Source organism: Cibotium barometz, chromosome 44, assembly GCF_041138505.1.
Source record: "Cibotium barometz isolate CiBa-2024 chromosome 44, ASM4113850v1, whole genome shotgun sequence".
NCBI lineage: Eukaryota > Viridiplantae > Streptophyta > Polypodiopsida > Cyatheales > Cibotiaceae > Cibotium > Cibotium barometz.
In genome coordinates, this window is record NC_141089.1 from 181,251 (window position 1) to 303,146 (window position 121,896).

Sequence of the window (121,896 nt, forward strand, 5' to 3'; positions counted from 1 at the left end):
ATTCTGTATGCAAATACCTTATCAAATGGAATGGATTACCTCAAGATGAAGCAACATGGTAGCTTACCCACATGTTGGAAGGATATGAGCACTTACTGAATGCATCCGATGGAAAAATTGAGCCATGTAACAATGAGCATGCTTGGTGTAATTTTCTATAATTCATTGTTTGGAGGCCATTATGATGCTCAATTGGGATGCTATTGACATATACGCTTCATGGGGAATTTATACTATGTGGTGCTATGTTTTGGTGGTTGCTCAGGGAGCATCACATGAGATTTTGAAGCTCTTAAGCATGGCTATGCTCTCTTGGACAATTTTAGGATAGCTTTGTTACATGGTACATTTACATGTATATAGTGGCTTAATGGCCTTTGTCGCATATCCTCATACCAATGAAGCAGAATATTGTTTTCTCTGAGGACGAAACATATTTGGGTGGGGATGGTTTTTAATGTGTTGGAGGCCATGGGCTCATGGGCATGCTCATGGACATGCTCATATGTGGGGCTTTGGGGCCTAGGCTTATGGGCATGGGCATAATGAGTGAGTGTGAAATGGGCCAAAGTATATAAGATAATGGCTCATAGTTGTAGATGGTTTGTAATGTGGTGGAGGCCATGGGCTCATGTGGACATGTTTGTATGTGGGGCTTTGGGGCCTAGGCTTATGGGCATGTGCATAATGAGTGAGTGTGAAACGGGCCAAAGTATATAAGATAATGGCTCATAGTTGTAGAGGAACCTTTTGACTCTTTTATCATAATACAACTACCTTGATGCCTATGGCTCAAGCTCTCATGGTGGGCTTCTCCTATCTTGAGATGCTAGGATGGTGACCTACACCCTTGTTGTCTACTCCAAGTATTGAGTGGGCCACTATCTTGCAATATATACATACATATATACATATATATGTATATATAAATACACATATATATACATATATACATATATATATAGAGAGAGAGAGAGAGATAAATATATGTACATATATATATACATACATACATACATACATACATACATACATACATATATATATATATATACTATATAATGAAGGGATCTTAGTGAGCACATACATATGGGGGATGCCCCTAGGCACATGGAGCTTAGGGTCATTTGCACATATGTTGTGTAGGGCATATGGGGATCTTGGGAATATAAAAGGCACCATCCTACAATATCATACCTTTTGATACCCTTTTTGACATAACATCATTTGGTTATCTTCTTGCCTAGAGCAAGCTTCCATGGTGATCTATCCCTTTTGAGAAGCTATGTGTGTACTCTATTATGAGTGCAATAGGTGCTACTCCCAATAATGAGTAGGACATGTGTGTACTCCATGCTAATGAGTGCAACCCCTAGGTCCCTTCATTGCATTTGGTATCAGAGCTCTTGGCTTAGATCTTGATGCTTTGATTAGGAGATTAATCATTTTTTTATTGTTCTTAATTTAGTTTTCAGAATGTAATTTTTGGATCATGTGATTAGTGATAATCATTTTTGGATTACTATAATTCTAGGTTAGAATGCATTTTCTTCATTATGATTAGTGTTAATCATTTTTGAAGTTTATGTTTTACACAATTTTCAGATTTTATAAATTTCTTTATTTGATAAGATTAACAATGTAATTTATGTTAATCATTTTCAAATTTGTATTATTCATTGTTTTTAGAACCCTAATTCACTTTAAGAAGCTGCAACAAGAATATCCCAACCCTCATTGAAGAGACAATCAATTTGGCTATCCATAAGCAGTTGATTAGGGATACTCAGACTCTAATAGACGGCCCACCACCTATGTACGCAAGAGGACCTGCTTCTTGATTAAAAAACAGGAGCAAGAGGGAACACACACAAGAGAAGCAAACCCTAATCCATATCCATCAACCATAAAGAAGGAGAGAAGCCATAGTCTACTTGATTTCTTAAAAGTTTTCTTGATTTTTAAAATTAGGGTTTACAAAAGTTTTAATAACCAATTTCGAGTGATCTTGCTTAGGGAGCATACTTTTTCAAAGATTATCATCAGACCTCTTATTTCTTTAATATTAAACCCTAGATTGCCAAATATTTGAGTTCTTGAAGGAATATTGCAAAAGAAGAAGGTCGTTGTACAGAATCTTGGTGCAGTTTCAAGAAAGTGTGCAGAATCTTGGTGCAATTTCAAGAAAATGTGCAAAGCCTTAGTAGTGCAGTTTCAAGAAAGTGAGCACAATCTTGATGCAGTTTCAAGAAATTTTACAGAATATAGTTGGCAGAATACATTATTGTGCAGTTTCAAGTGCAGTGTTAAAGACTCAAGCGCAAAGTGAAGGACGTTGAAGATTTGTTTCAAGAATGATTGTATAATTGAAGATTCAAATGTAGAAAGCAAGATTGAAGCAAAGATTAATAGTTGAGAGTGATATTCTCAAAGTTCCACACATTCCTTGCATTTTTTTTTGCTATTTGTTGCAGTTCTTGTTGAATTCTTGCAAGAAACATTTGAAATATCAAGAAACATACGAAATACCAAGAAAAAGTTGAAGTGCCAAGATTAAACTATAGTGATCTGTGAATATTATCCTCAAATTAGATTTTTTACAATCTAATCAAGTGGATTGATACGAATTTTTAAGTATTAGTGATAATTTTATGAAAATCCAAGAAAATGAGCCATAAAAGTAATGTCTTGATAAAGCAAGTGCAGTTTTGGTAAAGATTGAGTGCAAATTGTAGTTAATGCAGAAATGGCACAAAATTATGTATATTTGATACAAATACACAAAATACAAACCTAGCCCATTGTTGTGAGCCACTGTATATCCCATACACCACACAGGGTTCTCCTAACCATATGCAAGGCTTATTAATTGGGAAGTTCTCTTGCAAGAATGATTAGTGATAAGCATTCAATAGTAAATCAAGATTGAGTTCTACAACAGCATAATACATGAGCCTTTTCATCATTGAGCTTGGGTTAAGCTCTCATTGAAAGGGGGCAAACATTTGGACATTGGTGGATATTGCTTAAGTTTATCCTATACTTTCTTAGATCCACATTGGATCTAATAGCTGCCTAAGCTCTTCCTTGAGTTCAATGGCTTTAGGGACTGGCATTTTGTACATGCGCTGGGCTACTAGCTGAGCTCCGAGGGTCAATTCTATCTCATGATCCACTTCCCAAATCGGAGGCATCTCAGTTAGCTCTGCTGGGAATAAATCATCATACTCACTTCACCATTCTGGTTCTTTAGCCTTTAACTTTGTGTCTACCTGATTCATTTTGACAACATAAATGAGTTGCTTCTTTCTAAGTCCTTTCAATAACCTAGAAGCTTTTACTAATTGCAAATCTGGGGATCCAAAAATTCGAGTTCCTTGAACTTTGTTCCTGTGAAGGTCACGGAAGGAAATGGTTCCATTGTGACAGTGAGTGTCAGCTTGATTTTTTTGGAGCCACTCCATTCCAAGGATTCTGTCGAAAAATTCCAAAGGTAAGACTCTGAACTGAAGGCAGTTAGTTACATTCCCATCTAGATTAAACTGAATACGATTTGTCTTATGGTGAGTGAAAAGAATCTTCCCACTGGCCAATTCAACTTGCATAGGTTTCCCTGATTTGTGTTCTAAGACTAGCTTAGGCAAGCATCCTGGGAAAATAAATCGTGAATCAATCAAAAGCTTGAATGGCTTACCCTTATACTGGAGTATGGATGACGGAGAATTGACAATTTGGCCCTTGGTTTTCAATCGCTGCATAAATCTGACCTATTTCCTCTTCCACTACTTCTGCTATCGTAATTGCTCTGGCTTGCTGCAGATTGGGGCAAAACTCTTTCTCTTTGGTTACCCCGATTTTGGGAGGGAGTGCTGAGGCTACTCTGAACAGAGGCAGATGGTTGAGCTGAAGTCCTCTTGGGATTTCCCTGATTTCAATGAGACGGACTGATACGAAGGGGTTGGTCTCTGCACTCTGGGTCCTTGACTTCCCTGTCCTCTTGACATGGCAGGAGTTGGTGCGGTGAGGGCAGTCTTTAAGCTGATGACCCAAAATACCTGTTCTCACTTCTAAGCTCATCCCTCTGAATCCTTGAAAGAGGTTGGGCTCCTGAGAAAGTGTTCTGAGAGGGAAGGGTCTTCCTTCACTTTTGAATCTCCTAGCATCATGATTCTAATTAGGGACTTGCTGCCTCTTTGGAGGTGGAAAGTTTGAAGTGCGTCCCGAGGTTTAGAACCTTTTAAAGTTTGAGGGTAAAGTTTGAGGGTGCAGGCTTCGGCGAGACCTTAACAACAAATGTTTTGGCAAAGTCCTTTGCCATTCTGACAGCTTCTGCCATTAAGACTGGTTTGGCATTTTTCACTAAAGTGTCCAATGGCTCGTTCATCCCCCTCAAATAAATCTGACCTCTTCATCCAAAAGTGGAGAATATTTGAGGAGAAGGACAAATGCCTGATGCTATTCTTCAATCATCTAGCTATCCTACTTCAATTCCAAGAACTCATTCATTTTGGTTTCTAGGAAGCCCGAAGGATAGAACCTCTTCCTAAGATAAGCTTTAAGATTTGACCAGGTCTGGATATTTCAGTGTGGAGACAATTTGTCTCGCAATGGTTCATCCATGCAACCCTGGCCGTTTCCACAATTTTCAATCTAGCGAGAGCCATCTTGCTCCTCTCGTTACATCAAAATATTCTTCCATTACCTCGATCCATTTTTCCACTACTTCTCCTAACTGTTCCCCTTCACCCTTGATTGAAGGGACCAAGTTGGGATCGGTGCAGGGCTTTAAGAATGTTCGGATCATCAGTAAGAGGATCCGGTTGCCTAGCACAGGCCGTGTGCCTCATGATTCTGACAAAACAATATTTTTGTCAACTTAACTTTGTCAACATATTTATGACTATTTAATTTTTGAGATTTATTTCTTAAACAAATAAATATTCCATCATAATTCTTGAAAACAAGATTCACTCTGATACTTTTGTTAACCAATATTCACAACCACAAAAATAATTTGGAATCTTTTGCAAAACATCATTTACCAAAAGTTTTTGATGTATACATAGAGCATCTCGGCTCCAAAAGTCACTGCCTCAATCGCGTACACATAAAAAGGCGATACTACGATGGAGACATGCTATGATATACACGATTCATCACTGATAATGGTGCTATAATTCTTCTCCTAGGGATAAAGCGGCTAAGAAGTCTAAAAATACAGCAAGAATTTCTAAAATGCAGGGGTGAATGACTATAGAGTTGTACATAATGAATAAATCCTAGACTTATCAAGATCATGGCTAGTGAGATATTCTGTCGTATGAGTCTCTCTCATTGATTGGTATTGACGCAAATACTTTGCCCTCCAGATAACCACATATGCTCACGTCGCTCTAATGGATCAGGAAAGTATAAATCCTCAAAGTGACGAGAGCAAGTCTCACTCTGCTTACTCGGGTTGTAGCGGAGTTGATGAGATTTTCAAAGGCAAAGGCGATCATATCCTGACTCTGGGAGAGTCCACAAATGCTAGAAAGATTTAGGGTATCCATCTAAAAATCCAGTTCAATTTATGAGTTTTTAATTTATGAAGTTCATTTTAAACATAATCTTAACAAGTGAAAATATTATTTCCCAGATTTGCTTTAAAATTTTAGGCAATTTCTGCTGCTATTTTGTAAGTTTACAACAGCGCTCTGATACCAACTATGAGACCCCACTGCCCCCTCTATGCGTTGCTAGCAGAGAGGAAGTAGCTTCCTCTTGTGCGAGGCACGGTTTCCCACTCGGGGCCTCGCCCTCGAATGTCCGAACACGAGACTAAACTGGTGGGTCATTCCAAAACCGAAACGAGGAAAATTTTCCTTGCCCGGAAAACGGGGGGGATTCCACCTTCTTGATTTTCTTAATGAATTTTCTAACGGGGTCAAGAGACTAAACTATCCTTCACTTGATTAAACCAGATAGAAGGAAAACTATCACTGACTTTGAAGAAATCAACGCTTTTTCCTAATCAAAATTAGGCACAACCATTGATCTAATCATTTGAGAAAATGAACACCTTTTTTCCTAACCGAAATCAGGCAGAGCTGTTGATCTACTCATTGGAGAAATTCTTTTCTAACCAAGCAAACTGATTTTAGAATTTTCAAGATCAGTTTGGTCAATTTTTGACCATTTTTGGGTCAGTTCACTTTTGGAGCTAGTTTTGAAATAGGAGAGAGGAGAGATGAAATATCTCATTTTATATTAAAAATTGGGGGTAATGATGAGAAAAAAGGTGCCTACTTCATGAGGGGAGATCCCCACTCTGAGGTGCCTACTTCATGAGAGGAGATCCCCACTCTGAGGTGTCAAAATTCAGTTTTTTTACTCTTTTCTTTGGTCCTTAGTCCACTCTTCATCTTATGTGAGCATTTACTCTCTTTTTTTGGGGGGGGGGTTTATTTTTCCATCCAAAGATATCTAAAAATTGAATTACCTCTCTCTAGAACATTTTCTCTCTGTAGGCCAAAACAGGTAGAAACAAGATCTTTTATTATTCTCAAAAGGGGATTGATTACAAGGGAAGAAACTGGACATCATGAGGGGCTCGGAAGGAATTTGACAATGGTGGGCGTATCTAACAAAGGTCGCGGTATGCCAAGTTTTGCTACTAAAGTAGGGAAAATCGTAACCCTCTGCCTTTCCTTGAGAATATATAGCTACGCCACCCGTAACTACACATAGGGTTAAGAGTCTAGGGAGAGAAATAGCTAGAGCATGGGAAAATAACTACACATAGGGTTAAGAGTCTAGGGAGAGAAATAGCTAGAGCATGGGAAAATAACGATCTCAGCAAGAGCCATACGTAATGGCTACTAGTGCCAGCTTTGGGATCTCCTATAAACCCTCATACAGTATATGGTGGATAGTAGGGGAAGCAGTGATGGGGACTACCTCAAAACTGTTGCTGCAGAGAGCCGGATGAGGGGAGACCTTCACGTCCGGTTCATAGGGCGATGGTATCTCAACCCTACTATCACTATGCTTTCGTTATGTTACTTGGATTAACTATATTCGTGACCTCTTTTGGTACGTGGGATTTTCTACTTTTCTAGGTGGACAATTGATTGTATCTCCCTTTCATAGTTTGTAGTTTCTTCCTATAGAACTCTTCAGTGTACGAACACCAACACTCGAGGAAGGCCCGATCCCTCCCCTTTATATCTTTAAAAACAACACTTTGTGTTTCAATTTCTCTTCCATATGGATAAGGGCTCCCCCGCTACTAGAAAAGGAGGGTGTAGCTTGCTATACCTCCCGTCATGTCAGTCCCCATGAACTATCCTCCTTCAGTCCTCTCATGAACTGTCCAATAATGCCATATTCGTCCCATAGAGAAAGAATCGAGAGGACATTAGAAATACTTTTAGCCTGTTCTTCGGAAAGATACGTGAGAATAAGCAGATACAAAGTCTTGCTGCCAAAGGCTAAGTTGCCAAAGCCTCATTTTTTTCGATCTCCACCATAACTTCCATGGGTACTAGTTTAGTCTCCACACCAACTTTCATAGATATCGGAGGCCAATACCCGAATGTTCATAGCGTGCCACCCCATCTGATAAATATGTTTTACTCAATAGCGGGTTTGGAATGGACTCATTATGCGTAGTGTCATTGATATCACTATTGTCGGCGGATAGTTCATGGTGGGGACTGACATGACAAGGGGGTAGAGCCTTGGTAGAGCACGCATTAAGCAAATCTAGTATTTGTAACTGTGAGTTTGGTAGAATATCACCTTCCATGTCGGTTGCAACTTCTTTATTTTACTAGTTTCTTCAAGGGGCTAAATGTCATATCCAAGGGCCTGTCAAGCGACATTATTTCATTGACTACTTTTTCCATTTCCTAAATCCTGGAGGAAGAGGTGATAGGGCAAGGGAGCCACCTAAATGATAGATTTCTATGTCAAGGATAGACTGAGCAAATATGGTCGTCCGAATGCAAAATCAACCAAAATTGAGCTTATCCACTAAGAATTATGGCAGAGCCGTTTATGAATGTCTCTGTGTGTGGTGGTGGACCCAATTTCATCAAGGATGATGGGAACGTAAATTCCCAACCATTTATGCATTGGAGAGACTGTTTTCCATTCGTAAGCAGCTCCAAGCTCGGGTCGAAACGGAAAAATTAAGGGACATTGCTTAAATGCTACTGCAGGTACGTGTGGAGAAATGTTGAAAAGAGAAATCTTTGCTAGAGAATTGGGAGTACCTATTAGAATGCATGGCTACCCGACCAGAGGGTTTAGTGCAAATACTGGCTTGGCCCCTTATTGCCATGATGGGCCGCTTCTCCACATTCACCATGCAATGCATGTTGTCACTGATAGACAGAGAAATCACGGTATACATTTATGTGTATTAGCCAAAGCATAGCATTACGTATGTCCGATGGGAATCATATTCACTCCGGGACTGTAGTAGGGAAACTCGAGGGAGAATGAGAAGTCACTCTGGGCTTTGTCAATTTGCCTCGCAATGATCTGCTGAGAAGGAGCCTGTATAGTAGGAGTGCCCTCAGTCCCTTTCTGTGACCACCTATCCCAACTATGTTTGTGGGAATAAGACCAGATGTTCTCGATAGACAAGTTCGGCTCCTCCGTCAAAACAAGTAGATGGGGCTAGAACCATCAATACGAGTGAGAGCTATAGAATCAGCAGTACTACCAAGACAAATGAAAGCCATATATATGATGAGATGGAACATGAGCAAGTGTGTTTCGTCAGGTTAAGAATTTGGATTATGGAAATCTCTAAGCGAGCAAGCCTTTCACTACTATCAAATTTTGGGAATTCAAAGCACCATTGGTGTTGTTACGTACGTGCATTCATTCACGAGAGAACCAGATACTGTGACTTGCAATGTGCCGATCGATTGGTTACTGATTGGTTATTGATCGATTCCCATAACAGCCTAGATACCGTGACTTGCAATGTGCCAATCAATTGGGCCCAAAAAAGCTAACAGTGTTGTTTGATAGCAATTGCAGATATAACGAGGTTGATTGATAGCAATCGCAATCGCACACAGTATTGATTGATAGCAATCACAGCCTACAGGAATGAACATTTTGAAAAACCACTTCCGTTTTCACTCAAGTAGTGCCACAGACCATTTTCCTAGCTCTGTCCAGTATTTGCTCCTGTCTCGGATCTTTGAATCCGACAAGGTGGGTTCATGGTCGGCATTGGCCTCTAAGGTGCCTTTCCATATGCGAGAGCCAATGATTGTTGCCTTTCGAGCGAATTCGGTAACCTTTGGGGTTTCACGGCTCTTGGCCGTTATTCTCATTGACCCATCACTTGGTTGTTTAATTTCTAGCTAGTCGAGTAGGGCTTGAATTGCCCTTTGGGAAATCACATGCCACGTTTATCCATCCCAGCCGGGCCTGGGAAGGATGGAATGCAAGAATCGCTCGAATATTTGAAGCCTTTTCTTGTAGGGAGAAATGTGCAGAATGAATCTGTTTAAGCAGGGACGGAAGACATAACGGCGAGGTAGACTTCTCTTGTGTTTTACCCCTAGGCTCCAATCAAAATTTCTCATTTTGCCAAATGTAGTTTTGGCAACATTTTGCCTTTCATCATTTTCTTCAAGAATGTTTTCAACTGTTAACCTATGAGACGGACATTGAGACATACTATGTTTTACGTCATGTAATTTATTAAGTATTCTGAGGAGTCATGGGCCGGGCTTGTCGGTACCATATGCAAAGGATAAAGGGATTGGGTGATCACCGATGAGAGGTGCACCTTGAATATCAGTAGGATAAGGGTTAGGATCGGTCGACCATGTATGGGCGCCTATGTGTGAACGGCCAAGTCACCTATAAGTGTCAAATGTAACCCTAAAACTCTCATTCTCAGGTGTTGAATACAAGAGTGCTCTTGCCTTATCTTCTTGGTTTCCTTCTCCTGCGTGTGTGTGAGAGAGAGAGAGAGAGAGAGTGAGAGAGTGATCGAGCACTGTGTAGCGGCACGACGACGGCGAGGCGGTAGAGCGACGACGGTGGCTCCTCCTTCACTGCTGCAATGCGGGAATCCTTCACGGCAGCGGTTTGAGCGGTGAGTGACACACCTTTGCATTCTGTTTGAGCTTGCTTTCCTGGTTTTATGCTTGCAACCATTTGTGGCTCGCATACGGTGTTCGGCAAGCCCCCGGCTACGGCCTGTGTGGTGGCAAAAGCACCCATTTTTGGCGCCGCTGCCAGGGAGATGCCTTGCACCAAGCTCCAGTTGGCAGCTCGGTGTGCTGCGTGAAGCGAAATTTACACTGTAGGAAAGGCGACTGTGTGTTTGTTGTTGAGGTGTTTCCGTGTTCTGCAATCTGTTTCTATAATTTATCTTCTGCAATTCTGTTTCTTTTGTTATTTTTTTGTTCCGCGTGCATTCTGCTCTTTGGTTTTCTGCTCTTTGGTTTTCTACGTGTGAGGGGGGATTTCTGAATCCCAAGGCCTACGTTGTGTGCAAACTGCGCCACGGCCAAGTCTGAACCCTACAAAGAAACCCCAGAAAACTTATCCCAAAAAAAAAAGAAAAAAAATTTAATTTTGTAAAAAAAATAAATAAATTTTTTTAAAAGAAAAAAACCAAACGTGTGGAGAGGAAAGATTTTTTATTTGGAAAAAAAATGAAAAGAAAAACCCCCGACCCCGGCCTCGGTCTTTTGATATATATAGGAGAGTGAGCCTCCATAGCTTTCTTTCAAGTGAGAGCTTAAGGGAAGTTGAGCTCTATATGTAGCCCACTCCCCAAGGAGTGAAGTGAGCATGTGGGATAAAGCCTTCACCCTTTCCTCCACAAGCAAATAGGCCTTCGCCCTTTCCCCCACAAGGAAACAAACTATTTTGAGAACCACAGGAGCTTTGGATAGGCGAACACAGTGTTGTAAAGCACGCTAGGACCCTTTAAACGATACGCTCATTTCGAGCTATCACACGCCCTAGTTCAGGTTCGACCATAAGTAAGGGGATTAGAAACGGGTTAAAAACAATACAAAAACAAGTAAAAACGGGGTGCGAAACACCCGAGAGACCACTTGGGTGGGCTTCAAAGGTAGTCACCAATGCCCGTAGGGTACCCACGTCATATGCATCTACGATCTGGTCGGGTGCTAGAGCCTAAGCCACTAGAAAGCGTTTCAGTTTACGTAGGCTCACACCATCCCTCCACGTTAGCATTTTGGCCTTCGGCGGGCGGCTGGAACCCAAGGGAGTGCAACCCAAGATCCACGAATAGCGGATAGTGATTCGTCCTCTGACTCAGAAGCCATGGAAGAGCACCTTACCAAGAACCCTGAGGAGACAAGCCAAAACATGCCAATTTGGGCCCCACAACCCGGATCTAGCATGTTTAGTCATCTAATAGAGACCTTTAGTAGAGCTACATGCTTTGAACATGCGACAAGCGAAGTAAATGAAGAAGGAGGGGTAGTGGATTCGCCATTCATATCTCATGTAGACCCTACCCTCCCAAAGAGTGTCCATGTGGATATTTTACCCACTTCGTTTAATGAGGGCCCTACTGAGCTACCACCTTCCGACGCGCTTCCTAAAGTAGAGGTCCCTAGAAGTCAATCCATAAGTGACATTGCGTCCACTTCAACAAGAGAACCATTTGGCACACCAAGTCTGGATGGGATATTTCTCAATGAAAATTGGGAATATGATCTACACATAGAGACTCTAACTGACCTATACATGGGTTACACATACCATGTAGGTTGGTTAGAAGTCATACGATCTACATCTAGCGCCACTAATCTAGAGGAGCAACAACAAATGATATGTGAGGTTATTCATAGAATTATCCAAATTGAGAGGCAAAATAGGGGAGTGAACTTAGTTTCCACTGGCCCTATGAGATTTTTGGATATGGGCAAGGCCAAACGGGCAAGGCCAAACAACCAACCCTATCACAATTGGCCCTCGGTGAGTCCCATAGACCCTTCGTATGTTGTTTCACCTCAATGTAGGTTGAGCCCACGAGCAGTAACTTTAGCTTTCCAACCTTGGCTCAACTTTCCATTAGGGAATCCATAATGCCTACCCCAATGATGAGCATGAAGGAAAGTGCACCTGTTACCGCTGTAGTTATGCTACCTAGTGGAACAGTGCGTGCCAGTGCCTATCCGACCATATGTACCTATCGCTACTCATGCTCATGTAGCTCCTACGCCTCTTAGTATGCCAATGGCATATGCTCCATGACCGCCTTATCACCACCCTTATCCAAGAGGAGCTAGGCCTAATCACATATCACATCCTATGTCAGCTGCCTACATACCAAGACCAATGCCAACTCCTATCAACCAGGCTACGGAACAAGGAGTAAGAGTTGTTTTCTGAATTCGGGCATGGATCTGGTTGATTGACCTTGCTAGACCTCAACGGATGAGTCCATGGCTCTTTTATATGGATCTGTTGGTTGATCTTGCTGATCTTCAATGGAGATTTCATCTGGATATTTTTATGTGATTATATTTCGGGTACTATGAGCTAGGAACTATTGAAAAGGCCCTCGAGTAAACAGGTGGTGAGCATTCTGGTTGCCAATGATGACATAGGTACATCGATGAAGGAAAGAATTGGAAATTAGGATTCAACTAGATAATTAGAGAATTATGATCAGTAACACTGGTTTCATTAAATGATTGTTTTAAAGATTTGTTGAATTTGTGAAAAAGGCAAGTTCATATTGGTGGGTGTGTAAGTGGTGTGACTAGTTTTAAATTGCATGAATATCCGGCTAGGGAGCCTGGGAACTCTTTTCCCTAGTACTCGGGACAAAACCTAACCAAAATTCCTAATTCAATCCCATCACTGGTTGGGCGGTTAGCTAACCCATGGGGCTGGATGGGATTAGGCTGGACTGATGGATCCATAAATTGAGACTCAATTTCTGTATAGTACGATAGCTGAGGTAAATCCTAGATTAAAAAATTGTTCTATGGAAAAGAATCAACGATTGTGCCTCTCAATGAGGAAAAAAGCATTGATCTCTATGATCTAAGTACAATCTTTTCCCTGATCTGACTATGAGACTTACGGGTTCAGTCATATTAGTTCAGTTAGTTCAGGCTTTTGACTTTGTTAGAGAAAAGTTATCCTAGAGGAATCGCCCATGCTTTCCGAGCAAGGGAAGTTTTTTCAAGTTCGATTTTGGAAGAACGATGGATTAGTCTCTTGTTTGGATATCCGTGGGGTGGGCGAGGCCCCGAGTGTGGGACCCTACCCCATGCAAGAAGTGCTGCTTCCGCTGCTAGCACCCTTGAATTTGTTGTGCGGTGAGGATAGGGATCTCACACACAACCTTCTTCTCCCTCCATTCATTTTCCCACCCCACCCCACCCTCACCACTCTTTTTATCACTGTAGTTGGGAATGTACACCGCATTTGTGACCTTCTGTCCACTTACACAAAACCCCCACCCCTCTTCGATGCCAGCCTCTCCACGGGATCCTCCACCTCGACCACCCCTCCACCCCCATCACCAACATGACAGCCCTCCCCACACAACCTTGAAGAGGGCGAGATTCTACTGCCACCACCAGGAGTGGGAGGAGGTTGACCCCTCTGCAACCTTCTTAACCTGCGAGACCCCCTTGATCGCACGGAGTTTGAGCAAGCGATTGCCATCCTGCTCGGTCAACAAATCTAGGCAGAACCCATCACCCGCATAACGGACCACATGGACATGAGCTCAGATTGGTCACTTTGAGTCTTTAGTAATGCCATTTGGTCTTACTAATGCTCCTGCAACTTTTAGTCGTATGAACCAGTGGGCAGTGAGAACACCCACCAAGAGAGCGTGGAGGATACCACTGGCCGCCTTATCATTTTCAAACTCATGGGCGAGCAGCCGACCTGGAGGTGCCCCTTCCTCTTCAAGCCTTTCATCTAGGAAACGTATTGCAACGTGCCCCTCACACTCTACATCAGCCCCCAGACTACCTCCCTATCCAAAGATGGTGGGCATGGAATGTTTTATGACTCGAAGCTAAAATTGAACTTTCCTTGGTTTGCTCCTCCGATGGTGCAGCAACACTACATGGAAGACACCATGATCCAGCGCTTCATCTAATTCATTTGTGCCACTACAACCAAGTCCCAGACCTAACCATGATCACAGTGATCCGATATTTCCATTTGATCATCACGTTGCTAGAGTCATTCCCCGATTGGGACCACTACCATAAAGGCGCATAGGGGTTGGCCTTCAACATCAACAAAGGCCCCACCCTCAAGCAATTTTTTGGCTACTATGCGCAGGTCATGAGGATGCCTACCTGGCGCCTATAGAACTTTGAAGATATGATAGAGATGACCTTCCAGACCAACTACAAGGTCTTCCATCAAGCCCCCCTACTCCAACCTCATGCCACAACTTCATCTGAACCTACTCAATCTACTACAGATAGATCCGGCTAGCTCTGAGGAGACAGACATGCATTAGTGAGAGGGGGGTATGTTAGCCACTCTGGTTAACATTACCTTTTGCCTAGCTACACTCTTTCTAATCTATTTTTTGTAACTGTGAAATGTGCTTATTGTAGAAGAGACATGGGATGAACAAGCTTACAACTTGTGTAATGCCCGTCAAGAGGAATAGTTGTACATAGAGCTAGAAAGACTAGGAAGACTAGTTTTGGGCCTCCAATTGTAAATGGGTGGCCGGCCATTGTAACTATGAGCTCTTGTATATAAGTAATTTTATGAAATATGAAAAGGGACAATCCCATTAGTCTCATTTAAGCTTGCCTTTTCTCTCTCTCTCTCTCTCTCTCTCTCTCTCTCTCTCTCTCTCTCTCTCATTTGAGTTTGTGGATGCATGTTAGCTTGTGTTCTTGCTTGCTTGCATGCTTGATTATCAGTGTATGTAAGTAGGGATGGTAATGCTTTGATTTGTCTTCTCTCTACTCTCTCTTTCTATTTATATACTAAGTCCCTTTTGCATGCTAGTTGCATGAGGTGAAGGTTGCACTCTCCATAGCTCCCTCCTTCTTGCTAATTGGATCTCTTCTTGGGTGACACAAGAAGAGGTGGAGTGAGCCCCTAGTGGCTTCACATCGAGGAGTTAACCCTCTTAGGGTTGGCTAAGTGCAACTCTCCAGACTCGACCCTTGCATGTATGTCTCTTCTCTTCTCTTTCCTTCTTGTGTGCAAGGTAGCATGTTATCCAAAATAGGTGTAAACCATGCCCAACCCTTCCCTCTCAGTTGTGGTATAATTTCTTTCTGCTTTGCTTAGTTTGGCGGGCTGGTAAAGATGATGGGAAAATTCATCTTGTGTTCGCCAGGTTGGACCACACATCCAACAGAAAAGGCGGAGGTGTCAATGTGGACATGAAAGATAATTTCCCAATTGGGGGACCTTAGAATAGGACCACTTGCCAAGTCTCTGGAGAGACGGAAAACTCTCTCACTTGTAGTAAGAGTAGCACGATCCACGTGTAGCTCAATCCAATGGGATTTGCATCCCTGTCGGAGCTAGGGATTCGACCCGTACCGGTGCACAAGAGCTTATCCACAAATGGAGAGAATGCTCATGGCTACCATCACTTGACACTAGACTAAGCATACACACAAGCTCAACTTGTCCTCATTCCTACACACAAGCTCAACTTGTCCTCATTCCTACACACCCCTTCATTCACAAATACAAGCAAGAGGAATACAATCACTATGCACTCAAGCTAAGAGAAAGACCCCACTCCACTCCTATCTTCCTACAAGCATGCACACATTCAAGCATCAAGCTTCCATGAAAGCTTCAAATCAATCCATGTACTCAAAAATGAAATACTAAAAGCATGCATAAGAGTAAAATGATTAGAGAAGAGGATGAGAAAGACTCATGACATTGCTAATGATTCAATAAAGAGATTTACCTCATACAATGATGTAGATGGGGTGAGAGAAGAGTCTTCACCTCTATGGAGAAGAGGGAGAGTAGGTCTCTCAAAGGAGCTCTTGCATGAACTAAGCCCAAAGTGTGTAAAGCTCTCAAATGAGCCACCTTTTATACAAAAATTCTAGGACTCCCATAAGTCCCCATGTGGGATTATTATCAAACCCTCTCCCACATTCATCTACAAAGTGGAACTCTTTTCAAGAGCCCTAAGTATCGTTTTTGTTGCATCCTGGTATTGATCTTCATTTGCAAGCAACACTCCCCCCTTCCTATTTTGCGCACGTCCTCGAGCGCGGTAGTAGCAAGAGCTGCAACAAAAAAACAATTGATACAAGTAAAGTCCTTTATTGATAAAAAGAAAAGAAAAGAAAAAAAAAATCAGCAATGATGACTTCACACGTGAGCATACAAGTGCAGGGCTGATTATAGTTTTAATTAGTACTAAAATAGGTGAGTAGAGATGAGTCAAAGTGAGACTGGAGTGGTAGATAATGCTATGCAAAGGCAAATGTGCTTAGTACACCGCCGGTTATGACCGCAGTCTCAATGTCCTACCAGTACTTAAGTTATTCCTAAGTGGCAAACCTACTCCTAAATATGAGCAAAGGTGATTGGAGCTCTCTCTTGTTTTTCATTTTCTTTTTTTCTTTTTTTCTTTTTTATATTATTTTTTAAATATGTGTGTAGAAGGTGATAAAGATTAAGTTTCTATCCCCATGAGACCCAAGCAATGGCCAAGAGACCTCCGCCAAGAGAATCCAAAGACCGCTAAGTATCTCAAGGGCGACAGACCCTTTTTCTTTCCTTTTATGACCTAAGGAGTACCCCCTGAAGATGAGGGCATCGGTCTTGAGAGCCCATAGTGTACCCCCGAGTCCTACCAACATCTATCAAGGCGATAGATTCCTCAAAGGTCTTCTTCTGAAGCTTCTAGACATCAGTGTTCACCCCATGGAAACCAAGGCATCGGCCCCAAGGTGCTGAGACATCCCCAGGTCCTACCAAGCACTTCGCATGGCAGTAGACACTTCATGTCGCAATTCACTTTGTATATATATATTTTTGTAGGGTATATTTTCATAAATTTTTATTACTCGTAGCACCTAGCTCATATCTAAGAGATAACTACCACTAGGGATAACTAATATACCTTGAAGACATAAGTACTTGGCATACTCCCTTGGTATATATCCTACACTGTCCTTGGATAGACATATCTTTTACTAAGTCTTCTAAGACTCTAGAATTCACTCACCATATTTTAACTACAAATCAAAAACTCAAACCAGCCAATATTGTGTACATGCAAACCATATATTCGAAAGATAAGAGCACTTAAAGAAATAAAGATTAAGATTTGCATACACCTATTGTAGTGCCCTGTTGATGTTGTTCGTTTGCCTTGAATAATTGCTGATTTTGTGCAGATTGCTTCTCCTTGATCCCTGTAGGCATAGCATATCTCCCCCCTTCCTAATTTGTGTGCACGATAGGTGGACTGTAGGGGCGTATCTGATGCTCTTCTTAAGCTGAGATCTCTACACAAAGTTTTATTAACAAACAAAGAAAAAACAAAAGAATAAAATTTGTTAGTGGTGCCAAACACCGAATATAGCCGAGGGGAAAAAACCCAATGGGAGAAAAGTGCCCTGGCTTGTCGATCTTATTATGGAGTCGTTGAACTTACCCTTGCGCTGGTAGTGGAGATCATCTCAAAAAGAACATAATCCTTTAAAGTAATAAGGAACCACACTATGCAAACATTGATCTACCAAAGAGCTTCATTTGTAGTGTTAATGCCTTATCTTTGGTTTTAGGTATGTCCTTCCTGGGTGGGAATTGTATCAATTGTCTTGGAATTTGAGCAAGATAAGAGGATTTAGGCATTGAAATGCTAGAATCTATGCTCAAATGAGACTCCTTTGGAGTTGGATGTGTCTTAGGTACACCAGTTGATGATGGAATTGTGTAACATGGGGAATTTGGGACAACTGGTGACTCATTATATGTTTTAGGAAGATCAACACAAGTAGATTTGTAGGTGCTATCACAGCCACCTATCTTATTCTGAAGAGTTTGTGTTGATTTCTTTTGTACCCACTGATATGGAAAATTAAGGGAGGCTCTTGGAACCTTTCTGAAACACTCTTTTACCCCTAGCAAAGCATGGCATTTTGGAAGCCAAATTGCTGTTGCACCCTCATAATAGCCTTGTGCTTTGAGAACATGTTTTGGGACCCAACGAGTAACAATTCGAGGTTTAGGCTTGGAAATGATGTGCTGTTTAGGAGGCTTAGCAACTGGACTAGATGGTACAATTTTGTATGCATCTTTGGGTAGCCACATTGATAATTCCTTCTTGCCTGGCCTTCTTTGAGCAGCAACTAAAGTAGTTGGAACATGCCAGCCGTGGCCCTCACTTGAGTACTCATCAATTATCCACATCATTTGTTTTGGAGCTACAAGAACAGATTTTGAAAGTGGGTTGTGTAGGGTAGAAACACCGCCCTTTTTACATGATAAAGCTTGTTGAGTAGCAGAGACTTCCTCTACATGCAGTGCTATTGTGGATGTATCCCTATAGTACAAATCATCTAGAAGGGTACGTGGTTGTACCATTCGTATAGGAATAATGTCATATCCATCTGAGTCACAGAATTGAATTGGCTTCGGTAAAGCACATGTCGATAATGTTGCAAGGACATGACTCCATTCTAATGGATCAATTAAATGCTCAGGGAAGGGTTGTGGAATGTATGCCTCATCTGATACACTTCGATTACCCTTAAGTCTCTCAGTGTTGAAATCCCTACATGAGGCTCCACACATCCATAAATCTTCTCGCCCATCTGACAATGTAACTCTTGAGCCCTCAGATGAAGCAGAATCAAACTCATCTATTGGAGACCTTGTTACATCACGATATGAGTGATTCCTTAGGTTGACCCTTGTGATGACAGAATCATGTCTGAGGTACAAGTAGTTGTATCCCCAATCTTGAATCATTTGAAATTGTCGCATGAATGGTCTACCCAATATCACTTCATAGTTTGGATGCTTTCCAAAATCCACCACTGCAAAGGTGTGCTCATATTCAATCCCACATGTGGTGACCAATACGTTCTCGAGCAGCCCAAGGGGATGTTCTAAGCTTCCATCTGCTAGCTGCAAGCGTATCCTGGTACTCCTAATAGCTGGTTTGCCCCATTTTTCCCAAATGGACCTTGTCACAATGCCCACTCCTGCGCCACTATCAAGTATTGCAGTTGAAGATACTTTTCGCACTTCTAATGGAAGGGTAGCATTTCCCTAATCGTCCTCACAAAATTTTCCCACTTTGTTGATAGGAACTGGCATTACATGCTTTGTCTCAGGGTGTATAGTACACTCATGGTGACCCTTTTGTAGCAATACCTGCTCCGACAAACATGTGGCAATATCATTCCACAACTCAGGTTTAAGCTTTATCAACTCAAGCAAAGGTAAGGTACAAGCCACTGGTGCTGACAAAATAGCCTGCACCATACTCATATCTTTCTCCTTTGTCAACCTTTTATGCATGGAGGGTATCCTCAAGGTTTGAGAACAGTTCTCATATTCTCCCAGATAGGATGGTAAGGTTTTCATTGTATGCTTACTTCTAGGAGAAACAATTGTTTGAACTTCCTCCTGGATGCTTGGGTGTCTAAATTTGTTTTCCGAGTCTCTGGTAAAATCCACCTCAGAGAATGGAGGCGAATTAACAGAAGACATGTTTTCATTTATTTTCTCATTTACAGCGGCCCACATGTCATTTGCCATGTCCTCATTAGCATCAATAATTTCATCATTGCATGGGAAGACAAGGCTGGGTGATGGCAGAATTTCTTCTTTCAATGGAGTGTCAATTGGTGCCGATCTTTCGCTTTGAGCTTGTGAAATGAACTCACTTTTCATTTCCCTACTTGATGACACTTCCGGTATAGTTTCTAATGTTGGCTTAAGAGAGGTTGGGCCCCGAGGAATAGGTGGTGGTGGTCCCTCAAGTATCGACTGAGCTTCCCTAATGAGTTGCTGATGTACAGCTAGATTGATCTTCTCCTCACGAGGGTTTGGGTATTCTTGAAGCTTTTTGGGTAGCTCAGATAAAGCTGCAATGCGACTTCTATGAGCATCAATGATGGCCTCTAGAGTCTCATTTACTTTATCCACAAAAACAGAACCCCCAGAACTAACCTCAATCGTACTAGCCTCCTCTTGTTTAACACTAGGCTCAGGTTGAGGTTGATGTTCCTCACGCACTTCCTGGGATGTAAAAGTTTTATCCCGTATGTTTTGTTTAGAGGTCTCCTGAGAACTAGTGGATGTACTTTTAGTTTGTTTGTTTCGGTTCTTCTTTCTCCTAGGGGTTTTTTTTCTATTGGACTGTAGGGTCTTGTCCACTAGATTTGTCTTTGCGGCCCGGGTTTGAGGTGTCTCATCAGTCTGTATTTCAGCGTTTCGTGTCTGTGATCGAGTCATGACTCTAAGTGGCACGACATCCTCATTCTCAGATGAAGGTGGCGATGGAACTGTGCCTACAAGGTTGAGTGAAACCTTTGGTTGAGAGGTGCCTTCCTCATGTGGTTTCAACAGACAATCCTTCGGGAAGTGTTCGACACAACACCCTAGACAATATCTCTCTATTGGTGGAAATTGTTGTGCTGTTGTATTGGATCTAGATGCTTGCCTTGAGCGATGTGGACAATCACGAGCCCAATGGGGTTCTCCACACTCATAACAGGGGCCCATTGGTTTGGTCTCTACTTTTCTTGGCTGCCATTGACCTGAGGGGCCTGGAGTCCTAGGTTGGTAGCCGCCTAGCAACATTAAAGAGTTTTGTTCCCCTGGTTGAATCTCCACCAGTGCTTGGTTTGGGTATGTGGGACTTTCAAAGATATTATCCTTGGATGAATATGATACATATTCTTCCTCCACATAGCCTGGGTTTACCAATTCTCTACACATATTTGAATTGTCGTAGTCGACAACCCTCACAGGAGAAGTCCCTGGAGCAGGAGGTTGAGCACCAAGAACAGGTCGTGCTTGTTCTTGTGTCATCGGTGGTTTACGTTCAAAACTAGTATACTGTTGATACATTTGTGGAGCCACTCCACCCCTCGGCTGCTCACGTTCCTGTCTCATTCTCGCAATGCGAGTACATTCCTGTGTGGTATGAGTAAAGTTCCAAGCATAGGCTTGGCACCACTTTTTCGTGGGTTGGTTTGTGACTAGAGGAGAAAAGGTATTACAGTCCTCTGTTTTATGGTCACCGCCACATGCTCCACAAAGATGAGGACCTGTAGGAAGCACACTCCTCATTCTCTGCTGCTGTTGTTGTGGCTGCATGGGTGGACGATAGGTCTATCCCAATCTCCGTAGTACTAGGCTAGCTATCTGATCTGGATTTACCAGCGCACTAGACCCTGAACTTTGGTCATCACCCCATTGATTTCTAGGTTTCACCTCCGGGCCAGAACCATCTTGGAACTTGAAGTTATCGGTGAAATCCATAGCATCATGGCAACACTCATTGAAACTTGTATGCTTCTTTGCATAGAGATGTGTATGCAATGTCAAATTTTTGAGGCCTTTTAAGAAGAGAGAAATTAATCGACTTTGGGCGGGCTTCTCATCTTCTGGGCAACGATTAATGTACTGCTTCATTCTATTTACACAGTCTCTAACACTCTCATTCTCACCCTGCTTGAAAGAGTAGATGTGTGCTACCGTGTCATGTTGAATTCCCATCAAGGAAAAAGCAGCAATGAATCTCTCTTCCAAAACTCGTAAAGAAGTTTTGTCTGAAGCCTCTAATGCCTGAAACCAAGCAAGGGCTTTTCCTTCAAGAGTGAGTCCAAACCCTTCTATTTGAGTATGCTTATCAGCAACTTGCTCTGCTCGAACTGCTTGCCTAAAAGCTGCTACATGGTCGTATGGATCTCCCGACCCTTCATATTTCTTTACCAGTTTCTGAAGAGTTGATGGTCTTACTTGTCGTGAATACTCATCATAGGGCCTACGGCCCCTCGCTCTTAGTGGGAATTGTTCCTCTCTTTGGAAAGATGGTCCACATGTTTCCAAAATTGGTGTGGGTACCCTATTACCAGCCTCACCAAACCCCTCTAAAGATCTTGTCACCCTCATTTCAGGAGGTGCACTTATAGGAGGCCGAGTTGGCTCCCCTCTCATCCGATTGTCATAGTGGGAAAGATGTTGTTGTGGTGGTGTGACCTGTGGTCGCACATTTGGTGTAGGACGATATCGTGGTGCTAGAGTTGGGCTACTAGCAGTGGTCCACTTGGATGTTGAAGGTCCCTCTCTAGTGAACTCTCGTAGGGGAGGAGCAACAGTTTCTCCAAGAAAGGCTGTCTCTCCTGGTTTGGCTGTATTTGTTGAGAACACTTCCATAAATAATGGTTGTCCTTTCCACGTGAGTTCTCGAATCTCTTTCCAATCTAACGTTCGATATTCATTGGCCCATTTATCAACTATTCTGTTCATGTGTCCTGCACACTTCTCAACTACCACTACATAAGCTAGAGGAAGATCCAGCTCTGGCGATTTTGTTGTGGCATAGTATCCCTCTAACGAATCCTTATAGACCTCTTGAAGTGGGTCATCCTGTAAGACCTTTGTCACAGGAATTTGTCGTACAAACTCCCATTGACTTTCATCCCCCTGATCCATTTTACACTTGCCTTTCCTATCCTTGTCCAAATTTAGATCAACAAGAAGTAAATCATCTCTGGTGGATGGCTTTGAGGATTGGGCATTGGATGGTCCAGGCATGTCCGGCTCGATAAGCCAGTCATCTCTAGACTCTTTTGCTCTGGAAAGTTGTGAATAGTCTAACAACTCAGTTTTAGAGAGCTCCCCTAATTTGTCTACCTTTTCCGGATGGTAGGTGACTTCATAGCGAACACCATCTCCACCCATGTACATGTTACCCTGGTCATTGACTAGAGGTGCTCTATCAAGTTCTGAGAAAGTGTCTGCGATCTTAACAAGATACCGTTGTTGTGGATCCCTAAAGATCTCAGCTCCTTGAGCATTAGTGTAGACATATTGGAGTCTCACATTGAGTGTTAACCCCATGGTATCGGCTTCAAATGGATTAAAGGATCTTGAGGGTGTTCTATTTGGGGCTACGGGATGACTATTTGTCGGCACTAGATTATCCATGGACAATGAACTAGTTGTTCTAGAGGAAAGGGTATCGGATTGGGATTCCGAAAGGGTTTCAGCAATATCTGCCAAATTTCCTACCGATTGGGTCCCACTTTCTTGCGTAGGCACTCTAGAAGGTGCCCTAGGTCCTATGGCAGAATCTACAAGACGTCCCGACCGTAAGTGCATAAGGTCAAAAAAAAATTTTGGTTTTGTTATGTGTTTTTGTTTTGTTTTGGTTTTGGTTTTTTTGTGTAAAATATATATATATATATATATATTTATTTATTTTATTTAACCTACCTAATCACTAAAGGTAATTAAAAATCGGTCTGTGTGGCGTAACTATCTACCCTATTTTTTTGTTATTTGTTTGTTTTTTTTTTAAATGTTTTTTTTTTGATTTTATGATTTTATGATTTTTACTTTTTTTTTAACACAAAAATTATGAATCACACTAAAAATACTAATTATGCACAAAGTTACAAAAATTAAAAAAAAGCAGGTTACACTAATTATGCAAAAAATTAAAAAAAATGAAGAACTACAAAATATGCGAAAAATAATAGACTCCTAAAAAATCAAAAAATTTCCTTTTGTTTGTTTTTTTCTCCTTTTGTTGGTTTTTATTATTTTTGTTTTTGTTTTTGTTTTTCTTTTTTCTTTTTTTTTCTTTCTTCTCTCTATTTTTTTTTTCACTATTCTTTTTTTTCTTTTTTTCCTTTTTTCGTTTTTTAAAATCTCTTTTTTTTTATCCTTTTTTTTATGCCTTTTTCTTCTTCTTTTTTTTAAAAAAAATATTATTATTATTATTTTTGTTTTTTTTTAATTTAAAAATACAAAATAAACATAAAAAATTAAAAATAATAATAAAAAAAAGAAAATCCACCTACCTTATCCTTTCGCCTCGCCTCTCACTGCCGGGTTCGTCGCCGCACCGTTCGCCGCTCGCCGCACCGTTCGCCGGCGTCTTCACGTGCTTCACACGCTCCAGCTGTGTTGCCGACGGCCACCTCCTCACCGTGCCTTCGTGCTCTTGCCGACGGCTCCTTCTGCAACTGTTCGCAGCCTCCTTAGCCGCCTCAACAGCTTAGCCTTGCAGACGCCCTCGCTTTCAGCCGCTCTCCCTCAGCTTGACACCTTCTGGCTTGCTTCTGTTCGACGGCCTACAACACTTCCCCTGGTCCTTTGCCGGCTGCTGCTTGCACCTACTCCACACTGCTGCGGCTCTCCACCAGCTTCAGTCGCCTTCAATGCTTCCCAATGCAGACGCCTTCTTTGCTATGCTTGCCGACACCTTCGACACTTGGATGCTTCTACATCTGCTGCGCTCGCTTATGCCAACACTGGCGACCACCTGCGCCCTTTCCAGCCGGTGCTTTTGCCGACGGCCACCTCCTCTACTTCTCCTTCGCACTGCACGCAGAGCCCCCTCCAAGCAGAGCCCGTCGACACCCTCCACGTTAATGCTTTATATATATATATATATATATATATATATATATATATTAAGCCACCTTCCAATGCTGGGCTGCCGCCTTTGCTCCCCGCTTATGCTGCTGCGCAACCACCTCAACTCCACCTCTACTCACATAGTCGCCTCACACTGCTATTGCTGCACCCAATGAAGACGCCCCTCCACGCAATGCTCTGCAGCCTCTTTCAGTGCATTTTTTTCTTCTTCTTCTTCTTCTTCTCTTTTTTTTTTTTTTTTTTTTTGTAAGGCCGCCTCCAAGCTAGCAAGATAATTTTTGCTTTTGATCCACTCCAAAATCTTACACAAGGGCTCAACCTCAATTTTGAGCTCTCAAGATTTGGATCCACTTCAAGTTCTAGGTTGCAAATAATATCAAGTTTATTTTCAGGAAATCTTTGTCATATTTCAAGATGAAACCAAAAAACACATTTCTTGCTTGGGAGTCTATGGGACTTGCATAAGCTATGGAAGAGCTTAGCAACGCCCCTCTTTTCTTTTTATTTACTTATACTTATTACATGTTAACGAAAAGCATGAAAGAATGAAATGACAAAAAAACAAAACAATGAATGTAAGCATAATGACGGTACTTAAAAAGCAATAAAAGCAATAAAACCTAAAAAACAATGCGGGAGAAACCTCAACCGCTCAATGGGTTTTTCTTATCCTAACCTTATCCACTCACACCGGGATCGTACACCCGCACTTAACCTAATCACTCAATGGTTTTGCAACCAAAAGAGGAAATAGTGGTGGTTTCCACACACTCTCAACCGGATTTGAGTCTTCTCCCCGGCAGCGGCGCCAATGGAGAGACGGAAAACTCTCTCTCACTTGTAGTAAGAGTAGCACGATCCACGTGTAGCTCAATCCAATGGGATTTGCATCCCTGTCGGAGCTAGGGATTCGACCCGTACCGGTGCACAAGAGCTTATCCACAAATGGAGAGAATGCTCATGGCTACCATCACTTGACACTAGACTAAGCATACACACAAGCTCAACTTGTCCTCATTCCTACACACCCCTTCATTCACAAATACCAGCAAGAGGAATACAATCACTATGCACTCAAGCAAAGAGAAAGACCTCACTCCACTCCTATCTTCCTACAAGCATGCACACATTCAAGCATCAAGCTTCCATGAAAGCTTCAAATCAATCCATGTACTCAAAAATGAAATACTAAAAGCATGCATAAGAGTAAAATGATTAGAGAAGAGGATGAGAAAGACTCATGACATTGCTAATGATTCAATAAAGAGATTTACCTCATACAATGATGTAGATGGGGTGAGAGAAGAGTCTTCACCTCTATGGAGAAGAGGGAGAGTAGGTCTCTCAAAGGAGCTCTTGCATGAACTAAGCCCAAAGTGTGTAAAGCTCTCAAATGAGCCACCTTTTATACAAAAATTCTAGGACTCCCATAAGTCCCCATGTGGGATTATTATCAAACCCTCTCCCACATTCATCTACAAAGTGGAACTCTTTTCAAGAGCCCTAAGTATCGTTTTTGTTGCATCCTGGTATTGATCTTCATTTGCAAGCAACAGTCTCTCTTGAGAGTGGTATAAGCCTGTAGGCATTCCTCCGTCCACTCAAAGAGGATCAAGAGTCTATAAAGAGGTCTAGCTATATTGGCACACATGAAAATGAAATGCCTATAATAGCTAACATGTCCCATAAAGCGCTAGCTTCTTCAAACAAGAGTAGAACCCTCAAGCCCTCAAGCCAAAGGAGAGCTTACAAGCCCATGTAAGCTAATTTTCTTACTTATTTACAAATTTTAAATCTATGGTTTTCTTGATTTTTATGTTTTGTAGTTAATTGAATTAAATTCAAATGTTATGCCTTGATGAAAAAGCCACCCCCTTCTCTTCTTTACATTCCAGCCTTTCTTAATCTTAAAAAGATTAACTAAGAGATTAATTAAACTCTTCTTATTGTTTACTCTCTTGAATTTAGAAAATTATGTAGATTAGAGTTCTATAAATCTAATTTGGGTTAATTTAAGTCAAATAAAGAATGATAAAAATGAGAAATGGTCAGCGATACAAAGGAGGTTATGGTAAAATTTTCTAGAATTTTGTGGAAAAGAAAGTTTATTTTTATGTTATTCCAAAAGAGTGATTCCCACCATTTTTGCATCTAAAAGAAATATTCTAATTACTCCATGTACATATTCACCTATGAATATGCATGGATATCACTGATATTAATTATTAAATTTGATTTTTATGCCTAGAAAGATGCATAAAGGAATTTTTTTATTATAAAAGTGTTATCCTCATTAAATTTGATTTTTATGCATAGAAAGATGCATAAAAGAATTTTTTTTATTATAAAAGTGTTATTCTTATTAAATTTGATTTTTATGCATAGAAAGGAATTTCTTTTATTACAAAAGTGTTATTCTTATTAAAATTGATTTTTATGCATAGAAAGATGTTTAAAGGAATTTGTTTTTATTACAAGTGTTATTCCCATTGAAATTGATTTTTATGCATAGAAAGATGAATAAAGGAATTTTTTCTATTATAGAAGTGTTATTCCCATTGAAATTGATTTTTATGCATAGAAAGATGCATAAAATAATTTTTTTTATGACAAAAGTGTTATTCCTATTAAAATTGATTTTATGCATAAAAGGTATTCCCATTGAAGTTGATTTTTATGCATAAACAGATGCATAACGAATTTTTATATCAAAAAATTAGAATTCTCTTAAAAATTATGTTTAAATACTATGAGTATTTGATAAATGAATAATTAATTACTCTAAGAGAAAAATTTCTATCGTTTATATTCACATGGATTGTAAAAAGAAAATTCGAGAAATCTATCAAGATCAAATCAGTTAAGCAAATATTCAAAGAAAGAAATTCAATAAAATAGTAACTGAATTATCAAACCTTTTCGAGAAAGATAGTTCATGAAAAATCTTATCCTTAAATCAAACTATGACCAAGACCAAACTCTTTTGTCAGTTTCGACAAGGAAAGAAGGTGTAACCAGTTAAGAGAAATACTCTCAAAACTCTCACCAAATCTGAAACTAAGTTTGAGACCCTTCGAATTGATCTGTAGATCAAGGCTCTAGAATTCGAGGAATTTTGGTATGAAATTCATAATTCTGATCAAGAAGTTTTGGGGATACTAATTAAAGAAATACTCATTGTATTCAAAAGAAAATCAAACTAAAGACTTGCATAGAAACCATATTTTCTTAAAGGACTATACTATGCCAGAATGCTGTTTGGTTGCAACAGCTAGCGGAGAGTGTTCAAAGGATGGCTCACATGGCAAAGCCTGTCCAGGTCTTCACTAGCCTCGGTATGGTTGAAAAATGGTGTGCTTCTAGGGTACATTGGGCGAGGAGGGCCGACGAAGCGGTCCCTGTGAGTGAAGTGCTTGGACACCTAAGGAGGATCCTAGAGGGTTCTGACCAGGCAATGCACGGGCTCCCAGTGCCTAGGACACCCATGCGTATGTCATGGAAGATATGTATGATGGAAGATATGTATGTCATGGAAGATGTGTATGATGGACCAAATGATTATTATAATCTATTACTGGATCTCGTTGTTGCTGACCCAGTGGGTCGCAACAACGGAGAGTCCAGAGTGATACTGGTTTTTGAGAAACAAGGGACTGGATGGAAATTTTGAGTTATGATATCTGTAAACTAATAACTGTTTGTCAATGAATTATTTTATATGTTAAAGTTTTAAAGAGGAGTGTGTGCGTATCTGTATTCGAAAGCAAAAGTTAAGAAAGGCATTCAATTATGGGTGGGTGAGTAATTGTCTGGTTCTACCGATTCTAGTGGTTGGATGGTGGCTAAAACCCATGGGCCGGACGTAGGCTGGAATCAGTGGAGTTTTAATTAAATTGAAATAATAGGAATACGCTTAGAATTGGAGTAGTTAAATAAATTTCTCAAATGCGTAGATCAACAACTGTGCCTGATTTTGGTTAGGAAAAGAGCGTTGATTTTCTCAGATGATTAGATCAACGGCTGTGCCTGATTTCGATTAGAAAAAAGCGTTGATTTCTTCAAATTCAGTCAGTGACAGTTTTCCTTCTATCTGGTTTATTCAGGTGAAGGATAGTTTAATCTCTTGAACCCGTTAGAAAATTTGTTAAGAAAACCAAAAAGGTGGAATCATCCCCGTTTTTCGGACAAGGGAAATTTTCTTGGTTTTGGTTTTGGTTTTGGAATGACCACCAGATTAGTCTCGTGTCCGGACATTCGAGGGCGAGGCCCCAAGTGGGAAACCCTACCCTTCACAAGAGGAAGCTACTTCCGCTACTAGTAGGAACTGGGAATCTGGTGCACGGAGGGGACAGAGGGGTCTCACAGTTGGTATCAGAGCGCTGTTGTAAACTTACGAGGAGCAACAGAATTTGTCTAAAATTTTAAAGTAAATCTGGGAAATAATGTTTTCACTTGTTAAGATTATGTTGAAATGAACTTCATAAATTGAAAACTCAAAAATTGAACTAGATTTTTAAATGGATACCCCAAATCTGTCTAGCATTCCTGAACTCTCCCAGAGTCAGGATATGATCGCCTTTGCCTTCGAAAATCTCATCAACTCCGCTACAGCTCGAGAAAGCAGAGTGAGACTCACTCGTCACTTTGAGGATCTATACTTTCCTGATCCAATAGAGTGACGTCAGCATATGTGGTTCTCTGGAGGGCGAAGTATTCGCATCAATACCAATCAATGATAGAGACTCAGACAGAATATCTCCCTAGCCACCATGATCTTGATAAGGCTAGGAGTTGTTCATTATGTACAACTCTATAATCATTCACCCTGAAACTTTGTCGTATTTTTAGACTTCTTGGCCGCTTTATTCCTAGTAGGAGAAGAATTACAGCACCATTATCAGTGATCAATCGTGTATATCATACCATGTCTCCATCACAGTATCGCCTTTTTATGCATACGCGATTGGGGCGGTGATTTTTGGAGCCGAGACGCTCTATGTATATATCAAAAACTTTTGATAATAAATGATGTTTTGCAAAAGATTCCAAATTGATTTTGTGGTTGTGAATATTGGTTAAATAAAATTATCAGAGTGAATCTTGTTTTCAAGAATTATGATGGAATATTCATTTATTTAAGAAATAAATCTCAAAAATTAAATAGTCATAAATCTGTTGACAAAGTTAAGTTGAAAAAAAAATATTTTGTCAAAACAATGAGGCGCACGGCCCATGCTAGGCAGCCGGATCCTCTTACCGATGATGAAGAGTTAGATCGAGACGTTCGTAAAGCCTTGCACCGATCCTAACTTGGTCCCTTCAAGGGTGAAGGGGAATAGTTAAGAGAAGTAGTGGAAAAATGGATCGAGGCAATGGAAGAGTATTTTGATGTAACCGGTTATAATGAGGAGAGCAAGATGGCTCTCGCCAGATTGAAAATTATGGAAACAGCCAAGGTCGCATAGAGGAACCATTGCGAGACAAACCGTCTTGACTGAAATACCCAGACCTGGTCAGATCTTAAAGCTTACCTCAAGAAGAGGTTCTATCCTTCGGGATTCTTGGAAACCAAAATGAATGAGTTCTTGGAATTATAGCAGGATAGCCGGAGGATTGAAGAATACCATCAGGCGTTTACCCTTCTCCTCCTCAAATATTCTCTACTTTTGGATGAAGAGCAGCCTGCTGCTGCTGATGGCCAGATTCATTCGAGGGATGAACAATCCATTGGACACTTTAGTGAAAAATGCTAAACCAGCCTCAATGGCAGAAGCTGTTAGAATGGCAAAGGACTTTGCTAAAGCATTTGTTGTTAAGGTCCTGCCAAAGCCTACACCCTCAAACTTTAAAAGATTCCAAATCTTGGGAAGTGCTTCAAACTTTCCACCCCCACCCAAAGAGGCCGTAAGGCCCTAATTAGAATCAAGATGGTGGGAAATTCAGAAGTGAAGGAAGACCCTTCCCTCATAACACTTTCTCAGGAGCCCCACCTCTTTCAAGGATTCAGAGGGATGAGCTTAGAAGTGAGAACAAGTGTTTTGGGTGCCAGGGTTTCGGTCAAGCGTAAACATTGCCCGACTCCTTCCATGTCAAGAGATCAAGGAAGTCAAGGACCCAGAGTACAGAGACCAACTCCTTCGTATCAGTCAAATCACGGTCCATCTCACCAAAATCAAGGCAATCCCAGGAGAACTCTAGCTCAACCATCTACCTCTGTTTAGAGTAGTCTCAGAACTCCCTCCTAGAATTGGGGTAATCAAAGAGAAAGAGTTCTGCTGCCCGAATCTACAGCAACCAGAGCAGTTACGATAGCAGAAGTAGTGGAAGAGGAAAGAGGTCAGATTTATGCCGCGATTGAAAACCAAGGGCTAAATCATCAATCCTCTGTCGTCATCCATACTCCAACTGAGTATAAGGGTAAGCCATTCAATCATTTGATTGATTCAGGCAGTACTCATTCATTTATTTCCCCAAGATGCTTGCATAAGCTAGTCTTAGAACAGAAATCAGGGAAACCTATGCAAGTTAAATTGGCCAGTGGGAAGATTCTTTTCACTCACCATGAGACAAATCATATTCAGTTTAATCTAGATGGGAATGTAACTGACTGCTTCAGAGTCTTACCTTTGGAAGTTTTTGACAGAATCCTTGGAATGGATTGGCTCCACAAAAATCAAGCTGACATTAACTGTCACAATGGAACCATTTCCTTCCGTGACCTTCACACGAGAACAAAGTTCAAGGAACTAGAATTTCCGGATCCCTAGATCTGCAATTAGTTAAAGCATCTAGGTTACTGAAAGGACTTAGAAAGAAGTAGCTCATTTATGTTGTCAAAATGAATCCGGTAGACACAAAGTTAAAGGCTAAAGAACCAGAATGGTTAAGTGAGTATGATGATTTATTCCCAACAGAGCTAACTGAGATGCCTCCGACTAGGGAAGTGGATCATGAGATAGAATTGACCCTCGGAGCTCAGCCAGTAGCCTAGTGCACGTACAAAATGCCAGTCCTTGAAGCCATCTAACTCAAGGAACAACTTAGGCAGCTGTTTAGAACAAGGATTTGTAATACCCAGTGTGTCTCAATCAGCTCTAATAGTTAAGAATAAGTATCCTATCCCTAGAATTGATGAGCTTCTGGACAGGCTAAATGGAGCCTAAATCTTCACAAAGATAGATCTCAAATCAGGGTACTACCAGATCAGGATTAATGAGCAAGATATCCTGTGAAGAGAGCCATCAATACTCGCTATGGACACTATGAATTTACTGTCATGCCGTTTGGATTGACAAATGCCCTAGCTACATTCAATCGCCTAATGCAGGACATTCTCAGAGAATACTTGGATGATTTTGTTCTTGTTTTCTTTGATGATTTACTCAAAGAATGCAGCTGACCATGAAGCTCACGTCCATAAAGTTCTTGAGATTCTAAGGAAGACCAACTCTTTGCAAAAAAAGAGCAAATGCACTTTCTGTGTCGACCATGTTGAATACTTGGGCTTTCTAGTATCCAAAGACAGAATTTCTCCAGATTCCACAAAAGTCCAAGCAGTCATAGATTGGCCTGAACCAAAGACAATGAAAGAAGTCAAGGGATTTTTGGGATAGAATTTCTATACCTAAGTATGCTCTCATAGCTTCCCCCCTGAAGAATACCCCGTTTCAATGGTGTGCCAACAGAGCGCTTTTTACAAGCTGAAGACTGCCTTGGTAACGAATCCCGTTTTAAGGTTACCAAATTTCTCTCTACCCTTTGAGGTAGTAAATAACTGATGCTAGTGGTTTTGCCCTGCTGGGAGGTGTGCTCATGCAAGAAGGTCATGCAGTGGCCTATGAATCCCAAAAACTCAAAACGTATGAGAGAAATTATGCTATCCATGCCCTCGAGCTACTTTCAGTAGTCTATGCCCTAAAGTTATGGAGACATTACCTACTGGGTCAAACATTCACTTTGATGACAGATCATCAGAGCTTAAAGTGGATCTTCAGAAGGATCTCAACATGCACCAAAGAAGGTGAATGCAGACCCTGCAAGAATTTGATTTTGAAATCAAGTACCGCCCACGCAAAGAAAATGTGGTAGCAGATGCCCTCAGCAAAAAATCCTCCTTGCTTGCAATCACAGTGGTGTCAAATCCATTGATTAATGAAGTAAGAAGATCATGCAAGATAGATTCTTTGGCCCTATTGCTACCCTACTTATGGAGGAAAGCAAAACTCCTCAAGAGTTGAACCAAGGGTACAGCCTAGATGAAGGAATTATGTATTATAATAGGAGGCTATGCATTCCCAATGATGAGGGGACCAAGGGTCAAATTCTGAATGAAGCCAATGATAGCCTTATAGCAGGACATCCACGTTTCATCAAGACCTACATGTATGTAAAGAAAAGCTTCTTTTGGCCTGGACTAAAGAAGGATATACTTAATCATGTAAGTCAATGCCTGATATGTCAGAAAGTTAAAGCAGAGAGAGTAAAAATGCCTGGGAAGTTACATCCAGACATCCCCCATATGAAGTGGGAATGTATCAGTATGGATTTTATTACTGGACTACCTTCAGTGCAATCAGGTTACAACTCCATCTTCGTGGTAGTTGACAGACTAACCAAAGTTGCCCATCTGATTCCAGTAAAAGAAACCTACACAACAGTGGATGTGGCCAGAGTGTTCCTCAAGGAAATCTTCAGATTACATGGCTTACCCACTAGGAGAATAGTAAGTGATCAAGATCCCAAGTTCACGTCAAGATTCTAGATTGCATTCTTTGAAGTAGTAGAAACCTTCTTGGATCTCAGCACAACTTACCACCCCGAGAAGATGGTCAAATAGAAAGGGTGAACCAAGTAATCGAAGATATACTTTGGTCAGGCTGTGTGGCAGGGAACCCAAGAAGTGGCTAAGCTATCTGCACCTAGTCGAATTCGCCTACAATGCTTCTTATCACCGAAGTATCGGGATGAGACCTTTCAAAGCTCTCTATAGACAAGACTGCTTAACACCATTAACGTGGTCCGACCCATTGATTAGAATTGAGATATCCAGACAGATGCTTGACGACATGGAACAACAAATGCAGTCAATCCGTAAGGATATAAAAGCTACCCAGGATAGACAGAAGCAGTATGTAAATAAGAAGAGGTCAGACAAAAAATTTAAAGAAGCAGATATGGTCTTCATTCGAGTACTCCCCAAAAGAAGTTCTCTATCTCTTGGGAAGTACAAGAAGTTATCCCCTAGATACTATAGGCCATATTTGATTACAAAGAAAGTAGGTGACTTAGCCTATGAACTTCTTCTACCTCCTCATCTTAAAGTACATAATGTATTTCATGTTAGCCTACTTAAGAAGTATGTGCCGAGCCCGAATCATGTGCTTAATGATAAACTCTTAACTTTTTCAACCCAAGGGCAGATGGAACTCCAACCTAAAGAAATCCTTGATGTTCAAGAGAAGCTTCTTAGGAACAGAATTCTGAGAGAACTATTAGTTAAATGGAAGTTCTATCCTTTTGAAGACGCCACTTGGGAGAAAGAAGGCGAACTGATGCAAGATTACCCCTAGTTTTTGTGAGATGAGGACATCTCGTGTTTTTCAAGTGGGAAAGGATGTAAGATTCCTCCCCAGCCCCTCAAGATGTCCAGTTTCTTCCCCTATAATCAATCCCCTTTTCAGAAATATAAAAGATTTTATTTCCACCTGCTGTTTTGGCCTAGAGAGAGAAAATATTCTAGAGAGAGATAATTTAGTTTTTAGATATCTTTGGATGGAAAAATATCCCTTCTTATTAAAATAAATTCTCCCGAAACAAAAGTTTAAAAAGAGCTTCCTAAGGTGCATTAGAAATAAATTATAATGTGCACAAAAGACCTTAGTCTAAGGGTCCAGATTTTCTAAAAATTTTGGATTAAGGTTCTTATGGACCAATAAGATTAATCCAAATGTAGGGAGGAGATAAATTGAGGAATAAAATAAAAAGGCCCCAAAAATGAGTAAATGCTCACATAAGATGAAGAGTGGACTAAGGACCAAAGAAAACAATTAAAAATTTGAATTTTGACACCTCGGAGTGGGGATCTCCCCTCATGAAGGAGGCACCTTTTTTCTCATCATTACCCCCAATTTTTAATCAATAAAATGAGATATTTCATCTCTCCTCTCTCCTATTTTAAAACTAGATCCACCTATTTCAAAACTAGATCCACAAAAAGTAAGCTGAACTGACCCAAAAATGGTTAAAAATTGACCAAATTGATCTATAAAATTTTGGAATCAGTTTGCTTGGTTAGAGGCTCACTTTTTCCTATAAATAGAAGCCTCCCCCTTTGTAAAAGCATAATGGTGTTTATGCGCTGTTACTCTACTCCTGTGTTCTAAGCCATCTATATTGAAATTCTTAATAATTCAATTATTTTTGGCCTAATGCTCTCCAAAGCGAATTGGTGGCCACTCTTGCTTCAAACAAGAGTAGAACTCTCAATCCCTCAAGCCAAAGGAGAGCTTACAAGCTCCATGTAAGCTAATTTTCTTATTTATTTACAAATTTCAAATCTATGGTTTTCTTGATTTTTATGTTTTGCAGTTAATTGAATTAAATTCAAATGCTATGCCTTGATGAAAAGGCCACCCCCTTCTCTTCTTTACATTCTAGCCTTTCTTAATCTTAGAAAGATTAACTAAGGGATTAATTAAACTCTTCTTATTGTTTATACTCTCTTTAATTTAGAAAATTGTGTAGATATGCATAGAAAGATGCATAAAGGAATTTTTTTATTTTAAAAGTGTTATTCTCATTAAATTTGATTTTTATGAATAGAAAGATGCATAAAGGACTTTCTTTTTATTACAAAAGTGTCATTCTTATTAAAATTGATTTTTATGCATAGAAAGATGCATAAAGGAATTTTTGTTTATTACAAAAGTGTTATTCTTACTAAAATTGATTTTTATGCATAGAAAGATGCATAAAGGAATTTTTTATTATAAAAGTATTATTCTTATTAAATTTAATTTCTATGCATAGAAAGATGCATAATGGAAATTTGTTTATTATAAAAGTGTTATTCCCATTGAAATTGATTTTTATGTATAGAAAGATGCATAAAGAAATTTTTTTAATTATAAAAGTGTTATTCTTATTAAATTTAATTTCTATGCATAGAAAGATGCATAATGAAAATATTTTTATTATAAAAGTGTTATTCCCATTGAAATTGATTTTTATGCATAGAAAGATGCATAAAGGAATTTTTTTAATTATTGAAGTGTTCTTCTCATTGAAATTGATTTTTATGCATAGAAAGATGCATAAAGGAATTTTTTTATTACAAAAGTGTTATTCCTATTAAAATTTATTTTATGCATAAATATATGCATAAAAGGATTTTTTTTATATAAAAGTGTTATTCCCATTGAAGTTGATTTTTATGCATAAACAGATGCATAATGAATTTTTATATCAAAAAATTAGATTTCTCTTAAATTCTATGTTTAAATTCTATGAGTATTTGATAAATGAATAATTAATTACTCTAAGAGAGAATTTTCTATCGTTTTATATTCACATGGATTGTAAAAAAAAATCAGGAAATCTATCGAGATCGAAATATTCACATAAATGATTAATTTATTCCTTGGAATTCATAACTAATTTAGAAATCAGTTAAGTGAATATTCAAAGAAAGAAATTCAGTAAAATAGTAACTGAATTATCAAACCCTTTCGAGAAAGATAGTTCATGAAAAATCTTATCTGACTCGAACCTTGAATCAAACTATGACCAAGACCAAACTCTCTTGTTAGTTTCGAGGAAAGAAGGAGTGACAAGTTTAGAAAAATACTCTCAAAACTCTCGCCAGATCTGAAACTAAGTTTGAGACCCTTCGAATTGATCTAAGGATCAAGGTTCTAGAATTCGAGGAATTCTGGTATGAAATTCAGAATTCTCATGAAGAAGTTTTGGGGATACTAATTCAAGAAATACTCATTGTATTCAAAAGAAAATCAAACTAAAGACTTGCATAGAAACCCTATTTTCTTAAAGGACTGTCTTACGCCAGAATGCTGGAGGGAGCATTTGGTATATGTTTTTCTGAGGGAAGTTCGGTTGCAATAGATGGTGGGGAGTGTTCAAAGGATGGCTCATGCGGCAAATCCTGCCTAGGTCTTCACCAGCCTTGGTATGGTTAAGAAATGGTGTGCTTTCGGGGTACGATTCCGGGGTACGATGGGTGAGGGCCAACGAAGCGGTCCTCCCTGTGAAGTGCCAGGACACCTAAGGAGGATCCTAGAGGGTTCTGACCAGGTGATGCACGGGCTCGCGGTGCCTAGGAGACCCATGCGTATGTCGAGAAGATATGTATGATGGACCAAATGGTTATTGTAATCTGTTATATCGGATCTCGTTTGTTGCTGACCAGTGGGTCTCAACGGAGAGATACTGTTTTTTGAGAAACAAGGGACTGGATGAAAATTTTGAGTTATGATATCTGTAAACCAGTAACTGTTTGTCAAAGGAATATTTTATATGTTAAAGTTTTAAAGAGGAGTGTGTGCGTATCTGTATTCGAAAAAGCAAAAGTTAAGAAAGGCATTCAATTATGGGTGGGTGAGTAATTGTCTGGTTCTACCAATTCCAGTGGTTGGGTGGTGGCTAAAACCCATGGGCCGGATGGGGTAGGCTGAAATCAGTGGAGTTTTAATAATTAAATTGAAATAATAGGAATACGCTTAGAATTTGAGAATGAGTAGATCAACGGCTGTGCCTGATTTCGGTTAAAAAAAAGCGTTGATTTCCTCAGATGATTAGATCAATGGCTATGCCTGATTTCGATTAGGAAAAAGCGTTGATTTCTTCAAATTAAGTCAGTGATAGTTTTCCTTCTATTTGGTTTATTCAAGTGAAGGATAGTTTAATCTCTTAAACTCGTTAGAAAATTCATTTTAAGAAAATCAAAAAGGTGGAATCATCCTCGTTTTTCGGGCAAGAAAAATTTTCCCGGTTTTGGTTTCAGAATGACCACCAGATTAGTCTCGTCGTGTCCAGACATTTGAGAGCGAGTCCTCGAGTGGGAAACCCTGCCCCGCGCAAGAATCACTTTGAGGATTTATACTTTCCCGATCCAATAGATCGACGTCAGCATATGTGGTTCTCTGGAGGGCAAAGTATTGGCGTCAATACCAATCAACGACAGAGACTCAGACAGAATATCTTGCTAGCCATGATCTTGATAAGGCTAGGAGTTGTTCATTATGCACAACTCTATAATCATTCACCCCGAAATTTTAGAATTTCTTGCTGTATTTTTAGACTTCTTAGCCACTTTATTCCTAGGAGAAAATTACAGCACCATTATCAGTGAATCGTGTATATCATAGCATGTCTCCATCATAGTACCTCCTTTTTATGCATATGCAATTGAGGCAGTGACTTTTGGAGCCGAGACGCTCTATGTACATATCAAAAAGTTTTGATAATAAATGATGTTTTGCAAAAGATTCCAAATTGTTTTCGTGGTTGTGAATATTGGTTAAATAAAATTATCAGAGTGAATCTTGTTTTCAAGAATTATGATGGAATATTTATTTGTTTAAGAAATAAATCTCAAAAATTAAATAGTCATGAATCTGTTGACAAAGCTAAGGTGACAAAAATATTGTTTTGTCAGAATCATGAGGCGTGCGACCCGTGCTAGGCAACCGGATCCTCTTACGATGATGAAGAGTTAGATTCGGACGTTCGTAAAGCCCTGCACCGATCCCAACCTGGTCCCTTCAAGGGTGAAAGGGAACAGTTAGGAGAAGTAGTGGAAAAATGGATACAGGCAATGGAAGAGTATTTTGATGTAATCGGTTGTGAGGAGAGCAAGATGGCTCTCGCCAGATTGAAAATTGTGAAAACAACCAAGGTCACATGGAGGAACCATTGCAAGACAAACCGTCTCTCAACTGAAATACCCAAACTTGGTCAGATCTTAAAGCTTACCTCAGGAAGAGGTTCTGTCCTCCGGGCTTCCTCGAAACCAAAATGAATGAGTTCTTGGAAGCAAGATAGCCGGATGATTGAAGAATACCATCAGGCATTTGCCCTTCATCTCAAATATTCTCCACTTTTGGATGAAGAGCAACTGATGGCCAAATTCATTCGAGGGATGAATGAGCCATTGGACACTTTAGTGAAAAATGCCAAACTAGTCTTAATGGCAAAAGCTGTCAGAATAGCAAAGGACATTGCTAAAGCATTTGTTATTAAGGTATCGCCGAAGCCTGCACCCTCAAACTTTAAAAGATTCCAAACCTTGGGAAGTGCTTCAAACTTTTTACCCCCAAAGAGGCAACAAGGCCCTAATCAGAATCAAGATGCTGGGAAATTCAGAAGTGAAGGAAGACCCTTCCCTCAAAACACTTTCTCAGGAGCCCCACCTCTTTCAAGGATTTTTAAAGTGAGAACAAGTGTTTTGGGTGTCAAGGTTTTGCTCACCACCTTAAATACTGCCAGACTCCTGCCATGTCAAGAGGACAGGGAAGTCAAGGACCCAGAGTGCAGAGACGAGCCCATCGTATCGATAAGCCATTCAAGCTTTTGATTGATTCAAGCAGTACTCATTCATTTATTTTCCCATGATGCTTGCGTAAGCTAGTCTTAGAACAGAAATCAAGGAATTCTATGCAAGTTGAATTGGCCAGTGGGAAGATTCTTCTCTTACCATGAGACACATCGTATTCAGTTTAATCTAGATGGGAATGTAACTGACTGCTAGTTCAGAGTCTTACCTTTGGGAGTTTTCGATGGAATCCTTGGATTGGATTGGCTCAACAAAAATCAAGCTGACATTCACTGTCACAATGGAACCATTTCCTTCCGTGACCTTCACGAGAACAAAGTTCAAGGAACTATAATTTTTGCATCCCCAGATCTGTAATTAGTAAAAGCTTTTAGGTTACTGAAAGAACTTAGAAAGAATCAGCTCATTTATGTTGTCAAAATGAATCCGGTCGACACAAAGTTAAAGGCTAAAGAACCAGAATGGTTAAGTGAGTATGATGATTTATTCCCAAAGCAGAGCTAACTGAGATGCCTCCGATTCAGAAAGTGGATCATGAGATAGAATTGACCCCCGTAGCCTAGTGCACGTACAAATTGCCAGTCCTTGAAGCTATCAAACTCAAGGAACAACTTAGGCAATTGTTAGAACAAGGATTTGTAAGACCCAATGTTTCACCTTGGGGAGTGCTAGTTCTCTTTCAGAAAAAGAAGGATGGAAAGGTAAGACTCTGTGTGGATTACAAAGGTCTCAATCAGTAGCTAAGAATAAGTATCCTATCCCTAGAATTGATGAGCTTTTGGACAGGCTAAATGGAGCCCAGATCTTCACAAAGATAGATCTCAAATCAGCATATGATTAGATCAACGGTGTGTCTGATTTTGGTTAGGAAAAGCGTTGATTTCTTCAAATTAAGTCAGTGATAGTTTTCCTTCTATTTGGTTTATTCAGGTGAAGGATAGTTTAATCTCTTGAACCCATTAGAAAATTCGTTATTAAGAAAATCAAAAAGGTGGAATTGTCCCCGTTTTTCGAGCAAGGGAATTTTTCCCGGTTTCGGTTTCGGTTCGGAATGACCACCAGATTAGTCTCGTGTTCGGACATTCAAGGGCAAGGCACCGAGTGGGAAACCCTGCCCCGCGTAAGAGGAAGCTACTTCCGCTCTGCTAGCAACCGGGAATCCAGTGCGTGCAGGGAGCAGAGGGGTCTCACAGCTGGTATCAGAGCGCTATTGTAAACTTACAAAACAGTAGCAAAAATTGCCTGAAATTTTAAAGTAAATCTGGGAAATAATGTTTTCACTTGTTAAGATTATGTTGAAATGAGCTTCATAAATTGAAAACTCGTAAATTGAACTGGATTTTTAGGTGGATACCCCAAATCTGTCTAGCATTCTTGGACTCTCCCAGAGTCAAGATATGATTGCCTTTGCCTTCGAAAATCTCATCAACTCCACTACAACCCGAGAAAGCAGAGTGAGACTCGCTCGTCACTTTGAGGATCTATACTTTCTCGATCCAATAGAGCGACTCTCCCAAAGTCAAGATATGATCGCCTTTGCCTTCGAAAATCTCATCAACTCCACTACAACCCGAGAAAGCAGAGTGAGACTCGCTCATCACTTTGAGGATCTATACTTTCTCGATCCAATAGAGCGACTTCAGCATATGTGGTTCTCTAGAGGGCGAAGTATTCACGTTAATACCAATCAACGACGACGAGACAGAGACTCAAACAGAATATCTCGCTAGCCATGATCTTGATAAGGCTAGGAGTTCTTCATTATGTACAACTCTATAATCATTCACCCCAAAATTATAGAATTTCTTGTTGTATTTTTTGACTTCTTAGCCACTTTATTCCTAGGAGAAGAATTACAGCACAATTATCAGTGATGTCATAGCATGTCTCCATTGCAGTATCGCCTTTTTACGCATACGTGATTGAAGCGATGACTTTTGGAGCCGAGACGCTCTACGTATATATCAAAAACTTTTGATAATAAATGATGTTTTGCAAAAGATTCCAAATTGTTTTCGTGGTTGTGAATATTGGTTAAATAAAATTATCAAAGTAAATCTTGTTTTCAAGAATTATGATGGAATATTTAATTATTTAAGAAATAAATCTCAAAAATTAAATAGTCATAAATCTGTTGACAAAGTTAAGTTGACAAAAATATTGTTTTATCAGAATCATGAGGCACGCGGTGGCCCGTGCTGCCGGATCCTCTTACCGATGATGAAGAGTTAGAACCGGACGTTCGTAAAGCCCTGCACCGATCCCAACGTGGTCCCTTCAAGGGTAAAGGGGAACAGTTAGGAGAAATAGTGGAAAAATGGATCGAGGCAATGGAAGAGTATTTTGATGTAACCGGTTATAATGAGGAAGAGTATTTTGATGTAACCGGTTATAATGAGGAAGAGTATTTTGATGTAACCGGTTATAATGAGGAAGAGTATTTTGATGTAATCGGTTATAATAATGAGGAGAGCAAGATGGCTCTCACCAAATTGAAACTTGTGGAAACAACCAGGGTCACATGGAGGAACCATTGCGACACAAACTGTCTCGACTGAAATACCCAAACCTAGTCAAATCTTAAAGCTTAGCTCAAAAAGAGGTTCTGTCCTCCGGGCTTCCTGGAAACCAAAATGAATGAGTTCTTTGAATTGAAGCAAGATAGCTGGACGATTGAAGAATACCATCAGGCATTTGCTCTTCTCTTCAAATATTCTCCACTTTTGGATGAAGAGCAGCTTGGCCAGATTCATTCGAGGGATGAACGAGCCATTGGACATTTTAGTGAAAAATGCCAAACCAGTCTCAATGGCAGAAGCTATCAAAATGGCAAAGGACTTTGCTAAAGCATTTGTTATTAAGGTATCGCCGAAGCCTACACCCTCAAACTTTACAAGATTCCAAACCTTGGAAAGTGCTTCAAACTTTCCATCCCCAAAGAGGCAGCAAGGTCCTATCAGAATCAAGATGCTGGGAAATTCAAAAGTGAAGGAAGACCCTTCCCTCAGAACACTTTCTCAGGAGCCCCACCTCTTTCAAGGATTCAGAGGGATGAGCTTAGAAGTGAGAACAGGTGTTTTGGGGTGTCAGGGTTTTGGTCACTAGCTTAAATACTGCCCGACTCCTGCCATGTCAAGAGGACATGGAAGTCAAGGACCCAGAGTGCAGAGACCAACCCCTTTGTATCAGTCGTCTCGCCAAAAATCAAAGCAATCCCAGGAGGACTTTAGCTCATCAACCATCTGCCTCTATTCAGAGTAGTCTCAAAACTCCCTCCTAGAACTGGGGTAACCAAAGAGAAAGAGTTCCACCCCAATCTAGCCAGAGCAGTTACGATAGCAGAAGTAGTGGAAGAGGAAAGAGGTCAGATTTATGCTGCGATTGGAAACCAAGGGCCAAATCATCAATCCTCTGTCATCCATACTTCAGCTCAGTATAAGGGTAAGCCATTCAAGCTTTTGATTGATTCAGGTAGTACTCATTCATTTATTTCCCGAGGATGCTTGCGTAAGCTAGTCTTAGAACAAAAATCAAGGAAACCTATGCAAGTTGAATTGGCCAGTGAGTGAATGTCAGCTTTGGGAGTTTTCCACGGAATCCTTGGAATGGATTGGCTCCACAAAAATCAAGCTGACATTCACTCACAATGGAACCATTTCCTTCCGTGACCTTCACGGGAACAAAGTTCAAGGAACTAGAATTTTCGGATCCCCAGATCTGCAATTAGTAAAAGCTTCTAGGTTACTGAAAGGACTTGGAAAGAAGCAGCTCATTTATGTTGTCAAAATGAATCTAGTAGACACAAAGTTAAAGGAGGCTAAAGAACCAGAATGGTTGAGTATGATGATTTATTCCCAGCAGAGCTAAACTAAGATGCCTCCGATTCCAGGAGGTGGATCATGAGAAAGAATTGACCCCCGGAGCTCAGCCAATAGCCCAGCGCACGTACAAAATTCCAATCCCTGAAGCCATTGAACTCAAGGAACAACTTAGGCAGCTTTAGAACAAGGATTTGTAAGACCCAGTGTTTCACCTTGGGGAGCGCCAGTTCTCTTTCAAAAAAAGAAGGATGGAATGTTAAGACTTTGTGTGGATTACAGCTGACAGTTAAGAATAAGTATCCTATCCCTAGAATTGATGAGCTTTTGTGGACAGGCTGAATGGGACCCAGATCTTCACAAAGATAGATCTCAAATCAAGGTATTACCAGATCAGGATTAATGAGCAAGATATCCCGAAGACAGCCATCAATACTTGCTATGGGCACTATGAATTTATTGTCATGCCATTTGGATTGACAAATTCCCTAGCTACATTCAATCGCCTAATGCAGGACATCCTAATGCAAGACATTCTGAGAGAATACTTGGATGATTTTGTTCTTGTTTTCTTTTATGATATTCTAATTTACTCAAAGAATGCAGCTGACCATGACGCTCACATCCGTAAAGTTCTCGAGATTCTAAGGAAGCACCAACTCTTTGCAAAAAAGAGCAAACACACTTTCTCTGTTGACCTTGTTGAATACTTGGGCTTTCTAGTATCCAAAGACAGAATTTCTCTAGATTCCACAAAAGTCCAAGCAGTCATAGATTGGATTGAACCAAAGACAATGAAAGAAGTCAGGGGATTCTTGGGATTAACTGGTTGGTAAAGAATTTCTATACCTAAGTATGCTCTCATAGCTTCCCCCTGACTAATCTTCTCAAGAAGAATACCCCGTTGCAATGGTTTGCTAGGTGTCAGAGCACTTTTGATAAGATGAAGACTGCCTCGGTAACCAATCCCATTCTGAAGTTGCCAAATTTCTCTCTACCCTTTGAGGTAGTAACTCATGCCATTGGTTTTGCCCTGGTGGGAGGTGCGCTCATGCAGGAAGGTCATGCACTGGCCTATGAATCCTGAAAACTCAGAACGCATGAGAGAAATTATGCTATCCACGACCTGGAGCTACTTTCAGTAGTCTATACCCTAAAGTTGTGGAGACATTACCTACTGGGTCAAACATTCACTTTGATGACAAATCATCAGAGCTTAAAGTGGATCTTCACTAACTCAGAAGGATCTCAACATGCGCCAAAGAAGGTGGATGCAGACCCTGCAGGAATTTGATTTTGAAATCAAGTACCGCCCATGCAAAGAAAATGTGGTAGTAGATGCCCTCAGTAGAAAAGTCTCCTTGCTTGTAATCACAGTGGTGTTAAATCCATTGATTAATGAATCCATTGATTAATGAAGCAAGAGAAGATCATGCAGGATAGATTCTTTGGCCTCCTTGCTTGCAATCACAATGGTGTTAAATCCATTGATTAATGATTGCAATCACAATGGTGTTAAATCCATTGATTAATGATTGCAAGCCTCCTTGCTTGCAATCACAGTGGTGTTAAATCCATTGATTAATGAAGCAAGAGAAGATCATGCAGGATAGATTCTTTGGCCCTATTTTGCTACCCTACTTATGCAGGAAAGCAAAACTTCTCAGGAGTTGAACCAAGTTCAAGGGTACAGCCTGGATGAAGGAATTATGTATTATAATAGCAGGCTATGCATTCCCATGATGAGGGGACTAAGGGGGGTCAAATTCTGAATGAAGCCCATGATAGCCTTATAGCAGGACATCTAGGTTTCATCAAGACCTACATGTCTGTAAAGAAAAGCTTCTTTTGGCCTGGACTAAAAAAGGATGTACTTAATCATGTATGTCAATGCCTGATATGTCAGAAAGTCAATACCTGATATGTCAGAAAGTCAAAGCAGAGAGAGTAAAAATGTCTGGGAAGTTACATCCATTAGACATCCCCCAGATGAAGTGGGAATGTATCAGTATGGATTTTACTGGACTACCTTCAGTGCAATCAGGTTACAACTCCATCTTCGTGGTAGTTGATAGACTAACCAAAGTTTCCCATCTGATTCTAGTAAAAAAAACCTACATTGCAGTGGATGTGGCCAGAGTATTCCTCAAGGAAATCTTCAGATTGCATGGCCTATCCTAGGAGAATAGTAAGTGATCCAGATCCCAAGTTCACGTCAAGATTTTGGACTGCATTCTTCGAAGCAGTAGGAACTTTCTTCAATCTCAGCACAGCTTACCACCCCAAGACCGATGGTCAAACAGAAAGTGTGAACCAAGTAATCGAAGATATACTGCGATCATGCTGTGGTGGCAAGGAACCCAAGAAGTGGCTAAGCTATCTGCACCTATAGTTGAATTCGCCTACAATGCTTCTTATCACCGAAGTATCGGGATGAGCCCTTTCAAAGCTCTGTATGGACAAGACTGCTTAACACCATTAATTTGGTCCGATCCATTAATTAGGGTCGAGATGTCGAGACAGATGCTTGACAACATGGAACAACAGATGCAGTCAATCCGCAAGGATATAAAAGCTGCCTAGGATAGACAGAAGCAGTATGCAGATAAGAAGAGGTCAGACAGAAAATTTGAAGAAGCAGATATGGTCTTTATTCGAGTACGCCCCAAAAGAAGTTCTCTATCTCTTGGAAAGTACAAGAAGTTATCCCCCCCAGATACTATGGGACATATCTGATTACAAAGAAAGTAGGTGACTTAGCCTATGAACTTCTTCTTCTACCTCCTCATCTCAATGTACATAATGTATTTCATGTCAGCCTACTTAAGAATGATGTACCGAGCCCGAATGATGAACTCTGAACTTCTTCAACCACCCAAGGGCAGATGGAACTCCAACCTAAATAAATCCTTGATGTTCGAGAGAAGGTTCTCATGAGGAACAGAGTTCTGAGAGAATTATTAGTCAAATGGAAGTTCTATCCTTTTAAGGACGCCACCTGGGAGAAAGAAGCCGAACTGATGTGGGATTACCCACAGTTTTGCGAGATGAGGACATCTCGCGTTTTTCAAGTGGGAGAGGATGTAAGATTCCTCTCCAACCCCTCAAGATGTCCAGTTTCTTCCCTTGTAATCAATCCCCTTTTTAGAAATATAAAAGATCTTGTTTCGACCTGTTTTGGCCTAGAGAGAGAAAATATTCTAGAGAGAGATAATTCAATTTTTAGATATCTTTGGATGGAAAAATATCCCTTCTTATTAAAATAAATTCCCCCGAAACAGAAGTTTAAAAAGAAATTCCTAAGGTGCATTAGAAATAAATTATAATGTGCACGAAAGACCTTAGCCTAAGGGTCCAGATTTTTTGAAAATTTTGGATTAAGGTTCCTATGGACCAATAAGATTAATCCAAATGTAGGGAGGAGATAAATTGAAGAGTAAAAGAAAAAGGCCCCAAAAATGAGTAAATGCTCACATAAGATGAAGAGTGTACTAAGGACCAAAGAAAACAATTAAAAAACTGAATTTTGACACCTCAGAGTGGGGATCTGAGCTCATGAAGGAGGCACCTTTTTTCTCATCATTATCCCCCAATTTTTAATCAATAAAATGAGATATTTCATCTCTCCTCTCTCCTATTTTAGAACTAGATCCCAAAAAAAAAGCTAAACTGATCCAAAAATGGTCAAAAATTGACCAAACTGATCTAGAAAATTCTGGAATTAGCTTGCTTGGTTAGAGGCTTAATTTATTTCTATAAATAGAAGCCTCCCCCTTTGTAAAAGCTTAATGGTGTTTATGCACTGTTACCCTACTGCTGTCGTCCTGAGCCATCTACATTGAATTTCTTAATAATTCAATTATTTTTGGCCTAATCCTTTCCAAAGTGAATTGGTGGCCACTCTTGCTTCAAACAAGAGTAGAACCCTCAATCCCTCAAGCCAAAGGAGAGCTTACAAGCTCCATGTAAGCTAATTTTTTTACTTATACAAATTTTAAATCTATGATTTTCGTGATTTTTATGTTTTACAGTTAATTGAATTAAATTCAAATGCTATGCCTTGATGAAAAGGCCACCCCCTTCTCTTCTTTACATTCTAGCCTTTCTTAATCTTAGAAAGATTAACTAAGGGATTAATTAAACTCTTCTTATTGTTTACTCCCTTGAATTTAGAAAATTATGTAGATTAGAGTTCTATAAATCTAATTTGGGTTAATTTAAGTCAAATAAATAATGATAAAAATGAGAAATGGTCAGCCATACAAAGGAGGTTATGACAAAATTTTCCAGAATTTTGTGGAAAAGAAAGTTTGTTTTTATGTTATTCCAAAAGAGTAATTCCCACCATTTTTGCATCTAAAAGAAATATTCTAATTACTCCATGTACATATTCACCTATGAATATGCATGGATATCACTGGTATTAATTATTAAATTTGATTTTTATGCATAGAAAGATGCATAAAGGAATTTTTTTATTATAAAAGTGTTATTCTCATTAAATTTGATTTTTATGCATAGAAAGATGCATAAAGGAACTTTTTTTATTATAAAAGTGTTATTCTCATTAAATTTGATTTTTATGCATAGAAAGATGCATAAAGGATTTTTTTAATTATAAATGTGTTATTCTTATTAAAATTGATTTTTATGCATAGAAAGATGCATAAAGGAATTTCTTTTTATTACAAAAGTGTTATTCTTATTAAAATTGATTTTTATGCATAGAAAGATGCATAAAGGAATTTTTTTATTATAAAAGTGTTATTCTTATTAAATTTAATTTCTATGCATAGAAAGATGCATAATAGAAATTTTTTTATTATAAAAGTGTTATTCCCTTTAAATTTGATTTTTATGCATAGAAAGATGCATAAAGGAATTTTTTTTATTATAAAAGTGTTATTCTTATTAAATTTAATTTCTATGTATAGAAAAATGCATAATTGAAATTTTTTAATTATAAAAGTGTTATTACCATTGAAATTGATTTTTATGCATAGAAAGATGCATAAAGGAATTTTTTTATTACAAAAGTGTTATTCCTATTAAAATTGATTTTATGCATAAATAGATGCATAAAAGGATTTTTTTATATATAAAAGTGTTATTCCCATTGAAGTTGATTTTTATGCATAAACAGATGCATGAAGAATTTTTATATCAAAATTAGAATTCTCTTAAATTATATGTTTAAATTCTATTAGTATTTGATAAATGAATGATAATTACTCTAAGAGAGAAATTTCTATCGTTTTATATTCACATGGATTGTAAAAAGAAAATTCAAGACATCTATCGAGATCAAAATATTCAGATAAATGATTAAATTATTCCTCATTGGAATTCATAACTAATTTAGAAATCAGTTAAGTGAATATTCAAAGAAAGAAAATCAGTAAAATAGTAACTGAATTATCAAACCTTTTCGTCGAGAAAGATAGTTCATCATGAAAAATCTTATCCGACTCGAACCTTGAATCAAACTATGACCAAGACCAAACTCTTTTGTCAGTTTTCGAGGAAAGAAGTTGTGACCAGTTTAGAAAAATACTCTCAAAACTCTCGCCAAATCTGAAACTAAGTTTGAGACCCTTCGAATTGATCTGTGGATCAAGGTTCTAGAATTCGAGAAATTCTGGTATGAAATTCAGAATTCTGTGGGGATACTAATTCAAGATATACTCATTGTATTCAAAATAAAATCAAACTGAATACTTGCATAGAAATCCTATTTTCTTAAAGGACTATCTTACCCCAGAATGCTGGAGGGAGCATTTGGTATATGTTTTTCTAAGGGAAGTTTGGTTGCAACAGATGGCGACGAGTGTTCAAAGGACGACTCACGCGGCAAAGCCCACGTCTTGACCAGCCTCGGTATGGTTAAGAAATGGTATGCTTCCGGGGTACCATGGGTGAGGGCTGACCAAGCGGTCGATGAGTGAAGTGCCAGGATACCTAAGGAGGATCCTGGAGGGTTCTGACCAGGCGATGCACAGGCTCGCGGTGCCTAGGACACCCATGCGTATGTCGTGGAAGATATGTATGATGGACCAAATGATTATTGTAATCTGTTACTCGATCTCGTTGGTTGATCAGTGAATCTCACAAGTCCGGAGTGATACTATTTTTTGAGAAACAAAGGACTGGATGGAAATTTTGAGTTATGATATCTGTAACCAATGTCAATGGATTATTTTATATGTTAAAGTTTTAAAGAGGAGTGTGTATCTGTATTTTATATGTTAAAGTTTTAAAGAGGAGTGTGTATCTGTATTCGAAAGCAAAAGTTAAGAAAGGCATTCAATTATAGGTGGGTGAGTAATTATCTGGTTCTACCGATTCCAGTGGGGTTAAGATGGGGTAGGCTCGAATCAGTGGAGTTTTAATAATTAAATTGAAATAATAAGAATACGCTTAGAATTCAAGTAGTTAAATAAAACCCTGAAGAATTTCTCAAATGAGTAGATCAACGGTTGTGCCTGATTTTGGTTAGAAAAAAAGCGTTGATTTCCTCAGATGATTAGATCAACGACTGTGCCTGATTTTCATTAGGAAAAAAGCGTTGATTTCTTCAAATTAATTCAGTGATAGTTTTCCTTCTATCTGGTTTATTCAGGTAAAGGATAATCTTTTGATTCCGTTAGAAAATTCATTAGGAAAATCAAAAAGTTGGAATCGTCCCCGTTTTTCGGGCAAGGGAATTTTTCTCGGTTTCAGTTTCAGAAATGACCACCAAATTAGTCTCGTGTGTCCGGACATTCGAGGGCAAGGCCCCAAGTGGGAAACCTGCACCGCGCAATTTCACAAAAGTCCAAGCAGTCATAGATTGGCCTGAACCAAAGACAGTGAAAGAAGTCCGAGGACTCTTGGGATTAACTGGTTTTGGTATAGAATTATTATACCTAAGTATGCTCTCATAGCTTCCCCCCTGACTAATCTTCTCAAGAAGAATACCCTGTTTCGATGGTCTGCCCCACGAGCGCTTTTGATAAGCTCAAGACCGCCTTGGTAACCAATCTTGTTCTGAAGTTGCCAAATTTCTCTCTACCCTTTGAGGTAGTAATAACTGATGCCAGTGGTTTTGCCCTGGGAGGTGCGCTCATGTAGGAAGGTCATCTACTAGCGGCCTATGAATCCCGAAAACTCAGAACGCATGTGAGAAATTATGCTGTCCACCATGACGTGGAGCTACTTTTAGTAGTCTATGCCCTAAAGTTGTGGATACATTACTTACTGGGTCAAACATTCACTTTGATGACAGATCATCAGAGCTTAAAGTAGATCTTCACTCAGAAGGATCTCAACATGCGCCAAAGAAGGTGGATGCAGACCCTGCAGGAATTTGATTTTGAAATCAAGTACCGCCCAGGCAAAGAAAATGTGGTAGCAGATGCCCTCGGGCAAAAAGCCTCCTTGCTTGCAATCACAGTGGTGTCAAATCCATTGAGATTAATGAAGCAAGAGAGAAGATCATGAAGGATAGATTCTTTAGCCCTATTGCTACCCTACTTATGCAGGGAAGCAAAACTCCTCATAAGTTGAACCGAGTTCAAGGGTACAGCCTCGATGAAGGAATTATGTATTATAATAGCAGGCTATGCACTCCCAATGATGAGGGGACTAAGGATCAAATTCTGAATGAAGCCCATGATAGCCTTATAGTAGCAGGACATCCAGGTTTCATCAAGGCCTACATGTCTGTAAAGAAAAGCTTCTTTTGGCGGCCTGGACTAAAAAAGGATGTACTTAATCATGTACGTCAATGCCTGATATGCTAGAAAGTCAAAGTAGAGAGAGTAAAAATTCCTGGGAAGTTACATCCATTAGACATCCCCAAGATGAAGTGGGAATGTATCAGTATGGATTTTATTACTGGACTACCTTCAGTGCAATCAACTCCATCTTCGTGGTAGTTGAGAGACTAACCAAAGTTGCCTATCTGATTCCAGTAAAAGAAACCGACACTGCAGTGGATATGGCTAGAGTGTTCCTCAAGGAAATCTTTAGATTGCATGGCCTACCCACCAGGAGAATAGTAAGTCGAGATCCCAAGTTCACATCAAGATTCTGGACTGCATTCTTCGAAGCAGTAGAAACTTTCTTGGATCTCAGCATAACTTACCACCCCCCGAGACCGATGGTCAAACAGAAAGGGTGAACCAAGTAATCGAAGATATACTGCAGTCATGCTGTGGTAGAGAACCCAAGAAGTGGCTAAGCTATCTGTACCTAGCCAAATTTGCCTACAATGCTTCTTATCACCGAAGTATTGGGATGAGCCCTTTCAAAGCTCTGTATGGACAAGACTGCTTAACACCATTAACTTGGTCGGACCCATTGATTAAGGTCGAGATATTCAGACAGATGCTTGACAACATGGAACAATCCGCAAGGATATAAAAGCTGCCCAGGATAGACAGAAGCAGTATGCAGATAAGAAGAGGTCAGGACAGAAAATTTGAAGAAGCAGATATGGTCTTCATTCGAGTACTCCCCAAAAGAAGTTCTCTATCTCTTGGGAAATACAAGAAGTTATCCCCCAGATACTATGGGCCATATCTGATTACAAAGAAAGTAGGTGACTTAGCCTATGAACTTCTTCTACCTCCTCATCTCAAAGTACATAATGTATTTCATGTCAGCCTACTTATTAAGAAGTATGTACCAAGCCCGAATCATGTGCTTAACGATGAACTCTTAACTTCTCCAACCCAAGGGCAGATGGAACTCCAACTTGAAGAAATCCTTGATGTTCGAGAGAAGGTTCTCAGGAACAAAATTCTGAGAGAATTATTAGTCAAATGGAAGTTCTATCCTTTTGAAGACGCCACCTGGGAGAAAGAAGCCGAACTGATGCAGGATTACCCCCAGTTTGTGAGACGCGGACATCTCACGTTTTTCAAGTGTGAGAGGGTGTAAGATTCCTCCCTTGCCCCCCTCAAGATGTCCAATCTCTTCCCCTATAATCAATCCCCTTTTCAAAAATATAAAAGATCTTATTTCTACCTGTTTTGGCCTAGAGAGAAAAAATATTCTAGAGAGAGATAATTCAGTTTTTAGATATCTTTGGATGGAAAAATATCCCTTCTTATTAAAAAAAATTTCCTCCGAAACAAAAGTTTAAAAAGAAATTCCTAAGGTGTATTAGAAATAAATTATAATGTGCACAAAAGACCTTAGCCTAAGGGTCCAGGTTTTCTGAAAATTTTGGATTAAGGTTCTTATGGACCAATAAGATTAATCCAAATGTAGGGAGGAGATAAATTGAAGAATAAAAGAAAAAGCCCCCAAAAATGAGTAAATGCTCACATAAGATGAAGAGTGGACTAAGGACCAAAGAAAACTCCAAAGTGAATTGGTGGCCACTCTTGCTTCTTCAAACAAGAGTAGAACCCTCAATCCCTCAAGCCAAAGGAGAGCTTACAAGCTCCATGTAAGCTAATTTTCTTACTTATTTACAAATTTTAAATCTATGGTTTTCTTGATTTTTATGTTTTACAGTTAATTGAATTAAATTCAAATGCTATGCCTTGATGAAAAAGCCACCCCCTTCTCTTCTTTACATTCCAGCCTTTCTTAATATTAGAAAGATTAAATAAGGGACTAATTAAACTCTTCTTATTGTTTACTCTCTTGAATTTAGAAAATTGTGTAGATTAGAGTTCTATAAATCTAATTTGGGTTAATTTAAGTCAACTAAAGAATGATAAAAATGAGAAATGGTCAGCCATACAAAGGAGGTTATGGCAAAATTTTCCAAAATTTAGTGGAAAAGAAAGTTTATTTTTATGTTATTTCAAAAGAGTGATTCCCACCATTTTTGCATCTAAAAGAAATATTCTAATTACTCCATGTACATATTCACCTATGAATATGCATGGATATCACTGATATTAATTATTAAATTTGATTTTTATGCATAGAAAGATGCATAAAGGAATTTTTTTATTATAAAAGTGTTATTCTCATTAAATTTGATTTGTATGCATAGAAAGATGCATAAAGGAACTTTTTTTATTATAAAAGTGTTATTCTCATTAAATTTGATTTTTATGCATAAAAAGATGCATAAAGGAATTTCTTTTTATTACAAAAAAGTTATTCTTATTAAAATTGATTTTTATGCATAAATGAATTTTTTTTATTACAAAAGTGTTATTCTTACTAAATTTGATTTTTATGCATAGAAAGATGCATAAAAGAATTTCTTTTATTATAAAAGTGTTATTCTTATTAAATTTAATTTCTATGCATAGAAAGATGCATAATGGAATTTTTTTTATTATAAAAGTGTTATTCCCATTGAAATTGATTTTTATGCATAGAAAGATGCATAAAGGATTTTTTTATTATAAAATCGTTATTCTTATTAAATTTAATTTCTATGCATAAAAAGATGCATAATGGAAATTTTTTTATTATAAAAGTGTCATTCCCATTGAAATTGATTTTTATGCATAGAAAGATGCATAAAGGAAATTTTTTTATTATAGAAGTGTTATTCCCATTGAAATTGATTTTTATGCATAGAAAGATGCATAAAGGAAATTTTTTTATTACAAAAGTATTATTCCTATTAAAATTGATTTTATGCATTAAAGGATTTTTTTATATAAAAGTGTTATTCCCATTGAAGTTGATTTTTATGCATAAACAGATGCATAAAGAATTTTTATATCAAAATTAGATTTCTCTTAAGTTCTATGTTTAAATTCTATGAGTATTTGATAAATGAATAATTAATTACTCTAAGAGAGAATTTTCTATCGTTTTATATTCACATGGATTATAAAAAGAAAATTCAAGAAATCTATCGAGATCAAAATATTCAGATAAATTATTAATTTATTCCTCATTGGAATTCATAACTAATTTAGAAATTAGTTAAGTGAATATTCAAAGAAAGAAATTAGTTAAGTGAATATTCAAAGAAAGAAATTCAATAAAATAGTAACTGAATTATCAAACCTTTTCGAGAAAGATAGTTCATGAAAAATCTAATCTGACTCGAACCTTGAATCAAACTATAACCAAGACCAAACTCTTTTGTTAGTTTCGAGGAAAGAAGGTGTGACCAGTTTAGAAAAATACTCTCAAAACTCTCGCCAAATCTAAAACTAAGTTTGAGACCCTTCGAATTGATCTGAAACTAAGTTTGAGACCCTTCGAATTGATCTGTGGATCAAGGTTCTAGAATTCAAGGAATTTTGGTATGAAATTCAAAATTCTGATCAAGAAGTTTTGGGGATACTGATTCAAGAAATACTCATTGTATTCAAAAGAAAATCAAACTGAAGACTTCCAATGAAAGAGTATTTTGATTTAACCAGTTATAATGAGGAGAGCAAGATGGCTCTCGCCAGATTGAAAATTATGGAAACATCCAGGGTCACATGGAGGAACCATTGCGAGACAAACCGTCTCGACTGAAATACCCAAACCTGGTCAGATCTTAAAGCTTACCTTAGGAAGAGGTTCTGTCCTCCGGGCTTCCTGGAAACCAAAATGAATGAGTTCTTGGAATCGAAGCAAGATAGCTGGACGATTGAAGAATACCATCATGCATTTGCCCTTCTCCTCAAATATTCTCCACTTTTGGATTAAGAGCAGTTGATGTGGCCAGATTCATTCGAGGGATGAACGAGCCATTGGACACTTTAGTGAAAAATGCCAAACCAGAGAAATTCACTATGGACAGCCCTATACCCTTGAGAATTGGATGTGTATTGTTTTGAAGCTACTCAAGGTCTTTATGCCATTATGGGGAAGAAGTTGTGTCTTGTTTTGAGAGCTTATTGAACATTTTACAACCATATACATGTGATTTTGATATCCCATACATGGTGTGAGCATAAGCTTTAAGAGTTACATGAGTCCATTGACATATACTTCATCCATGGGAATTATAATTATACATATCAATGGTTTCGAGGACGAAACCGTTTGGGTGGAGATGGTTTGTAACAGAGTGGAATGGTCTCATATGAATAATGGGACCAAGGCCAATTGACCATGCCCATGGACAACACTTATGATAGTGTGAAAAGGGGGGGGTCTTGTATATAGGCCACATACACCATATTTTGGTGCCCTTTTGATAATCATGAACATACAAGTCTCATGCTCTCTTCTCTCTCTAATCCTAGGCTAATCCAAGTCTAATGAGACTAAGTCTAGGTTGCCACTTTCTTTCACGATGAATATATATGTTAAGTGAGTGCTTAAAATACTCTCTTTCTTGATGTCAAACAATCATGTCTTGTATATAGGCCACATACACCATATTTTGGTGCCCTTTTGATAATCATGAACATACAAGTCTCATGCTCTCTTCTCTCTCTAATCCTAGGCTAATCCAAGTCTAATGAGACTAAGTCTAGGTTGCCACTTTCTTTCACGATGAATATATATGTTAAGTGAGTGCTTAAAATACTCTCTTTCTTGATGTCAAACAATCATGTCCTTGGGATCGATTTAAGAAGTTTACCAAGGAAATCAAGGAGGTTGTTACACTTGAAGTGGAGACTCCAATGTGGGGGTTTTAGTATGATGAAAAGAAGTTACCGGAGTACTAGTGAACATATGTTTATACTACGTGTTGATGGGTAGGCCCTTTGAGATCATGTTTTTTGATTTGTGGGCTATTTGTACTCATTTGTTCTTCTTTTCTTCTTCTTTGTCATTTACCTTTTATGGCTTTTCTATCCTGTTTTGAGGAATCTGAATCCAATAGAGTAGAATGAAAGCACCTAACTACCAATAGATTGGTAAAAAACAAAGTTAGCTATGTTCGCAAACAATGGTCAAGAGAATCCACATGGGCACAACCATGAAGTGAATTACATGATACACTTACTTTGTTGATGTTGTATTGGTTTTAACCACATGAAGTGAATTACATGATACACTTACTTTGTTGATGTTGTATTGGTTTTTACCAAAGATAATGATGTTGATCAGCTTCAATTGTAAAAGATATTGATAAATGGTGTTGAGGTCTTTTAGATTTCTCATGCTTTCTTAATTTATTTTTTTCCAACATGTACAAGTTGATATGTACATATGGACTTCTTATGTTATTGGTATGTACAAGTTATGTGCAGGTGGACTTCTTCTATTATTAGAGCATGCATAATTAGCTTTTTGTTACTCCTAGTTATAGATTTGGAACAAGTTTGTGGGGATTTGTTGAAATATTAGTCATTGATCTACGGTGAAGTGGCCATGATTTGTAGATCATGAAGTCTTCTTAAAGAGGGAGATTGGGCTATTTTATTTTGACTTCATATTATTGCCAATGTCTTTGGTTTAGATTTTCGAGGAATACATCATATGGAGCAGATTGAAGAAGAGGTTTAATAGGGTCATGTTAACTTCTTTGATTTAGATTTGCCAAGAATACATGGTGCCATGTCACATGGGGGTAGGAGGTAGATTGAAGAAGAGGGTTAATAGGGTCATGTTACCCCTTGGGAAAGATTGAAGAAGAGGGTCATGTTACCCCTTGGGAAAGATTGAAGAAGAGGGTTAATAGGGTCATGTTAACCCTTGGGAAAGATTGGTGCACCAGATTTAATACTAATTCAAGATGATGATAGAACACAAGATTTAATAGCTAATACAAATTGATGCACAAGATTTAATAGCTTGTACAAGATTGATGCATAAGAATTAATAACTTGTACAAGATTGATGCATAAGAATTAATAACTTGTACAAGATTAATGCATGATGAATACAATTAAAGATCACGTTAGCATGGTAGGCACTATGATCTCCTTTTGTCAACTAGTTGGGGAAGTTGATCGCAATGATGGAAGCCACCATGGACAGTGGGAGGATTATGGAAGCCACCATGAAGTCATGGTGCAACAAAGAGTGAGAGACCTTAACAATGTGGTGCACCACCAATACAGGCCACCGACATAATGCTTTCAATGCAAAGGCCCATAAAGTATATCTAGGAGTGTCGTCACACAAAGACCTTATACTACCCCCCCCCTCGCGTTTGAAGAACTTCTACATCATATATACCTTTCATGTGGCCTTGACAAGGTACCTACTACCATTAGAGCTGCCCAAAGTTGATCACCAATATATTTTCTACATCTGGTTCTGGATTGGTCCAAAATCTACCACTTAACGCCAACTTTATGGTGTATCTTGGACCATCCACATCTCTTTGAGACCCAATAGCTACTTGGGCCACCGGCGTGGATGGGTGATGTGAGGATGCCATGGAAGATATCAATCCACACGATTTCTTTGTAGCGCAATGAACTATGGTACAAGATATATTATTTTTTTTTTAAAAGTTGGACGATTTTTATTACATGAGGGTCCCGCATACCCTTCTTACAAACACACATACATCTGTGGATTGGTCCAAAATCTACCACTTAATGCCAACTTTATGGTGTATCTTGGACCATCCACATCTCTCTGACCCAATAGCAGCTTGGGCCACCGGCGTGGATGGGTGATGTGAGGATGCCATGGAATATATCAATCCACACGATTTCTTTGTAGCACAATGAACTATGGTACAAGATATCTTATTTCTTTATTTATTTTAAAAGTTAGACGATTTTCATTATATGAGGGTCTCGCATACCTTTCTTACAAACACACACACATCTACTGGTTTAGGAGGTACAAGGTAACTCCATGCAATGTAGGCAGTCGTGGATCAAATCCAAGACCTTGGGTTACAACTTTAACCAACCGTTTGCTGGTTATGGTGCAAGATATCAATCCATACTACTTTTTCTTAAGCTACTGGCAACATTATGAACATTCCAGTGCCGCTAACGAGCGTAGTAAAATTATTCTGAAAAAGAGCTGTGGGTAGCACAGCGGCGTACCAGTCATGGCAACATTGATAGGTTTAGGCGGAGGAGTTCGCGGCAGGGTGGTACAGTCCAGCCTGCGCCTGAGGGCAGCCGGCGGTGGCAAGGCCGCCACCAAGGCCTCCCCTGCCAAGTCCAAGAAGGTCAAAGCAGAGACCCCCGTGGGCCCGACCGTGGACAAGGAGATCCGGGCCAAGGCCGTGCTGGGCGCCAACATTTTGAAGGAGGGTGCCGACCCTTCCATCCGCCCCGACGCTGACTATCCTGCTTGGCTCTTCACCCTTCTCCACCGTCCTCTACCCCTCAGCGAGCTCGAGCGTCGTAACCCCGAGGCCATGACCATGCAGGAGCTCCAGCGCTTTGTCAAGCTGGACAACCGCAGGAGAGTTAAGGAGAACAACTCCCTCAAGGCCAAGACGTGAGGTAAATTCTCTCACATTTCTCATCATCACTCTTTTTTAGCTTTCTTCCTCTCTTTAGGTGTGTCCAGCTACAGAGAGTCTATTATCGGAATTGTACAAGTAAAATTACTGCAACCTTTGAAATACAAGACGTATCCCTCTGAGTTATTGTAGTACTACTGCCGACATCTAGATGCACCTTGGCCGTTAAAAAGACCTTCCACTCTTATGTTCAACTGTATCCCCATTCTAAGAGTATACGTACTTGGCTCACTAAAGGGCCTAGTCTCCTAAGCATACTTACATCTTCTTAATTCTTAAATTCCTGGCAATCTCGATTTGCTAAACTAGAGTTGAAAGGTTTTAACCTAGCCTAGGATGGACCGAGATTACTAGGCCCTGAGGCTTTTTGGAAGGCACAAAAAGATGGCCATGAGTGAACAATAAGCACAAGGTAGATCACTGGGGTAGCGCCTTTGGAAAGGGAGCAAGGATAGGACACTGCGTGAAGCAACAGCATGTTTAGAATAGGATAACCTTTGGGTAGGATAAAGTTGAAGGAGAATGCTGTAGCTGAAGCTCAGTAGCCAAGTATCAATGCAGCTACAGATTTATATTGAAAAAAGGTTAATCTACAGATAAGGAGTTTTAGATATAGGCCTTGAGCGCATGTGATATACTAGGTTTACATACAGTGAACTCCCCGAGAGGCCATGCAAGAGCATGATAGGTTTCCCTTAATAAAGTTAGAGATTCACATCCAAGGGTTTGGTCATTGGCGAGGAAATATCTATAGATTTGCAGGGCTTGTTTGAACTTGTAGAGAGCCTTCTTCAATGGGTGTGGTCCACTTTTTAAAGCGGAGTCCCCAAAACTTGGCGGTTGTTTTACGTGTACTTTCTTAAAGTTTCTCGTTAGGAAACTAGTCCATTTGATACATCGGCTATCCTCCTTAGACTGCTCATGCAAATGATAGTTTCGCCTTATAGATAGGAGCCTTTGAGACTAATCAGGCACACCAGCGATTAGGGTTACAAACCGTACCATAGTTGATCTCTCAATCAACTTGATTATGCAAAACTCAAGCTCATATTAGCTCATTGGACCAAGTTGGAGCTAGCAAGTTCACATCCTAGCTAGAGCTTCCTTTGGGAGCACCTTGAGCTTAATGCTAGATCTCTACAGCGCTTAGCTCCTCATTGAAGCCTTGGTGACCCATTGAACCAGAGCTGTTATGGTCCCAAAGGATATAACGTAGCTGGCAATATAATTGAGGCTAGGCTTATAATTATGGGTGGTCCTAGACACCAATGGTAATAAATGGCTTAGGTGAAAGAGTGCACACAGCGGAAGCAGAGTGGCACTAGAATGTGCTGAACAGAGAGTGCAAGAGAGAGAGAGATATGGAGAGAACTATGCTGAATATACTGAAGCAAAACAGTCCCAAGCAAGAGACACTACAAGTCTCATAAGTGAGGGAGCAAAATATGTACAAGACTAAATGAGAAATGAGAGGCCAGCACCCACTATTTATAGTAGGGGAAAGCTGGCCGATTGGAGCTGCAAAACAGGCCGACTGGAGCTACCGGACTAGGCCGACTGGAAAATGCCAGAAAGGCTGGGAAAAATCCCATAAAAATACTAGAAAAAGGGGTGGCCAGCCCACAAGCAAGGGCCATGCAAAAGGGACCAAATGGGCACCAGAAATGGACAGTAGCTTGGGCTCTCCTCAAGAAAACGCACAATCTCTGAAGTAGAAGTGTCCTCCACAGGTACCAAGAATGCCACCAAAGCCTGTAACACCAAATACCCCCTTTGCAAAGGAGCAAACCCACGGGAGAGGAAAAACGCAGCAAAGGAAGCTGCTGTCCTGAAGAAAACAGGCAGCCTATGTCCCAAACTCCATGTGGAATAGAAGAAAACTGGTCAAACAGTACTTGAAGGCTGAATTGATGAAGCCTAACTGAAGGGCGCAGCAACCAGCAGGTTCAGTCCAGAAAACGCAGCAAAGGAAGCTGCAGATCTGAAAGAAAAACGCAGAGGCAAAGTGACCAGGTTCAGTCCAGAAAACGCAGCATGAAAGAGCTGCAGATCTGAAGGAAAACGCAGAGAAGGAGGTGCTGAAAACAGTGCTGAATCTGGGGCAGCAAAGAGGTTGCTAAACCGGGAGCGATGATACCATGAAAGAGTGCACAGAGCGGAAGCAGAGTGGCACTAGAATGTGCTGAACAGAGAGTGCAAGAGAGAGAGAGATATGGAGAGAACTATGCTGAATATACTGAAGCAAAATAGTCCCAAGCAAGAGACACTACAAGTCTCATAAGTGAGGGAGCAAAATATGTACAAGATTGAATGAGAAATGAGAGGCCAGTAGCAGGGGAAAGCTGGCCGACTGGAGCTGCAAAAGAGGCCGACGAGAGCTACTGGACAAGGCCGACTGGAAAATGCCAGAAAGGTTGGGAAAAATCCCAAAAAAATACTAGAAAAAGGGGTGGCCAGCCCACAAGCAAGGGCCATGCAAAAGGGACCAAATGGGCACCAGAAATGGGCAGAAACTGGGGATGAATGTGCTAACATTAGGGACACTTACACTCATGGTGTGGTAGTGTAACGAGACGCGTGGTTCTCAGAACACTTATGTAGTATACTTGATTAAGCACACAATTAAAGGCAAAACCAAAATTTTAGTTGCACTCACATAGTAAACTTGATTAAGCACACAATTATGGGTGGTCCTAGACACCAATGGTTAGGGACATTCACACTCATGGTGTGGGAGTGTAACGAGACGTGGTTCTCATCAGAACACCTTATTTAGTAAACTTGATTAAGCACAATTAAAAGGGAAAACCAAAATTTTAGTTTTGCATTACCACACCACACCAAGGGTCAAAGATGGTGTCACCAATTGGCCGATCATCGTTCACTTGAGGCGAGGCCGGTGTCTCATGTGAAGAGGCCAGTATTTTTGCTTGACATGGACGGGAGCCATATTGGTGCCACCCGTGTGTTAGCAGGATGGAGACTGGTGCCACCCGTGTATGACCTGGACTGTGTTCTATCCACTACTCTTGCTACGGAGCAATTGGTGCTCAAAATTAAGCAAGATCAAGGGGGTTCTAAGGGCAAAGAGAAGGCTGTCCCAAACCTGCAAAAAGGTGGACAGCCACCAAAAAGAGCTTCCGGGAGGTCCAGAAGGGAGGTAAAGCTGAAAATACCTCATCCAAGGATCATGGGCCAAAGAAGAACAATTTTGGCTTGACCCCCTAACAAAGGGAGCAAAATGCAAAGGAGGGGAAATGCTTTTCTTGTGGCAGCAAAGAGCATATGTTTAGACAATGCCCTAACCGCAAACCAAAGCATGAGGACAAGCAAACCAAGGCAAATGTGCATGCAGTTCCCAATGTGCAGGGAAACACAAAGCATGATGGAAAAGAGAGAATGGTGTGCAAAGCATGGGGTCAAATCAAGGATTAACCCGCTCTATTTATGTTTGATGATTGTGCAACAGATAACTTCATCTCTATTCACATGGCAGCCGCCTTGGGTATTGAGGTTGAGGACATGGGGCCTCAAATTGAAGCAGAAGCTACCTTTGTTGGTAAAGAGGTGCAGGTTACCCCACTTATTGGGAAGTTGCGCATACATATCCAGGGTTACCTTGATCATGAGCATTTCTTGGTTGCACCACTTAATGGATGTGATGTATTGCTTGGCAAGCCATGGCATCATAGGCTTGAGCCCCACAAAGAGTACAAGACAAACTGGATTTCCTTTATGCAGAGAGGCCGCATGCATGTTATTGATGCTGGCAAGGAAGGGGATTCTATCCCAGTTGTATCTCACATCCAGATTAATAAAGAGTCTTCTTGCGTACTTGGTTTTTGAATGAAAAAGAGTCTTTTTGCGTACTTGGTTTTTGTTCGTGATAGCATTGAACCAAGTCATCAAAATGTGGATGTTTTGACTCAGGATAGGCTGAATTTTCTTCATGCATATAAAGATTGTTTTGCTGATGCATTGCCAAGTGAACTACCTCCTCAAAGGCCCGAGGATCATCGCATAGATCTTGTGCCAGGTAGTTCTCCACCTAACAAACCCGCATATCGTGTGAGTGCCGCACAACAACAAGAGATCATAAAGCAGGTTAATGAGCTTTTGGAAAAAGGTTTGGTTCAGCCAAGTTCCTCACCTTATTGCTCTCCCGTGCTTCTTGTTCAAAAGAAAGATGGATCATTCCGCATGTGTGTGGATTATAGAGCTCTAAATAAGCTCACCATCAAGAATAGATTTTCAATCCCACGTATTGATGACATTCTGGATAAGCTTGATGGCTCGGCTTGTTTCAGCCGTATTGATTTAAAGACTGGTTATCACCAGATACGAGTGGTGCCACAGGATGTCCACAAAACTGCATTCAGGACAGCTTTTGGATTGTATGAATTTTTGGTGATGCCTTTTGGTCTCACCAATGCCCCAGCCACATTCAATCGTATGATGGATAGGATATTCCAACCCCATCGAAAATTCACAGGCGTATTCTTTGATGACATCTTGGTTTCTCCAAGAATGAGCAGGAGCATAGGACTCATTTGGCCACAGTGTTTGAAGAGTTGCGGAAGCATAAACTCTTTATTAATGCCAAGAAAAGTGAGTTGTATCCAAGGATGGTGTAAGAATGGATCCTGCCAAGATTGAAACCATTCGGAATTGGCCTGACTTGCAAAATGTACATCAAGTACGTAGTTTTCTGGGGTTATGTTCATATTACAGGCGCTTCATAAGGCATTTTGCTATGATTGCCACCCCTCTACATGATCTCACGAAGAAGAAAGCCACTTTTAAATGGACTCCAAAGGAGCAGGATGCCTTCTTGCAACTCAAGAATGCTATCATATGTGGACCCGTATTGATTGTTCCCGACTTGCAAAGGTCATTCATAGTGGAATGTGATGCTTGTGGCGATTGTATAGGGGCTGTCCTAAATCAAGAAGGTCATACAGTTGCATATGAGAGCCGTCGATTGCATGATGCCAAGATTCATATGGACATCTATGAGAAAGAGCTCTTGGCTGTAATTCATGCCTTAAAGATATGGAAACATTATCTTCTTGGGACTGAATTTGTAGTCAAGACAGATCATCAAAGCTTGAGATACTTTCTATCTCAAACAAAGCTTTCGGAGAAAAAGATGAGAATGGCAAACTTCCTTTCCATGTTTAATTTTCAGATTGTACATACTCCGGGAAAGAAAAATGTGGTGGCAAATGCATTGTCCAGGAGGCCTTATGTGGCTGCAGTTTCAGTGGCCTCTCATGGGGACTTCTCTGCCATTCGAGATTTGTATCAGTTGGATACTAATTTTTGCCATCTATGGACTGATTTGATGGCTGGTCACTGCCATTGGAAGATTCACAATGCTTTTCATGTGAGTCTTTTGCGGAAGTATGTGGGGCTAGATCCAGAGGAGCCTGTCACAGAAGATCCGCCAAAAGTTGATGAGCTTGAGGAGATCCTTCAGCCAGAGCAGAATGTATTTCACAAGGAGAGAAAGTTACCACATGGAAAGCTTTCCAGGAGATACCTTGTGAAATTTAAAAATTATTTACCAGTTGATGCAAAGTGGGTAGATGAGGATTATTCTCCTGACAACCCTCAGCTTCTACAAGCATATCTTGAGGCTTTTCAGTTGAGGTCAACTGTTTAGAAGCCCGGGGGATGTCACCATTTGGTCCATCTCCATTTCTGGAGCCACTTCTATGGGACTATCACTCCATAGAGCAGCTAGATATGTGCCATGTTCACATGGGGCCAGGCCAGTGTCCCATGTGAAAGGGCTAGTTTTATAGTGTCACATGGATGGAAGCCAGATCAATGCCACCCGTGTGTGACCAGTGCTGTGTCACATGGACGGAAACCAGTGTCAAGTCACCCGTGTGTGATTTGCTTCGTGCTATATGGACGGGAGCCTGTTGGTGCCACCCGTGTATAGCCAGGATGGTGTCTTACCTATGGGACTGTCACTCCATAGGAAGACCACGACATATTTATTTATATTTGTCACGCCAGTTTTGTGCCCGACAGGAACCTCTTGTACAAGTTTCATAAAAGGGAGATTTCATCCATTATTTGTGCACATGCATTTATGCCTGCATGCATAAATTTGTTTTTGCATGACTTGTTTGCGTGTGTCTATCTGCTATGCCGTGCCAGTACACTGGACGGGGACGCCCCCAGTGTACCGTGGAATGCTATTTGCTGACTTGGTGGTGTGGTGTGTGAACAGGTGGTAAGTATTTTCATTTTTCCCTTTTTAAAAGGTAAAATCTATAAACTAGAGTAAACCTTAATTTTTTATAAGCTAATGTGTTCACACACATTTAAAGTTGGCTGGACATTTACTTTCTAGTGTGGGTGCCCATAAATGTTAATTATGTATTAAGGTATTATAACCTTTGATAAGCCTTTTTGCATGGAACATTATTGGAAACTGCCCACGTGTGAAGTTGGTGGTCTTTTCTCTCCATCAACTGCTCTCTTTCTCTAACGCCTCCTTACGGTTGCCCATGCTTGAATTTGCTGGTTGTACCCGCCTACTCTCCATCGCCTGCTATAAGCGTTGCTATGGTACTCGCCTGCTATACCCGTGTGCTGTCCCTACTGTACACGCTTGTACCAGTTGTTGTACCCGCCTGAGGCTGCCCACGTGTACCTGCTGACTGCCCTGGAGTACTTGCTATACCTGCTGGCTGCCTTGGTGTACTTACTGTACCTGCTGGCTACCCTTGTGTTCCTGTTGTACCTGTTGCAAGTACAGGTACCTGCATAGTACCTAGTTGGTTGTACCTACACACGTGTGAAGAACCTAATGTGCTTGATTGTACCTGCTACAAATTGTACCGGTTGTATCTGGATTGTTCACACCCTTGTGGAGAAATCTGGCCCGTGACACTTGTACAAATATAAATACTCCAAGAAATACAAAGTATTGAGGGGGGGGAGCGGCCCTTTCCGGCCCCAGTACTGGTGTCATTTGTATTTTCAGTATTTCCAGTATTTGTGTTGCTGATGTTGTTTCCATTGTTAATAATGGTTAAATTAAGTATTCTAAATATGTGTATATTGTCTTCCGATCTGTAGGCCTCCTGTAGGGAGCGGTCACAGGTGTTTCCACCTTTTCATGGAAAGGCAGCCCATGGCTGCAAGAACTATGTACCTTTTTATACCATATGAAGATACTGAATTTCCAGCCATCTCTTCTCTCTCTTTTGTTTGCCATTTTGCATCAACATATTCTAAGTGGTGTTTAGGGCTGAAAGAAGACTCTCAGGGCTTCCGCATGTAACATTGGTATCAGAGCATCAAGCTCAACAAGGCTAATTACTGATTCAGTCCCATATGAAGGTGTACAGGTCCAAGGTACAGGAAAGTGCACAGGTACGAAGCCCAAGGCAAGGAACACAAGACCGGGAAGAGCTCCCAAGAGGTTGGTTGGTGGTGTTCCACAAAGCCCGAAGGGGATGGCAGTCCTATGAGCTAGGAAAGGCTCTCGGGCAAGGGCTCCAAGGGAGGATGATCCTCCAAGGGGTGGAGTGAGAGTGCCAAACTCATTTCTCAGGAATGAAGACCAAGACGATGTTCAGAGACAGGGCAAGAATGGATTGGGGACTGGATGGAATAGATGCATAGATCTTATTCAGAGTTTGAGTGGTTTTGGAGACCAAGCCGGGTTTTCAGTGAAAAGGGTTGCCAGAGATGGATTGGATGACAGAGGGACTTCGGGAACAGAATGGGATGATGACAATCATCCAAGAACACGTTGGAATCCCATCATCAAGTTTAGCAAAGGGGGATGTCATGTGCAAGATTTGCCATGGACATTCTCTGAAGCTAGTCTAGAAGGGGCAGCCACAAAAAGTGATTAGAACCAGGGATTTTGGAGCATGAAGTGCAGATTTGGCAAGTGTTGGACTAGGAGAAGGACAAGGAAGACCTGTCGTCTGCGTAGAAGTGCAAGAAGTTGCTGTCGGCTGCATAGTGTGATGTCGGCTGCATGGAGAAAAGGTCGGGATCTGCATTTATTATGATGATGTCTAGTCGGCTGGCCGACCAGTAGTCGGCCAGCTCTCTAGTCACTTCTAGGTACTAATGCTCATGGTTAGATTCATTCACTCCCTTATGGAGTGGGTCTAGGATTGAGGACTGTTTTGGGTGTTTCCACCTTTTCATGGAAGGCAGCCCATGGCTGCAAGAACCTATGTACCTTTTTGTACCATATGAAGATACTGAATTTCCAGCCATCTCTCTCTCTCTTCTCTCCCTTCTGTCTACGTTTTTGCATCAGCATGTTCTAAGTGGTGTTTAGGGCTGAAAGAAGACTCTTAGAGCTTCCGCATGTAACAGAGAGCCTCCTTTAATAAAGAGAGGGCTCCAATTTATAGATTTGGGACTCCCATGAGCTAAAATGGCAAGAGAAGGCTATAATGACAGGTGGAGAGCCACACAATAGCTGAAGTGACAAGTGTGAGGCCTCTTGTCTCACTTTGATCCACTTTCTAACAAGTGTCAGGCTACTTGTCCACTTTCTTGCCACATGTCCCAATCTAAGAGATGGGTCCTTCCATAAACTTTCTAACAAGTGTCAGGCTACTTGTCCACTTTCTTGCCACATGTCCCAATCTAAGAGATGGGTCCTTCCATAAACTTTATCTCTAAAAATATCCCAACTGGTAGCCCATTTGTCATAGGTACTTTGGCAACTCTTGGGATATGATCAATTCCAGACGTAATGACGCGAACAGAATTTCCATCGGAGTCAAGCCAAAAATAGTAACTCTCCTGAATTTTAGGAGTGTGGTCCTTTGTATTCCAGGATAATCCCCCATTCCCAAAGCTTGGACTTTCCAAGACCCCTTTCATATTGGGAAATGTCCAAGTTGGTGACACACAGTAACCCTAGAAAGCACACCTCTTATGAGACAAAAAACTAACTATGGTGCTGAGCGAAATACCTAGGAATCTCAACATGAAATAAACCATGAAAGACATGCAAGCCTTTGTAGACTCCGCATCTAGGTTGCTAGGATACCAATTGTAAGAGGCCTCCCATGCTAGTCTAACTAAGATCTCTTAAACACAGTCCAAACAAGATTAGAGAAATCAAATAAAAGGGGTGCAGGAATGCTCACCACCCAACCAAAGGATTAGTACTTTGATCCTCCCCCGAGCCAAGGGGTAAGGTTCCACTCCACACATGCATGTCACTCAGCACTGGCGTCCCATACCACCAGTGCCTATCCATAGGAATATGCCATGTCCACGACAGGAGGCACAAACCCATCAAAAGTACACCACAAGACTAACTATGCAATAATAACCCAAGGCCATCACTTATATAGTGATAAGTGCCGCTATAAATAACTATTCTGCTATAGATAGCCACTAGCCTAGTGCTATTAATTTTGAACCTTAGCCCTCTGTATCTGCTTGCTATCTCCTAATCCCAAGGTCCACTAATCTTGCTGGATTAGGCCTACAATCCAAGGATTAGCTCTAAGTACATAACAAGAACATGGGCTGAATCAAGGAGTGCAGCAAGTTCTCACCATGCAGATTATCCATGCATGAGTAGTCTATGTGACATGGATGAGCCTGGACGTAGAAGAGCACAAGCAATGGATGACAGCCATGCAAGAAGAGTATAACTCTATTTTGAAAAATCACACATGGGATTTGGTAGTCTTGCTTGATGGTAAAAATGTGATTGGCACAAAGTGAAGAGAAAGTCGGATGAATCTGTTGACAAATATAAGACTTGACTCGTTGCAAAGGGTTACTCCCAACCGAAGGGGATTGACTATGATGAGACCTTTACACCCACTTCCACGATGACTACCATCAGATATGTGATTGCATTGGCAGCTCATATGGGATGGAAGGTGCATCAGCTCAACATAAAGACAACCTTTCTTAATGGGGATTTGCATAAGGACGTGTATGTAAATCAGCCCATTGGCTTTGTGGTTCTTGGTAAGGAAAATAAAGTTTGCAGATTAAAGAAAGCATCGTATGATTTGAAACAAGCTCCACAAGAGTACTCTTGGGATTCGTGGCTGGCTGCCATTGCAATTCCTTAAACTTTCTGTTTTTATATCATTGGATGTACTTAAAAATTTGGTGCACATGGGTTGAGGATTCTCCGGAGTACCCGCATCTTAAACAAGGACATACTCTTTTGGTAATACAAATACCTTAAGACAAGGGGTCGGCCCATCTGTAACCGATCCTGTCAAGTGGGAACAGACTCCGTTGAACACCCACACGCGTAATAGCACAACTTAAAATCACAGTTTGAAATGGACAACTTAATAACAACTGAAATTTGAAATGAAATGAAATGAAATAGATGGACACCAGCACTGGGGCCGGAACAGGCCGACCCCCCCCCCCCCCCCCTCAATATATGATATATTATTGGGAGTATTTAACAAATACAATGATCCATGGGTTCAAAGAACCAGATGATGTCCATGTACAAATGAATGCAGTACCAAACAAGAGGCTCGAAGTAGATGTTCGAAGGAGAGCGACCAGTTGAGTGGTCCAGTCTCTACGGTCTTGTGCCTTCACTGGACTCCGCGGAGAGCGCCCCACTGGTGTTCCAGGACCACGCACAAACAGGCGCTCCCATACTAACGCCTGGCTCTCCCGATCTTGGCAACTTTGGACCGTGGTTCTCCAAAAGCTTGGACTACCCGGCACCGAACGGGTGTTAACGGTAAAGAGAGTCCTTTATCAAATTTACAACAAAGTTCTTTACTTAAATCTGAATTTACTTACTTGTAGCTTGCAGATGGAAGACCAATACCCATGGTGTTTGTGTGCAGCTACTTGAGAGGGACACCAAGGTGCAGCAGCATGTCGAGGAGAAAGAGGAGTAGCTGCTTGGGGGAAGGTATAGCCTCCTGGAGAAAGGAGATGCCGCCTATGTAAAGGAGGCGCAACCGCCTCCAAAGGAGTACAACCACCTGATGTGCAAGACACAGCCGCCTTCTTGTGGAGGAGGAAGAATCTGAAGAGGAGGCAGCCTGCTGTGGGAAACGCTGCCTGCTGAAGATGGAGCGCAGCCTGTATGCTAGAGAGAACAGCCATCCGCTGGAGGTGAGCGCTCAGCCGCCTGCAGGAGGCGACGTAGCCTGCTGGTGATGGACACACAGCCGGCTGTATGAAGAGGCAGCCTGGTTGGAGATGAAGCGCACAATCGCCTGGCTGCAGTGGAGAAGGGGTAGCTTGTATAGTCGCCCGACTGGAGATGCACACACAGCCGCCTGTAGAGTAGGCAGCGCAGCCTGTGTGGAAGTGGAGCGCAGCCTGAAGTGGATAATCACCGCCTGTATGTAGGGCACAACCGCCGCCTGTATGTAGAAGCGCAGCAGCCTGAACAGCCGCCAGCCGTCTGTGGAAGAGGAAAGGGGAGGTAGCGCAGCCTATATGGAGGTGACAGCATGCGCAGCAGTTCTGATGTAGATGGAGCGCACAATCATGAGTGAGAGAGAGAGAGAAGGGTGGTTGCCTCTTTTGTAAAGATTGGAGTAGAGTTACACGATTAGAGCTGGCTGGCTCCCCACATTTGCATGTGGGTGGCCAGCTTCAAGGTGTGGTGTCGGTAGGTGGCCATGCACCCACCCCCACACACACAAAGGGTTAAGTGTGGTCCACCTTGGCCCATATGTGGGTGCCCACTTTTAAGTGAATGTGAACATACAACCTTATAAAACAAAAGGTTAGAATTAAAACTATTACACCAACAAGTGCAATACACTTACCACCTGTTCACACGCAACAAAACTCGTCAGAAGACAGAGCAAACTTCATGACTCATTGGCAAGCGTCCCCGCTCAGTACGTGACGTCAAACAGGCAAACACAAAAATACAAGTCATGCGAAAACAGTTTCAAACATGCAAAACATGAGTGCATGTGCAAATAGTATCATGCACATATCTCCCGTTCATGGAACAAGTACAAAATATCTGTTGGGCACAAAAATGGCATGACGTAAAACATAAATCTTGGTCTTCCTATGGAGTGACAGTCCCATAGGTAAGACACAGTTCCAGGCACGAGCCTCCCTATGGAGTGACAGTCCCATAGGCAAGATACGGCACGAATACTGGCTCTTCCATGGCGTGACAATCCCATGGATAGAACACAGTCCAGGTCATACACGGGTGGCACCAGTCTGGCTCCCGTCCATACGACACCATCCTGCTAACACACCGGTGGCACCAGTCTGGCTCCTGTCCATGTCAAGCAAAAATACTGGCCTCTTCACATGAGACACCGGCCTGGCCTGAAGTGAACGAGACACGAAACTGGAGATGGACCAAATGGTCGGCCAATTGGTGACATCCCCCCGGGCTTCTAAAGAGTTGTCCTCAACTGAAAAGCCTCAAGATATGCCTGCAACAATTGTGGGTAGTCAACAAAATAATCCTCATTTATCCACTTTGCATCAATAGGCAAATAATTCTTGAACTTCACAAGGTATCTCCGGGAAAGCTTTCCTGCAGGTAAGGTAGCTTTCTCTCCTTGTGAAAGACAATCTGTTTTGGCTGGAGGATCTCCTCAAGCTCATCAATCTCTGGCGGATCTTCTGTGAGTGACAGGCTCGTCAGGATCAAGCCCCACATATTTCCGAAATAGACTCACATGAAATGCATTGTGAATCTTCCAGTGACTAGGTAAAGCAAGCCTGTATGACACTTCATTGATCTTTTGAATCACCTTGAAGGGTCCATAATAGCGAGGAGAAAGCTTAGGATATGATCCTTCTCGTCTTGGCCTCTTCCGAAGCCTAGCCTTCTCAAATTTCAGCAAAACCCAATCACCTTCTTTGACTTGCATGTCCCTTCTATGCTTGTCAGCAGCCATTTTATGCTTATCTTGTGACCTTGCAATGGCTGTCTGCACCTGAGCAAAGGCTACTTCCAAGTCACGAACATATTCATCAGCTGTGCAAAAATCTCATCCTTTGTACGAAGGATGGGTGGTAATACCACTCTGCCATAAATAATCTCAAATGGAGCCTTTCACGTGGAGACATGGATCGTATTGTTGTAGGCAAACTCAACAAGTGGGAGATACTTCTCCCATGCAGTCTTTTGATCTGCCACATAACACTTCAACAAATCCAATACGGTTGAATTTAGAGCTTTACTTTGGCCATCCATTTGGGGATGATAAGCTGATGAAAACTCAAGTTTAGTACCCATATTATCAAATAAAGCCCTCCAAAAGAGGCTCGTAGTCCTGGGATCTCTATCCCCAACAATGGATTTAGGCATACCATGATGCTTGAAAATATGAGCAAGAAAAAGCTTCACCATACGATCAACTTTAATTGTTTTCTTGACGGGCAAGAAATGAGCTTGCTTGCTAAACCTGTCCACAATGGTCCAAATAGCATCATTCCCATGCTAGGATCGAGGCAAGTCCATAATAAAATCCATAGTAATACTTTCCCAAGGTTGCGAGGGAATAGGCAATGGCTGAAGCAAACCTGGAGGTTTTTGCTTGTTAAATTTCACCTTTTGGCAAGTAATACATACACGTACATAAGCCTCAATGTCTTTACGCATGCTTGGCCAAAAGAAATATCTCTCAATCATGCGTGTAGTGGGCATGATACCTCTATACCAGCATAAGGTGGAGCATGACATTCCTCCATAACCTTTGGACGCAAATCCTTCACCACACATAGGCAATTATCCTTCATAAGATAACCCTCATTGATAACATAAGAGGCATGTGAATGACCAGCCATCAAATCAGTCCATATATGACAAAAATCAACATCCAAATGATACAAATCACGCATAGCAGATAAGTCCCCATGAGAGGCCACTGAGACCAAGGGGCAGCCTGTATAGTCACCTGACTGGAGATGCACACACAGCCACCTGTAGAGTAGGCAGCGCAGCCTGTGTGGAAGTGGAGCGCAGCCTGAAGTGGATAATCACCGCCTGTATGTAGGGCACAGCGGCCGCCTGTATGCAGAAGCGCAGCAGCCTGAACAGCCGCCAGCCGTCTGTGGAAGAGGAAAGGGGGGGTGGCGCAGCCTGTATGGAGGTGGCAGCATGCGCAGCAGTTCTGATGTAGATGGAGCGCACAATCATGAGTGAGAGAGAGAAGGGTGGTTGCCTATTTTGTAAAGATTGGAGTAGAGTTACACGATTAGAGCTGGCTGGCTCCCCACATTTGCATGTGGGTGGCCAGCTTCAAGGTGTTATGTGGGTAGGTGGCCATGCACCCACCCCCACACACAAAGGGTTAAGTGTGGTCCACCTTGGCCCATATGTGGGTGCCCATAATGGGTGCCCACTTTTAAGTGAATGTGAACATACAACCTTATAAAACAAAAGGTTAGAATTAAAACTATTACACCAACAAGTGCAATACACTTACCACCGGTTCACACGCAACAAAACTCGTCAGAAGACAAAGCAAACTTCACGACTCACTGGGAGGCGTCCCCGCTCAGTAAGTGACACGTCAAACAGGCAAACACAAAAATACAAGTCATGCGAAAACACTTTCAAACATGCAAAACATGAGTGCATGTGAAAATAGTATCATGGACATATCTCCCGTTCATGGAACAGGTATAAAATATCTGTCGAGCACAAAAATGGCACAATGTAAAACATAAATCCTGGTCTTCCTATGGAGTGATAGTCCCATAGGTAAGACAGTTCTAGGCACGAGCCTCCCTATGGAGTGATAGTCCCATAGGCAAGACATGGCACGAATGCTGGCGTGACAATCCCAAGGCTATAAGCTGTTGCAGAGTGTGTTTCGGGTGCAATTCAATGCCCGAACGATAAGCTGGTTGCAATCCGGAGCGAAACTTCCTCTTTCTTTCATCCTCGGAGATTTGCATAAAGGGAGTTACCTCAAGAAACACTCTCCAAAACTTATTGACATACTGCTGCACACTTTCATACTTTTTGCTCAAGTCTATCCCACTTTTGGGTGAGAGTTTGCTCCGCATTAGGAGACAAGAATTGGGCATAAAATCTGTCCTTAAACTCTTTCCAAGTGCAAATGGGGCCTTTGGTGGTCTTTTCAGTGATCCACCAATGGGCAGCTATCCCCTTCAAGAACATGCTTGCATGACGAATTTTGGACTTCTTAGTGAAGTCCTCATCACTAAAAGCAATATCAAACTGTGCCACAAAAGCTAGCACCTTAGAGGCATCATACTCTCCATGAAAGGCATCAAATTTCACGGTCTTGTCCCTGCCTTGAACTCCTTGAGCTTCTTGGGATGTGGTACATATTCTTCTCTTTTTCTCTTCCCCTTATCCAACGAGGCAGCTCTCTTTGCATGAGCTTCATGGGCAATGATGGGTGTTCCACTAGCCAAAGTGACATGGGTCTTTGATTCTTGTGGCCCTTGTCTCGCCACGAGACAACTCAATAGGCAAGGTCTTTTGGCTTGCATGCCGACCACTGTCCCCATGATGTACATACCTAGAATCCAAATGGCCTTGAGCATGCATAAATCTGTTTCCTCCTGTGCCATGATGTGTGGATGCATGGCGAGAGGTGACCGATACTTCTTCTTTATGCAAGTATGATCTCAACCTTTGAGAGGCTGGGTCTCCATGTTGCAAACGGGGTGGATTCTTGAACATAAGCTGTCCATCCTCTCCCTCTTTAAGGTCATCCTTGCATATAAGATAAGAGAGTGCCAACTGTAACATGCGGAAGCTCTGGGAGTCTTGTTTCAGCCCTAAACACTCTTGGAAACCTTCTGATGCAAAAACGCACCATCTGATGCAAAAATGCAGGTATAGAGAGAGAGTAGAGAGAGAGAGAGAGAAGTGCTGGAAATTCAGTATAATCTATGGTACAAAAAGGGTACATGTCTGCAGCCATGGGCTGCCTTCATAAAAAGGTGGTTAACACCAAAATCTGTCCCCTATGGGACCTCTAATGATCCAAACCCCTAGTGGGATTGAATGAATACAATGATGGGCACTTGGGCTATTTATAGCCCTTTGAAATTCTTGGGGAACTGGCCGACTGCTGGTCGGCCAGTTCATATATTCATAAATCCCTTTTTAATGCAGCCGACTGGTTATACTTCTTGCTCATGATGCGCCTGCTGCTCACAACGTGCTGACGTCATTAGACAGCTCTTCTGGCAGCCAGCATCCTCTGTCCTGCAGCCGACAGCCCTTATCTGGATCACGCGTTTCAGCCGTCTGCTTCCATCCATGATCCCACTTGTCCTGCTCCATGCCCACCACTGATGATACACCTGAAGCTCTTACATTCTGGTTCTACCTATCTTCTACTGGTTCATACTCTTTATCTGGTTGCCTTTTCTGGATCTAGCTCTGAGAATGTCCATGGCATCTATGATGCACATGACATCCCCCTCTGCTAAACTTGATGACGGGATTCCAACCTGCTCTTGGATGACTGTCATCATCCCAATCCTGTCCCGAAGTCCCTATGTCATCATCCATCCCTGGCAACCCTTTTTCTCTGAAAATCCGGCCTGTTCTCCAAACCACTCTGTCTCTGATGAAGATCTATGCATCTGGTTTTCCTCTAGTCCACAATCCATTACTGCCCTGACTCTGAACACCGTCTTGGTCTTCATTCCTGGAACTGAGTCTGGCACTCTCACATCACCCTTGGAGGATCAACCTTCCTTGGGACCGTTACCTGAGAACCTATCTGGCTCATGAACTGCCATCCCCATCTGGCACTGTGAAACACCACCAACAAACCTCCTGGGAGTTCTTCCCGATCTGTGTTCCTTGCCTTGGGCTTTGAATCCGTGTACTTTCCTGTACCTTGGACCAGTACACCATCATCTGGGATTGATTCAGTGTTTAGCTTGGCTGAGCCTGATGCTCTGATACCAATGTAACATGCGGAAGCTCTGGGAGTCTTCTTTCAGCCCTAAACACTCTTGGAAACCTTCTCATACAAAAACGCACCATCTGATGCAAAAACACAGGTATAGAGAGAGAGTAGAGAGAGAGAGAGAGAGAGAGAAGTGCTGGAAATTCAGTATAATCTATGGTACAAAAAGGGTACATGTCTGCAGCCATGGGCTGCCTTCATAAAAAGGTGGTTAACACCAAAATCTGTCCCCTATGGGACCTCTAATGATCCAAACCCCTAGTGGGATTGAATGAATACAATGATGGGCACTTGGGCTATTTATAGCCCTTTGAAATTCCTGGGGAACTGGCCGACTGCTGGTCGGCCAGTTCATATATTCATAAATCCCTTTTTAATGCAGCTGACTGGTTATACTTCTTGCTCATGATGCGCCTGCTGCTCACAACCTGCTGACGTCATTCGACAGCTCTTCTGGCAGCCAGCATCCTCTGTCCTGCAGCCGACAGCCCTTATCTGGATCACGCGTTTCAGCCGTCTGCTTCCATCCATGATCCCACTTGTCCTGCTCCATGCCCACCACTGATGATACACCTGAAGCTCTTACATTCAGGTTCTACCTATCTTCTACTGGTTCATACTCTTTATCTGGTTGCCTTTTTTGGATCTAGCTCTGAGAATGTCCATGGCATCTATGATGCACATGACATCCCCCTCTGCTAAACTTGATGACGGGATTCCAACCCGCTCTTGGATGACTGTCATCATCCCAATCCTGTCCCGAAGTCCCTATGGCATCATCCATCCCTGGCAACCCTTTTTCTCTGAAAATCCGGCCTGTTCTCCAAACCACTCTGTCTCTGATGAAGATCTATGCATCTGGTTTTCCTCTAGTCCACAATCTTTCCTGCCCTGACTCTGAACACCGTCTTGGTCTTCATTCCTGGAACTGAGTCTGGCACTCTCACATCACCCTTGGAGGATCAACCTCCCTTGGGACCGTTACCTGAGAACCTATCTGGCTCACGAACTGCCATCCCCATCTGGCACTGTGGAACACCACCAACAAACCTCCTGGGAGTTCTTCCCGATTTGTGTTCCTTGCCTTGGGCTTCGAATCCATGTACTTTCTTGTACCTTGGACCTGTACACCATCATTTTGGACTGATTCAGTGTTTAGCTTGGCTGAGCCTGATGCTCTGATACCAATGTAACATGCGGAAGCTCTGGGAGTCTTCTTTCAGCCCTAAACACTCTTGGAAACCTTCTCATGCAAAAACACACCATCTGATGCAAAAACGCAGGTATAGAGAGAGAGTAGAGAGAGAGAGAGAGAAGTGCTGGAAATTCAGTATAATCTATGGTACAAAAAGGGTACATGTCTGCAGCCATGGGCTGCCTTCATAAAAAGGTGTACACCAAAATCTGTCCCCTATGGGACCTCTAATGATCCAAACCCCTAGTGGGATTGAATGAATACAATGATGGGCACTTGGGCTATTTATAGCCCTTTGAAATTCCTGGGGAACTGGCCGACTGCTGGTCGGCCAGTTCATATATTCATAAATCCCTTTTTAATGTAGCTGACTGGTTATACTTCTTGCTCATGATGCGCCTGCTGCTCACAACCTGCTGACGTCATTAGATAGCTCTTCTGGCAGCCAGCATCCTCTGTCCTGCAGCCGACAGCCCTTATCTGGATCACGCGTTTCAGCCGTCTGCTTCCATCCATGATCCCACTTGTCCTGCTCCATGTCCACCACTGATGATACACCTGAAGCTCTTACATTCTGGTTCTACCTATCTTCTACTGGTTCATACTCTTTATCTGGTTGCCTTTTCTAGATCTAGCTCTAAGAATGTCCATGGCATCTATGATGCACATGACATCCCCCTCTGCTAAACTTGATGACGGGATTCCAACCTGCTCTTGGATGACTGTCATCATCCCAATCCTGTCCCGAAGTCCCTATGTCATCATCCATCCCTGGCAACCCTTTTTCTCTGAAAATCCGGCCTGTTCTCCAAACCACTCTGTCTCTGATGAAGATCTATGCATCTGGTTTTCCTCTAGTCCACAATCCATTACTGCCCTGACTCTGAACACCGTCTTGGTCTTCATTCCTGGAACTGAGTCTGGCACTCTCACATCACCCTTGGAGGATCAACCTCCCTTGGGACCGTTACTTGAGAACCTATCTGGCTCACGAACTGCCATCCCCATCTGGCACTGTGGAACACCACCAACAAACCTCCTGGGAGTTCTTCCCGATTTGTGTTCCTTGCCTTGGGCTTCGAATCCATGTACTTTCTTGTACCTTGGACCTGTACACCATCATTTTGGACTGATTGAGTGTTTAGCTTGGCTGAGCCTGATGCTCTGATACCAATGTAACATGCGGAAGCTCTGGGAGTCTTCTTTCAGCCCTAAACACTGATGGGAGAATTAGGGTTTAGAGTATTCATGGGAGACATACACAGAGAAGAACAAGGGAGAGAGAGAGAGAGAGTTGTGGGGATAAGTCAACTCATGAGGCATGAGTGTGTGACTCCCCTATCACACATGTATATTGCACTAGTACACATAGTGCACTTAGTACATTAAAAGTACTAAGTGTACTATGTACTATAACTTATGGGCTTGTACACACTATAAGGGTGGGCATAGTGCCTTTACCCCAACAACCTCCCACTTAAAGGCAAAGTGCCCTTAAGTAAAGGAAAAGAAAAAATCAGCATGTACATGATAATATACAAGGCCATATCAAGGCTGAAACTGGCCTCATTCAATGCCCATCAAGTGTCTGCAATGAGCAAACCGCTCCGGAGGCAAACTCTTTGTCAACAGATCAGCCGGGTTGTCATCCGTGTGAATCTTAACAAGCTGAATTTGCTTGTTCTCTATCACCTCTCTGATGAAGTGATACTTCACATCCACATGCTTCGTCTTTGCATGAAAGGCAGGGTTCTTTGCCAACTGGATGGCACTCTGACTATCACAATGCAACAATGGAATATCCCCTGTATAGCCCAAATCAACCACTAACCGAGATAGCCATAATGCCTCCTTGCAAGCCTCTGTGGCTGCAATATACTCGGCCTCTGTAGTAGATAAGGCTGTGCACTTCTGCATCCTGGATATCCATGACACAGCACCTCCTGTGAATGTAAATACATAACCGGTAGTAGACTTCCGGTTATCTGGATGACCGGCATAATCCGAATCTGTGTAACCATGCACTAATGCATCCTGTTTGCCAAAGCAAATGCACATATCCTGTGTGCCCTTCAGGTATCTCATGACACCTTTCACTGCTTCCCAATGCTTCTTGCCAGGGTTGGCCATGTATCTAGAAACCACTCCCACTGCAAATGCAATGTCCGGCCTCGTAGCAACCATGGCATACATGAGACTGCCACAAGCTGAAGCATACGGAATCTTGGCCATATCAGCCCTGTCTCTATCTGACTGTGGGCTGTCCATAGCACTGAGTTTCACATATGGAGGCAAAGGAGTACTAGTCTTCTCCCCCCCGTCCATATTGAACCTCTGCAAGACTTTGCCAATGTATTCCTTTTGAGACAAATACAACACATGCTGATTTCTGTCCCGAAGTATCCGCATACCCAAGATGTGATTTGCATCACCCAAATCCTTCATATCAAAGGTTTCATGCAGCCTCTTCTTCAAGGCATCCATCTCTTTACGAGATTTCCCGGCAATCAACATATCATCAACATACAAGATGAGGATCAATAGACTGCCATCCAAAGCTTTCTTGGTGTACAAGCAGTGATCTATGTCACTTCTCCTGAATTTTTGAGATTTCATGAATGTATCAAATTTATGATACCATTCCCTTGGTGCCTGTTTGAGCCCATAAAGACTCTTTTTCAGCTTGCATACAAGCTTCTCCTTTCCACTTTCTGCATAACCCTCTGGCTGCTGCATATATATCTCCTCATGGAGATCACCGTGAAGAAAAGCAGTCTTCACATCCATCTGAATCAAGTCCAGATCATCATGTGCAACCAAAGCTAACACAGCTCTAAGTGTGGTCATTTTGACCACTGGAGAGAAGATCTCATCAAAGTCCACACCATATTCCTGCTTGAAGCCCTTAGCCACTAACCTGGCTTTGTATCTTGGCTTTGCATATGGTGCAACTTTGAGCCTGTAAACCCACTTGCATGGCAAAACCTTTTTGCCTGCAGGCAAATGCACCAACTTCCAAGTTCCATTTTTATGCAGAGAATCCATCTCTGACTTCATGGCACGCTCCCATAGAGCTTTGTCTGCCCTCTGTAAAGCCTCTTTATAACATGAGGGCTCCCCACAGTCAGTAAGCATCAAGTAGTCAACCCCTGAAACAAACCTGTCAGGGGCTCTGGAGGGTCTTGTGGACCTCCGTACCCAATGACCATCATTTGCAGGTTGCTGTCCAGCCTGCATATCACCCATTGGTGGCTCCTGTTCCATGCCATAAGGCTGAAAAATCATGCCCGGTATGTCCTCTAACTGTGGTATATCCATAGGGATATCTTCTGCCATCTCTGGCTGTCCATTTGGACCATTTTTAGCACCATTTAAGGGCTGGTTTTCCTGCTGTAATGGCTGATTTACAGCCCTTTGTTGTTGTCCATGATGTCCATCATCATCAAAGATGACTCTGCCAGGCTCCTGTTGCCTTGCAGGCTCCTTATACATGCATGTTTCATCAAAAATGACATCATTGCTGTGTATGATCTTTCTATTTACGGGATCCCAAAGTCTATACCCCATTTCACCTCTGTCACCATATCCTAGGAATATGCATTTATGAGACTTAGGATCAAGTTTGGTGCGCATTTCCCTGCGTATGTGCACGTACACAACGCAACCAAACACTCTCAAGTGCTTGTATGACAGAGGCTTCCCTGTCCATACTTCTTCTGGCACTTTCCCACCAAGCCTCGTGTTAGGTGACCTGTTTATAAGGTGAACGGCTGTCATAACAGCTTCAGCCCAAAAACCATGAGGTAATGCAGCATGTGACAACATAGAACGGACCTTCTCCTGAATGGTCCTGTTCATCCTCTCTGCTGTCCCGTTTTGTGGAGGATCATAAGGAGTAGAGAGCTCCCTCTTGATGCCTTTAGCATCACAAAAGTCCTGAAACTGTTTGGACATATACTCTCCACCATTGTCGGAACGCAAAGCCTTCAGTGTTTTGCCAGTTTGATTCTCAACAAGAGCAACAAACTTCTCAAACACTGAGAATGTATCACTCTTCGAACGAAGAGGATAGACCCACACCTTACGTGTGGCATCATCAATAAAAGACACAAAGTATTTTGCCCCTCCCAAAGAAAGCTGAGGCATCTCACATACATCTGTATGCACAAGCTCTAACTGAGCATCTTTCTGTCCAAGAGCTTTCTTGTGGGGGCACTGTAGTTGCCTACCATATATACAATGCTCACAAAACTGAAAACTTGAAAACTTTAGAGAAGGCAAGTAACCCAAACGAGACAATTGCTCCATTCCCTTGACACTCATGTGTCCCAACCGGCTATGCCACATAGAGATTTCCGGCAGCTCGGTTGCATTTACATTAGCATGGTGACAAACACCTGCATGCATGAAATAAAGAGTGTCCACCTTAGAGCCTCTGGCAACAACCAGTGAGCCCTTACTAATTTTCCACTTTCCACGACCAAATGTGGTAACATAATCAGCATCATCAAGCTGTCCAGTAGAAAGCAGATTCTTCTTGATCTCAGGCACATGCCTGACATCATGGAGCATAAGCTGTGAGCCATCTGAAAACACAAGCCTCACATCACCTCTGCCAAGAATCTTGCATGCATGGTTATCACCCAAATAAACCACTCCTTCATTGCCAGCAGTATACCTGACAAACAAGTCTCTGCAACCTGTGACATGAAAGGAGGCACCTGAATCAATGATCCATGAGTGCATACCATGACCACCTGTAAGAAGTGAATGGGCATCAAGTGAAGACGTAAATAGGACCTCATCCTCACTGCCACCTGCATGTGACACATTGATTTCTTCAATCTTGACTCCACTTTTGCCCTTTGGCTTTACATCTTTGGCTTCATCTTTCTCTTTGTCTTTGCCTTTTCCCTTTTCCTTTTGATCATATTTCCACTTGTAGCATTGCTTTTTAATGTGTCCCTTCTTGCCACAATAATGGCATTCCAAATCCTTTTTGGAGCGAGACTTGCTCCTTCCCCGTTCTTGGCTTTTTCCCCTTTGTTGGGATCTCCCACGTGCATTCATTGCATTGGACTTTCCAACAGAGTTGTTTTTCCTGTTCATCTCTTCTTGAAGAAGAGCACCCTCAACATCTGCATATGACAGCATAGCTTGCGAATTGCTAGTGGCTGTCCTGAATGTGTCCCAACTCTCTGGCAAAGTGCATAACAGAAAAGTGGCTTTGAACTCATCGTCCATTGCCAACTTTTGATTAATGACTTGGCTGACAATACCATTGAACTCATTTAGATGGGCTGTCATAGACGCCCCTTCCTTCATCTGAAGACCTATGAGTTTCTTCAACCAATACACTTTGCTTGAGGCACTTTGTTGGGCATACAAGTCCTGCAATCTCTGCCACATTCCCCAAGCTGTCTTCTCTTCACGAATGCTGAAAAGTAATGAGTCTGACACAGACAACATGATAGTAGATCTTGCCAGCTCATCCATATCTTCCCACTCTTCAGCAGTAAGAGAAGCGGGCATTACACCCCTTTCTTTGATAGGCTTGTGCTGCTTTTTCTGAAGCAACACATTGTAGCACTGGGTTTGCCAAATATCATAGTTATGCGAGCCTTCAAGCTTCTTGATGTGAAGCAATGAAGAGCTCTCACCTGTGGTTGCCATAGCAATATGCAACCTGTCAATGCCTGACTCCCTGCAAAATGTGCAAACACTGCACCAAAAGCACACAAAAGTGCTCACAGTTGTTCTCCCAAGCTTTATCTCCCACTGCGGAAGCACAAATGCAACTTTTCTCCCACTTTATGTGATGAAATCACCAAAATCTGGTTGCTGCAGATTTTGGACAGCACCTTAAATGTGCTCTGTTGCCCTTCCAAAATACTGTACAACAGTACCAATTGCTCACAAATGATGTACCAAACTTGTACCGACAAATACAGCAGCTGTAATTGAACCTTTTGGTCACTCAAAACAGTGTACAGCCATGCCAAAACATGCACAAAGCTGTGCCAAATTTGTACCAGCAGGTACAGTAGCAATAAATGCTCTCCTGGCTGTCCAAATGAGTGAAAATCAGACTTTTACAGTCTCGAACACTGCATACAACAGTCCCGAACAGAAATTGGGCAAAAGCCCCTTGACTGCAAGCTGATTTCTGAGGATTCAAGGCATAAAAGTCTTGCCTGCTGCTTTGCCAAGCTTAACAAGCATAAAATCTTGAAAAGCCCCTTGTTTTAAGATCAATTGCTGATCATACATGGTACATTGACGCACATGAAGGCATCCAGAGTGTTCACGATGCTTCCCCCTGGCCACATATACATCAAATACATGAAAGCCCCTTGATTTACAGGCACATTGAGTGCTTGTAAGGCATCAACACATTATCCACAGCATCAAATGCGATTGCCTGCATGCAAATCAACCAAAACGGCACAAAAGCCCCTTGATTTGCACTGCAATTTGCTGCAAGTTAGCCCAAATGTGCGATTTCTCACATCATACAGCATGTATGAGTGCTTAATTGCACAATTACATCAAAAGTCCCAAATTTCGACATCCAATTTCTTGCAAATTGATCCTGATTGTGACCAATTTCCTGCAAATTGATCCTGATTGTGACCAATGTCACCCAATTTTGCCAATTTTGCTCAAAAGTTGAGCAATTTGGCACTTGTACCTCCTTAATTAATGATTGCACCTGCTCAATTGCAAGTCCCAAAAAAAAATTGAAGCAAGATACCTTGTAATTTCTGATTTTTTGTTGCATAAAAAAATTGATGAATTTGGTGTTGCTATTGATGCTGATGCTGATGCTCCTGCAGCTGTAGCTGATGCACAGGTTTCCGTTGAATGTGCTGTTGACGGGCACCAGGGTTCTGCTCGCACTGAGCTTCTGCTTGCGGGTGGCTAATCACTTGATGGAGCTGCTCCTTTTTCACACCAGGCAGAGGCGGCGAAGGGGAGCGTGCATTCATTCGTGCCCAGCCAACAACGCAAGCTGGCTACTAGGCGCCCTCCTTCGCACGGCACCCAACTTAAAAAAAAAAACAAACGTTGACGTGTTTTCGTTTGTTGACGCCGCCTTGTGGTTTGCTATGCTGCCTTCGCCGTGTAGAGCTATACGCGTTGCTCACGCTTAGCAGCCAGCTACCCAACGCTTCTTCGCTCACTTCAGTGGCTCGCTTGTGGCCTCTTCACACACAGGCTAATGGGAGAGTCGAGCTGCTGCCTGCCTGCGTCAGAGATTCGAAGGGCACCGGCTCTGATACCAGTTGATGGGAGAATTAGGGTTTAGAGTATTCATGGGAGACATACACAGAGAAGAACAAGGGAGAGAGAGAGAGAGAGTTGTGGGGATAAGTCAACTCATGAGGCATGAGTGTGTGACTCCCCTATCACACATGTATATTGCACTAGTACACATAGTGCACTTAGTACATTAAAAGTACTAAGTGTACTGTGTACTATAACTTATGGGCTTGTACACACTATAAGGGTGGGCATAGTGCCTTTACCCCAACAAACACTCTTGGAAACCTTCTCATGCAAAAACACACCATCTGATGCAAAAACGCAGGTATAGAGAGAGAGTAGAGAGAGAGAGAGAGAGAGAGAAGTGCTGGAAATTCAGTATAATCTATGGTACAAAAAGGGTACATGTCTGCAGCCATGGGCTGCCTTCATAAAAAGGTGGTTAACACCAAAATCTGTCCCCTATGGGACCTCTAATGATCCAAACCCCTAGTGGGATTGAATGAATACAATGATGGGTACTTGGGCTATTTATAGCCCTTTGAAATTCCTGGGGAACTGGCCGACTGCTGGTCGGCCAGTTCATATATTCATAAATCCCTTTTTAATGCAGCTGACTGGTTATACTTCTTGCTCATGATGCGCCTGCTGCTCACAACCTGCTGACGTCATTAGACAGCTCTTCTGGCAGCCAGCATCCTCTGTCCTGCAGCCGACAGCCCTTATCTAGATCATGCGTTTCAGCCGTCTGCTTCCATCCATGATCCCACTTGTCCTGCTCCATGCCCACCACTGATGATACACCTGAAGCTCTTACATTCTGGTTCTACCTATCTTCTACTGGTTCATACTCTTTATCTGGTTGCCTTTTCTGGATCTAGCTCTGAGAATGTCCATGGCATCTATGATGCACATGACATCCCCCTCTGCTAAACTTGATGACGGGATTCCAACCTGCTCTTGGATGACTGTCATCATCCCAATCCTGTCCCGAAGTCCCTATGTCATCATCCATCCCTGGCAACCCTTTTTCTCTGAAAATCCGGCCTGTTCTCCAAACCACTCTGTCTCTGATGAAGATCTATGCATCTGGTCTTCCTCTAGTCCACAATCCATTCCTGCCCTGACTCTGAACACCGTCTTGGTCTTCATTCTTGGAACTGAGTCTGGCACTCTCACATCACCCTTGGAGGATCAACCTCCCTTGGGACCGTTACCTGAGAACCTATCTGGCTCACGAACTGCCATCCCCATCTGGCACTGTGGAACACCACCAACAAACCTCCTGGGAGTTCTTCCCGATTTGTTTTCCTTGCCTTGGGCTTTGAATCCGTGTACTTTCCTGTACCTTGGACCTGTACACCATCATCTGGGACTGATTCAGTGTTTAGCTTGGCTGAGCCTGATGCTCTGATACCAATGTAACATGCGGAAGCTCTGGGAGTCTTCTTTCAGCCCTAAACACTCTTGGAAACCTTCTGATGCAAAAACACACCATCTGATGCAAAAATGCAGGTATAGAGAGAGAGTAGAGAGAGAGAGAGAAGTGCTGGAAATTCGGTATAATCTATGGTGCAAAAAGGGTACATGTTTGCAGCCATGGGCTGCCTTCATAAAAAGGTGGTTAACACCAAAATCTGTCCCCTATGGGACCTCTAATGATCCAAACCCCTAGTGGGATTGAATGAATACAATGATGGGCACTTGGGCTATTTATAGCCCTTTGAAATTCCTGGGGAACTGGCCGACTGCTGGTCTGCCAGTTCATATATTCATAAATCCTTTTTAACGCAGCTGACTGGTTATACTTCTTGCTCATGATGTGCCTGCTGCTCACAACCTGCTGACGTCATTCGACAGCTCTTCTGGTAGCCAGCATCCTCTGTCCTGCAGCCGACAGCCCTTATCTGGATCATGCGTTTCAGCCGTCTGCTTCCATCCATGATCCCACTTGTCCTGCTCCATGCCCACCACTGATGATACACCTGAAGCTCTTACATTCTGGTTCTACCTATCTTCTACTGGTTCATACTCTTTATCTGGTTGCCTTTTCTGGATCTAGCTCTGAGAATGTCCATGGCATCTATGATGCACATGACACCAACTCCCTTGGCTTCTTACCCACTTCTCGAGCCATAGACTCAAAAGTCATGTCCACTATAGCATCAGCTTTCTTGGCTTCTATGACACTTTGTACATGGGGGTCCTCATGCAAGAATTTCAGCTCTTGCTCTTTTGCCTGCAAGAGCCACTTCATGTGCTCCAACTCAGCCCTCAATGCATTGGGCTCTTCCTTATGCATGGGTTCTTTACCACGTGATGGCTGTCCCATGTATGCACTGTCATAGACTCTCTCAGGAGGCTTATGCCTTCCATGCAATGCATGGGAATCCCGTGAAGCACTTGATTGGCTCCTCGAATTCGGCACTTCCAATGGGTTGCCTTGGCTGTCCATTGAATTAAGTGTTCGTGCTTGCTTCCGATCTAAAAACTCCGTGTCTCCTCTTGAGAAAGAGAGACGACGAGGCTCTGATACCAATGTGACCGCTCCCTACAGGAGGCCTACAGATCGGAAGACAATATACACATATTTAGAACACTTAATTTAATCATTATTAAACAATGGAAACAACATCAGCAACACAAATACTGGAAATATTGAAAATACAAATGACACCAGCATTGGGGCCGGAAAGGGCCGGCCCCCCCTCTCAATACTTTTTTGTATTTCTTGGAGTATTTATATTTGTACAAGTGTCACGGGCCAGACAGGCCAGATTTCTCCACAAGGGAGTGAAAACAACCAAATAAAATTGGTTCAAGTCGATGAAGAGGTGTTGGGCAGAGTAGTCCTAAATCACAGTCTCATTCCCACCTTCATTGGGTGGACACCTGCCTTTCACTGGTCTTCCGGGACCGTGCACCAACAGGCACGCCCGTACTAACGCAGGCCAAGGGTACACCGCGGAGGGAATGTGGCCTGGTTCTCCCCAATGAGCTTTGCTCCCAAATTCCCTAGTGAGTCTAACCTTCACTGGCTCTCAGAAGCTCTGAGAGCGTGGTTAACAACACCACACAGGGAAATATACTAGCCACACCAGGAAGAATTTCTTGAACATGGTCAGCATATACATGCCATGCTCCTGCACTACACAACTTAAAGCATTTTCTGAATTTAAATTAGCAAATTTGAGATTTATTCAAATGAGAATATGAGAGCACCTGGTACGGTGAGTACAATCCAGATACAACTGGTACAATTTGTAATCGGTACAATCAAGCACATTAGGTACTTCACACGTGTGCAGGTACAACGAGCCAGGTACTATGCAGGCACCTGTACTTGCAGCAAGTACAACAGGAACACAAGGGTAGCTAGCAGGTATAGCAAGTACACCAGGGCAGCCAGTAGGTACAGCAAGTACTCCAGGGTAGCCAACAGGTACACGTGGGCAGCTTCAGGCGGGTACAACAGTTGGTACAAGCGTGTACAGCACACGGGTACAGCAGGCGGGTACCACAGCAATGCTTACACAGCAGGCGATGGAGAGTAGGCGGGTATAGCCAGCGAATTCAGGCGTGGGCAGCCGTAAGGAGGTGTTAGAGAAAGAGAGCAGTTGATGGAGAGAAAAGACCACCAACTTCACACGTGGGCAGATTCCAATAATGTTCCATGCAAAAAGGCTTATCAAAGGTTATAATACCTTAATACATAATTAACATTTATGGACACCCACATTAGAAAGTAAATGTCGAGCCCAACTTTAAATGTGTGTGAACACATTAGCTTATAAAAAATTAAGGTTTACTCTAGTTTATAGATTTTACCTTTTAAAAAGGGAAAAATTAAAATACTTACCACCTGTTCACACCACCTGTTCACACACCACACCACCAAGTCAGCAAACAGCATTCCACGGTACACTAGGGCGTCCCCGTCCAGTGTACTGGCACGGCCAGGCAGACACACGCAAACAAGTCATGCAAAAACAAATTTATGCATGCAGGCATAAATGCATGTGCACAAATAGTGGACAAAATCTCCCTTTCATGAAACTTGTACAAGAGGTTTCTGTCGGGCACAAAACTGGCGCGACAAATATAAATAAATATGTCGTGGTCTTCCTATGGAGTGACAGTCCCATAGGTAAGACACCATCCTGGCTATACACGGGTGGCACCAACAGGCTCCCGTCCATATAGCACGAAGCAAATCACACACGGGTGACACGAAATTGGTTCCCGTCCATGTGACAGAGCACTAGTCGCACACGGGTGGCACTGATCTGGCTCTCGTCCATGTGACACTATAAAACTAGCCCTTTCACATGGGACACTGGCCCGGCCCCATGTGAACATGGCACAAATCTGGTCGCTCTATGGAGTGATAGCCCCATAGAAGTGGCTCTAGAAATGGAGATGGACCAAATGGTGACATCCCAAAACAATCCTCAATCCTAGACCCACTCCATAAGGGAGTGAATGAATCTAACCATGAGCATTAGTGCCTTTATATAGGCCCTTGAAGTGACTAGAGAGCTGGCTGCTGACTGCTGGCCGGCCAGCCGACTGGACATTCATAATAAATGTAGATCCCAACTTGTTCTCCATCATAGTCACAAGGGACGGGGGACCGGTGACGGGGGACGGCCATAAATAGGGAACGGGGACGGGGGAGGGAACGGCACTTAGAAAATACTTTTTTTTAAAGTTTTTCTACTCTACACTTATTCTACTTTGGAAGTACATCAAAATGAGCACAAATTTACACTAAAATGGTAAGCTAGAAGAAGCTTGAAAGTTGAGGGAGAGAGACTAGAGAGAGTAGATACACTCAAGTCTCATAGAGTGTGGCTTGAGGCTTGAAAGTTGAGAGAGAGAGCTGCGTGAACTTTGAGGCCTTGAAGCCTTGAAAGTTGAAGGGGGGTTTGTGTGCTTGTAGCCGTGTAGAGGCTTGTTCTTATATAGATATTACATAGGCAAGAGAGAGAGGCAAGCCTCAAGGGCAAGAGAGAGAGAGTGTCACATGCACTTTGCACTCAGTGCATGGTGACAAAATGGCTCATCATCAGTAGTGCAACATTTTCACATTATTAGAACCCAGTAGGATGATATTTGTCGTATGCCGTGACCCCATTCTATATCCTCAATCCAGGATAAGTCAGGCACGAGCTACGTAGGTCATTCCTCAGCCTTAGCGGGTTAGTCAGTAAGTCAAGTCCCTTAACCCACTTGGAGAGAATCATTCATGCATAGAGTCAGTAGAAGCCTTAGGGTTTGCATCAGAAAGCACTCTGCATTTTGCATAACATGCATTCATATGCATGTGCATCATTTAGAACATCACAGAAGCCTTAGGAAATTTACTAGGATTTATCTGGTATTTTTCCAATATTTTATGGTATTTATTTAGCATTTAATGTCATTTATAAATATAAACTTTATTAAATAAATGACCAACGAACTTGACCAGCCCCTAGTCAGTATAAATAGGCTTGCATAGGGCTTAGTTCTCCCATTCAGTCTTCAGTAAGCTAGGTGCCTCATATCCTCAGCCCTAGGAGCATCCCTGCCTGCAGCCATAGTCTCATCCAGCCCTTGGAGTACTTGCGTTTTGCTTCAGCCATCTCTGGTTCTCCAACGCAGCATTTCAGCAGTCCCTACAGCCATCAGGCGCAGCCATTCAGTACTTCCATAGGCCCCAAATCAGCAAACACATCTGCGTTTTCTGCATATATCACAGCCGGCCTGTGTACAGTTCACTACAGCTTTGCGTTTTCAGTCCTACAGCAGTCCTACAGCAGTCTACATCCTTCTATGCATCATCCACACATGCTCCAGCCATTTGGTGAAGGTAACACGGCATTCATAAGCATTTTCAGCGTACTGTCATAGCTTAGAACAGTCCACCGCAGTCTTTTCTCAGCCCCAGGTGTGCAGCCCTTCCTCATGTCCTTGGGAAGAGTGCATAGGCTCGAGATCAGTTCATTGAGGTGTTTCTACAGGCGTGTACAGTTCAGCCAGGCTTCAGATCCTCCGAGATCTTGCGTTTGGCTTATCTACAGTCCACAGTCATTCTCTATAAAGTAATAAAGCCAATACTATTTCGTTATCGGGATAGGGGGCCCTTCAGTGGGGTAATTCGAGACCCAATCTGGTGTACAGTTCTCATATCTCTTTAGAGTTTGAAGTATTAAAGTGGATCGCTAAACTCACGAAACTCAGGATACAAAAGACGGTGTTAGCATTAGTGTGACAGGATCCTTCCAATACAAAGACTTCCGCTACATATCACATTGGTATGAGATTCAGCTTGTCCACACACACCGTATCCTAGCGTGGAGGCATCCTTGGATGGTTAGATTGCGTTCCGGCACAACCACCGACTTCAGCATCATGTCTACAAAAGAGAGTACTTATCAGCCGGAAGACGTCTCCCCCGAAGGAGACCATGTTCTTCCGCATACAGCAGACACCATAGCTCTTCTTAGAGCTCAGAACCAGCTGCTCATGGAGCGTCTCCAACTCTTGGAGGCAGCAGCAGCACATCCTCCTCCGCCTCCAGCAGCACCTGACTACATCTCCCTCTTCTTTTAGATGGAACAACAAAGGAGAGAGAATGAAGTCTGAAGGAAAAAAGAAAAAGTAGAAAGACGGGACTATGAGGAAGCCCAACCCAGGATCGACGAAGACCGGCGTCAGGCTGAACTCGTCGCTCGGGAACACCAACGTGAGCTTGATCGAGAACGTATGTTACTCGAGCACCAACGGGAAAAGGAGGCCATACACTTGAGGTATCAACAGCTCTTCTCAGTCTCCAAAGGCCTCACTTCATCGAGATTTCATTGTTGCTCCTCTTTTGGGATGTGAGATGATCTTAGGAATCCAGTGGTTTCGTCACTATGAACCTATTCCCAATTGGGGGCAGGACACCTTTATCATCTCTAAAGGTTTTCCTGAGCCTGTCATGATTCAGGGGGATAAGAGCATTCTTGGCGTTCCTATGATTTCTCATCTCTAGGCCCGACGAGCTATGTGCAAGGGAGCAGAAGAAGCATTGATTTATGCTCAGACAGCTTCTATCTCATCGATAATCGTTGTCTCATCATCTTCAATCCCTCAGTTGGCAGATCTCCTTTCTCATTCAGACATTTTTAAGGATGATCTCCCACCCAGTATTCCACAGTTAGTAGAACCTCCTAGCAAGTTTCCCTCTTGTCTTTCCAAGACTTTTGAGGGCAAGCTAGAACAGCAGTCAGTTCTCAAACATTTGAAACATGTTCCTTATGGACACATTTTCATAGTCACCAGACTACTAAGCACTTAAGTGGCTCCTGATGATGCCAAGTGCCGAGTGGAGTGCTCAGCACACTAGACAAGGTCAGCTCTTCCAACACGTTGGAGGAATGATCAAGTACATCCCTGGTCAGCAAAACCCAGTAGCAAATGTTCTTAGTAGAAAGACGAGAATCCAGACCAGTCAGGAGTCTACCATTCTCAACATCTCTGGAAAAGACTTAGAAGATCAGTATGTCGATTTCGCACAGTTTGGTACTCAACCCAGTTTGGTCCAGCCTGGCCTTTATTCAGTTCACAGACAGGTAAAAAAGTTTAGACGAGATATCCACTTTAAGAAAGGGGATTGGGTCTATTTGCGTATCATGAAATAGAGATTGAAACAAGTGGGCAAACATTGTCCCAAGCTTTCATTCCATAGTTTTGGCCCTTTTCCAATAGTCAAAAAGTTAAGTGATGTATCCATGAAGTTAAAATTGCCTACCAGTTGGACAATGTATGTTTTCCATGTTTCTTGGCTAAAACCATATGTTGGTCCAGAAGTGTTTGATGTTTCATATGAACCGCAACCAGACGTGTGGTAGACGAAGCAGAAGTTATTGCGCCCGAGGAGATCCTTCTTCATCGTTGGAAGCATGGTTCCGGTCGACGGATACGTCAGTTCTATATGAAATTTCGAGATCGAGGTACCCACGAAGCCGTATGGCTAGACAAGGAGTTCTTCCAGGAGTACCCCCAGTTGTTGGCGGACTACTTGGAAGCCATGAACCTACCGCCAAGCTAAGCAGGAGGGAATGTCACATGCACTCTGCACTCAGTGCATGGTGACAAACTGGCTCATCATCAGCAGTGCAACATTTGTACATTATTAGAACCCAGTAGGATGATATTTGTCGTACACTCAGTGCATGGTGACAAACTGGCTCATCATCAGCAGTGCAACATTTGTACATTATTAGAACCCAGTAGGATGATATTTGTCGTACGTCGTGACCCCATTGTACATCCTCAGTCCAGGATAAGTCAGGCACGAGCTACGTAGGTCATTCCTCAGCCTTAGCGGGTCAGTTAGTCAGTCAAGTCCCTTAACCCACTTGGAGAGAATCATTCATGCATATAGAGTCAGTAGAAGCCTTAGGGTTTGCATCAGAAAGCACTCTGCATTTTGCATAACATGCATTCATATGCTTGTGCATCATTTAGAACATCACATAAGCCTTAGGAATTTACTAGGATTTATCTGGTGTTTTTCCAATATTTTATGGTATTTATTTAGCATTTAATGTCATTTCTAAATATAAACTTTATTAAATAAATGACCAGCCGACTTGACCAGCCCCTAATTAGTATAAATAGGCTTGCATATGGATTAGTTCTCCCATTTAGTCTTGAGTAAGCTAGGCGCCTCATATCCTCAGTCCTTGGAGCATCCCCGCTTGCAGCCATAGTCTCATCCAGCCCTTGGAGTACTTGCGTTTTGCTTCAGCCAACCCTGGTTCTCCAACGCAGCAGTTCAGCAGTCCCTACAGCCATCAAGCGCAGCCATTCAGTTCTTCCACATGCCCCAAATCAGCAAACACATCTGCATTTTCTGCATATATCACAGCCTTCACTACAGCTCTGCGTTTTCAGTCCTACAGCAGTCAAGGTCTGCGTTTTCAGTCCTACAGCAGTCCTACAGCAGTCTACATCCCTCTATGCATCATCCACACATGCTCCAGCCATCTGGTGAAGGTAACACAGCATTCATAAGCATTTTCAGCATACTTTCATAGCTTAGAACAGTCCACCGTGGTCTTTTCTCAGCCTCAGGTGTGCAGCCCTTCCGCATGCCCTTGGGAAGAGTGCGTAGGCTCGAGATCAGTTCATTGAGGTGTTTATACAGGCGTGTACAGTTCAGCCAGGCTTTAGATCCTCCGAGATCTTGCGTTTGGCTTATCTACAGTCCACAGTCATTCTCTCTAAAGTAACAAAGCAAATACTCTCGTTATCGGGATAGGGGGCCCTTCAGTGGGTAATTCGGGACCCAATCTGGTGTACAGTTCTCATATCTCTTTAAAGTTTGAAGTATTAAAGTGGATCGCTAAACTCATGAAACTCAGGATACAGAAGACGGTGTGAGCATTTGTGTGACAGGATCCTTCCAATAAAAAGACTTCCGCTGCATATCACATTGGTATGAGATTCAGCTTGTCCACACACACCGTATCCTAGCGTGGGGGCATCCTTGGATGGTTAGATTGCGTTCCGCACAACCACCGACTTCAGCATCTTGTCTACAGAAGAGAGTACTCATCAGCCGGAAGACGTCTCCCCCGAAGGAGACCATGTTCTTCCGCATACAGCAGATACCATAGCTCTTCTTAGAGCTCAGAACCAGCTGCTCATGGAGCGTCTCCAACTCTTGGAGGCAGCAGCAGCACATCCTCCTCCGCCTCCAGCAGCACCTGACTAGATCTCCCTCTTCTTTTAGATGGAACAACAAAGGAGAGAGAATGAAGTCCGAAGGAAAAAAGAAAAAGTAGAAAGACGGGACTATGAGGAAGCCCAACCCAGGATCGACGAAGACCGACGTCAGGCTGAACTCGCCGCTCGGGAACACCAACGTGAGCTTGATCGAGAACGTATGTTACTCGAGCACCAACGGGAAAAGGAGGCCATACACTTGAGGTATCACTTGAGGTATCAACAGCTCTCCTCAGTCTCCCCAGTCATAGGTGTCACCAGCCTGCAGTCCGCAGCAACATCAACCACCGTCATTCGCAGTCAACCAAACTTCAGTATGATGGTAAGTGTGATCATTCATCAGTTAATCAATTTATTCATCAGTTTAATGCTCATTTTCCATTAGCTAGGATCACAGACCCACAAGATAAAGTCCACTTAGCGGCTCCCCATCTCACTGGTGAGGCAGTCACTTGGTGGCAGCATTGGTCTAGTATTCATACAGACCAGGCCACAGGTGTCACAGCCTTTGACTGGGACATCTTTGTCCATGACCCGAAGACTAGATGTCTCCCGCCCTAGTATATGACCGGTTTGAAAGATGAGTTCTATGGACTCAAATAGAACGGATCCCCAGTGCTTCAGTTTTCCGGAAAGGTTATTACTTTAGCACAGCAATTAGGGCTATCTGTGCAGGCTAAGATGGAGCAATTCATTCGTGGATTAGACTCTAACATTCGGTTCACAGTTCGTAACTTTGAACCAATACATATGACCGGGCTCTGACTCGCTCAGAATGAAGAAATGAAGATGAACGGAGGCAAGCCCAAGCAGTCATCACAGTCCAGTACCAAACCCCAAGAGGGAAAGGGTAATTAGTGTCGCAGTATCCCCCGCTCCTCCTCCAGACCCGCCTGCTACCACCAATGCGGTTCAGATCTTACCTTTTATGCATTCCATGCCATCCGTGGTACTTGATGCTGCTAAGTAGGAGGGTGAGGCAACAACCACACAGAAAAGCCTAATCCGAGCTTATGGCTCTGCTAAGGGCCGACAGTTCATAATCCTTTTTTGACATGGGCAGTTCTGAGGACGCCATCTCTCCCCAGTTGGCTACCAACACGAGCTGTACCTTGGTGTCCTATCATTTGGAGGTAGACGGGTTTACACATGGTCTCTGCACCCACATTTTCCAGAAGGCACAACAATAGTTGTTTCTCGTACGCGTACGAACAGGTTCGTACGGTACGATACCGTACGAATTCGTACGATATCGTACGGTACGAGTTTTTTTTTCCTTGGAAAAGAAAATCCAAATGCTAAAAAAAATATAGAAACCTTGCTTTACGAAGATCCCAAATGCTCGCAATACTTCGCAACTTTCGTGTCCACTCAGTATTCCATATGGGGTTGTTGAGAGACCTACAAAATCTAGCGAGGTAGACTGGTAGTGTCCACTTGATTGGTAGGATGAGAGAATCTTGCTACATCACTTGGGGATCCCTGGTATAGGTAGGCTAGACAATTAGATTCTCAAGTTATGCATGAGGGAGAAGATTTGGACATGGCCATTTTTATCTAGAGAGGAGTCCCTAAACTTATCACCCTAGATGCACTCCTCGTATTTGTGCAAGGACGGTCCCTTAGTCATAAACGCTACACTGGGAGACCTTTGGTATTGCATTACCAATCCAGGTTCTTTTTTGGAGACAATCGGGAGATCCAACTGGGAGAGACACATATCCATGCTCTGGTTCCTCAAGCACTGTAGACTCCTCCCCCCCCAACCTTCCCTCACATTCAAGCTTGAAGCTCCATAGGTTGTAAGTGTAAAAAATAAAAACCGTATTTTATCGTACGGTATCCGAAAATTTCATATTGTACCAAAAATTCCCGTACAATATCGTATCGTACGGTATTGTATTTTCGTACCGTGACAACCATGGGCACAACAATTTGCCTTTGAAGTTCAAAAGGCCTCATTTCATCGAGATTTCATTGTTGCTCCTCTTTTGGGATGTGACATGATCTTAGGAATCCAGTGGTTTCGTCACTATGAACCTATTCCCAATTGGGAGCAGGACACCTTTATTATCTCTAAAGGTTTTCGTGAGCCTGTCATGATTCAGGGGGATAAGAGCATTCTTGGCGTTCCTATGATTGCTCATCTCCAGGCCCGACGAGCTATGTGCAAGGTAGCAGAAGGAGCATTGATTTATGCTCAGATAGCTTCTATCTCATCGATAACGGTTGTCTCATCATCTTCAGTCCCTCAGTTGGGAGATCTCCTTTCTCATTCAGATATTTTTAAGGATGATCTCCCACCCAGTATCCCACAGTTAGCAGAACCTCCTAGCAAGTTTCCCTCTTGTCTTTCCAAGACTTTTAAGGGTAAGCTAGAACAGCAGTCAGTTCTCAAACATTTAAAACATGTTCCTTATGGACACATTTTCACAGTCACCACAGACTACTAAGCACTTAAGTGGCTCCTGATGATGCCAAGTGCCCAGTGGAGTGCTCAGCACACTAGACAAGGTCAGCTCTTCCAACAGGTTGGAGAAATGATCAAGTACATCCCGGGTCAACATAACCCAGTAGTAGACGTTCTTAGTAGCAATACCACATCCAGACCAGTCAGGAGTCTACCATTCTCAACATCTTTGGAAAAGACTTAGAAGATCAATATGTCGATTCCGCAGAGTTTGGTACTCAACCCAGTTTGGCCCTCAATTTTGAGCCTGGCCTTTATTCAGTTCACCGACAGGTAAAAAAGTTTAGACGAGATATCCACTTCAAGAAAGGGGATTGGGTCTATTTGCGTATCATGAAACAGAGATTGAAACAAGTGGGCAAACATTGTCCCAAGCTTTCATTCCATAGTTTTGGCCCTTTTCCATTAGTCAAAAAGTTAAGTGATGTATCCATGAAGTTAAAATTGCCTACCAATTGGACAATGCATGATGTTTTCCATGTTTCTTGGCTAAAACCATATGTTGGTCCAGAAGTGTTTGATGTTTCAGATGAACAGCAGGCCAGACGTGGTAGACGAAGCAGAAGTTATTGCGCGCGAGCAGATCCTTCTTCATCATTGGAAGCATGGTTCCGGTCGACGGATACGTCGGTTTTATACGAAATTCCGAGATCGAGGTACCCACGAAGCCGTATGGCTAGACGAGGAGTTCTTCTAGGAGTACCCCCAGTTGTTGGCGGACTACTTGGAAGCCATGAACCCACCACCAAGCTAAGCAGGGGGGAATGTCACATGCACTCTGCACTGAGTGCATGGTGACAAACTGGCTCATCATCAGCAGTGCAACATTTGTACATTATTAGAACCCAGTAGGATGATATTTGTCGTACGTCGTGACCCCATTGTACATCCTCAGTCCAGGATAAGTCAGGCACGAGCTACGTAGGTCATTCCTCAGCCTTAGCAGGTCAGTCAGTTAGTCAAGTCCCTTAACCCACTTGGAGAGAATCATTCGTGCATATAGAGTCAGTAGAAGCCTTAGGGTTTGCATCAGAAAGCACTCTGCATTTTGCATAACATGCATTCATATGCTTGTTCATCATTTAGAACATCACATAAGCCTTAGGAATTTACTAGGATTTATCTGGTATTTTTTCAATATTTTATGGTATTTATTTAGCATTTAATGTCATTTCTAAATATAAACTTTATTAAATAAATGACCAGCCAACTTGACCAGTCCCTAATTAGTATAAATAGGCTTGCATATGGATTAGTTCTCCCATTCAGTCTTGAGTAGGCTAGGCACCTCATATCCTCAGCCCTTGGCGCCTGCAGCCATAGTCTCATCCAGCCCTTGGAGTACTTGCATTTTGCTTCAGCCAACCTTGGTTCTCCAACGCTGCAGTTCAGCAGTCCCTACTGCCATCAGGCACAGCCATGCAGTACTTCCATAGGCCCCAAATCAGCAAACACATCTGCGTTTTCTGCATATATTACAGCCGGCCTGTGTACAGTTCACTACAGCTCTGCGTTTTCAGTCCTACAGCTGTCCAGGTCTGCGTTTTCAGTCCTACAGCAGTCTACATCCTTCTATGCATCATCCACACATGCTCCAGTCATATGGTGACGGTAACACAGCATTCATAAGCATTTTCAGCATACTTTCATAGCTTAGAATAGTCCACCGCAATCCTTTCTCAGCCTCAGGTGTGCAGCCCTTCCTCATGCCCTTGGGAAGAGTGCATAGGCTCAAGATCAGTTCATTGAGGTGTTTCTACAGTCGTGTACAGTTCAGCCAGGCCTCAGATGTCAAATCCCCACGGATCTCCTCGTGATCGTTCTTGGTTCGAGACTCGAAGCCTGCAAACAAACAAACAAGGGGGTGCAAGCCTGACTCACCTCCCAACCATGACAGCCGTGGGCGTCTTGGCTGTCCCCACCGAGCCACGAGCTGAGCTAACTAGGTTGACGTACCGACCAATCTCCTCCTCGCGACGTCCCATACCGCCATGAACCTACCCTCGCGGCCCTCGAGATTGCTGCCGGCCTCCGTTATATAAAGCAGGTGCACGTCTGCACTAGATCCAGGCTCCAAGAACATAAGCTCTCACAAACTCTCGAGACTCTCTATATGCCAATAACTAACCTTGGCCACCCTTTTATAGGCTCTTGGCCGGTCATCAGGCGTCCTCACTTGGGCGCCCGTCCGTCCATACTTGGGTGCCTGCCTGTCAGTATATCCCTAACTCAGCTCGTCAATTAGCCTGCCTAGCTCCAAGCTTCCCCAAGCCTCGAAACTAGTCTTGCGTGCATGTAGCACACGGTAGATACCTACTGTGCACATGACATACTCCCCTTCCTCTAAGAGCTCACTCCTGAGCTCACTAAAAAGTCAGGGTAATCTCTCTGAAGAGTAGTCAATGTCTCCCATGTAGCGTCCTCCTCAACACGATCCTTCCACTTGATCTTGTATTCCGTGATAAGCGTATTACGCAATCTTCTTTCACGAAATCCAAGAATCTTTTCAGGTTCGTGCGGAACAAATGTCATGTCCTCGACATCTATAATTTCTTGAGGAGTAACTAACTGATCTGCACCACCGAGTACTTCCTTAAGTCTACTGACATGAAATACAGGATGAACTTTCACATGAGAAGGCAAATCTAATTCATATGCAGCTGAACCAATCCGTCGTCGTGTAACATGAAATGGTCCACAGTATCTAGGGGATAATTTCGGAGATGTATCTGTCCGTAAAGTCTTGGAATCTTTCGGAACTCGCAAATACACCATCGTTCCTTCACAGAGAACTCTCTGGGTGAATGATGTCTATTAGAATAAAACCTGTCTCGGTCTTGAGCACTTCTAATAGATTCCTTTTGTGTACCCCAGGGTGTCCAGCAAAAGGGGCGTCGTGACACTCCTTAAGAATCTTGGACCTAATGTCCGGGATCTGTGGTACACAAATTTTGTCATTACGGAATAGTAAACCATTCCGAATCATCCACTGGCCTCCTTCAGCCTGAATGGTAGACTGCTCAGTCATCGAGTCTTGATCAATCAATGAGCTCCCGTCCTGGATCTTTTGCCAAAATGGACCAAAATAACTATCAGTCCTGCAAAGCCCTCTCAATGACTAAAATAAGTCAGTAGAAATCTCGGTGAACGACAAAGTATTCACCTCTCTAATCTCCGACTCAGCGCATCTGCAATACTATTCATGGACCCTTTCCGATAATGGATCTCAAAATCAAAATCTTGCATTAACTCCGCCCAACGAGCGTTCCTGCCTCTCAAATCATCCACATCACACACATACTTGATTGACTGATGATCAGTCAATACCACAAACTTGGAGCCATATAAATAATGTCTCCAAACCTTGAGAGCATGAATCACAACATAAAGCTCCTTCTTAAGGGTTGGCCAACGAGATTGAGTGTCGTCTAGCTTTTTACTTTCAAAAGTAACCGGTCTACCATCTTGAAATAGAGTATTCCAAGTGATAGGCTGATTTGACTTACGTCCACGACCTTTCAATAAGTCGGTCATCGGTAGTGTGAGCTGAGAGTACTCCCGTACAGATTTTCGAAGAAAAACAACAAAACCGAGAAAAGAACGAAGTTGTTTCACTGTTCGTGGTATAGGCCAGTCCAGAACCTTCTGAACTCGGTCATAGTCAATGCCCAATCCATCTCTAGTGATCTTGTAAGTAAATGATGTTGGTCATAAAGAACTCACATTTACTTAACTTAGCATATAGTCGATTCTGTCTTAAAATAGATAGAGGTGTCTGAGATGATCCTCGAGAGTACGACTATAAATCAAAATATCATCCGGGAACACCACCACAAATTTTCCAAGTGTTCACGAAAAAGATCGTTCATCATTTGCTGGAAAGTGGCTGGAGCATTGGTTAACCCAAAAGGTAATACGAGAAACTCGTAATGGCCATACGTAGTCCGAAAGGCGGTTCTTTCGACATGCCTTTCATGAATACGTATCTGGTGATAACCATTACATAAATCTATCTTTGTGAAATATTTCGCTCCTGCTAACCGGTCAATCAGGTCATCTGATCTAGGGAGAGGATAACGGTTCTTAATGGTTAGCTTGTTCAATCTCTTGTAATCTATACACATTCTCCAAGTGTTGTCCTTCTTTCTCCTAAGCAACACAGGTGCACCCTAAGGTGATTTACTTGGACGGATCTGGCCCATCCTCAAATAATCTTCGAGTTGTTTAGCCAACTCATCTTCCTCAACTTGGCTCATCCTGTAAGGTGGAATACTGATAGGATGAGTACCAAGGATCAAGTCAATACGATGATCTACTGCTCGTTCAGGTGGTAAACCCGATGGCAGTTCCTTAGGAAATACGTCTTGAACTGAATCAAGTATCTTTTGTAATTCTTTGCTTTCAAACACACTCAATTCATTTACATCCATGGAAGGGATGAGAAAGGAAGAAAGTGGAATCAATACACAATGGAAAGCGGACAAAGAAGAATCCATTATATTTCCAAAATCAATTATATTTACAAGAGGTCCCTGAGAGGGATGAATACAATCACCTAAAATATTATACTGGGTGTCCCTATGCTGAAAAGAAAAAATATGACTAGACCAATCTATCTGGACTTGAAGAGTCTTAAACCACTCAATCCCTAATAACAAGTCTACATTTTCCAGGTGCATTACATAGCATTCCAGAGTATCTTTGTAGTCCTGAATCTGAATTGGAAGCATCTCCACCCTGCGATCCCAAACTCGCCTTCCCGCAGGTAGGCGTACCTCATAGGTATGGTCGCTGAGTGTCGTATCAAGACTCAATTTTTGCACAAGTTTGTAGTTAACAAAGTTGTGTGAGCTGCCAGGGTCTAGAAGAATGTGAATCTTATGGCCATTCACTTCCCCATAAACTCGGAGAAGATCATGCAAGCCAAATACTTTAGAATTGAACAGACAATCAGAACAAGTACAAGGGCGAGAAAGTACAGTAATTGACGTACTTGTCAAAGACAATTGGTTAGCTGCCTTTGGCTTGGGTCCTGCGTTTGTCTTGGTATCCTTTTGCTTTGGGCACTCGTTACGCATGTGTCCTTTTTCTTCGCAGATAAAACAACGTCCTTCCTTCTTGAGCTTTAAAGCCCTAAGGAGTCGTTTCTTCTTCGCTGGTGTGGAACTGGAATTCTTCGAAGGTTGGTCCGAAGACTTTCCTTCTGTCGTGTTAGCCATAGGTGCAGAGAACTTTCTTTTATGCTTGTTCCCCTACTCGGTAACGGGTTTTGACTTGGAAGAGACCATCGTATCATCATAGATACGAGCTGAATGAATGGCCTCGTCCAATGTTTTACATTTGTTATTTTTAACCTGTAATCGGTACGAGTCTGGTAAACCAGCTACGAAAAACCCCAAAAGAGTAGTGGGATCCATCTTTGTAGCTTTCATCTGCAAGTCACGAAACTTCTGGAGAGGTAGACCTCATAAGTGAGTGTTAGAAGTCATCTCCTGTCTAGATTTATACACCAGGGCCTTTGTTGTGGGTGTGCCCGCCCTTATCAGGTGTTTTATCATTTTTCCTCACTCCCCGCATTTTTTCACTATTTTTTTCCATTTTTCTGTGGCTTGGGAGGCAGCCCATGTGCTGGCTGACTGCTGAAGTGGTCCACGACTGCATCTAGGAGGTGGCCGACTGCTGTTGATCTAGCCGACTAGAGATGTGTCTGGTCGTGGAGTTCTCAGGGCCAGTCGGCCTGCTGTAGGCAGCCGACTGCACGTGGGGGCATATAAATAGGCCCCCAACCCCCATACCACACTTGTATCATATTCGGGATCTTCTTGTGTATATCAAAGCAGAGTTACACGCCTATTTCTCTCTCTCTCTTGTGCTGTTTTTCTGCATGCGTTTTTTGCTCGTGTTCCCAGATCTGGTCATCATCTCCGTTGCGTATTCTGACATGGTATTAGAGCCCTAGGCTCTAGATAGGTCTTGGGATTTGTGTGAGCAAGAGGGGGCTGTTTTGTGGCTGATTGGTGGACTGTTTTGGATTGTTCGGGAAGAGGAGAAGCAAGAGGACGGCGGGCTGATTTGCTGGACAGCCACTTGTTGCAGGTATCAGTTCTTCTTTGTTCCCACCCACCCACCCACCCACCCTTTTCAGAGTACATCCCCGCAATGGCAGATCTGTTAGAGATGGCCGAGAGACATGTGAAGATCCCGACACTCCCCACGTTCCCGGTGGACCGTCAGTTGGACGGGAGCAACTACGGCATATGGAAGGTTATGATGGAATCTGTTCTGGAGTCTTACGATCTCGCAGATTTCGTCGTTGTTGGTATTCCATGGCCGGAAGTAGAGGAAGGGGAGTTACCGTCAACCCGAAAGGACCGGGAGGCCCAGACACAGATGTGGGATCGTGTCAACGCCAGGGTCCGTTCATTTATCTTTCTACTGCACACCACAGGTAATCAACCATGTAAAGCATATGACGCTGGCCAGAGGTATATGGCAGCATTTGGCCTCTCTTTACAACAGGGTATCGCCCATGAAGAGGATTTCCTTGGAAGTACAGATGCGGGTTATGAGCCCCGCAAAGTCGTCGATGATGCGGGAGCATATTAACAAGCTGCAGGCTCTTCAGCAGGAAGTTCTTCAGGCTGGGAAGGAGATATCGTCAGAGGACATGGCCATAACGTTGCTGTCACATTTTCCCTCTTCGTACTCAGCATTCTACTCGTCGTTGATTGCCAGTGGGCAGGCTCAGCACCATCACGTGGGAGGAGCTTGTGCCCATGGTCCTGGACCAGGAGGAACGATTCACGAACCCTCCTCAGGGTGGAGGTTCGGAGGCCTTAACTGGCCAACAGTCGAAAGGCCGTAACTCGGGCAAAGGGAAGGCTTCATCGGAGAAGTCTTCTGAGAAGAAGTCCGACGCTGACCGCGAGAAACTAAAGGCAGAGAGGACCTGTAATGATTGTGGCGAGAAAGGCCACTACTCGAGGCAGTGTCCCAAGCGGAAGACTGAGAAGGGTGAAGATTCCTCAGCAACAATCATGAAAACTCCGGCTTTTGTGCACCTGGAGGTGATGGACACCGATGTTTCATTTTCTTCAGGTAGGGAGGAGATTGGAGGACTCTCCGCAACGGAAACTCGGGAGTGGATTCTCGATAGTGGTGCTTCCAGGCACATGACTCCTTCCCGTTCCGGTTTACAGGACCTCTGCAGGCTTTCTGGTCATATTCTTACTGGGGATACGTCCACTATCCCAGTTCACAGTGAGCGCAGGTTGGAGATAGTTCCCGATGGCAGAGGGGGGAAGCATTCCTCCCAGGTGTTGTATGTTCCGGCACTTGGTTTTCATCTGTTGTCAGTGCATCAGGTTTGCAAGACTGGCGTACAGGTGGAGTTTGATGAGCATTTTGTTGCTCTTCGGGACAAAGCAACAGGCCAAGTGGTTTGGGAAGGCGGAGTGGAGAATGGAGTTTACAAGCTTTCAGCACTCTCTCTACCAGGTCCTCAGGTTTGTGATGAGTGGCAGTCTGGTAATGGCCACTTGTGTGTGGATACGCTGCAGGTGCGGGCTTACCGGGACCAGATGGTGGATAGCTTACCAGTAGATGGCAGCAGTTGGCAGGAACTTTCCAGTACTGATGTTGGTAGTTCTTGTGTTCGTCAGTCAGAGGAAGCTGAACAGGTTACTTATGCTCTGAGGTCTCGTAGTGTTCGGGACATGGAACTTCCAGTAGTTGAGGATGTTCTTTCCACGGGGACCTTTCGGAAAGCCAGGCAGGTGGCAAGTGCTTACTTGCAGAAGGAGGTGGTTTCTCCAGGCTTTGTGGTTCCGGATTCAGAGGGAAGGGTTGACAGGTTTCATCAGGTTTCCAGGGCTTGTTTGTGCACTGTAACAGGTGCTGATTCTTGTGAGCAGTGTGATGCCTCTTTGACTCAGAAGCAGGATGGTTCATTGATCTGGTTGATGGACACCAGTTTGGACGAGAGCTTCCTGCTGAGGCAGTTGAGCTCATGGTTGCAGATGTCCCTTTGGAGGCAGGATTGCGTTTCCTGTGGTTTCTGCGGCATGCGAAGGATCATGGACTGTTGTACACAGGAGGGGAATTGTTGGATGGAGTCCGACTCCACGGTTGGAGTGACTCGGTTTGGGGAGGAGATTCGGACACGAGGAGATCTACTTCAGGCCCAGGAGCAGTTTTTCGGAGCAGTAAGAGGCAGTCATCTTTTGCCTTGTCGCGGACAGAGGCAGAGTACCGGGTTGCTTGTGATGCTACTTGTGAGGTGGTGAGGATGCAGAGGTTGCATTGCAGGTTTGGGCTTCCATTGGAGGAACCCATGGTTATCCAGAGGCACTTTGTTCGTGAACAGATCGTTGCTGATGACATCTTGCTAGAGTTCTGTTCGACGGAGGACAGTACGGTGGACCTCTTCACGAAGTCGCTCTCTCAGGATTTGCTCGGGCGGCACCCCAGCTCCCAGTGGTTGGTTTCACAGCCAGGAGCTGAGAGGGGGTGTTAGAAGTCATCTCCTGTCTAGATTTATACACCAGGGCCTTTGTTGTGGGTGTGCCCGCCCTTATCAGGTGTTTTATCATTTTTCCTCACTCCCCGCATTTTTCCCCTATTTTTTTCCATTTTTCTGTGGCTTGGGAGGCAGCCCATGTGCTGGCCGACTGTTGAACTGGTCCACGATTGCATCTGGGAGGTGGCCGACTGCTGTTGATCTGGCCGACTGGAGATGTGTCTGGTCGTGGAGTTCTCAGGGCCAGTCGGCCCGTTGTAGGTAGCCGACTGCACACGTGGGGGCATATAAATAGGCCCCCAGTCCCTGTACCACACTTGTATCATATTTGGGATCTTCTTGTGTATATCAGAGCAGAGTTACACGCCTACTTCTCTCTCTCTTGTGCTGTTTTTGTGCATGCGTTTTTTGCTCTTGTGTTCCCAGATCTGGTCATCATCTCCGCTACGTATTCTGACAGTGAGGTGCTGCGAGGTCATGGTCAAAGCTGAAAACCGGGCAACAACATCATAATCATCCTCTTTCTTGAGGAATTCTTTCTTGAAGACGTCTTCGAATTGTGCCCAAGTTGTTGGCTTAGGGTTGAGTTCCTTCCACCAAAGCAAAGCTTTGCCGGACAGGAAACTTGCTGCTAACTGGATCTTCTTTCCATCATCATATGGATGAAACTGAAAGTGAACTTGCCACTTATGTAGCTACGTGTCCACGATCTCCTTGGTGCGCTGCTTTTGCTCGCCCCCGAATGGTTCCGGAGTAATGTTGGGGCCCAAAGCAGAAGCCAAGGTATCCATACCCGAGAAAGTAGAGAGGGTAGTGGTCAATAGAGCGATGGAGTTCTGCAAAGCTTGGATCTGGGCTGCGATTTGTGCCTGACGTTCCGACGAAGAAGCTTCGAGAGCTACTTTGAACTCTTGGAAAGCCTTCGCGTTCCACAAGGGGCTCCAACTCCGATTCTTTGGTCGACATCGTGAAGAGGGCAAGTGGAGAGAAAATTCAATCTTTGCACAAGGAAAGTGCAAGGGAACTTGAGAGCTTGAAAACTTGAGAGATGTGTGGCAAGAAGCCCACTTAAGGGGTTTATAAAGATAGCCCCGAAAGCTAAAAATCCCCAAAAGCTATCCTTAGCTTTTGCTTTTGCTTTTGTGTTTATATATATATATATATATGGATATATATATTCTAGACTCTTTAAAAAAAAAAACAGTTGTAAACCTTAGAGGAGGAGTTTTTAAACCTTTTAAAAAAAAATTAACTAAAAAAAAAAAAAAACGAAAGCTCAAAAAAAATGTATGCTTTCCTTGTTTTTTTTTCTCCTCCTGGATTAGACCCGCCGGCGTGCTGCTGTCTGCTGACGTCAACCTGTTGCTGCCGTCGCCAACCAGTGTCGGCGCCTGATGTGCTGACGGCGTCTGTGTGTCGCCGGTATCTGCGCGCCAGCCTGCGTGGGCCTGGGCATCACGACAGCGTGGCCCTGGGCGCCTGTCCGCCTGGCCTAGGCACCTATGTGGGCCTGGCCGCTTGGCTTGGCAGGCCTTAGGCTGCCTGGCTACGCACCTGCCTACACGGCCTAGGCCGCTTGGCTACGCACCTGCCTACACGGCCTTGGGCGCCCGCCAGAGCAGGGCCTCTTTCGACCAGTATGCAAACCCGCCAGCATGAATATGCGATCTAGCACTTCTCTCGCTCTCTCTCTCTCTTACGCGTTCGCGTTCGCGTTCAACCAAAAAAAACATTGTGCTTTTTCTGTTTTCACTCCCTGCAGTTCATGCGACTGCACAAACGAGTCTCTCCTCTTCTTTGCAAAGCAAACGACCCTGCCATCTACCATCCCCATCAACATGGGTCTCTTTGATGAAGAAAAAACACATACTGAATCTGAAACAGCAGTATGCACAGAAAAAACAGCAAGCTTTTTAACACATACCTTTCTTCGACCTCATCTTCTCTACCTACCGACTTGCTCGTTCACGAGGTATGCTCTGATACCACTGTCAAATCCCCACGGATCTCCTCGTGATCGTTCTTGGTTCGAGACTCGAAACCTGCAAACAAACAAACAAACAAACAAGGGGGTGCAGGCCTGACTCACCTCCCAACCATGACAGCCGTGGGCGAGCCCACAGTCTTGGCTGTCCCCACCAAGCCACGAGCTGAGCTAACTAGGTTGACGTACCGACCAATCTCCTCCTCGCGACGTCCCATACTGCCACAAAGCTGCCCTTGCGGGCCTCGAGATTGCTGCCGGCCTCGGCTGCATAAAGCAGGTGCACGTCTGCACTAGATCCAGGCTCCAAGACCATAGAGCTCTCACAAACTTGCGAGACTCTCTATATGCCAATAACTAACCTTGGCCACCCTTTTATAGGCTGTTGGCCGGTCATCAGGCGTCCTCACTTGGGCGCCCGCCCGTCCATATAGTTGGGTGCCTGCCCGTCAGTATATCCCTAACTCAGCTCGTCAATCAGCCTGCCTAGCTCCAAGCTTCCCCAAGCCTCGAAACTAGTCTTGTGTGCGTGTAGCACACGGTAGATACACACTGTGCACATGACATCAGATCCTCCGAGATCTTGCATTTGGCTTATCTACAGTCCACAGCCATTCTCTCTAAAGTAATAAAGCAAATACTATCTCGTTATCGGGATAGGGGGCCCTTCAGTGGGTAATTCAGGACCCAATCTGGTGTACAGTTCTCATTTCTCTCTGTCATATCTCTTTAAAGTTTGAAGCATTAAAGTGGATTGCTAAACTCATGAAACTCAGGATACAGAAGACTGTGTGAGCATTTGTGTGACAGGATCCTTCCAATACAAAGACTTCCGCTGCATATCACAGAGAGGCAAGGGCCAAGGCCCAAGCCTTAAGGCTGCAAACCTAAAGGCCAAGGCAAGGGCCAAGGCTCAAGCCATCCCCAAACGGCCAAGCCAACAGCCATAAACGGCTAGAAACGGCGAAGTGTCCCCAAACGGCTAGAAATGGCCAAAAAAACGGGCAAAGAAACTGGCGGAATGCGGTGCAACGGCTCCTTGCCGCCCCCCCATAGGCCGTCCCCCACAGCCGTCCCCGTTCCTGAAGGCGTCCCCGTCCCTTGTGAGTAATGCTTCCAAGGGGACGTCTGTCTGTCCGTCCCCTGCCGTCCCTGTCGCCGGTCCGTCCTGTTTCGGCATCCCTCCATTCCAAGCCCTCGTCCCTTCCGTCCCCTGTGACTATGTTCTCCATGCAGCCGACAACAGCTTTTTTTGTAAACGAAAGGGGCAACTGAACACGGAAAATCTAATCAATCATGAAATCTGAAAATACACACATGGATGCCAGATAAAACAAGATGACAAAGCTGCACAATACACCACACTAGGGGCCAGAAGATGGGCTGAAACCCCCCCCCCCCCCCCCCCCTTTTATGGTTAGATTACGAAAAAGGAGTCTGCTTCCAATACAACTTTGCAGGGTTCACCATTGGCTGCACCTGTTTCTTCTAATACAATATGAAAACAAGAAAACATCACATAATCTGAATTTGTTGACAATTCTCAGCACAAGTGAGCATTCCCGGCATCAAGCACATGCAGGACAACTATGGACAGCCCACATCAGCCCGAGACAGCTCAACATCATCATTTTCCTCCTGTCTGGCTCATAAAGCAAGTCGACTAGCCCTTAGTAGCCATAGAAGAAAGCGACCAGCAATTGTGCACAAGCCTGCAAACCTCCGGTTGGAAGGAAAACTGTCTAGAAGCCCACGACCAGCTCTTCCTCCCTGTTTTTAACCTCTGTCCAGCCTCTTTTCAAGCTGTAAATCAGCTGCCCAGCAGTGGAGAACATGCAGCAAGAGTCGGCCAGCTTCTCCCATGCATCCAGTGAACTTCAGTCGTGATGGATGGCTGTAGAAACTTGCCAACAGGCTGAAAACCAGCTGACCGGCCCTCATGCACTCCTGAAAAGCATGCGCCCCCCCCCCCCCCCCCTCAATGTGGAGTTTTTGTTAATATTGGAGGCTCCCTTGCTGAAAATAGCCCACACGTGTGCTTTTCTGGTCCAGAAAGGGGCGCCTACATGAAGGGAGTCCAAATAATGTCCAGTGCTCGGTCTTTGGCCCCCACGTGTATTAAATAAGTCTTGCTCAATGTGTACTCACTTATAAGTTGTCCGGTCACTTATAAGTGAGTGTGAACCTGCACCCATAATTATTAATATGTGAACTCATAAAGCTATAAATTAAGTTTTTGGGAATACTTACCACCTACAAAACACATGTAGACCACCTATCAGTCCCAAACAGGTGTGCACATACACGTCTAGAGGGTGCCCAGGCGTCCTCAGCCCCATGGACAACACAGGCAGAAATCTCAAGCATTGTCCAGGCAAACAAGACAATTCATCCAAAGATAAAATAAAAGTCATGCACACACATGAGTGCAATTATATTGGAAGAAACACCCATCTGCTCAGTTGTATCCGCCCGATAAAATGTCCAGGGCTCATGATCCTTCCAAAACCTTCCCAGAACATAAATACACAAGATCTCCAAGATAGCTAGTCCTAGAGACTTTCATGTAAGGCTCCATGGCCATACATGACACCATGTGAGGCCCCACAAGCCACATGTACCATCATGTCAGGCTACACCAGCCATACATGTACTGTCATGTCAGGCTCCATATGCCACACAGACACACCATGTGAGGCTACACCAGCCATACATGTATGTCATGTCAGGCTCCACATGCCACACATGAACAATAGAAAAATAGAAGCTAATTTTGTGGCATTCCCCTTGGCTTCTAAGCAGTTGACCGCAACTGAAAAGCTTCCAAGTAGTAGGCCTTCAGAAGTTTCGAATAATCCTCAAAATAATCCTTGTCCGTCCATTTTGCATCCATAGCCGAATAGTTTTTAAACTTCACAAGATACCTGCGCACTAGCTTGCCACCTGCATGCTTGCGCTCTTTATGAAAAACTATCTACTCAAGTTGCAATACCTCCTCTAGTTCATCCACTTCAGGTGGATCTTCCAAAACTGGTTCCATAGGAGGTGGTCCCACATAAGGCCTTAACAAACTGACATGAAAGGCATTGTGGATTTTCTAGTGATCGGGCAATACTAATCTATATGCCACTTCATTTATTTTCTGCAAAATTTGGAATGGCCCGTAATACCTGTTTGAAAGCTTAGGAAACCGGCCTTCCTTACTTGGCTTCTTCCGAAGACGTGCTTTCTTAAACTTTAGCAATATCCAATCACCTTCCTTGAAAACCACCTCTCGCCTGTGTTTGTCAGCTGCCTTTTTTTGTTGAGCTTGAGATCTTTCTATGGTTGTCAGAACCTGTGCAAATGTAGTATCCAAATCACGGACATACTCATCTGCTGCAAAGATTTCATCTTTTGTTCATAAGATAGGTGGAAGCACCACCTTGCCATAGACTATCTCAAATGGAGCCTTATTAGTTGAAGAATGCAATGTGTTATTGTATGCAAATTCAACCAATGACAAATACTTTTCCCAATCTGACTTCTGCTCAGATACATAACATTTGAGCAAATCAAGCACAGCTGAATTTGCTATTTCACTCTGACCATCCGTTTGAGGATGATAGGCTGATGAAAAACTCAACTTTGTGTCCATATTATCAAACAATGCCGGCCAAAATAAACTGGTAGTCCGAGGATCTCTATTCCCCACAATAGACTTGGGCATGCCCACAACTGATGAAAAACAGTCGGCCAGCAGCAAGAGTGCCCACGACTGATAAAAACCCAGTCGGCCAGCACTGTACTGCTCTTGGCACCCTCTGGCAGCCCTCCCAAGCCTCATAAAAAATGGGAAAAAATAGGGGAAAAATACGGAGAGTGGGGAAAAATGGAAAAACACCTCATAAGGGCGGGCACACCCACAACAAAGGCCCTGGTGTATAAAACTAGACAGGAGATGACTTCTAACATCCCCTCTCAGCTCTTGGCTGTGAAACCAACCACTGGGAGCTGGGGTGCCACCTGAGCAAATCCTGAGAGAGCGACTTCGTGAAGAGGTCCACCGTACTGTCCTACGTCGAACAGAACTCTAGCAAGATGTCATCAGCAACGATCTGTTCACGAACAAAGTGCCTCTGGATGACCATGGGTTCCTCCAATGGAAGCCCAAACCTGCAATGTAACCTCTTGCTGCTCCGTGAAACTGCTCCTGGGCCATAAGTAGATCTCCTCGTGTCCGGATCTCCTCCCCAAGCCGAGTCACTCCAACCGTGGAGTCGGACTCCATCCAACAATCCCCCTCCTGTGTACAAGAGTCCATGATCCTTCGCATGCCGCAGAAACCACAGGAAACGCAATCTTGCCTCCCAAAGAGACATCTGCAACCATGAGCTCAACCGCCTCATCAGGAAGCTCCCGTCCAATCTGGTGTCCATCAACCAGATCAATGAACCATACAGCTTCTGAATCAAAAAAAGGCATCACACTGCTCACAAGGATCAACACCTGTTACGGTGCACAAACAAGTCCTGGAAACCTGATGAAACCTGTCAACCACCCCCTCTGAATCCGGAACCACAAAGCCTGGAGAAACCACCTCCTTCTGCAAGTAAGCACCTGCCACCTGCCTGGCTTTCCGAAAGGTCCCCGTGGAAAGAACATCCTCAACTACTGGAAGTTCTATGTCCCGAACACGACGAGACATCAGAGCATAAGTGACCTGTTCAGCTTTCTCTGACTCACGAACACAAGAACTACCAACATCAGTACTGGAAAGTTCCTGCCAACTGCTGCCATCTACTGGCAAGCTATCCACCACCTGGTCTCGGAAAGCCCGCACCTGCAACGTATCCACACTTGAGTAGCCATTACCAGACTGCCACTCATCACAATCCTGAGGACCTGGGAGAGAGTGTTGAAAGCCTGTAAACTCCATTCTCCACTCCACCTTCCCAAACCACTTGGTCTGTTGCTTTGTCCCGGAGAGCAACAAAATGCTCATCAAACTCCACCTGTATGCCAGTCTTGCAAATCTGATGCACTGACAACAGATGAAAACCAAGTGTCGGAACATACAACACCTGGGAGGAATGCTTCCCTCCTCTGCCATCGGGAACTATCTCCATCCTGCCCTCACTGTGAACTAGAATAGTGGACGTATCCCTAGTAAGAATATGACCAGAACTTCGCAGAGATCCTGTAAACCGGAACGGGAAGGAGTCGTGCCTAGAAGCACCACTATCAAGAATCCACTCCCGAGTATCCGTTGCGGAGAGTCCTCCAATCTCCTCCCTGCCTGAAGAAAATGAAGCATCGGTGTCCATCACCTCCAGGTGCACAAAAGCCGGAGTCTTCATGATTGCTGCTGAGGAGTCTTCACCCTTCTCGGTCTTCCGCTTGGGACACTGCCTCCAGTAGTGGCCTTTCTCGCCACAATCATTACAGGTCCTCTCTGCCTTTAGCTTCTCGCGGTCAGCGTCGGACTTCTTCTCAGAAGACTTCTCCGATGAAGCCTTCTCTTTGCCCGAGTTACGGCCTTTCGACCGTTGGCCAGTTAAGGCCTCCGAACCTCCACCCTGAGGAGGGTTCGTGAATCGTTCCTCTTGGTCCAGGACCATGGGCACAAGCTCCTCCCACGTGATGGTGCTGAGCCTGCCACTGGTAATCAACGACGAGTAAAATGCTGAGTACGAAGAGGGCAAATGTGACAGCAACGTGATGGCCTTGTCCTCTGACGATATCTCCTTCCCAGCCTGAAGAACTTCCTGCTGAAGAGCCTGCAGCTTGTTAATATGCTCCCGCATCGTCGATGACTTTGCAGGGCTCATAACCCGCATCTGTACTTCCAAGGAAATCCTTTTCATGGGCGATACCCTGTTATAAAGTGAGGCCAAATGGTGCCATATACCTCTGGCCAGCGTCATATGCTTTACATGATTGATTACCTGCGGTATGCAGTTGAGGAAAATAAACGAACGGACCCTGGCGTTGACAGGATCCCACATCTGTGTCTGGGCCTCCCGGTCCTTTCGGGTTGACGGTAACTCCCCTTCCTCTACTTCCGGCCGTGGAACACCAACAACGACGAAATCGGCGAGGTCGTAAGACTCCAGAACGGATTCCATCATCACCTTCCATATGCCGTAGTTGCTCCCGTCCAACTGACGGTCCACCGAGAACGTGGGGAGTGTCGGGATCTTCACATGTCTCTCGGCCATCTCAAACGGATCTGCCATAGCGGGGATGTACTCTGAAAAGGGTGGGTAGGTGGGAACAAAGAAGAACTAAAACCTGCAAGTGGCTGTCTAGCAAATCAGCCCGCCTTCCTCTTGCACCTTCTCTTCCCGATCAGCCCAAAACAGTCCACCAATCAGCCACAAAACAGTCCCCCTCTTGCTCACACAAATCCCAAGACCTATCTAGAGCCTAGGGCTCTGATACCATGTCAGAATATGTAGCGGAGATGATGACCAAATCTGGGAACACAAGAGCAAAAACGCGAGCAGAAAAACAGCACAAGAGAGAGAGAGATGTAGGCGTGTAACTCTGCTCTATATACACAAGAAGATCCCGAGAAATGATACAAATGAGGTATGGGGCCTGAGGACCTATATATACCTCCCTGGAAGGGCAGTCGGCCAGCACTAAAGTGCCCACGACTGAAGAAAGAGGTCCCACGACTGCATAAATGCAGTCGGCTAGCAAACCGGTGCCCACAACTAATGAAAAACAGTCGGCCAGCAGCAAGAGTGCCCACGACTGATAAACACCCAGTCGGCCAGCACTGTACTGCTCTTGGCACTCTCTGGCAGCCCTCCCAAGCCTCATAAAAAATGAAAAAAAATAGGGGAAAAATACGGAGAGTGGGGAAAAATGGGAAAACACCTCATAAGGGCGGGCACACCCACAACAAAGGCCCTGGTGTATAAAACTAGACAGGAGATGACTTCTAACAGCCATGATGTTTGAAAATCTAAGCTAAGAACAACTTTGCCATGTGCTCTCGCTTGATTGTTTTCCTCACAGGAATAAAGTGTGCTTGTTTGCTAAAACGATCTATAATAGTCCATATAGCATCATTTCCATGTGTCGATTTCGGAAGATCCATAATGAAATCTATAGCAATGCTTTCCCATGGTTCCTGTGGAATGGGTAAAGGCTGAAGCAAACTAGGTGTCTTGTGTCTGTCAAACTTGACTTTCTGGCACACTATGCACTCTCGCACATAAGCTTCAATATCCTTGCGTAGAGCTGGCCAAAAGAAATATCTTTCCAAAGCCTGTGTAGTAGCCAGAATACCACGATGACCAGCATGTGGCGGCGGAGCATGACACTCTTCCATAACCTTTTGGCGTAATTCACGCACTACACAAATACGATTCTGCATCATCAAAAACCCATCTCTAATCGAATAAGATGGGACAGCAGTACCATGATTCAAATCAGCCCAAATAAGCTGAAAATCAGTGTCCAAAGGATACATATCTGGCATCCCTAATAAGTCCTGGTGGTGGGAGGTAGTTACGGCATGCACTTGTGGCCTACGTGACAAAGCATCCGCCACCAAATTCTTCTTGCCCGGGGTATGCAAAATCTGAAAATAAAACATGGATAAGAAGTTTGCCCGCCTTAGATGCTTTTCCGAGAGTTTAGGCTGTGTAAGAAAGTGCTGTAAACTCTGGTGGTCTGTTTTTACCATAAATTCAGCCCCCAAAAGATAATGCTTCCATGTTTGAAGGGCATGAATAACGGCTAACAACTCTTTCTCATAAACCTGCAAATACAATTCCGCATGTTGTAGGTGGCGGCTTTCAAAAGCCACTGCATGTTCCTCTGGGTTCAAAACAGCCCCCAAGCAATCTCGACATGCATCGCACTCGACCACAAAAGGCCTATGCAAATCTGGAATAATAAGAACTGGCCCTGATATGATGGCATCCTTTAGCTTCTGAAAAGCTGTCTTTTCGGGTTCCGACCAACGGAATGCTACTTTTTTCTTCGTTAGTTCATGTAACGGTGAAGCTAAGAAAGCAAAGTGTCGAATGAATCGACGATAGTACGAGCATAAACCAATAAAGCCATATGGCTGTTGGGCTTGGCCATGGGGCCTCCTTGGCCCCTAGGGTGGCCCACAAGGCTACCCTCCTTGTAGGCAAGGGCATTGAGCCCTTTGGGGGGGTCCACGGGGCTGCCCCTTTTGTTTACCTGCACATATACCCACAACAGGTATGCTATAAGACCTTCTAATTCTATGACTAGTGTCCCAGGTAGAGCCTGACACACCTCTACATCATTCCAAAGGGTGACTCACAGTACGGACTAGCATTGCTCCATGTGCGGGACTTGCACACCTAACCAAGACCATGTACGGGACTTGTACACCTAATTGTGGATGCTTAGAGTGGAACCGTTGGTGACTCGTCTTGGATTGGGGCTCACATGGGACCAATTACCACTCATGTTCTTGCACCTGTTGTATAGACATGTCCACGTGGCATTGAAGTGCAGGATGCACGTGACACTAAGCACTTGCCTTGAAGTAGGTTGTAACATGGGTGCTTAACTTAATGGAGATTAACGCAAAAACATTGATTAAGTTGTATATTAACGCAGGGTGGACATGCGGGGATTTGGTCAAGGAATATATATATGAGGTGGACTTGATCTTTGAAACCTTGTGTGAACACCTTAAGTGGGTGCCTGTTTTTAACTCCCAAAAAGAGGGGTTTGTGGTATTTTTGGAGGGGCTACCACTTTTAACGATGGGAAAAGCAAGCATAGGCTGGAGATAGAGGAGGGGGTTGACTCTATGAAGGGGAAAGTGATGCGCAGATCGGGCAGTCATCTTTTTAGCATATGTGCTCTCATCCCTCAGCAGGCGACCAGTTCTATATATATATCTCTCTCTCTTTGCTGCGCTTATCTGTCCGTATAGCAGTGTCGTACAACTGCCGCCTCCAGGGGAATAAACCGTACTGTCTACAGCTCTGCACCCTCTCCTCTTTTGCTGGCCGTACGCAACGCGCAGGGGCTGTCGAATCTCGTTCTCCCTGACTATACAGTGGGCAGTCAACTGGGTATTTGTCTTCTCTCTCTCCTGACTCTGGCCGTACAGAGGAATCGCAAGCAGAGCAGCATACTTGCTCTATCTTTTTTTCCCTTTTCACGCCGACTGAACCTACCCATACAGCTGTACGGGTACCGTGCCACTTCACACGTGTGGAGGGTGGCTGTGTGCAGGCTATACGACGAATCGGTGGTGTCAGAGGTCCCTTTATCTCTGGCATATCTGGTTGATCTTGGAGTTGAGATTTGGGACTGTTTTGAGGACTGTTTTGGAGGAATCCAGGACAGTTTTGAGGCTCAGTTTTGGCACAAAGTTCGGGGTAGCTCTTGGCTCCGTACCGGGCTGATTTATGAGCTGATTTGGGGACTGTTTTGTGACAGTTTTGGACAGCTTCTAGAGGTGTTTGCATCTTGACACCGGATAGATTATTTGAACAAGATTTGTGTTGATGCTTTGTGGAAAGATTTGGTGTTGTTCACACCCGCACCTTGGTATCTTGTAAAAGCTCCTATGTGAATAGAGAAGTTCCTACGGGGGTTGGCCGTTCCGGCTCAGTGTTGTGTTCCTTTTAGCATAGTTTATGGTCATTTCCGCTGCGTTTTCATATCTTTGTTGGGCATCTGGAGTGTCTGTACATCGCTCCGGGTTCCCGTCCGGTTACAGTTCACCCTTCGTGGTGCATCAAACTATTGTGCCCTTTGACCATATGGCTGCTTGGACATTAGGTTACCTATTCAGCTTTACACCTGTTTTGACTGTTCTAGAATATTCCTGACTATGTCTGGCACCCATCTCTTGCCCAATAATTGTCCTGGACATTTGGTCAATGAATAATCAAGTGTATTGTATAAAATACATAGGACAATGCATGACCTGACACGTCAATGAGCTAGACCTAAATGGCAACTGGTTACAACATGCTCTATGTTCATCCAAAAGTTAACTTATTGGTGTGTTCATGCCCATTTATGCCGACGTGGCACCCTAGTACAATGGGTGTACGTGACAGTGAGGCAACCTACAACTATGGAGTGGCTTATAGTAAGGATCTATGAGATATATGCTATGATATCAAAGGTACAGCCATTTGCACCTCAGTTTTGAGAAAGAATGGAGACATCCAATAGAAGATTTGCAAAAACATACTCAGAATGCATCGAATACCCTAAACTACTGATGCATATCACAAAGAAATTAAGAAGAGAGATTCTACTAGAGAACATACAGCTTGCTGCAACTGCTTTGTGGGAGGAAAACAGCAAATCCCTAAATCTCATTGTGGAGGTCAAATGCTGTCAAACTTTACTCAAGTTGCTTGCAGGAGATGCACTTCTGCTGATCCCTGGGGCTGAGTGTATAAACTGAGAGTGGTGGTACATTTAAATAGTCCCGAAACTGGCCCATGCGCTGTTTGGCCTGGTCAGGCCACAGACTTCTACACCTAGGCACCCAAATTTGCTGCACGGCCACACCCAGCTGGATATCTGGCCATGCAAAAATGCTGTCCAGCCTTGTGCTGCTGCTGTAGGCAGTCTGCCTACCTTCTGAAGCAGGCCCTCAACCCTGTTGTATGGGTTGGATGTGAAACATACACATGAGGAATTAGGGTTTCTGACCTAAACCTGATGTGCATAAAGAGGGTCTTTGAACCTGCTTTAGCCTGTAATTATTGCAACAGTACAACCTAGATAAATCCAAGACCTCATGAGGAGGGGGCTAGCTCACCATCCAGCGGTTCCAGCCACAGCTTCTCTTGGGATTGAGGCCAGTCCAACACCTAGCCATGATTTCTCACCAAAGTTAACTTGTCCTGCACCCACGGAACCCGCCCTCCAGGTGTTAGAGCCTGGCAATGGATTTTTCCAGGTCTCGACTTCCCTTGGGTTATCCCAATTTATGAAAGTCCCCCATTAGTGAGCTCCTTCACTTACTTTTATAACCCCCACTGTTTAGCCTTATCATTGAAGATAAATTAGTTGTCCTTTGGGGACATGACAATGTGTGTCCCGCCTCACAAGATTTTACTCATTGTTGCATGGATTCGTGGAGAGAACATAACAACGCAATGTGCAAGCTGCTAGTAGGTGTATATGCCCAGTGGGTAAGGGCTCCCCCCTTTCCTTTGGTTTGAATCAGGCTATTTAAGCCATCAACAAGTGCCCAGCTTCCAGCACAGCAGTTGTGCAATTTAGCTTAAACGCAGACGTTTTCTGCCGCCTTCTGTTTTCTTTTAGTCACTGAAAACTGTAGTCCACCAAGCGGTTGCAGCTAGCTGAACTTATTTTTTATTAGCATGTGTTACCTTTTTGCCCAATTGACTGAATTCTGTGTCCAAACAACATGTGTTACCTTTTTGCCCAATTGACTGAATTCTGTGTCCAAACAACACTTGCCTATGCAAGGCAGAATCTTAGCTTTGGCCCTCTTTTATTCCCCTCCTTATTTTTTTGTATTGATTAGTTAATCAAATTTTCGGTTCCTATTATTCCAATAAATTTTGTTTTAGTTTTTGCAATCACAAATGCATTTAAATGATAAAAAGAACAGCTATTGTATATTCAGGTGTCATGTTGAGGAGCGACGTTTGCAGAGAAACCTTCATGTGGAAGGAGGGCTCCCACACGCAAAAGTCTCCTGTTGATGCTGCTGCTTTCCTTATATGGGTCTCACTCATCTAACACACACAGGAACAGTCGTTGTTTATTCCCTGGATTCTTGCAGCATAGTTTGAGATGTCATTATAGATAAAAACTTTCATCTCCCTTATTCAACTCTTATCTTAATGGCATGGCTTTCCATCTAAAGTTCCTTTTTAAAAACTTTACATTAGTCTTATAATTGAGAGTGGCTTAAAGTTGATTCATGAAATTTTGGGGGAAAAAAAAAAGGCAATTAACTTCGAATTCCATGAACTTCTTGAGAATGTGTAGCTCTACCTATGGTATAAGTTTTGAAAAGTAAATTCACTATTACTAAAATTACGAAGGTTAACATAAAAATATTGTAATAGCTCTATCTCAAAGAGATGTGTACAAAAAAAAGTCTCTTTAGTTGATGGAAGGTGCATCTCAATGGACTAAATATATGTAGGAGATTTTTTTGTATTGCATTTGTAGTGTCCCAAGAACTTAAAAGTTAATTTCAAAGTGAAATTTTGAATCTTCTTTGCAAAAAGCATCTAAATGATGATCATAAAAGATAAAATTTTCAAAAGTATGTTGGCACTCAATATGTGTTTTTTCAACTATTATCTCGTGTTGAGAGTATTTTACTAATAGGAATTTCTTTGAAAGAATAAACTTAAAAGAGAAATGAAATTTCTACAAAAGTCTCTAAAGCCCACAAAAGTAAGTTTTTTCTTTACAAGACTAGTGTTATCATTGTTAAAAAAAAACTATTTTGTGGCTTTAGCAAGTTTGACATATGTTTCATTTTGTCTCATGATGGAATAATCTCATATGTGATCCGAACTTCAGTGTCCTTTACATTTCCATAAACTTCTCAATCTATGACTTGGTCTAGATAATCACATTATCATTAGCATCTTCAAAACTAAAATCAATGCTTGCAAGTCTTAAGTAAATTATGTTTCATCCATTGAGTTTTTGACAAAAGTGCATGTACATTTACTCTTTGATTACCAAATTTTTGCTTTCATTGGGCACTTAAACTTTTCTCGTACGATGTCCTTATTAATGTCTTTATGTAGCAAGCCAATACTATCTTATATATATATATATATATATATATATATATATATATATATATATATATATATATATATATATACATTTTTTTAAAGTTGATGGTTTAGTTTATTATTAAAACGTATCATATTAATGTTTTTGATTTTTCAATGATTATGTTACTGAAACTTTTCTACATGTTGTAATTATTATGTACTATGGTTGAACTTAGTTCTTGTATATAGACTTGGTAAGACTTAGAGTTATTTTTATACTTTATGGGTTGAAGTCATGCATATAACTATCACTAAAACTAAATTTTTGGGTAATAAGGCTAAATGTATCTTTGCATTTTTTTTGTTTGATTTAGGAAAAGAATTTGTAAGCAACAAGGTAGTATGAAGACACTAAGATTCATGCTTTTTTTTTCTTTTGGAGGGGTTTTTTTTGCCATGGCTCGTTTAGGTTATCACTTGATCCAAGGATTAGCTTAGTAATTATTATTAGGAGTGGAATTTACTTTGAAAGCATGAGCATTGAGCTCCATTAAGATGAATCGGAGTGTTTTTGCCCATGCATTTCATAAATGTTTCATGCATTGTGGAATTGGTAGATTGGAATGGAAGGATGCTAAATCATCAAAAAATAATAAAAGACCACTTAATTGCTCACAACGCAATCTTTAAGTAGGATTAGTGTCGTTAATCATACCTCATCAAGTCTTAAAAATCATAAAAACCATATTAAAAAAATAGGACAAACTAGCTCTCGAGTAGCACACGTGAGCCCACAGTCCCATGCAAAAAGACATGAGCCTTGATATGTGAGCTTGCAGCCACCATGAGGCTAGAGATGTGAGTCTAGAGATAGGTATACCTAATATAGTATGGACCAATTCTTACTACCATAAAGACTCGTATGGACACACTTACCCATGTCCTTAGAAGATTTTCTTATCATATAATCTGTACCAGCTATACAAATTCAAAAAATTCTTATCCTTTACAATTATTGGAGAATTAAGTACACTTATTATCCAATAATTGCACACACCCTATCATAGGCGCAATTCCTAGATTTTTCGTGTCCCACAGGAAGGCTCATTTCATATAAGGAAAGTACGCGAGTCAAACTTATAGAAAAAAACGCGAGCAGATGTGAGTCTAGAGGCGTGAACATACATACAGGAACTTAGACACGCGATCCTACAGACGAGAGCTTGGAGACGTGAGTCTAAAGGCATGAACCTGGACACCTAAGCTAAGAGATGTGAGCTTGCATACGTGAGCTTGGATAGGTGATTAAGAAAAAAAGAGATCAATTTTTAAAAAAACTTCTTTGAAACCAATTTAAAACTTGCACCAGAAACACCATGGGCCTTTGATGCGAACTCGATATGGACTAATTATTGAAAACGATCAAATCACACTTTCTTAAACCCACCAAGCTTTTGATCCCTTCATAAGACATGTCCTCATCCACCACAACAAGCCCCCAACCTCACGGCTAGGTGGTTGGTAGAGGATAAGTGCCATTCGAAACCACACATGCCAAACCCTACGAGACAAGAGATCCCATACCTTCTTGAAACATAGAGTTTCTTGCAACCACTCCCTTATGTTCCACCAACCACCACATAAATGCACAGATTACATGTTGAGGTTGGTGTTTGAAAAGGGAAAGGGGTTTGCGAGAAACATAGAACCTAGCGGCTCAAAGTTGGGTAAAATCAAGTCAATCCACATCTCAAGAATGATGACCAAATTTGATTGAACTGTAGATCCTATTTAATACCTAGAAAAGTTTGATCAAATGTGTGAGGCCATGGGAAGGATTGGTGATCCCACCAAGACCTATTCATTCAGACTTTGCCTTGAAGGCAAAGCTGGCTAATGGTTTATATCACTAAACCCGCATGAAAAGGCCAACTACAAGGTCTTGGAACACATTCTTATTATGGGATTATGAACCAATGGTGGAGCCAGATGAGGCTCTATTGCATAGATCTATAACCTTAAACAAAAGGAGAGGGAAATCCTGGGGGACTACATTGCTAGAACCAAGTATCTCCACATGAGACACAACACTCGCGAAAGACTAGATGACTTATCACTCATCGATCGATTTATGATTAATCTCAAGAGAAAGAGGCTTTAGGATCCTCTCTAGCCAATGCCAAAGCAGCCATTTGCGCTACCACCCCCATACTAAATGTATCTCAATCGATGCATAACCCAATGCTCATTTACCAGAACACTAGGCATATACAAACCACCACTAATGCCATATCTACCTTTGGTATTACTACCCCAATTGGTTTCTCCTAGAATTGCACTAGTACAACAGTACTCAGTGACATTGCCAACTAACTCCAAAAGTCCATAACATCAGATCTATGACTCGTATGAGTAATATGATTCATATGGATATCCAGATCATCCTCCAGCAGCCAGATCCTCCAGCCAGACTATACCTTTGTGTTCGAAGCCATGGTGCAACAAAAAGCGAGAGATCTCAACAATATGGCACGTAGGCCAATGTTTCCATTGCAAGGGCTAACATCGTGTTACCAACAATGAGTCCTCATAGAACCATCATACCCAGTGCCCTAACTCCACCCCCGAATCCAATACCAAATGCCAATGTCATTCCATATGGAGGCACATGTTACAATTGTGGATTTGAACATGCCTTTAAGGATTATCCTAACAAAGTCACAAATACCCCAGTGACAAGATCATCAACCACTTCAATGAGCCTTAACT

At 42.7% G+C, this 121,896-nt stretch overlaps 1 protein-coding gene across 2 annotated transcripts; it reads left to right on the forward strand.

Moving 5' to 3' along the window:
- The first annotated feature begins 57,774 nt into the window (after nt 1-57,774).
- Nucleotides 57,775-118,249, forward strand: LOC147612849 (uncharacterized). 2 transcript variants are annotated; one of them, XM_086782132.1, is made up of 2 exons: nt 57,775-58,280; nt 117,993-118,249. In XM_086782132.1, the coding sequence occupies exon 1, from the start codon at nt 57,878-57,880 to the stop codon at nt 58,277-58,279; it is 402 nt and encodes a 133-aa protein (XP_086638258.1). In that variant the 5' UTR covers nt 57,775-57,877; the 3' UTR covers nt 58,280; nt 117,993-118,249. The 2 variants fall into 2 exon arrangements, with proteins under 2 accessions (XP_086638258.1, XP_086638257.1); XM_086782131.1 differs by having other exon boundaries at nt 57,777-58,280; nt 118,008-118,249.
- The last annotated feature ends 3,647 nt before the right edge of the window (nt 118,250-121,896 follow it).

Coding starts and splice junctions, on each gene's coding strand:
- LOC147612849 (XM_086782132.1), top strand. CDS start 57,878: ATGGCAACATTGATAGGTTTAGGCGGAGGAGTTCGCGGCAGGGTGGTA.